Raw genomic sequence first — 113,013 nt, forward strand, 5'->3', positions numbered from 1 at the left:
CTAGGAGAACCCTAAGTGAAACCTTAAGAGAAACCATAAGTAAAACCCTAAGAGAACCCTAAGCGAAACCTTAAGAGAAACCATAAGTAAAACCCTAGGAGAACCCTAAGTGAAACCTTAAGAGAAACCATAAGTAAAACCCTAAGAGAACCCTAAGCGAAATCTCAAGAGAAACCATAAGTAAAACCCTAAGAGAACCCTAAGTGAAACCTCAAGAGAAACCATAAGTAAAACCCTAAGAGAACCCTAAGTGAAACCTTAAGAGAAACCATAAGTAAAACCCTAAGAGAACCCTAAGTGAAACCTTAAGAGAAACCATAAGTAAAACCCTAAGAGAACCCTAAGTAAAACCTCAAGAGAAACCATAAGTAAAACCCTAGGAGAACCCTAAGTGAAACCTCAAGAGAAACCATAAGTAAAACCCTAGGAGAACCCTAAGTGAAACCTTAAGAGAAACCATAAGTAAAACCCTAAGAGAACCCTAAGTAAAACCTCAAGAGAAACCATAAGTAAAACCCTAAGAGAACCCTAAGCGAAACCTCAAGAGAAACCATAAGTAAAACCCTAAGAGAACCCTAAGCGAAACCTCAAGAGAAACCATAAGTAAAACCCTAGGAGAACCCTAAGTGAAACCTTAAGAGAAACCATAAGTAAAACCCTAAGAGAACCCTAAGCGAAACCTCGAGAGAAACCATAAGTAAAACCCTAAGAGAACCCTAAGTGAAACCTCAAGAGAAACCATAAGTAAAACCCTAAGAGAACCCTAAGTGAAACCTTAAGAGAAACCATAAGTAAAACCCTAAGAGAACCCTAAGTGAAACCTCAAGAGAAACCATAAGTAAAACCCTAGGAGAACCCTAAGTGAAACCTTAAGAGAAACCATAAGTAAAAACCTAGGAGAACCCTAAGTGAAACCTCAAGAGAAACCATAAGTAAAACCCTAGGAGAACCCTAAGTGAAACCTCAAGAGAAACCATAAGTAAAACCCTAGGAGAACCCTAAGTGAAACCTTAAGAGAAACCATAAGTAAAACCCTAGGAGAACCCTAAGTGAAACCTCAAGAGAAACCATAAGTAAAACCCTAGGAGAACCCTAAGTGAAACCTTAAGAGAAACCCTAAGCAAAGCCTAAGAGAGTTTCATTTATTATACCATCCATTATACTGGGATACTTATTTAATCTATTGGCTAATTCTTCATCCTATCCAGGCAGGGAACCACATACTTTATCTGAGGTAGAAAGTAACTCCCTTTTTGTTTATTTACCCTGGAATGGATGCCTTGATTGTCTCTGTATGAGAGGTTCAGATATTGTCTATAGCAGGTACAACTCTCCCTATGGTACAATTTCCCCACTCTCCCATAGGGAGCCATGAGTAAGCTTGGTTTCCAAATATACAATATAGTCCTTGTCTGAGTACCCTAGGAACGATTGTACCCTGATACCCCAGCCAAGTCTCAAACCATCTCATATTATCTGTCACCTTAGACTCACAACTTCCATCTTCATCTTCTCCTCGGTCAGGGCAGAAACCCCTGGGGCACAAGGAGCATTCATTCCCCCACCCCAACAAAACCATTACAATTACTATGTATCTTATCACATTTCTTTCCCATATAATCCATGTAGAATTTCAGAATAGCATTTTTACAATCTGTGTTTTCTACATGAATCTTAGGTAAGTACTCTAAGTGACTGTATGATTAGCAAACATGGCTCCTACACATATGGTGGGTGTATCTAGTGACCCTGTTATCTCCAGGTACGTTCCCTGATCACTAATTGCATTTGGTGTCTATTGCGACTTCATAACTATAATCTGTAAGATTAAGCTCATTCATAGAGATAGGTATCAATACTATAGATATCCCCTTGTGGGTGAGTGGAACGTGTAGTCAGTAGTATAACTGCCCTGCAGCCGGCGGGTGTAAGAGCCAAATAGAATTTGTTTGCCAACCCCCCTGTACTGGGGTAAGTAACGTGTAACGAAGATAAGAACCTTTACCCAGAATAACAAACACAGAGTCATTATTTTATTAAAGTCCTTTTCGCCCAGAGCAGGCCCAACCCCTAGTGTCAAAGCCTCAAGCTGGGACCGTTGGGTAATAAACCAGTGGGATTAGTGTTACCCCTCTTGTCTGACTTACTTTAAAGAAGCCTTTTATCCTCTTGATTCCCGGAAGGACTGAATCTGTTTGGTCGCCACTTCTCCATGCGGGTTAGTGAGCTGCTTATGCAATAGCTGAACATAGTGAGTAAGGGAAGATGCTCTCCCTGCAATTCCTGTGGGAAGAACAACCCAGTATTTGCTGGTCGGCCAAGAAGCACCTCAAAGGGAGATTAGTGATGGGGCCCCCTAGGGGTGTCTCATAGATGACAGTGCAAGGGGCAAAGCTTGTACCCAAGTTGGCTTTACCTGTTAGGGTTAGCTTTACCTGTTAGGGTTAGCTTTACCTGTTAGGGTTAGGGTTAGCTTTACCTGTTAGGGTTAGCTTTACCTGTTAGGGTTAGGGTTAGCTTTACCTGTTAGGGTTAGCTTTACCTGTTAGGGTTAGGGTTAGCTTTACCTGTTAGGGTTAGCTTTACCTGTTAGGGTTAGGGTTAGCTTTACCTGTTAGGGTTAGGGTTAGCGTTACCTGTTAGGGTTAGGGTTAGCTTTACCTGTTAGGGTTAGGGTTAGCTTTACCTGTTAGGGTTAGCTTTACCTGTTAGGGTTAGGGTTAGCTTTACCTGTTAGGGTTAGGGTTAGCTTTACCTGCTAGGGTTAGGGTTAGCTTTACCTGTTAGGGTTAGGGTTAGCTTTACCTGTTAGGGTTAGGGTTAGCTTTACCTGTTATTAGTGGGGTGTAGGGATGGGGGAAAGGATTCAGCAGGGAAATGTCGCTGCTCGTCGCTACCTTTGACGCGGGAATCACTTTCTATGACACGTACGTCGGCTTTTAAGGCGCACCTCAACGGAATGATGTCAAAAGCCGACAAGCGTGTCATAGAAAGTGATTCCCGCGTCAAAGGAAGCGACGAGCAGCGACATTTCCCTGCTGAATCCTTTCCCCCATCCCTAGTGCTGGGGCTTTTGTTACTGACCCCGCTTTAACCCACCCTGGAACATGTCTGTACAAACCAATACATAGTCATATGTTACACATAAGTAGCTGAATACAATCTGTAACCTCTGAAACGGAGAGAGTGGTTTAACCAGATGTTATAAAGGAGTCTTTTTTGTCTTAATCCAAGAGCCAACTATAATCTGTTTGGCATAAATATCATTTCCCCCTTTGGGAACATGAAATGGGGGGTGCGTAGTATTTGCTAGTAAATAGATAAACGGGAGGAGCACACAAACCTCTATCTTATACCATTTACTGGTCCATGTAATATGGACTTGTGCCCCAGCCTTGTGCCCCAGCCTTGTGCCCCAGCCTTGCACCCCAGACTTGCGCCCCAGCCTTGCGCCCCAGCCTTGTGCCCCAGCCTTGTGCCCCAGCCTTGCACCCCAGACTTGCGCCCCAGCCTTGTGCCCCAGCCTTGCGCCTCAGCCTTGTACCCGAGCCTTGTGCCCCAGCCTTGTGCCCCAGCCTTGCGCCCCAGCCTTGCGCCCCAGCCTTGTGCCCCAGCCTTGTGCCCCAGCCTTGTGCCCCAGCCTTGCGCCCCAGCCTTTGGCACATCCCTACTTGTGCACTTATTGGTACCAGAGGTCGGGCCCTTGGCCCTTGGCACATCCCTACTTGTGCACTTATTTGTACCCGAGGTTGGGCCCTTGGCACATGACTACTTGTGCACTTATTGGCACCAGAGGTCGGGCCCTTGGCACATCCCTACTTGTGCACTTATTGGCACCAGAGGTCGGGCCCTTGGCACATCCCTACTTGTGCACTTATTGGTACCCGAGGTCGGGCCCTTGGCACATCCCTACTTGTGCACTTATTGGTACCAGAGGTCGGGCCCTTGGCCCTTGGCACATCCCTACTTGTGCACTTATTGGTACCCGAGGTCAGGCCCTTGGCACATTCCTACTTGTGCACTTATTGGTACCCGAGGTCGGGCCCTTGGCACATCCCTACTTGTGCACTTATTGGCACCAGAGGTTGGGCCCTTGGCACTTGGCACATCCCTACTTGTGCACTTATTGGTACCAGAGGTCGGGCCCTTGGCACATCCCTACTTGTGCACTTATTGGTACCCGAGGTCGGGCCCTTGGCACATCCCTACTTGTGCACTTATTGGCACCAGAGGTCGGGCCCTTGGCACATCCCTACTTGTGCACTCATTGGTACCCGAGGTCGGGCCCTTGGCACATCCCTACTTGGGCACTTATTGGCACCAGAGGTCTGGCCCTTGGCACATCCCTACTTGTGCACTTATTGGTACCCGAGGTCGGGCCCTTAGCATATCCCTACTTGTGCACTTATTGGCACCAGAGGTTGGGCCCTTGGCCCTTGGCACATCCCTACTTGTGCACTTATTGGTACCAGAGGTCGGGCCCTTGGCACATCCCTACTTGTGCACTTATTGGCACCAGAGGTTGGGCCCTTGGCCCTTGGCACATCCCTACTTGTGCACTTATTGGTACCAGAGGTCGGGCCCTTGGCCCTTGGCACATCCCTACTTGTGCACTTATTGGTACCCGAGGTCGGGCCCTTGGCACATCCCTACTTGTGCACTTATTGGCACCAGAGGTTGGGCCCTAGGCCCTTGGCACATCCCTACTTGTGCACTTATTGGTACCCGAGGTCGGGCCCTTGGCACATTCCTACTTGTGCACTTATTGGTACCCGAGGTCGGGCCCTTGGCCCTTGGCACATCCCTACTTGTGCACTTATTGGTACCAGAGGTCGGGCCCTTGGCCCTTGGCACATCCCTACTTGTGCACTTATTGGTACCCGAGGTCGGGCCCTTGGCACATCCCTACTTGTGCACTTATTGGCACCAGAGGTTGGGCCCTAGGCCCTTGGCACATCCCTACTTGTGCACTTATTGGTACCCGAGGTCGGGCCCTTGGCACATCCCTACTTGTGCACTTATTGGTACCAGAGGTTGGGCCCTTGGCCCTTGGCACATCTCTACTTGTGCACTTATTGGTACCCGAGGTCGGGCCCTTGGCCCTTGGCACATCCCTACTTGTGCACTTATTGGTACCCGAGGTCGGGCCCTTGGCACATCTCTACTTGTGCACTTATTGGTACCAGAGGTTGGGCCCTTGGCCCTTGGCACATCTCTACTTGTGCACTTATTGGTACCCGAGGTCGGGCCCTTGTCCCTTGGCACATCCCTACTTGTGCACTTATTGGTACCCGAGGTCGGGCCCTTGTCCCTTGGCACATCTCTACTTGTGCACTTATTGGTACCCGAGGTCGGGCCCTTGGCCCTTGGCACATCCCTACTTGTGCACTTATTGGTACCCGAGGTCGGGCCCTTGTCCCTTGGCACATCTCTACTTGTGCACTTATTGGTACCCGAGGTCGGGCCCTTGGCCCTTGGCACATCCCTACTTGTGCACTTATTGGTACCCGAGGTCGGGCCCTTGTCCCTTGGCACATCCCTACTTGTGCACTTATTGGTACCCGAGGTCGAGCCCTTGGCACATCCCTACTTGTGCACTTATTGGTACCCGAGGTTGGGCCCTTGGCACATCCCTACTTGTGCACTTATTGGCACCAGAGGTTGGGCCCTTGGTGTCTGTAGAGCCCATCTCACTTGCCTCTTACATCCAGAGATGCTGAGGAGTGTGACAGAGCACAATGGCTCCTCCCTGCTGTCACATGAACACCCACAAGCCCCTCCCCCTGTAAAGAGAAAGTAATACTTTATTTGGATTTTGTGGCTCTTATTAGCTGAGTGGGAAGGTTCCTGATTAGAGGAGGGGCTGGCAGAGCTGCAGTTGCCCCATTCTCATGGCTTTGCCCCTATATAAATGCCCCTGCATCTCTTCATTGTAATAATCCGTGTGGGTGTTACATACACATACAGTGTGGGGCCCCGCACCGGGCCTCTGAGGGCCAATCCCATATAATAGAAGGCCCTGACTCACTGAGAGCCAAACAACTGTACATTGTCACCAGCACCCTAAAAACCAACATTTAGGGACCCTGCGTGTTCCCTTTCCATTGGGCCCCTGTGGGTTTGTGGCAGGTTGTTACAGGGTGTGGCCCCAAGAGAGCAGGTGAATTATTAGCTGTTATCATTAGGGAAGGGCCCAATAAATCCTCCCAGAGCTGTCTCTGTCCCTCTTATCAGTGGAGTTTGTCTCTTCCTCCTCAGCAGGATCCAAAGAGCAGCAGCCGGGGAGTCACAGAAGGGAGAGGCCGAGGGACACAGAGAGACATCCGAGAGGGCCGAGGGACACAGAGAGACATCCGAGAGGGCCTGAGGGAATACACATAGAGATACAAGGGGCCCCGGGATTAAGCTCATTGGGAGTCTGTTGGGCCCGAGGTATCTGAGCCTCCTACTCACACACTGCTGGGACCCAGAGAAAGGACCAAGATGGATTCCTCCCAGGTTCTGCTGGTTGTTTTCCTCTCACTACTGAGTATGAGTGCGGCACAAGGTGAGTGGCACCTCCGTCTGTACTAGAAGAAGGGGAACCACCCTATAAGCTGCTCCCCGGTCCCATAGAGCTACAGTTACTGCTCTGTCTATCACTGCATAGAACTATATAGGACCCCTCAGGCACAAACACACTAAGTCCAGGGTAGGTTGGCCCTCAGATATCATAGGGGACTATGGCTTGACTACGGGTTGGCACCGTTAAAACAAAAAAAGTTCTAGTAAGGGGGGACAGTGCAAAGGGGGCAAGGAGAGGGCAAGTTGGAGAAGCAGGGGGTGGTCTTGGTTTGGACTGGGCTGATAACACAACTGGAGGGATCGCTGGGCTCTCACACAGGTGTCGGGCAAAGGGGGCTTCAAGTTAAACTCCTCATAAATAGAAACTCAGGTGGTTCTTAACCAGAGATGGATTCATTGGACAAGAGCAATAAACAAAGTAAGGCACTTCCCTGAGTGAGTGAGTGAGTGAGTGAATGAGTGAGGGAGTGAGGGAGTGAATGAATGAATGAGGGAGGGAATGAGTGAGGGAGGGAATGAGTAAGTGAGGGAGGGAGGGAGGGAATGAGTAAGTGAGTGTGGGAGTGAGTAGGGGAGGGAATGAGTGAGTGAGGGAGGGAATGAGTGAGTGAGGGAGGGAATGAGTGAGTGAGGGAGGGAATGAGTAAGTGAGTGTGGGAGTGAGTAGGGGAGGGAATGAGTGAGTGAGGGAGGGAATGAGTGAGTGAGTGAGTGTGGGAGTGAGTGAGGGAATGAGTCTTTAGTTGTATTTAAAGGTTAACCAGTTACAGAAGTTTATGCACCATTACCTGTAGGAAACAGACGATTGTGAACAAAACATTTACCCCCTCACTCACTCAAATGACCCCCATGTACTTCTGTACATCCCATAATTCCTAGGGGTGTGCTATACCGGAGCTTTCTTCTACTTCCTTCCCTCAGTTATGGGGTCCCTGCTCCCCCACTAAAGCCTTAAAGTAACTTTAATACTTGATACCTTTATGAATAATCTGCCAGTAATGGGCTCATATTAATGGAACCAATCAGCTCCTGAGTAGAGTGAGTAACTATTGGTCTCTCCATATTACATACAGCAGGTGAGGGCTACCCTATAGCAGACCCCGTGGCTCAGGACTGTGGCTTGAGCTGGTAAAATCAGGACAGTTGGGAGGTATGAGACAGTTGGGAGGTATGAGACAGTTGGGAGGTATGAGACAGTTGGGAGGTATGATACAGTTGGGAGGGATGAGACAGTTGGGAGGTATGAGACTGATGGGAGGTATGAGACAGTTGGGCGGTATGAGACAGTTGGGAGGTATGAGACTGTTGGGAGGTATGAGACAGTTGGGAGGTATGAGACAGTTGGGAAGTATGAGACAGTTGGGAGATATGAGACAGTTGGGAGGTTTGAGACAGTTGGGAGGGATGAGACAGTTGGGAGGTATGAGACCGTTGGGAGGTATGAGACAGTTGGGAGGTATGAGACTGTTGGGAGGTATGAGACAGTTGGGAGGTATGATACAGTTGGGAAGTATGAGACAGTTGGGAGATATGAGACAGTTGGGAGGTTTGAGACAGTTGGGAGGGATGAGACAGTTGGGAGGTATGAGACCGTTGGGAGGTATGAGACAGTTGGGAGGTATGAGACTGTTGGGAGGTATGAGACAGTTGGGAGGTATGATACAGTTGGGAAGTATGAGACAGTTGGGAGGTATGAGACAGTTGGGAGGTATGAGACTGTTGGGAGGTATGAGACAGTTGGGTGCGGTATGAGACTGTTGGGAGGTATGAGACTGTTGGGAGGTATGAGACAGTTGGGCGGTATGAGACAGTTGGGAGGTATGAGACAGTTGGGAGGTATGAGACAGTTGGGCGGTATGAAACAGTTGGGAGGTATGAGACAGTTGGGAGGTATGAGACAGTTGGGAGTTATGAGACTGTTGGGAGGTATGAGACAGTTGAGAGGTATGAGACAGCTGGGAGGTATGAGACAGTTGGGAGGTATGAGACAGTTGGGCGGTATGAAACAGTTGGGAGGTATGAGACAGTTGGGAGGTATGAGACAGTTGGGAGGTATGAGACTGTTGGGAGGTATGAGACTGTTGGGAGGTATGATACAGTTGGGAAGTATGAGACAGCTGGGAGGTATGAGACAGTTGGGAGGTAGGAGACAGTTGGGAGGGATGAGACAGCTGGGAGGGATGAGACAGTTGGGAGGTATGAGACAGTTGGGAGGGATGAGACAGTTGGGAGGAATGAGACAGTTGGGAGGTATGAGACAGTTGGGAGGTATGAGACAGTTGGGAGGTATGAGACAGTTGGGAGGTATGATACAGTTGGGAGGGATGAGACAGTTGGGAGGTATGAGACAGTTGGGAGGTATGAGACTGTTGGGAGGTATTAGACAGTTGGGAGGTATGAGACTGTTGGGAGGTATGAGACTGTTGGGAGGTATGAGACAGTTGGGAGGTATGATACAGTTGGGAAGTATGAGACAGTTGGGAGGTATGAGACTGATGGGAGGTATGAGACAGTTGGGCGGTATGAGACAGTTGGGAGGTATGATACAGTTGGGAGGTATGAGACAGTTGGGAGGTATGAGACAGTTGGGAGGTATGATACAGTTGGGAAGTATGAGACAGTTGGGAGGTATGATACAGTTGGGAAGTATGAGACAGTTGGGAGATATGAGACAGTTGGGAGGTTTGAGACAGTTGGGAGGGATGAGACAGTTGGGAGGTATGAGACCGTTGGGAGGTATGAGACAGTTGGGAGGTATGAGACTGTTGGGAGGTATGAGACAGTTGGGAGGTATGATACAGTTGGGAAGTATGAGACAGTTGGGAGGTATGAGACAGTTGGGAGGTATGAGACTGTTGGGAGGTATGAGACAGTTGGGTGCGGTATGAGACTGTTGGGAGGTATGAGACTGTTGGGAGGTATGAGACAGTTGGGCGGTATGAGACAGTTGGGAGGTATGAGACAGTTGGGAGGTATGAGACAGTTGGGCGGTATGAAACAGTTGGGAGGTATGAGACAGTTGGGAGGTATGAGACAGTTGGGAGTTATGAGACTGTTGGGAGGTATGAGACAGTTGAGAGGTATGAGACAGCTGGGAGGTATGAGACAGTTGGGAGGTATGAGACAGTTGGGCGGTATGAAACAGTTGGGAGGTATGAGACAGTTGGGAGGTATGAGACAGTTGGGAGGTATGAGACTGTTGGGAGGTATGAGACTGTTGGGAGGTATGATACAGTTGGGAAGTATGAGACAGCTGGGAGGTATGAGACAGTTGGGAGGTAGGAGACAGTTGGGAGGGATGAGACAGCTGGGAGGGATGAGACAGTTGGGAGGTATGAGACAGTTGGGAGGGATGAGACAGCTGGGAGGAATGAGACAGCTGGGAGGGATGAGACAGTTGGGAGGTATGAGACAGCTGGGAGGTATGAGACAGCTGGGAGGTATGAGACAGCTGGGAGGTATGTAGATGGAGGAAGTGTGCTCTCTGCTGGACTGAAAAGGGAACCAGTTGCAGGTTGCATTAACCCTAGCTGTTCCACACAGGGCTTTACTAACATGATAGAATGTGGGGGTTCCCTAATAAGGTTGTTTTCCATTGGCCAGACTGTTGCTCCTGAATTGCCCGGGGGCCATATTGGAAACCGTTGGTGTCCCATGGTGCTTCCACCAGGGTCAGTGCAAAGTCTACAGGTCTATGTGGGCATTATTATCATTATTATCATTATTATTATCATTATTAAGTCTTCCCATGGATATCGGTACATTAATTAAATCCAGTAGGAAAAGGGAAAGCAAATCCAGTGACGTTTCTATTTGCAAAAGTTCAATTTGAAATGATATGAGCAACGTGAGAGCGTCGCATTTAGTTACAGGAACAGTCAGTTTAGCGCTAGAAATACGGCGGGAATATTCCAGTAGAGACATTTACTATATATCTCCTTATTCATATTATAATTCTACCAAATAAAGCCCCTGTAAGCTGATAGGGTGCATAGAGGCCCCAATAGCCAATCACAGCCCTTATTTGGCTCCTCCATGAACTGTCATGGTGCTTGTGTTGCTCCCCAAGTCTTTTTACATTTAAAAGATTGGGGCCCCTGATATAGAGAGTAATATTCTGAGACAATTTGCAATTGGTCTTCATTTTTTATCATTTGCAGTTTTTTAATTATATCAGTTTTTATTTGGCAGCTCTCCAGCTTGGAGTTTCAGCAACTATTTGGTTGCTAGGATCCAAATTACCTTAGCGACCAGGGTGTGGTTTGAAATAAAGGGGGAAATAAATGTCTACAAAAAAGATTTTCAAAGCAGATTCATAATCCTAATTCATTCAGCAGTTGTAAAATAAACCCCATTGCAGTTATAAGGAAGAAAGATCTGGAAGCATTTAGTTTTCTACTGCAAAATGGGGCGATGCCAAAATAGGGAAAGGGCCCTTTTCACCTAAATCCTAGAGAACAATTTTGTTAATTAAATGCAATAATTTTAAATTCTGAAAATATTTTTAGCAAATCTCTAATATTAAATTGAAATTGTTGTCAGATGAACAAAATGGGTTTGTAAAAGGGAAAACGTTTAAGAAAACAATATTCCATGTCAAAAACAATAAAGTTTATCAGTAGATGCTGAAAATGTTTGTTGTTTCGATTCTCTGAGATCTTTGGGTTTCAGCGGAAATGTTTTGCTACAGTCTATTTATTCCTCCCCAAGGGCCCAAATCCCAGAATCAAGAGAAATTTTTCTCCCTTTTTCTTTCAAAGGAATTCCTCCTCCGAGGTTGTCCGCTATCCCCTCTACTATTCTTGTTTGAGAACCATTATTACAATATGTGAGAAATCCTACATTATTTTAAGGGCTAATGATTCATGGTTAGAAAATAACGTTTTCAGTCTGTTGATAAAGATCCAAAAGATTCTTTTTTTTTTTTAATTTTTAAATTTTTATTAGGTTTTATAACAATCCAACATTTGTGTCAGAGTGGTATCTGAGCCCGATTTACAGAAATGGAAAAGCATATCATGTGATGTTACAAATAGTAATCATAATGTTCCTTATACGACATAGCATTATACAATTCTAGCAAAGAAAAGGCAAAAAAGAGAGTCTGTCCATTGTCGGGGTGATTTGGCTGCTGGATTGAGTTTTGTTTTTTAACTAGGGAAGGGAAAAGAAGGGGGGGGGAGGGGGAGTCCAGGTGGAAAGTAGTCTGAAAATCAAGGGCAGTTGGTAATAACTGTCCCTAATTTAATGTTGATATTATGTAGTAAGGATTCAATTGTCTCAATATCAATTTTGTTTTCCTTTTTGGCTTATGGTAGGGACATGGCAGGGTCTTTACCCTCACATTTGTTAGTCAGTTTATACAGTATAGTCAGTTATCTTTTCCCAAGTACATTCTCCAAAGTCGCCAAGTGGCCCAGTGGTTTTGTTTGGCTTTATGAGAGTCGGTCAATGTTACGAATGTCCTCCATTTCCTGAATCCATTCAGTAATGGTGGGCAGTATAGGAGATTTCCATTTTCTAGGGATTAATATTTTAGCCGCGTTGAGTGCGTATTGAGTGAGTGATTTCTTATATAATGAAATCGGTTGGGTGTTGTGGTGCAGTAGGACTGTTGCTGGGTCATTACAAATTTCAAACTGTAGTTTGTCGTTGCAAATCTGTAATATTTCAGTCCAGTATTTTTTTTTATCTCCGGGCATTCCCATATTTATGAGGGTGCCTGGTGACTCGCCACACCGCCAACAGTTGGCCGAAGTTCCAGGGAAAATTTTGCTAAGTTTGGCGGGGGTGTGGTACCAACCGGTGAGAATTTTGTAGTTGTTTTCTAGTATTCTGCAGCTCCTTTGTCCCATAATGGATTTAAGTATTATTCCTTCCAGATCTTGTTCTGTAAGTTGCGTATTTAGCGCTTTTTCCCATTTTAGAAAATGTAGTGGTTTCGAGGAGGAGGCAGTTGTTTGTGATAGCAAATTTTGATACATAGTGGAAATGTTGCGTGACGGAGGTGATTTATGTCGGCACAAGTTTTCAAAAGTGGTGTAAAGTTGATCTCCAGTATTGCCTTTAAGAATGGGCGCAATGAAGCTTGTTAATTGGTGGTATTTGAAGCGTTCCGGATTCGATAGAGTAAAAAGTTTTTGCATTTGTTCCCAACGGGGTAGGGAGGCTTTAGGGCACAAGTGGAAAATTTGTGATACTGAGTCCTGTTGCCATGCCGCAAAATAGCCTTTTTGTAAACCGGGAGGGAAGGCGGGATTGTTTGTTAGAGGAGTCAGCAGTGAATGTTCTGATATTAGCTTCTATTTATGTCTGAGTCCCATGTATCTAATGCAATAGTCAAGCAGGGGGTGGATCCAAAACATTCTAAATGAGACTTTCTCAATATCTTTGAGTTGTTTGACTTCTCTTTAGGATTCACCATAAGTAGAGAAATCCCAGTTTACGACTTTATATTTAGTAACATGAGATTTCAGCCCAAACTGATTGTTTTATCCAGGAAATGTTCTCCCTTAGACTTAACTATATAAATGATCCTCGTTTAAATCAATTTGCCTGAAATGAATCAACTTTCCACAGAATTTAAAGGTACAGTCATTTTTCTAAAATTCATTTATCACCCGCTTTTGCTGGAACATGGAGATACCAAGGAGCTTGATTCTATATTTCTGTACAAAACCAAAAATCTCACCGGACAAATGATGTGTCTTGACTTTGCCTGGAACAACTCCCGTTGATTAGGAACGCGTGAGCTTTTAGATGGAGAATTTTTACATTTGAGTTTCTGGGTTTTCTTTGCGCTTAACAAATACCAGACATTCAAGTTTTTGAAACATAATTCAATTTGAGTTTTTTTTAGTGCAAAAGAGCTCGAATCGTGAAAAAAAATCAAACTCAAACGTTGGTAAATCTCCCCCTACTAACCCGGCAATCTCTTCCATGGGAATTCTCCTGATCCGAGGGAGGGAACTTCCTATCAGACATTATCACAGAACAAACAAATGGTTGTGCTTGGAGCAAATCCCTATTACAAAGAACAAATGATACTTTTGTTATGAACCCATTTCTTGTCGATATTAGGAACCAGGAAGTGAAGCCCAATGTCTGTGCCGCCTGTTGGATCAGTGATAAATCCACTACTTATGTTCATTCAATCATTTCTCCTGAATTATTTGTTCCCTGAAAGCTTTCACCAAGCAAATTTACATGGAAATATGGGGAGCAGAGCATTTTAGATCAGGGGTGGGCAAACTTTTGGCTCAGGGGCCACATTCACTTAGAGCCGGGCCAGGCCAGCGTTACGCCCAGGGCTGCCATCAGAAATCACGGGGCCTCTCAGCTCCCCCCCAGCATCCTCCAGCTCCACTCCCAAGCATCCTGCAGCTCCCCCCCAGCATCCTCACCAACACCCTCCAGCTCCACTCCCCAGCATCCTGCAGCTCCCCCCCAGCATCCTCCCCAACATCCTACAGCTCCACTCACCAGCATCCTGCAGCTCCCCCCCAGCATCCTCCCCAACATCCTACTGCTGCACTCCCCAGCATCCTGTAGCTCCCCCCCAGCATCCTCCCCAACATCCTTCAGTTCCACTCCCCAGCATCCTGCAGCTCCCCCCCCAGCATCCTCCAGCTCCACTCCTCAGCATCCTGCATCTCCCCCCCCCACAGCATCATCCCCAACATCCTCCAGCTCCACTCCCCAGCATCCTGCAGCTCCCCCCCCCAGCATCCTCCCCAACATCCTACAGCTCCACTCCCCAGTATCCTGCATCTCCCCCCCCAGCATCCTCCCCAACATCCTCCAGCTCCACTCCCCAGCATCCTGCAGCTCCCCCCAGCATCCTCCCCAACATCCTACAGCTCCACTCCCCAGTATCCTGCATCTCCCCCCCCAGCATCCTCCCCAACATCCTCCAGCTCCATTCCCCAGCATTCTGCAGCTCCCCCAAGCATCCTCCCCAACATCCTACAGCTCCACTCCCCACCATCCTACAGCTCCCCCCCCAGCATCCTCCAGCTCCACTCCCCAGCATCCTCCAGCTCCACTCCCCAGCATCCTGCAGCTTCCCACCCCAGCATCCTCCCCAACTTCCTTCAGCTCCCTCCCCAGCTCCACCCCACAGCATCCTCAAGCTCCATTCCCCAGCGTTCTTCCCAGCATCCTCCATCACCCCCCCAGGGACCTGCGGCTGCTTCGGCATCCTCTGACTTCTATCCCCACCCGGCATCCTTTTATATGGTTGCACGGGGCGCAACCAATCAGGGCCCATATTTCTTTTAAGGGGCCTGTGTCGGCGGGGCGGATTAAAAAGGCTAGTGGGCCAGATGTGGCCCGCGGGCCGTAGTTTGCCCACCCTGTTTTAGAAGAATACACTTAGAATTTGGGCCACTTACAAATGAGCAGATTTTTTTTTTCCCGGTTCAGATTTTTTAGAGCTAAAAGTTGCAGAAAAATTTATTGAGATTTACTACAAAACAGCAAAAAAGAATTCAGCGGCTAAAAGCTGCCGAGACCATGTAGGAGTCGGTGTCCCTTCCCGTTCCTGGGGGGCCCTCCTTCTGCTTCAAAACCTTAGAGGTTTTGGATTTTTGAGCAACAATTAGAAAAAGTTGAGTTTTTGGTGTGACAGTTCGAAATAAAATGACAGTTTTGCGGCTTTTCAGCAGCTTTTTACCGAGCAGATTTATTCAGTTCTGACTTTTAAGTTCATGTCAGTTCTTTGTGAAAATGAGTTTATTCAAAATTTTTAAAAATGAAAGAAATTAAGAAAGTGAAGAGTTTTAGGGGCAGATTTATCAGAATGGGAGTTTAGAGCTTAATACGTAGAACCCCCCCCCCCACGTTCTGTTCGTTCCTGTGGGATTTGTAGAAGTGTATTTACCAAATGGCCACTTCTAACTTTCACTCATTCATAAAATCCCATAGAATGAACAGAACGTGGGGGGGGGGGTTCTATGTATTAAGCTCTAGACTCCCATTGGGATAAATCTGCCCATTAGATATAACAAACTTACTTCCAAAGCTGAAGTTTTTTGCTCCAGATGTCGGCCCCCACATTCACACTTCCTTCATTGCCAGTAAGGGCCAATATAGATAATAAGGAATACTTTACTAGTTAATATACACTGTAAGTAAATCCATTAACCCACTTGGTTTTGTTTCATGTTTATTTGCTGCAGTGGGAGGATCTGTATCTGAGGGGCATAAGCTCCACAACATTCCCATTCAACTGGATCATTTTTACATTTAGAAGATGTCACGACAATGCCTGAATCGTTCCTACTAAATTTTTGAGCCAAAAGTATTGTTGAAACTCTGAAAATTCAAGTTTAAATGGACCTTCATTTCCATGAATCCTCTTTATTTTATCCAAACAGGAAGTGCTCCAGCAGCCATTTTAGGACCATCGGCGCTCATTCTTCCAAAACAATCATGTGTTTAAGTTTCACTTGAAACTGGGTAAAATAGAAAACAATGATGGGATTAACTTCCCCTTGAAAACATGTGAAATAGAAAATTACTTCCTCTTGAAACTGGGTAAAAAATAAAACAATGAGGGGGTTAACTTCCCCTTGAAACTGGGTGAAACAGAAAATAAGGGGATTAACTTTACCTTGTAATGTATCAAGGTCAGGCTGTCACTGAGTATTCTAAGCCTCCATAGGACTCAATGGTGCTCAACAGAGCAAACCTGCTCATTTTTAATTATTTTTTGACAAAAAAAAGTTAACAAAACATTAATAAATCACAAATTCTGGGAGTTATTTCCAAAAAATTTTTCAAGAAACAATATCAGAAAAATCGGTTCCTGTGAAAACCCCATGCGTAAATTTCAAAAACATCCAGAAGTAAAAAAAAAATTGACTTTTTCTCCCAATTCCCAAGTTCTGGATCAGCCCATTGGATCCCACAAAAATCATTGATTCACTAAAGTGCGATAAATTTTATCGCACTTTTTTTGCGTTAAAATAGCGATAATTAGCGCATGATTCACTATAGTATTATCGCGTGCGTTAAGTCGCCATATCGCATGCGTTAATTTTCGCGCTGAAAAGAATACGATCGCATGATTCACAAACAGTAAGGCGCGCTAAATATCGCATTAGGCTATGCGAAAATTAACCCCTACTTGGGGCAGGCGGTAATTATAGAAAAGTACAGTTACTGAGCTTTTAGCAATAAAAAAAGTGTTATTTATTCAGTATGTGTTTCCCCCAGAGTGACGCAGCCGCCAGTTTGCAGGGAAATGGGCATTTTTAATACAGTAATTTTCTGCAAGTATTGGCGTGTATGGCTAACATGGCGTGCATTTATTCGCATGACTATTTATATGCGGCTACAAGTGATGAAATGTTTCGCCAGGCATGGATTCGCAGCAAATTTTTGGATGTGCGGCAAATTCTTCCGTGGCGAATTTTTTCATGCTTTTCGCAAAACAATCCGCCAATGGCAAAATGCATGAAAAAATTTGCCACACAAAAATTCACCGCACATCCAAAAATTGACACAGGCGTCAAAGAATAATAGTCACGGGCAACAATTTTTTTGGCCGCACAACATTTTTGCCGTTTCGTGGATCTTTCGAAAGATTTGCGAATTTTTCACCAAAGATAACCAGAACAGATTCGCTCATCACTAGTGGCTACTATTTATAAGCATCTACTATTTATATGCTACTATTCATATGCTACCATTCATATGTGGCTACTATTTATTTATATGCTACTATTTATATGCTACTATTCATATGCTACTATTTATATGCTACTATTCATATGCTACTATTTATATGCTACTATTCATATGTGGCTACTATTTATATGCTACTATTCATATGCTACTATTCATATGCTACTATTTATATGCTACTATTCATATGTGGCTACTATTTATATGCTACTATTTATATGCTACTATTCATATGTGGCTACTATTTATATGCTACTATTTATATGCTACTATTTATATGCTACTATTCATATGCTACTATTTATATGCTACTATTCATATGTGGCTACTATTTATATGCTACTATTCATATGTGGCTACTATTTATATGCTACTATTTATATGCTACTATTTATATGCTACTATTTATATGCTACTATTCATATGCTACTATTTATATGCTACTATTTATATGTGGCTACCATTTATATGTGGCTACCATTTATATGCTACTATTTATATGCTACTATTTATATGCTACCATTTATATGCTACTATTTATATGCTACTATTTATATGTGGCTACCATTTATATGCTACCATTTATATGCTACCATTTATATGCTACCATTTATATGTGGCTACCATTTATATGCTACTATTTATATGCTACTATTCATATGCTACTATTTATATGCTACTATTTATATGTGGCTACCATTTATATGCTACCATTTATATGCTACCATTTATATGCTACCATTTATATGCTACTATTTATATGCTACTATTTATATGTGGCTACCATTTATATGCTACCATTTATATGCTACCATTTATATGCTACCATTTATATGTGGCTACCATTTATATGCTACTATTTATATGCTACTATTTATATGTGGCTACCATTTATATGCTACTATTTATATGCTACTATTTATATGTGGCTACCATTTATATGCTACCATTTATATGTGGCTACCATTTATATGCTACTATTTATATGCTACTATTTATATGCTACTATTTATATGCTACCATTTATATGCGGCGACAATTTATATGCACTATTTATTTAGCGCATGTACCGGCAAATACCGAACGAAAATAGTCTTCGCGAGTTAAATAACGCATGCAATATCGCGCATAAGCAAGTATGCTTATAGTGAATCGTGCGATAAGTCGCGAAAACATTTTTAACGCACCCTATAAATAGCGCACGTTATTTCGCACTTTAGTGAATCAGCCCTTTTGTTTCTAGATATTTCCATGATCTTTGCTCCTTTGAGAGAATCATCCCGGATTCAGTTTAGGATTCGGCTGAATCCCGGCTCTTTTTTAAGGATTCGATTTCGGTCAAATCTGCGGTCCCGGCCGAACCGAATCTGAATCATCATTAGCGTAAATTTGCATATGCTAATTAGAATTCGGAAAGGGTTAAATGGGCGGTGAGAAGATTTTTTTAGCCCCTTCTGATCCTAATCAGCATATTCTAATTAGGATTCGGATTCAGTTCGGGATTCGGCCGAATCCTTCTGGGCGGGTTCAGGGGTTCAGTGCACCCCTACGTTTTGTTACCGTGACAATGAATTTACACACAAACACACAAGAGAGCGCTCGCCCTATTTGCAGTTGGTCGATAGTAAAGAGAAAACATCTGGATACAAATTTCATTTCCATTTGGGGTTTCACTTGCAGGTACCAATATTCTGTGCTCAGACAGGAACCAATATGGCCGCCCAGGCGTACACGTGTCAGGGGGACATGTATGTAATACACGTGCCGCAAGCCTGAGAGCGCTATGTGCTGAGTGTGAGTGTGACAGCTGAGTGTGAGTGAGACACTGAGGGTGAGTGAGACAGCTGAGTGTGAGTAAGACACTGAGTGTGAGTGTGACAGCTGAGTGTGAGTGAGACACTGAGGGTGAGTGAGACAGCTGAGTGTGAGTAAGACACTGAGGGTGAGTGAGACAGCTGAGTGTGAGTGAGACACTGAGTGTGAGTGAGACACTGAGTGTGAGTGACACAGCTGAGTGTGAGTGAGACACTGAGTGTGAGTGAGACAGCTGAGTGTGAGTGAGACACTGAGTGTGAGCGAGACAGCTGAGTGTGAGTGAGACACAGAGTGCTGACTCCCCGGCACCTATCCCCCCCACCCTCACAGCACCCATGTTGGTTATGTTTCAGAGTACGACTGTAACGAGCCAATGGAAACTCTCGCTAGAGATGGGAAAGTGATCCGATGGTCGTACAATAAGGAGAATGGGAAATGCAGCCCCTCCCTGCAGAAGCAGCAACGCAGCAGTCGCAACAGTTTCATCACCGAGAAACAGTGTCTCATGACGTGTTCCAGTGACTACGAGAATATTTACCCACCTGGGGGTGAGTGTCTCCCCAAAATATACCCCTTGTGCACCCCTCCCTCCAGCTTATAACCATTTTATATCCCCCCAGTTACACACCTGCCTATAATATATATATATAATCTCCCTATAGTTATACCCACCCGCCCCCCCCCCATTACACACCTGCCTATAATATATATATATATATAATCTCCCTATAGTTATACCCACCCTGCCTCCCCCAGTTACACACCTGCCTATAATATATATATAATCTCCCTATAGTTATACCCACCCTGCCCCCCCCCAGTTACACACCTGCCTATAATATATATATAATCTCCCTATAGTTTAACCCACCCTGCCCCCCCAGTTACACACCTGCCTATAATATATATATATAATCTCCCTATAGTTATACCCACCCTGCCCCCCCCAGTTACACACCTGCCTATAATATAATATATATATAATCTCCCTATAGTTATACCCACCCTGCCCCCCCCAGTACACACCTGCCTATAATATATATATATAATCTCCCTATAGTTATACCCACCCTGCCCCCCCCAGTTACACACCTGCCTATAATATATATATATATAATCTCCCTATAGTTATACCCACCCTGCCCCCCCCAGTTACACACCTGCCTATAATATATATATATATATATATAATCTCCCTATAGTTATACCCACCCTGACCCCCCCAGTTACACACCTGCCTATAATATATATATATAATCTCCCTATAGTTATACCCACCCTGCCCCCCCAGTTTAACACCTGCCTATAATATATATATATATATAATCTCCCTATAGTTATACCCACCCTGCCCCCCCCAGTTACACACCTGCCTATAATATATATATATATATAATCTCCCTATAGTTATACCCACCCTGCCCCCCCCAGTTACACACCTCCTATAATATATATATATATATAATCTCCCTATAGTTATACCCACCCTGCCCCCCCCAGTTACACACCTGCCTATAATATATATATATAATCTCCCTATAGTTATACCCACCCTGCCCCCCCCAGTTACACACCTGCCTATAATATATATATATATATATAATCTCCCTATAGTTATACCCACCCTGCCCCCCCAGTTACACACCTGCCCCCCCAGTTACACACCTGCCTAAATATAATATATAATATAATCTCCCTATAGTTATACCCACCCTGCCCCCCCCCCAGTTACACACCTGCCTATAATATATATATATATAATCTCCCTATAGTTTATACCCACCCTGCCCCCCCCAGTTACACACCTGCCTATAATATATATATATATAATCTCCCATATAGTTATACCCACCCTGCCCCCCCAGTTACACACCTGCCTATAAATATATATATATAATCTCCCTATAGTTATACCCACCCTGCCCCCCCAGTTACACACCTGCCTATAATATATATATAATAATCTCCTATAGTTATACCCACCCTGCCCCCCCCCGTTACACACTGCCTATAATATATATATATAATCTCCCTATAGTTATAACCACCTGGCCCCCCCCAGTTACACACCTGCCTATAATATATATATATAATCTCCCTATAGTTATACCCACCCTGCCCCCCCAGTTACACACCTGCCTATAATATATATATATAATCCTCCCTATAGTTATAACCACCCTGCCCCCCCAGTTACAACACCTGCCCTATAATATATATATATATCTCCCTATTAGTTATACCACCCTGCCCCCCCAGTTACACACCTGCCTATAAAATATATATATATAATCTCCCTATAGTTATACCCACCCTGCCCCCCCCCGTTACACACCTGCCTATAATATATATATATAATCTCCCTATAGTTATAACCACCCTGCCCCCCCAGTTACACACCTGCCTAAATAATATATATATAATCTCCCTATAGTTATACCCACCCTGCCCTCCCCAGTTACACACCTGCCTATAATATATATATATATAATCTCCCTATAGTTATAGCCACCCTGCCCCCCCCAGTTACACACCTGCCTATAATATATATATATAATCTCCCTATAGTTATAAGCACCCTGCCCCCCCCCCGTTACACACCTGCCTATAATATATATATATAATCTCCCTATAGTTATAACCACCCTGCCCCCCCCAGTTACACACCTGCCTATAATATATATATATAATCTCCCTATAGTTATACCCACCCTGCCCCCCCAATAACAACCCGATTTATATAGAGCTAAAATCAGGGGTGTCTATGAAGATTCCCATTCACACAGTATCTAGTAGAATTAAGTCTAAAACAACTGGACTTTTCTGAGTTTTTTCCTTGAAAACGTTTCACCCTCATCCGAGCGGCTTCTTCAGTTCAAATGGCTGGTAGGAAAGTCCCCGGCGCCTAAACCCTTGGGGGTAGGACAGTCACAGACATCCAATCACAATGGTTCCATTGAACTTATTCAGTTAGGTGTTGGCTGAAACTGACAGGGGTAAGAAGGTAGGATCCAGTCACACTGGATCCGTGATTCTCAGTGAGGCAGGGGTTAATCCTTCAAAGTACATGAGTGGGAGTGGGAACTGTAGGGAAACCGCCGGGGTAAGGATGTCACAGCGGAACTGTATGTTACTGACAAGCAGTGTCGCAGGCCCCCCCTCTGTTCAGGGATGGTATATTCCAGGCTGGTATAAATGGCCTCTTTCCAACCCTCTGTCCTCTCTGCCCAAAATAAGCTCATTACTGTCCTCTATAGACTGTCCCTTTCCCTGAGGTGTAGAGAGACTGCTGAGTCTTGTCCTGGGGAGTTACAGGGAGTCAGGTCTGTCAGGCTGCTGCCTTGTGTTACAGTGTTTCAGGGGTCAGTCTCCCCCAGCGAGTCAGGTCTGTCAGGCTGCTGCCTTGTGTTACAGTGTTTCAGGGGTCGGTCTCCCCCAGCGAGTCAGGTCTGTCAGGCTGCTGCCTTGTGTTACAGAGTGTTTCAGGGGTCGGTCCTCCCCCAGCGAGTCAGGTCTGTCAGGCTGCTGCCCTGTGTTACAGTGTTTCAGGGGTCAGTCTCCCCCAGCGAGTACAGGTCTGTCAGGCTGCTGCCCTGTGTACAGTGTTTCAGGGGTCAGTCTCCCCCAGCGAGTCAGGTCTGTCAGGCTGCTGCCTGTGTTACAGTGTTTCAGGGGTCAGTCCCCCCAGCAGTCGGTCTGTCAGGCTGCTGCCCTGTGTTACAGTGTTTCAGGGGTCACGTCTCCCCCAGCGAGTCAGGTCTGTCAGGCTGCTGGCCCCGTGTTACAGTGTTTTCAGGGGGTCAGTCTCCCCAGCGAGTCAGGTCTGTCAGGCTGCTGCCCTGTGTTACAGGTTTCAGGGGTCAGTCTCCCCAGCGAGTCAGGTCTGTCAGGCTGCTGCCCTGTGTTACAGTGTTTCAGGGGTCAGTCTCCCCCAGCGAGTCAGGTCTGTCAGGCTGCTGCCCTGTGTTACAGTGTTTCAGGGGTCAGTCTCCCCCCAAAGCGAGTCAGGTCTGTCAGGCTGCTGCCCTGTGTTACAGTGTTTCAGGGGTCAGTCTCACCCAGCGAGTCAGGTCTGTCAGGCTGCTGCCCTGTGTTACAGTGTTTCAGGGGTCAGTCTCCCCCAGCGAGTCAGGTCTGTCAGGCTGCTGCCCTGTGTTACAGTGTTTCAGGGGTCAGTCTCCCCCAGCGAGTCAGGTCTGTCAGGCTGCTGCCCTGTGTTACAGTGTTTCAGGGTCAGTCTCCCCAGCGAGTCAGGTCTGTCAGGCTGCTGCCTTGTGTTACAGTCTCCCCAGCGAGTCCAGGATCTGTCGGCTGCTGCTTTAAGTACGTCATTGGTTTTCAGGGTGTCTCGGTCTCCCCAGCGCAGTCAGGATCTGTCAGGCTGCTGGCCTGTTGTTACAGTGCTTTCAGGGGTCAGGGCTCCCCCAGCGCAGTCAGTGGTCTGTCAGGGCTGCTGCCTTGTGTTACAGTGTTTCAGGGGTCAGTCTCCCCCAGCGAGTCAGGTCTGTCAGGCTGCTGCTTGTGTTACACTGTTTCAGGGGTCAGTCTCCCCCAGTGAGTCAGGTCTGTCAGGCTGCTGCCTTGTGTTACACTGTTTCAGGAGTCAGTCTCCCCCAGCGAGTCAGGTCTGTCAGGCTGCTGCCCTGTGTTACACTGTTTCAGTCAGAGCCCCCCAGGGAAGGGAATAGAAAGGGACAGACACTGCTTCTAATAGCAATTATTTATACAAATAAGTAAAAAACCATTGTAAATTTATAATAAATGTATATTATAAAGTTGCTCAGAATTATGTTTTCTTTTATAAGGTAAAAAATTATATTTTGGGTTGAATTGTCCTATAATTATAGGGTGGTAGGTGCAGGGTTTTTGCTCTTTTTGTTTTTTCTTTTATCATATTGCCCTTCCTATGATCACATGACTAACCCCGTTTCTCTGCCCCCACAGATGCCGTGTGTGACCTCCCCATGGAGTCGGGACCCTGCCTGGCCCTGATCCCCCAGTGGTACTACAATAAGGAGCGCGGGGCCTGTCACTCCTTCCTGTACAGCGGTTGTCAGGGAAACGGCAACCGGTTTGAGAATAAGGAGAACTGCACCACTCTGTGCTTGAACCCCAAGAAAGGTGGGAGCAGCCAATCAGTGCCCCCCAGTGTCTCTAAGGAAGAGGGCAAAGGGCAAACATTTTCAAAAGCAGAGGTGCCCTATCCCTCACCCTGACCCAATATAATGGGAATGGGCAGAGGCGCCCTATCCCTCACCCCGACCCCATATAATGGGAATGGGCAGAGGCGCCCTATCCCTCACCCTGACCCCATATAATGGGAATGGGCAGAGGCGCCCTATCCCTTACCCGACCCCATATAATGGGAAAGGGCAGAGGCGCCCTATCCTCACCCTGACCCATATAATGGGAATGGGCAGAGGCGCCCTATCCCTTACCCTGACCCCATATAATGGGAATGGGCAGAGGCGCCCTATCCCCACCCTGACCCCATATAATGGAAGGGCAGAGGCGCCCTATCCCACCCTGACCCCATATAATGGGAAATGGCAGAGGCGCCCTATCCCTTACCCTGACCCGATATAATGGGAATGGGCAAGAGCGCCCTATCTCTTACCCTGACCCAATATAATGGGAATGGGCAGAGGTGCCCTATCCCTCACCCTGACCCAATATAATGGGAATGGGCAGAGGCGCCCTATCCCTCACCCTGACCCCATATAATGGGAATGGGCAGAGGCGCCCTATCCCTTACCCTGACCCAATATAATGGGAATGGGCAGAGGCGCCCTATCCCTTACCCTGACCCCATATAATGGGAATGGGCAGAGGTGCCCTATCCCTTACCCTGACCCCATATAATGGGAATGGGCAGAGGCGCCCTATCTCTTACCCTGACCCAATATAATGGGAATGGGCAGAGGCGCCCTATCCCTTACCCTGACCCCATATAATGGGAATGGGCAGAGGCGCCCTATCTCTTACCCTGACCCAATATAATGGGAATGGGCAGAGGCGCCCTATCCCTCACCCTGACCCCATATAATGGGAATGGGCAGAGGCGCCCTATCTCTTACCCTGACCCGATATAATGGGAATGGGCAGAGGCGCCCTATCCCTACCACTGACCCCATATAATGGGAATGGGCAGAGGTGCCCTATCCCTTATGGGAATGGGCAGAGGTGCCCTATCCCTTACCCCATATAATGGAAATGGCAGAGGTGCCCTATCCCTTACCCTGACCCATATAATGGGAATGGGCAGAGGTGCCCTATCCTTACCCTGACCCCAATATAATGGGAATGGGCAGAGGTGCCCTATCCCTCACCCTGACCCCATATAATGGGAATGGGCAGAGGCGCCCTATCCCTCACCCTGACCCCATATAATGGGAATGGGCAGAGGCGCCCTATCCCTTACCCTGACCCAATATAATGGGAATGGGCAGAGGCGCCCTATCCCTTACCCTGACCCCATATAATGGGAATGGGCAGAGGTGCCCTATCCCTTACCCTGACCCCATATAATGGGAATGGGCAGAGGCGCCCTATCCCTTACCCTGACCCAATATAATGGGAATGGGCAGAGGCGCCCTATCCCTTACCCTGACCCCATATAATGGGAATGGGCAGAGGCGCCCTATCCTCTTACCCCTGACCCAATATAATGGGAAATGGGCAGAGGCGCCCTATCCCTCACCCTGACCCCATATTAATGGGAATGGGCAGAGGCGCCCTATCTCTTACCCTGACCCCGATATAATGGGAATGGGCAAGGCGCCCTATCTCACCTGACCCCATATAATGGATGCAGAGGTGCCTTCTACCTTCCTGACCCAATATAATGGAATGGGCAGAGGTGCCCTATCCCTTACCCCATATAATGGGAATGGGCAGAGGTGCCCTATCCCTTACCCTGACCCAATATAATGGGAATGGGCAGAGGTGCCCTATCCCTTACCCCAATATAATGGGAATGGGCAGAGGCGCCCTATCCCTCACCCTGACCCGATATAATGGGAATGGGCAGAGGCGCCCTATCCCTCACCCTGACCCCATATAATGGGAATGGGCAGAGGCGCCCTATCCCTCACCCTGACCCCATATAATGGGAATGGGCAGAGGCGCCCTATCCCTTACCCTGACCCCATATAATGGGAATGGGCAGAGGCGCCCTATCCCTCACCCTGACCCCATATAATGGGAATGGGCAGAGGCGCCCTATCCCTCACCCTGACCCAATATAATGGGAATGGGCAGAGGGCGCCTATCCCTCACCCTGACCCCATATAATGGGAATGGGCAGAGGTGCCCTATCTCTTACCCTGTCCCAATATAATGGGAATGGGCAGAGGCGCCCTATCTCTTACCCTGACCCGATATAATGGGAATGGGCAGAGGCGCCCTATCCCTCACCCTGACCCCATATAATGGGAATGGGCAGAGGTGCCCTATCTCTTACCCTGACCCAATATAATGGGAATGGGCAGAGGTGCCCTATCTCTTACCCTGACCCAATATAATGGGAATGGGCAGAGGCGCCCTATCCCTTACCCAATATAATGGAAATGGGCCTTTCTTTGGGTCCCCCAGGGACGCCCAGTGGAGTATAAAGGGTGCTGCTGTCCTGGAGACGAGAGACATGGGGATCATGGCTGGGACACCCCTCAGTTACCCCAGTGCTTAACACTAACCCATGTGGTTCTGTGGCCTTGGAGTCCAAATCTACGTCCAGCTTGGTTCCCATGTCTATCTGCTTGGAGAGTCTGGTCAGTAGGGGGTTAAAGCTTCCCATGACCAACACACGTACTTGTATGTGTCATATAAATACCCCCAGGGTATATGTGGGTACTTACGGACACGCACCATTGGTTGCCCTGATACAGCTGGCTAGCTGTCAGTTTGGTACAGACCCAGAACCTTGTCTATTCCAGGGGACCTACCCGCCTATGGTCTGACCCAAATAGAACCTTATACTGATTCTATATGTTCCCTTTCAGGAAGAACGGGGGGCGCAGATGTGAGTGGGGAGCAGCCGTCGGAGACAGACACAGGTGGGTGCCTTGCAGGGTTCCGGGCCCATAAATCCGCTCTGTCCCATTCGCTTCCATTCCCACAATACACTGGGGCGAGTAACACTCTATGCTGTGGGGTAAACCCGTAGATACCCCATGAAGGTGCAGTAACCCATAGCAACCTGGGCAGGTACATGTGGGAGAACAAGGCTGCAACCGGTTCTGCACTGGAGACAACTTGCCCTTTATTTCAGCAAAACCAGAAATGACTGCAGGACCCCCATAAAGAAATGGCCCCCCCAGGGGCGGATCCTGAGGGAATGTTTTGTAGTGTTGTCGTGAATGATTTGTGTAGCAAATGGAGTGTGGAGTGTATACTGTATGTTGGGGGGGTATATACACGAGTGAGTGTATATGTGGGGGGGGGGGGTGCCTATGTTCCTGACCTCTCTCCCATTCTGCCCCCCAGGGTTGGTGATTGGCATTGTGTGCGGCGTTGTGTTCGGAGCGGCGTTCCTGGCCACGCTGGCCCTGTACCTGGTACAGAGGTGAGTTATTGGCACAACTGCCCCTCCTGTATATTTCAGGGCTCATTCAATAAGACAAGTACAAGCTGCCTGCATACAAACCGCCATGTTAATTTACCCACAATGCAGCATTCTTTCCCAGAATCCCAGCACAATGGCCGAAGCCCACTTAGTGCATTCTGCCAATTGCACATGATTTACCATGCGGTGTTTAATGAGACGCCCTTCTCACCTCTGCCAGCTGTGCCCCCCACAGAATAAGCCCCAGTTCCAGAGTGGGCGCTCAGTGAATATCATAGAGAATAAGCCCCAGTTCCAGAGTGGGCGCTCAGTGAATATCATAGAGAATAAGCCCCAGTTCCAGAGCGGGCGCTCGGTGAATAACATAGAGAATAAGCCCCAGTTCCAGAGCGGGCGCTCGGTGAATAACATAGAGAATAAGCCCCAGTTCCAAAGCGGGCACGCAGTGAATAATGTAAAGAATAAGCCCCAGTTCCAGAGCGGGCGCGCAGTGAATAATGTAGAGAATAAGCCCCAGTTCCAGAGTGGCGTGCAGTGAATAATGTAAAGAATAAGCCCCAGTTTCAGAGCAGGCGCTCAGTGAATAACATAGAGAATAAGCCCCAGTTCCAGAGCGGGCATGCAGTGAATAATGTAAAGAATAAGCCCCAGTTCCAGAGTGGGTGTGCAGTGAATAATGTAAAGAATAAGCCCCAGTTCCAGAGTGGGCGTGCAGTGAATAATGTAAAAAGAATAAGCCCCAGTTCCAGAGTGGGCGTGCAGTGAATAATGTAAAGAATAAGCCCCAGTTCCAGAGCGGGCACTCAGTGAATAACATAGAGAATAAGCCCCAGTTCCAGAGCGGGCGCTCAGTAGAATAACAGAGAATAAGCCCAGTTCTAGAGCGGGAGCGCTCAGTGAATAACATAGAGAATAAGCCCCAGTTCAGAGCGGGGCACGCAGTGAATAATGTAAAGAATAAGCCCCAGTTCCATGAGCGGGGCGCTCAGTGATAACATAGAGAATAAGCCCCAGTTCCAGAGTGGGCGTGCAGTGAATAATGTAAAGAATAAGCCCCAGTTCCAGAGCGGGCGCTCAGTGAATAACATAGAGAATAAGCCCCAGTTCCAGAGCGGGCATGCAGTGAATAATGTAAAGAATAAGCCCCAGTTCCAGAGTGGGCGTGCAGTGAATAATGTAAAGAATAAGCCCCAGTTCCAGAGTGGGCGTGCAGTGAATAATGTAAAGAATAAGCCCCAGTTCCAGAGTGGGCGTGCAGTGAATAATGTAAAGAATAAGCCCCAGTTCCAGAGTGGGCGTGCAGTGAATAATGTAAAGAATAAGCCCCAGTTCCAGAGCGGGCACTCAGTGAATAACATAGAGAATAAGCCCCAGTTCCAGAGCGGGCGCTCAGTGAATAACAGAGAATAAGCCCCAGTTCTAGAGCGGGCGCTCAGTGAATAACATAGAGAATAAGCCCCAGTTCCAGAGCGGGCACGCAGTGAATAATGTAAAGAATAAGCCCCAGTTCCAGAGCGGGCGCTCAGTGAATAACATAGAGAATAAGCCCCAGTTCCAGAGTGGGCGTGCAGTGAATAATGTAAAGAATAAGCCCCAGTTCCAGAGTGGGCGTGCAGTGAATAATGTAAAGAATAAGCCCCAGTTCCAGAGCGGGCGCTCAGTGAATAACAGAGAATAAGCCCCAGTTCCAGAGCGGGCGCTCAGTGAATAACATAGAGAATAAGCCCCAGTTCCAGAGCGGGCACGCAGTGAATAATGTAAAGAATAAGCCCCAGTTCCAGAGTGGGCGTGCAGTGAATAATGTAAAGGATAAGCCCCAGTTCCAGAGCGGGCGCTCAGTGAATAACATAGAGAATAAGCCCCAGTTCCAGAGTGGGCGTGCAGTGAATAATGTAAAGAATAAGCCCCAGTTCCAGAGTGGGCGTGCAGTGAATAATGTAAAGAATAAGCCCCAGTTCCAGAGCGGGCGCTCAGTGAATAACAGAGAATAAGCCCCAGTTCCAGAGCGGGCGCTCAGTGAATAACATAGAGAATAAGCCCCAGTTCCAGAGCGGGCACGCAGTGAATAATGTAAAGAATAAGCCCCAGTTCCAGAGCGGGCACGCAGTGAATAATGTAAAGAATAAGCCCCAGTTCCAGAGTGGGCGTGCAGTGAATAATGTAAAGAATAAGCCCCAGTTCCAGAGCGGGCGCTCAGTGAATAACATAGAGAATAAGCCCCAGTTCCAGAGTGGGCGTGCAGTGAATAATGTAAAGAATAAGCCCCAGTTCCAGAGTGGGCGTGCAGTGAATAATGTAAAGAATAAGCCCCAGTTCCAGAGCGGGCGCTCAGTGAATAACAGAGAATAAGCCCCAGTTCCAGAGCGGGCGCTCAGTGAATAACATAGAGAATAAGCCCCAGTTCCAGAGCGGGCACGCAGTGAATAATGTAAAGAATAAGCCCCAGTTCCAGAGTGGGCGTGCAGTGAATAATGTAAAGAATAAGCCCCAGTTCCAGAGCGGGCGCTCAGTGAATAACATAGAGAATAAGCCCCAGTTCCAGAGCGGGCGCTCAGTGAATAACATAGAGAATAAGTCCCAGTTCAAGGGCGGGCATGCAGTGAATAATGTAAAGAATAAGCCCCAGTTCCAGAGTGGGCGTGCAGTGAATAATGTAAAGAATAAGCCCCAGTTCCAGAGTGGGCGTGCAGTGAATAACATAGAGAATAAGCCCCAGTTCCAGAGCGGGCGCTCAGTGAATAACATAGAGAATAAGCCCCAGTTCCAGAGTGGGCGCTCAGTGAATAACATAGAGAATAAGCCCCAGTTCCAGAGCGGGCGCTCAGTGAATAACATAGAGAATAAGCCCCAGTTCCAGAGCGGGCGCTCAGTGAATAACAGAGAATAAGCCCCAGTTCCAGAGCGGGCGCTCAGTGAATAACATAGAGAATAAGCCCCAGTTCCAGAGCGGGCGCTCAGTGAATAACATAGAGAATAAGCCCCAGTTCCAGAGCGGGCACTCAGTGAATAACATAGAGAATAAGCCCCAGTTCAAGAGCGGGCGCTCAGTGAATAACATAGAGAATAAGCCCCAGTTCCAGAGCGGGCGCTCAGTGAATAACAGAGAATAAGCCCCAGTTCCAGAGCGAGCGCTCAGTGAATAACATAGAGAATAAGCCCCAGTTCCAGAGCGGGCGCTCAGTGAATAACATAGAGAATAAGCCCCAGTTCCAGAGCGGGCGCTCAGTGAATAAGCCCCAGTAAACGCAATCACTTCTCATTCTCCGCTGTCCCCTCTCAGGAAGAAGCTGAAGAAGCAGCACAAAGCCGTCCCAACCGTGGAGATGAGATGATTCAGACGCGGCGTTTGGTTTTTATTTGTGAAACTGATTTTACTTTTATTTTTTAACTAAGAAAACAGTAAATTTGGTTCAGTGAACTGCAGGAAAATAAAAATGGATATAACTGTTCTACTGAGTTGCATTTTCTATTCCTCCCCTCCCCTTGGGATTAAACTCCGCCCCTTCCCAAAGTCACTGACACCGCTCATGCCCCCTGGTGTTGGGGGGGAATTACCCTGAATAAGTCACTTCTCTGTGTGTAAGAAAAACATCCTTATATTTATTTATTGCAACAAGTGGCACCAATAGACCCCAAGTTACTCTATATCGTATATATATTATATATGTATAGTCAATAAACGTATCACTTTTTTTTTAACCATAATCCCAGTCATGGGGTCTTCTCAAAAGTCCGGCAGTATCTGTACCAAGCACCTAGGGCAACTATTAAAGTGCCACCCGAGGGGCATATGTACATGTTGCCCCCATACAGGGGTTGGCTGAGGTAGAGATGGCTCATTTGGCAAGTGATCCCTTCTCATTAGCGCGGCCTCCGGGCTCAACTCTCACCCATGGGCTGGTCCTCAGGACTCCGACATTGGGGGATAGGGGGAGACCTGTGGGGGGAAATAACAACTGTCAGCTAGAATCTCAGCCATAAAGCAGGGCAGGACTGCTGCTTACAATGGGGGGATCAGATAGGATCTGTGCCACTGTGACAGAATGCTCTGTTATACAGATAGCTAGAATCTCAGCCATAAAGCAGGGCAGGACTGCTGCTTACAATGGGGGGATCAGATAGGATCTGTGCCACTGTGACAGAATGCTCTGTTATACAGATAGCTAGAATCTCAGCCATAAAGCAGGGCAGGACTGCTGCTTACAATGGGGGGATCAGATAGGATCTGTGCCACTGTGACAGAATGCTCTGTTATACAGATAGCTAGAATCTCAGCCATAAAGCAGGGCAGGACTGCTGCTTACAATGGGGGAGGGATCAGATAGGATCTCAGCCATAAAGCAAGGCAGTAGTGCTGTTTACAATGAGGGGGGATCAGATAGGATCTCAGCCATAAAGCAGGGCAGTAGTGCTGCTTACAATGGGGAGGGATCAGATAGGATCTCAGCCATAAAGCAAGGCAGCAGTGCTGCTTACAATGGGGGGGATCAGATAGGATCTCAGCCATAAAGCAGGGCAGTAGTGCTGCTTACAATGGGGGAGGGATCAGATAGAATCTCAGCCATAAAGCAGGGCAGCAGTGCTGCTTACAATGGGGGGGATCAGATAGGATCTCAGCCATAAAGCAGGGCAGCAGTGCTGCTTACAATGGGGGGGATCAGATAGGATCTCAGCCATAAAGCAGGGCAGCAGTGCTGCTTACAATGGGGGGGATCAGATAGGATCTCAGCCATAAAGCAGGGCAGCAGTGCTGCTAGGGCCGTACCTGTTGGATTTCCCGCATTGCCAGTCGAATGGATTGATGGAATCGGGGAAGGGAGCGAGTCGGTGCCTCAGTTTTGCAGTTTCGGTGCCGGTTGAGCTTGTCGGAATGTGGGGGTTCATGGACAGAATTGGGAGGGTTTATCTCCCCTTTGGAGGAGTCGTTCTCGTCCCCCAGTGACAGGGTCCTTGTCAAAAACTTTAACTCTTCACAGTCTGGAGTCCAGTTGCTTAACTGCAGGGAGGAGCCAGAGCTGCTGGTAAGTAAATATATCGGCGAATGGGGAGAAACTGCAGAAAAGCAAATTCTATCTGCCCCTTTGCACTTCCCCCTTAATGCTATCTGCCCCTTTGCACTTCCCCCTTAATGCTATCTGCCCCTTTGCACTTGCCCTTTAATGCTATCTGCCCCTTTGCACTTCCCCCTTAATGCTATCTGCCCCTTTGCACTTCCCCCTTAATGCTATCTGCCCCTTTGCACTTCCCCTTAATGCTATCTGCCCCTTTGCACTTGCCCTTTAATGCTATCTGCCCCTTTGCACTTCCCCCTTAATGCTATCTGCCCCTTTGCACTTCCCCCTTAATGCTATCTGCCCCTTTGCACTTCCCCCTTAATGCTATCTGCCCCTTTGCACTTGCCCTTTAATGCTATCTGCCCCTTTGCACTTCCCCCTTAATGCTATCTGCCCCTTTGCACTTGCCCCTTAATGCTATCTGCCCCTTCTGCCCCTTAATGCTATCTGCCCCTTTGCACTTGCCCCTTAATGCTATCTGCCTTTGCACTATCTGCCCCTTTGCACTTCCCCCTTAATGCTATCTGCCCCTTTGCACTTCCCCCTTAATGCTATCTGCCCCTTTGCACTTCCCCCTTAATGCTATCTGCCCCTTTGCACTTGCCCCTTAATGCTATCTGCCCCTTTGCACTTGCCCTTTAATGCTATCTGCCCCTTTGCACTTCCCCCTTAATGCTATCTGCCCCTTTGCACTTCCCCCTTAATGCTATCTGCCCCTTTGCACTTGCCCCTTAATGCTATCTGCCCCTTTGCACTTCCCCCTTAATGCTATCTGCCCCTTTGCACTTCCCCCTTAATGCTATCTGCCCCTTTGCACTTGCCCCTTAATGCTATCTGCCCCTTTGCACTTCCCCCTTAATGCTATCTGCCCCTTTGCACTTCCCCCTTAATGCTATCTGCCCCTTTGCACTTCCCCCTTAATGCTATCTGCCCCTTTGCACTTGCCCCTTAATGCTATCTGCCCCTTTGCACTTCCCCCTTAATGCTATCTGCCCCTTTGCACTTCCCCCTTAATGCTATCTGCCCCTTTGCACTTGCCCCTTAATGCTATCTGCCCCTTTGCACTTGCCCTTTAATGCTATCTGCCCCTTTGCACTTCCCCCTTAATGCTATCTGCCCCTTTGCACTTGCCCTTTAATGCTATCTGCCCCTTTGCACTTGCCCCTTAATGCTATCTGCCCCTTTAATATAAAGAGGTTCAGTCACGTATTTGTGCATCAAGTTCCACCTTCTGACCATGTAAATCCTCTCTATTATCTATTGGATTTATATATAGTGGCCCCTCCCCTGGCCCTGCCCCCCAGCTGTCACTCATCCTTTCATCCCACACATAACCCCTCCCCCCCAGGATCCAGCTGTCACTCATCCTTTCATCCCACACATAACCCCTCCCCCCCAGGATCCAGCTGTCACTCATCCTTCCATCCCACACATAGCCCCTCCCCCCCAGGCTCCAGCTGTCACTCACCCTTCCATCCCACACATAACCCCTCCCCCCAGGATCCAGCTGTCACTCCCCCTTCCATCCCACACATAACCCCTCCCCCCAGGATCCAGCTGTCCCTCCCCCTTCCATCCCACACACATAACCCCCAGGAGACCCTATAACCCCCAGTAACTGCCCCGCCCCCCAGTAGAACATATAAAAGCCTTGGGTGCCCAGTGCCCCTATAGCAGAACCCCACAGGGTGCTGGAACCTTTGGCTCATTGCCCCTCAGTCACTGTCCCTCTCCCAATGCCCCACACTCTCGGAGTGAGATTACCTGCGGGCAGGGATGTCTCAGGATCTCCCCATACGGCTGGATGCCAACCTGCTGGTGGAACTGGACGAGAGCGCTGAGGGACGAGTGGGCACGATCCTCCCCGACAATCACATAGCACTCGTTAGACTGCACGCATATCATGTAATGCCGGCAGCGAGACGCCCCCCTGTAAGAGAGCGCAGGTATGGAGACTGTGTAACAATCAGTACTGAGTCACCATAACGAGACTTACCTTCCTGTCAATTCCCTTCTATACACCTGGGCAGCATTTCCCCTCCCCCACAGGGGGTAGGGCCTATACCCAACCAATTATAATGAACTCTGCCTTATAAGCCCCCCCATGTCAGTACAGATGGGATCTACCAAGCCCCGCCCCAAACAGTAAGGGGTGGGAAAGCAAAGGTACAAGACCCAGCAGAAGGTGGAAAGGCCAAATAACTGGGCTGATAAAACTATAACCCCTAAACCAGGAGACAAAATGCAGGCCCAGTGTCAGTAAGTGGCTGTAAAGCAAAGCTGCAATGTCCCAACTACTGAATAAATCATCATGTGAGGCACAAGCAAAACTGCCCCTTCCCTGCAACAAGGGGTCCCTCACAGCCCAGGGGGCCACGACCCCGGCGCTCACTAGCAGCCACAACCCTGGCATTAGCCCAGCTAACTAGTATAACTAGTATCACTACCCCAGCACAGCCAGCAGGCCAGATATATAAAGCCCCTAGAGCTGTGTAACTGACCCCAAGCACCAACCTGGGGCACCTACAAGCCTCTACTCACAGCTCAATGGGGGCAGCTCAGAGTGGCCATCCGTCTGCACCTACCCCTAGGGGTAACCCAACCCCTGTAGCAACCAGGAGATGCCCCACAGCCCACTGAGCCCAACCAACTGGGGCACAACATAAAGCTAAGGAACCGGCCACACTAGTACTGTGCCAGCAGCCGCCGATACCAAACCAACATTCTGCCCACCATTGCACCCAAACAGTATAATGCCCGTAGCCACTGGCACAGAAACTGGGCAATACACACAGAAAAAAATGTTGCACAAAGTAGCCGCCCTGAATGCAATCAATGCAACCCCCACGCAGACACAGAGAGAACACCCCTGGCACACAAGCCCAAGCGCCAAATCAACCAATCGGTGCCGAATGTGAGTGCGCTTGAGCCTCCAACTGCCAGACAGCAACCCTGCAACGGGCACTGAAGCCCCAGAGGCAATGGCCCTAGCCTCCCAGGAACTGCCACAGGCCAGACCATCACACTTGCCCAAGGCAAAGCCTGGCATCCACAGGCACCAAGGGCCATGGAAAGACCATTAAGGCCACAACGGCAAGGACCCGCAGCCATATGAGCAAAGGGCCAATCCAAAGCCCACGGGCACACAAGCCAAAGGCCGTCACAAGGGCCAGTGGCCACGCAATCAGGGCAATAGCAAGGACCTGCAGCCATATGAGCAAAGGGCCAATCCAAAGCCCACGGGCACACAAGCCAAAGGCCGTCACAAGGGCCAGTGGCCACGCAATCAGGGCAATAGCAAGGACCTGCAGCCATACGAGCAAAGGGCCAAACCCAAGCCCATGGGCACACAAGCCAAAGGCCGTCACAAGGGCCATGGAAAGACCATTAAGGCCACAACGGCAAGGACCCGCAGCCATACGAGCAAAGGGCCAATCCAAAGCCCACGGGCACACAAGCCAAAGGCCGTCACAAGGGCCAGTGGCCACGCAATCAGGGCAATGGCAAGGACCCGCAGCCATACGAGCAAAGGGCCAATCCAAAACCCACGGGCACACAAGCCAAAGGCCGTCACAAGGGCCAGTGGCCACACAATCAGGGCAATAGCAAGGACCTGCAGCCATACGAGCAAAGGGCCAATCCAAAGCCCACGGCACACAAGCCAAAGGCCTTCACAAGGGCCAGTGGCCACGCAATCAGGGCAATGGCAAGGACCTGCAGCCATACGAGCAAAGGGCCAATCCAAAGCCCACGGCACACAAGCCAAAGGCCTTCACAAGGGCCAGTGGCCACGCAATCAGGGCAATAGCAAGGACCTGCAGCCATACGAGCAAAGGGCCAAACCCAAGCCCATGGGCACATGAGCCAAAGGCCGTCACAAGGGCCAGTGGCCACGCAATCAGGGCAATAGCAAGGACCTGCAGCCATACGAGCAAAGGGCCAATCCAAAGCCCACGGGCACACAAGCCAAAGGCTGTCACAAGGGCCAGTGGCCACGCAATCAGGGCAATAGCAAGGACCTGCAGCCATACGAGCAAAGGGCCAATCCAAAGCCCATGGGCACACAAGCCAAAGGCCGTCACAAGGGCCAGTGGCCACGCAATCAGGGCAATAGCAAGGACCCGCAGCCATACGAGCAAAGGGCCAATCCAAAGCCCATGGGCACACAAACCAAAGGCCGTCACAAGGGCCAGTGGCCACGCAATCAGGGCAATAGCAAGGACCTGCAGCCATACGAGCAAAGGGCCAAACCCAAGCCCATGGGCACACAAGCCAAAGGCCGTCACAAGGGCCAGTGGCCACGCAATCAGGGCAATGGCAAGGACCCCTGCCATCAGGGCAGGCAGCTGTCAATCAGAGTCAGGAGTCAAATCAGAAAGTGAGGAGCCAGAAACCAGCCAATCAGAACGCACCCAGGAACGTGCAGGACTTGCCCATATACTCGCCCACTGTACCCTGAACCTTTAGGCTGTTTCCGTTTGTCCAATGAGATTATTTTCTTCCAAAGAAAATTGTAGAAAATAGAATCTATTTGTTTAACTGAACGTTTAAGGGAAGATTTATCCATTGGGAACATAAGGATCTCCTTGGTACAAACAGCATGCAGCTGGGGCGGGGCTTACTGGGGGCAGGGCTTAGTGGGGGTGGGGCAGGCCTTACTGGGGGCGGGCTTAGTGGGCAGGGCTTAGTGGGGGCGGGCTTAGTGGGCAGGGCTTAGTGGGGGCAGGGCTTACCAGAGGTGGGGCTTAATGGGGGCAGATCTTACTGGGGGCGGGGCTTACTTTGCCTTATGTGCGATAATTCCAGCTATATTCCCAGCTTCTGATTTTCCCCAATATATAGGGAAATATTAAATATTTGCAGAACTGATTTTGGGGGTTCTAATAACTAAAAGCATTTCCTTAGCAAATACAGAACATTCTATTGGTTGTCGGATTTTATTGGATTGGTTATGCCTTAAAGCATGCAATTGGTCTTTTTTTATTATTTGTGTTCTATTAAATCATTTAGCTTCTTGTTCAGCAGCTCAGCAGCAGTTTGGAATTTCAGTATCTGGTTGCTAAGGTGCAGTGAACCCTAGTAACCAGGCAGAGGCTCACAGAGCAATAGGGTTTGGCTGCAGAGAGTCAGAAGAGAGAGGCAAATAATTCAAACACTAAAACATAAATAACAAAGAACCCATCCCAGCGGCACCGACCTGTAAGTGAGGATATAGCCGGCCCGGGTCTGGCTGATCCGAATCAGAAAGTCTCCCAGCTCTTTGTCCTGCAGCAAGTTCTCTGCATCTCTATAGAAATACAAACATGGCTGTAACCCCCAGTACCCTTCCCCCCGGCCCGACCCAAAGAACTGAGTCACAGTACCACCCTTACCCCATTGCTGTAACCCCCAGTACCCTTCCCTCCGGCCCGGCCCGACCCAAAGAACTGAGTCACAGTACCACCCCTTACCCCATCTCGGCCGGCCCGACCCAACTGGTCCAGTACCACCCTTACCCATTGTGTACCCCAGTACCCTCCCCGGCCCGACCCAAAGAACTGAGTCACAGTACCACCCTTACCCCATTGCTGTAACCCCCAGTACCCTTCCCTCCGGCCCGGCCCGACCCAAAGAACTGAGTCACAGTACCACCCTTACCCCATTGCTGTAACCCCCAGTACCCTTCCCTCCGGCCCGACCCAAAGAACCGAGTCACAGTACCACCCATACCCCATTGCTGTAACCCCCAGTACCCTTCCCTCCAGCCCGACCCGACCCAAAGAACTGAGTCACAGTACCACCCTTACCCCATTGCTGTAACCCCCAGTACCCTTCCCTCCGGCCCGGCAGGATCAGACCACACCCTGCGGCACAGAGACACCCCGCACCCTGCTGCACAGAGACTCCCCGCACCCTGCGGCACAGAGACTCCCCGCACCCTGCGGCACAGAGACATCCCGCACCCTGCGGCACAGAGACTCCCCGCTCCCTGCGGCACAGAGACTCCCCGCAGCACAGAGACTCCCCGCACATTGCAGTACATTAACCATTTCCCTACCTGCGGGAGATCATTCCGTGCAGCCACAGGGGGACGGTTCCGTCATCCAGAACTTTGCTGACTTGCGTCTCTTTAAACCACTGGAGGGTTTTGCGCCTTTGAAGCCTCAGTATCTCACGCTCCCCACCTTTTACTGCCGAAAGTGGGGTTCCCCCTGCAGGTGCTTTAGGGTTGTCGAATGGAGAGAGCTGCAGAATGGAAATGGATCGTTAGCACCGAAACGGGATCTGGGCCGAGCGGTCGGGGACAGAACTTTCTAATGGCCCAGTGGGGGGGTGACTGAGCCCTATGGATGGGTGTGGGGCAGGGGGGTTGGCTCCGGGAACTACAACTGGTCGTCCCATTCTTACATGTAAGGAACTTTGGGTCCCCATGTGATTGGTCCCCCATGTGATTGGGCCCCCATAGGCCACCAGAGGGAGGTCAGGAGGTTATTTAAGCCACTCCCCCTGTGCAAACTGCGCAGTCTGGTCGGCGCCATGTCAGGAACCTAAAAAAGAGCTCGACCTTGGGGGGATTCTCGGCCCATTCACCAAGTTCCCCTGAATGTTAAGGTTTCACCATTTGGGGTGATGACCAGGGGCAAAGATATTGGATATGTGCCCTTATCCTATCCCGCTTAGATTACTGCAATCTCCTACTAGCCGGCCTCCCAGACTCCCACCTCTCTCCCCTGCAATCAATTTTAAACTCTGCTGCCAGAATCCTCCTGCTCTCTCCTAAGAGGGAACCTGTAAAGCAAATGAGCTTCCAGAATCCTTCTAATAACATTCAAACCCCTTCACTCCTCTGCTCCTCACTACATTTCTTCACTGGTCTCCCTGCTCCGCACTACATTCCCTCACTGGTCTCTCTGCTCCTCACTACATTTCTTCACTGGTCTCCCTGCTCCGCACTACATTCCCTCACTGGTCTCTCTGCTCCTCACTACATTTCTTCACTGGTCTCCTTACTCCGCACTACATTCCCTCACTGGTCTCTCTGCTCCTCACTACATTTCCTCACTGGTCTCTCTGCTCCTCACTACATTCCCTCACTGGTCTCCCTGCTCCTCACTACATTTCTTCATTGGTCTCCCTGCTCCGCACTACATTCCCTCACTGGTCTCCCTGCTCCGCACTACATTTCTTCACTGGTCTCCCTGCTCCGCACTACATTCCCTCACTGGTCTCCCTGCTCCTCACTACATTTCTTCACTGGTCTCCCTGCTCCGCACTACATTTCTTCACTGGTCTCCCTGCTCCGCACTACATTTCTTCACTGGTCTCCCTGCTCCGCACTACATTCCCTCACTGGTCTCCCTGCTCCTCACTACATTTCTTCACTGGTCTCCCTGCTCCTCACTACATTCCCTCACTGGTCTCCCTGCTCCTCACTACATTTCTTCATTGGTCTCCCTGCTCCGCACTACATTCCCTCACTGGTCTCTCTGCTCCTCACTACATTCTTCACTTGGTCTCCCTGCTCCTCACTACATTCCCTCACTGGTCTCCCTGCTCCTCACTACATTTCTTCACTGGTCTCCCTGCTCCTCACTACATTTCTTCACTGGTCTCCCTGCTCCGCACTACATTCCCTCACTGGTCTCCCTGCTCCTCACTACATTTCTTCACTGGTCTCCCTGCTCCGCACTACATTCCCTCACTGGTCTCTCTGCTCCTCACTACATTCCCTCACTGGTCTCCCCCTGCTCCTCACTACATTCCCTCACTGGTCTCCCTGCTCCTCACTACATTCCCTCACTGGTCTCCCTGCCTCTCACTACATTCCCTCACTGGTCTCCCTGCTCCTCACTACATTCCCTCACTGGTCTCCCTGCTCCTCACTACATTTCTTCACTGGTCTCCCTGCTCCGCACTACATTCCCTCACTGTTCTCTCTGCTCCTCACTACATTCCCTCACTGGTCTCCCCCTGCTCCTCACTACATTCCCTCACTGCTGTTTCATCCCCCTGCCTCCTCACTACATTCCCTCACTGGTCTCCCTGCCTCCTCACTACATTCCCTCACTGGTCTCCCTGCTCCTCACTACATCTTCTTCCACTGGTCTCCCTGCTCCTCACTACATTCCCTCACCGGTCTCCCTGCTCCTCACTACATTCCCTCACCGGTCTCCCTGCTCCTCACTACATTCCCTCACCGGTCTCCCTGCTCCTCACTACATTTCTTCACTGGTCTCTCTGCTCCTCACTACATTCCTTCACTGGTCTCCCCTCTCCTCACTACATTTCTTCACCGGTCTCCCTGCTCCTCACTACATTCCCTCACCGGTCTCCCTGCTCCTCACTACATTTCTTCACTGGTCTCTCTGCTCCTCCCTACATTCCCTCACCGGTCTCCCTGCTCCTCACTACATGTCTTCACTGGTCTCTCTGCTCCTCACTACATTTCTTCACTGGTCTCTCTGCTCCTCACTCCATTTCTTCACTGGTCTCTCTGCTCCTCACTCCATTCCCTCACTGGTCTCCCTGCTCCTCACTCCATTCCCTCACAGGTCTCCCTGCTCCTCACTACTTTTCCTCACCGGTCTCCCTGCCACTCACTACATTGCCTCACTGGTCTCCCTGCTCCTCACTACATTTCTTCACTGGTCTCCCTGCTCCGCACTACATACTACATTCCCTCACTGGTCTCTCTGCTCCTCACTACATTCCCTCACTGGTCTCCCCCTGCTCCTCACTACATTCCCTCACTGGTCTCCCTGCTCCTCACTACATTCCCTCACTGGTCTCCCTGCCTCTCACTACATTCCCTCACTGGTCTCCCTGCTCCTCACTACATTCCCTCACTGGTCTCCCTGCTCCTCACTACATTTCTTCACTGGTCTCCCTGCTCCTCACTACATTTCTTCACCGGTCTCCCCCTGCTCCTCACTACATTCCCTCACTGGTCTCCCTGCTCCTCACTACATTCCCTCACTGGTCTCCCCCTGCTCCTCACTACATTCCCTCACTGGTCTCCCTGCTCCTCACTACATTCCCTCACTGGTATCCCTGCCTCTCACTACATTCTCACTGGTCTCCCTGCTCTTACTACATTCCCTCACTGGTCTCCCTGCTCCTCACTACATTTCTTCACTTGTCTCCCTGCTCCGCACTACATACTACATTCCCTCACTGGTCTCTCTGCTCCTCACTACATTCCCTCACTGGTCTCCCCCTGCTCCTCACTACATTCCCTCACTGGTCTCCCTGCTCCTCACTACATTCCCTCACTGGTCTCCCTGCTTCTCACTACATTCCCTCACTGGTCTCCCTGCTCCTCACTACATTCCCTCACTGGTCTCCCTGCTCCTCACTACATTTCTTCACCGGTCTCCCTGCTCCTCACTACATTTCTTCACCGGTCTCCCTGCTCCTCACTACATTTCTTCACCGGTCTCCCTGCTCCTCACTACATTCCCTCACCGGTCTCCCTGCTCCTCACTACATTCCCTCACCGGTCTCTCTGCTCCTCACTACATTCCCTCACCGGTCTCTCTGCTCCTCACTACATTCCCTCACCCGGTCTCTCTGCTCCTCACTACATTCCCTCACCGGTCTCCCCTGCTCCTCACTACATTCTTCCACTGGTCTCCCTGCTCCTCACTACATTCCCTCACTGGTCTCCCTGCTCCGCACTTACATTCCCTCACTGGTCTTTCTTGCTCCTCACTACATTCCCTCACTGGTCTCCCCTGCTCCTCACTACATTTCCCTCACTGGTCTCCCTGCTCCTCACTACATTCCCTCACTGGTCTCCCTGCCTCTCACTACATTCCCTCACTGGTCTCCCTGCTCCTCACTACATTTCTTCACTGGTTACCCTGCTCCTCACTACATTCCTTCACTGGTCTCCCTGCTCCTCACTACACGTCTTCACTGGTCTCCCTGCTCCGCACTACATTCCCTCACTGGTCTCCCTGCTCCTCACTACATTTCTTCACTGGTCTCCTCTGCTCCTCACTACATTCCTTCACTGGTCTCCCTGCTCCTCACTACATTTCTTCACCGGTCTCCCTGCTCCTCACTACATTCCCTCACCGGTCTCCCTGCTCCTCACTACATTTCTTCACTGGTCTCTCTGCTCCTCCCTACATTCCCTCACCGGTCTCCCAGCTCCTCACTACATTTCTTCACTGGTCTCTCTGCTCCTCACTACATTTCTTCACTGGTCTCTCTGCTCCTCACTACATTTCTTCACTGGTCTCTCTGCTCCTCACTCCATTCCCTCACTGGTCTCCCTGCTCCTCACTCCATTCCCTCACAGGTCTCCCTGCTCCTCACTACTTTCCCTCACCGGTCTCCCTGCCACTCACTACATTCCCTCACTGGTCTCCCTGCTCTTCACTACATTTCTTAACTGGTCTCTCTGTTCCTCACTACATTCCCTCACTGGTCTCCCTGCTCCTCACTACATTTCTTCACTGGTCTCCCTGTTCCTCACTACATTCCCTCACTGGTCTCCCTGCTCCTCACTACATTCCCTCACTGGTCTCCCTGCTCCTCACTACATTCCCTCACTGGTCTCCCTGCTCCTCACTCCATTCCCTCACTGGTCTCCCTGCACGTTCCTGGTCGTCTCCTCCACTCCTCTCAGAGCCTCCGTCTTTTTACACAACCCACATCCACTGCGCTCTCTCGGCTTAACCCTTTCTATCTCGCTGCCCCTTCCCTCTGGAACTCTATCCCTGAATCTCTCCGTAGGGAACACTCACCCACTCTCTTTAAGATAAAACTCAGACTGTACCTACTGGGGCACTAAAACATTATTTTGCCCAGTCCTGCGCTTAAGGGCAAATGCCCATACCTGGTGCCTCTTACCTTCCAATTTGTGCCTGTATGTTACCCAACCACTTAGATTGTAAGCTCTATGGGGCAGGGACCTCCTTCCTACTGTGTCTCATACCAAATGGCACTTATATATATATATATATATATATATATATTGTACAAACCGGATTCCAAAAAAGTTGGGACACTAAACAAATTGTGAATAAAAACTGAACGCAATGATGTGGAGGTGCCAACTTGTAATATTGTATTCAGAATAGAACATAAATCACGGAACAAAAGTTTAAACTGAGAAAATGTTCCATTTTATGGGAAAAATATGTTGATTCAGAATTTCATGGTGTCAACAAATCCCAAAAAAGTTGGGACAAGTAGCAATAAGGGGCTGGAAACAGTAAATTTGAGCATAACGAAGAGCTGAAAGACCAAATAACACTAATTAGGTCAATTGGCAACATGATTGGGTATAAAAAGATCTTCTCAGAGTGGCAGTGTCTCTCAGCAGCCAAGATGGGGGGGGGGATCCCCAATTCCCACAATGTTGCGCAGAAAGATAGGGGAGCAATATCAGAAAGGTGTTACCCAGCGAAAAATTGCAAAGATTTTGCATCTATCATCATCAACTGTGCATAACATCATCCGAAGATTCAGAGAATCTGGAACAATCTCTGTGCGTAAGGGTCAAGGCCGTAAAACCATACTGGATGCCCGGGATCTCCAGGCCCCGACACTGCACCACAAACAGGAATGCTACTGTAACGGGAATCCCAGAATGGGCTCAGGAATACTTCCAGAAACCATTGTCAGTGAATCCACCGTGCCATCCGCCGCTGCCAGCTGAAACTCTACAGTGCAAAGAAGAAGCCATTTCTAAGCAAGATCCACAAGCTCAGGCGGTTTCACTGGGCCAGGGATCATTTAAAATGGAGTGTGGCAAAATGGAAGACTGTTCTGTGGTCAGACGAGTCACGATTCGAAGTTCTTTTTGGAAATCTGGGACGCCATGTCATCCGGACCAAAGAGGACAAGGACAACCCAAGTTGTTATCAACGCTCAGTTCAGAAGTCTGCATCTCTGATGGTATGGAGTTGCATGAGTGCGTGTGGCATGGGCAGCTTGCATGTCTGGAAAGGCAGCATCAATGCAGAAACATATATTCAGGTTCTAGAACAACATATGCTCCCATCCAGACGTCATCTCTTTCAGGGAAGAGCCTGCATTTTTCAACAAAATAATGCCAGACCCCATTCTGCATCAATCCCAACATCATAGCTGCGTAGGAGAAGGATCCGGGTACTGAAATGGCCAGTCTGCAGCCCAGATCTTTCCCCTATAGAGAACATTTGGCGCATCATAAAGAGGAAGGTGCCGACAAGAAGGGCCCCAAGACGATGGAACAGTTACGAGGCCTGTATTAGACTATGAAGGGAGAGCATTCCATATTCCTAAACTTGACAAACTGCTCTCCTCGGTCCCCAGACGTCTGACGTGTGTAAGAAGAAGGGGGAATGCCACACAGTGAGAGTTGTAAGAAGAAGGGGAGATGCCCACACAGTGAGAGTTGGAAGAAGAAGGGGAGGTGCCACACAGTGAGAGTAGTAAGAAGAAGGGGAGGATGCCACACAGTGAGAGTTGTAAGAGAATGGGGAGATGCCACACAGTGAGCCTAGTTGGAAGAAGAAGGGGAGATGCCACACAGTGAGAGTTGTAAGAAGAAGGGGAGATGCCACACAGTGAGAGTTGTAGAAGAAGGGGAGGATGCCACACAGCTGAGAGTTGTAAGAAGAAGGGGAGATGCCACACAGTGAGAGTTGTAAGAGAAGGGGAGGATTGCCACACAGTAGAGTTGTAAGAAAGGGGGTGCCACACAGTGAGAGTTGTAAGAAGAAGGGGAGGTGCCACACAGTGAGAGTTGAAGAAGAAGGGAGTGCCACCACAGTGAGTTGAAGAAGAAGGGAGGTGCCACACAGTGAGAGTTGTAAGAAGAAGGGGAGATGCCACACAGTTGAGAGTTGTAAGAAGAAGGGGAGATGCCACACAGTGAGAGTTGGAAGAAGAAGGGGAGGTGCCACACAGTGAGAGTTGTAAGAAGAAGGGGAGATGCCACACAGTGAGAGTTGAAGAAGAAGGGAGATGCCACACAGTGAGAGTTGGTAAGAAGAAGGGGAGTGCCACACAGTGAGAGTTGTAAGAAGAAGGGGAGGTGCCACACAGTGAGAGTTGGAAGAAGAAGGGGAGGTGCCACACAGTGAGAGTTGTAAGAAGAAGGGGAGATGCCACACAGTGAGAGTTGGAAGAAGAAGGGGAGGTGCCACACAGTGAGAGTTGGAAGAAGAAGGGGAGGTGCCACACAGTGAGAGTTGGAAGAAGAAGGGGAGATGCCACACAGTGAGAGTTGGAAGAAGAAGGGAGGTGCCACACAGGAGAGTTGGAAAGGAACGAAGGGGAGGGTGCCACACAGTGAGAGTTGGAAGAGAAGGGGAGTGCCACACAGTGAGAGTTGTAAGAAGAAGGGGAGGTGCCACACAGTGAGAGTGTAAGAAGAAGGGGAGGTGCCACACAGTGAGAGTTGTAAGAAGAAGGGGAGGTGCCACCACAGTGGAGTGTTGTAAGAAGAAGGGGAGATGCCACACAGTGCAGAGTTGCAAGAAGAAGGGGAGATGCCACACAGTGAGAGTTGGAAGAAGAAGGGGAGATGCCACACAGTGAGAGTTGGAAGAAGAAGGGGAATGCCACACAGTGAGAGTTGGAAGAAGAAGGGGAGGTGCCACACAGTGAGAGTTGGAAGAAGAAGGGGAGGTGCCACACAGTGAGAGTTGGAAGAAGAAGGGGAGGTGCCACACAGTGAGAGTTGTAAGAAGAAGGGGAGGTGCCACACAGTGAGAGTTGTAAGAAGAAGGGGAGGTGCCACACAGTGAGAGTTGGAAGAAGAAGGGGAGATGCCACACAGTGAGAGTTGTAAGAAGAAGGGGAGGTGCCACACAGTGGGGGGGAAAATGGCCTTGTCCCAACTTTTTTGGGATTTGTTGACACCATGAAATTCTGAATCAACATATTTTTCCCATAAAATGGAACATTTTCTCAGTTTAAACTTTTGTTCGGAGATTTATGTTCTATTCTGAATACAATATTACAAGTTGGCGCCTCCACATCATTGTGTTCAGTTTTTATTCACAATTTGTTTAGTGTCCCAACTTTTTTGGAATCCGGTTTGTATTTATTTATTATATCACTTGTCCTCCCTGTGTGTAATTGTGTATTCTGTAAGACTGTACAGCACTGCGTACCCTTGTGGCGCTTTATAAATAAAGTTATACATACATACATACATATGTGCCTACTGCTCCCATGATCCTCTCAGTGGGACACCCCAGGGTGCCACCTTCATTCCCTTCATCCCTCCTACTTTTATCTTCCTATTAACAACATTGGTATCAAGTCTCATTATTAATAGAGCGGCCGAGTGGCACCCCAATGGCGCCCCCTGCAGGCTCTCACCTCAATCAGCTGACTCCTTGGGCGAGGGACGGGGAGCTGGGGGGCTCGGCAAGGTCTTGGCAGCAGCGGTCTCTTCCGAGGGGCAGGAACTGGGGCAGCGAGAGACCCTGGGAAGAGAGTAACCGGTAAGAGAGGTCTCAGCCCAGTCAGGGAAGGCTACAGGGTAGGGAAGGGTAAGGAAAGAAGGGGTATAAAAAGGAAGGAAGTGGGAGGAAGAAGAGGAAAGGGTAGGAAGAGGAAGGAAGAGGCAGGAAGTGGCGGAAGGGGTAGGAAGACGAAGGAAGGGGCAGGAAGAGGAAGGAAGGGTAGGAAAGGGTAGGAAGGGGCAGAAAGGGGAAGGAAGGGGCAGGAAGAGGAAGGAAGGGGCAGGAAGAAGAGGAAAGGGTAGGAAGGGGAAGGAAGGGGCAGAAAGGGGAAGGAAGGGGAAGGAAGAGGAAGGAAGGGGAAGGAAGAATAGGAAAGCGTAGGAAGGGGCAGGAAGAGGAAGGAAGGGGAAGGAAGAAGAGGAAAGGGTAGGAAGGGGAAGGAAGGGGCAGGAAGAGGAAGGAAGGGGAAGGAAGAAGAGGAAAGGGTAGGAAGGGGAAGGAAGGGGCAGGAAGAGGAAGGAAGGGGAAGGAAGAAGAGGAAAGGGTAGGAAGGGGAAGGAAGGGGCAGGAAGAGGAAGGAAGGGTAGGAAGAAGAGGAAAGGGTAGGAAGGGGCAGGAAAGGGAACCATCACCACATCAGACTGTCACATACTGAGCTTCTCCTCTTCCTGCAGTCTCAGGCGCTCTCTCTCAGCTGCCTCCTCTCGCTCTCGTTGCTCCTGGAGGAGTCTCAGCTGCTGCTCCTTCATCTCCTTCAGCATCACCCGATACCTCCTGTGGCACAACATGCCCTTGTACCCTGGGGCAGTTACAGGGAGGAGTCAGAGGGCAAGTTTTACCCGTACATCTGGCACATTATATATTTCTTGGGTATTTAAATCTTGTAGAAACTACAATGTTCCCAAAGAGACTGCAAGTGAGGGGGTGAGAATACACTAAGGGCCCCTTTACCCTCCAATCCACTAACAGAACCAATAACGTGAGTGGCATTTACACCCCGCCCCCCATGCCCAGCTCCTGCGCAACTCCTGCAATTTCCCACGTGCCAAGCTTACCGGTCTGTAATCGCCAGGCAGAGAGCAGAATCTCCAGAAACAACATCAGCTCTTGGATGTACCACTGGGTCCCAGTGACCACCATTTAGGGATGCCAAAGAGACCCTAAGCATTGCCTGCTGCCCCTGCCAGTATTTACCACAGTGGGCAATTAAAGGACAAGGAAAGTGTAACAAACTGTAGTGGGCTCTGCAGAGCTAACAATTCAATCTATATCTATAACTGCTTAGCTGCTTAAATGCCAAAGTTTTACACAAATGGTTATTATAAACCCCCATAATGCACTGCTCCTGAGCTGAGACCAAGCCTAACAGTGTGAGCAATGGCTACTATACATTAGGGGCTTGGGAGTGAGGAACAGGGGTGCGGCACATAGTGACCCTAAGAATGCCCACCCTCCTATTGGCTGGCATCAATGTGACATGGTTACTATAGAGACACGAGTCAAATGCACGGAGATAGTGCTGATCTGTGCCACTGGGCACGGCTAATACCCCTGGCACCTACATTGGCATGCCTATAAGTGCCCATTAGAACTCACGCTTTTGGATCACAATGGCCGCATCCCGGAGCTCTACAAGGCGCCGCTGCAGTTGGTCCTGGTGCCAATATTTAAAGAACAGACGGGATTTCCTGGAAGAACAGAAAGAGAATTAGCAAAGAGAAATTCTCCCCAAATGCCCCCGAATATAAGTAAATGTGCACCTACCCACAGTGCCAGCCAATCAACTGCGCCGTCTCTGCGATCCGCTTACAGCTACAGAGGGACAGCCAATCAGTCAGCACCGAAGAACAAAACGGCCAATCAAATGAATCAACAGTAAATTAGCCTGAATAATGTAACAGTTACACAGACACACAGACAGGGGGGCGCTCCCATTAATGCCATTATACAGACACACAGACAGGGGGCGCTCCCATTAATGCCATTATACAGACACACAGGCAGGGGGCGCTCACATTAATGCCATTATACAGACACACAGACAGGGGGGCTGCCATTAATGCCATTATACAGACACACAGACAGGGGGGCGCTCACATTAATGCCATTATACAGACACACAGGCAGGGGGCACTCCCATTAATGCCATTATACAGACACACAGACAGGGGGCCTCCCATTAATGCCATTATAATGCCATTATACAGACACACAGACAGGGCGCTCCCATTAATGCCATTATACAGACACACAGACAGGGGCGCTCCCATTAATGCCATTATACAGACACACGGACAGGGGCGCTGCCATTAATGCCATTATACAGACACACAGACAGGGGGCGCTCACATTAATGCCATTATACAGACACACAGACAGGGGGCGCTCCCATTAATGCCATTATACAGACACACGGACAGGGGCGCTGCCATTAATGCCATTATACAGACACACAGACAGGGGGGCGCTCCCATTAATGCCATTATACAGACACACAGGCAGGGGGCACTCCCATTAATGCCATTATACAGACACACAGGCAGGGGGCGCTCCCATTAATGCCATTATACAGACACACAGACAGGGGGCGCTCCCATTAATGCCATTATACAGACACACAGGCAGGGGGCACTCCCATTAATGCCATTATACAGACACACAGGCAGGGGGGCTCCCATTAATGCCATTATACAGACACACAGGCAGGGGGCGCTCACATTAATGCCATTATACAGACACACAGGCAGGGGGCGCTCCCATTAATGCCATTATACAGACACACAGGCAGGGGGCGCTCCCATTAATGCCATTATACAGACACACAGGCAGGGGGCGCTCCCATTAATGCCATTATACAGACACACAGACAGGGGGCGCTGCCATTAATGCCATTATACAGACACACAGGCAGGGGGGCTGCCATTAATGCCATTATACAGACACACAGACAGGGGGCGCTGCCATTAATGCCATTATACAGACACACAGACAGGGGGCGCTCCCATTAATGCCATTATACAGACACACAGACAGGGGGCACTGCCATTAATACCATTATACAGACACACAGACAGGGGGCGCTGCCATTAATGCCATTATACAGACACACAGACAGGGGGCGCTCACATTAATGCCATTATACAGACACACAGGCAGGGGGCGCTCCCATTAATGCAATTATACAGACACACAGACAGGGGGCACTCCCATTAATGCCATTATACAGACACACAGACAGGGGGCACTCCCATTAATGCCATTATACAGACACACAGACAGGGGGCGCTCCCATTAATGCCATTATACAGACACACAGACAGGGGGCGCTCCCATTAATGCCATTATACAGACACACAGACAGGGGGCGCTGCCATTAATACCATTATACAGACACACAGACAGGGGGCGCTCCCATTAATGCCATTATACAGACACACAGACAGGGGGCGCTCCCATTAATGCCATTATACAGACACACAGGCAGGGGGCGCTGCCATTAATACCATTATACAGACACACAGACAGGGGGCGCTGCCATTAATGCCATTATACAGACACACAGGCAGGGGGCGCTCCCATTAATGCCATTATACAGACACACAGACAGGGGGCGCTCACATTAATGCCATTATACAGACACACAGACAGGGGGCGCTCACAATAAACAATAATTTGAACTCACCTTTCTCTGCTCACTTCTGCCCCAGGTGTGAGGAGGAGGATCCCAAACCTATAATCAAAATTTTACACAAAGATTTACCCTTATTTTGGGCATCTATGGTACCTAATGGCCTGTATATACTCACTGATATTGCCACGTGCCATTCCTGCTGCCAGTCCCACCTACCGACAGTCTCTATTGCCCCAGGGCCCCTCCTGTCTCTACCCCTGCCCCATACTCAGTACCGACAGCCTCCCTATTGCCCCAGGGGCCCCTCCTGTCTCTACCCCTGCCCCATACTCAGTACCGAGAGTCTCCCTATTGCCCCAGGGCAGCTCCTGTCTCTACCCCTGCCCCATACTCAGTACCGACAGTCTCCCTATTGCCCAGGGGCCCCTCCTGTCTCTACGCCTGCCCCATACTCAGTACCGACAGTCTCCCTATTGCCCCAGGGCTCCTCCTGTCTCTACCCCTGCCCCATACTCAGTACCGACAGTCTCCCTATTGCCCTGGGCCCCTCCTGTCTCTACCCCTGCCCCATACTCAGTACCGACAGTCTCCCTATTGCCCCAGGGGCTCCTCCTGTCTCTACCCCTGCCCCATACTCAGTACCGACAGTCTCCCTATTGCCCCAGGGCTCCTCCTGTCTCTACCCCTGCCCCATACTCAGTACCGACAGTCTCCCTATTGCCCTGGGCCCCTCCTGTCTCTACCCCTGCCCCATACTCAGTACCGACAGTCTCCCTATTGCCCAGGGCTCCTCCTGTCTCTACCCTGCCCCATACTCAGTACCGACAGTCTCCCTATTGCCCTGGGCCCCTCCTGTTTCTACCCCTGCCCCATACTCAGTACGACAGTCTCCCTATTGCCCTGGGCCCCTCCTGTCTCTACCCCTGCCCCATACTCAGTACCGACAGTCTCCCTATTGCCCAGGGGCCCCTCCGGTCTCTACCCCTGCCCCATACTCAGTACCGACAGTCTCCCTATTGCCCAGGGGCCCTCCGGTCTCTACCCCTGCCCCATACTCAGTACCGACAGTCTCCCTATTGCCCCAGGGCCCCTCCTGTCTCTACGCCTGCCCCATACTCAGTACCGACAGTCTCCCTATTGCCCCAGGGCAGCTCCTGTCTCTACCCCTGCCCCATACTCAGTGTCGACAATCACCCTATTGCCCCAGGGGCCCCTCCTGTCTCTACCCCTGCCCCATACTCAGTACGACAATCACCCTATTGCCCAGGGCAGCTCCTGTCTCTACCCCTGCCCCATACTCAGTGTCGACAATCACCCTATTGCCCAGGGGTCCCTCCTGTCTCTACCCCTGCCCCATACTCAGTGTCGACAATCACCCTATTGCCCAGGGGTTCCTCCTGTGTCTGACCCTGCCCCATACCCAGTGCCAGTTGCCCTATGGCTGTACAAATGCCCCAGTTAGGGGGCCAATAAGGGGGGAACTGACCGTGCCACAAACTCTTGGACAGAAGGTCTCCAGGAGAAGCCATCCCTGCGGATCCGCAGAGTCTCCATCAGGCCATTGTAGCGAAGCTGTGGGACAAGGAATTGGCACATTAGGGGGGGTTCTCCAACTTTGCCAATAAACAGGCCCCCCAGCTATCTGGCTGATTTGGGGCCCAGGATAGGAAAGACGGGTGCAGGAGTTTGTATTTGTAGCTACACCCCCCCCCCCCCCCCCCATTCCCTAGGAACAGAAATCATTCAGAGAGTCCAAAAGAAAATGTTTCCTTCTTTGTGTATCTGATCCAGCGGCCCCGACCCATTGAGTCCAAGCTCAAAATATGGCACAGGGTATAGAGCAGACTCTGCGGAATACAATGGGTTAAGGTTCCTGTGTAAGAACTAAAGCCATTGTACAACCCCTTCCCAAAAATATTGGGACACTGAGTAAAATGTGAACAAGAAGTGACTGGGGGGGGGGGGGGCAAATCTCCGCTCATTTGCAATTTGGTGGCAGCAACGTGTTCCCAAAAAGCTGGGGGTGAGGGGCACGTTCCCCACTGGGTTGCACCCCCTCTTCTTTCCCCAACTCTTTTAATTGTTTGGGAAGGGAGGAGTCTAGTGATGAGCAGTAAGTTCAGTATATAAAACATGGCATTTCTATCCAAATTGATTAGTAAGGTTTAGTTCTCCTTTAAGGTAAAGTTCCCTCTAATTCCCCCTCGGGTACGTGCAACAAATAACAACCAATCATTTTGTGTCTTACACTTACAGCCCAGTTCTAAATCCAGTCTGCTTGGGCCGCAGTATATAGATTATATAGCGTATGCAGAGTATATAGAGTAGTATATAGAGTATACAGAGTAGTATATAGAGTAGTATATAGAGTAGTATATAGAGTAGTATATAGAGTAGTATATAGAGTAGTATATAGAGTATACAGAGTAGTATATAGAGTAGTATATAGAGTATAGATTAGTAGATAGAGTATACAGAGTAGTATATAGAGTATATAGAGTATAGATTAGTATATAGAGTATACATTAGTATATAGAGTAGTATATAGAGTATAGATTAGTATACAGAGTAGTATATAGAGTATAGATTAGTATACAGAGTATAAGGAGTATACAAAGTATACAGAGCATAAAGAGTATAACGAGTATAAGTAGTATACAGAGTATATACAGTATAAAGAGTATAAAGAGTATATAGAGTGTACAGAGTGTACAGAGTATATAGAGTTTACAGAGTAGTATATACAGTATAAAGAGTATACAGAGTAGTATATAGAGTATACAGAGTATATATAGTATACAGAGTGTACAGAGTATATAGAGTATACTGAGTAGTATATAGAGTATACAGAGTATATAGAGTATACAGAGTGTACAGAGTATATAGAGTATACAGGGTATATAGAGTATACAGAGTATATAGAGTATACAGAGTATATAGAGTATACAGAGTGTACAGAGTATATAGAGTATACAGAGTGTACAGAGTATATAGAGTATACAGAGTAGTATATAGAGTATACAGAGTGTACAGAGTAGTATATAGAGTATACAGAGTATATAGAGTATAGATTAGTATACAGAGTAGTATATAGAATATAGATTAGTATACAGAGTAGTATATAGAGTATAGATTAGTATACAGAGTATATAGAGTATAGATTAGTATATAGAGAAAAACACCAGTATATAGAATATACAGAGTATATAGAGTATATAGAGTATACAGCGTGTACAGAGTAGTACATAGAGTATACAAAGTGTACAGAGTATATAGAGTATACAGAGTGCACAGAGTATATAGAGTATACAGAGTGCACAGAGTAGTATATAGAGTATACAGAGTGTACAGAGTAGTACATAGAGTATACAGAGTGTACAGAGTAGTATATAGAGTATACAGAGTGTACAGAGTAGTATATAGAGTATACAGAGTGTACAGAGTAGTATATAGAGTATATAGAGTATACAGAGTGTACAGAGTAGTATATAGAGTATATAGAGTATACAGAGTGTACAGAGTAGTATATAGAGTATACAGAGTGTACAGAGTAGTATATAGAGTATATAGAGTATACAGAGTGTACAGAGTAGTACACAGAGTATACAGAGTAGTATATAGAGTATACAGAGTGTACAGAGTAGTATATAGAGTATACAGAGTGTACAGAGTAGTATATAGAGTATATAGAGTATACAGAGTGTACAGAGTAGTATATAGAGTATACAGAGTGTACAGAGTAGTATATAGAGTATACAGAGTGTACAGAGTAGTATATAGAGTATATAGAGTATACAGAGTGTACAGAGTAGTATATAGAGTATACAGAGTGTACAGAGTAGTATATAGAGTATATAGAGTATACAGAGTGTACAGAGTAGTATATAGAGTATACAGAGTGTACAGAGTAGTATATAGAATATATAGAGTATACAGAGTGTACAGAGTAGTATATAGAGTATACAGAGTGTACAGAGTAGTATATAGAGTATACAGAGTGTACAGAGTAGTATATAGAGTATATAGAGTATACAGAGTGTACAGAGTAGTATATAGAGTATACAGAGTGTACAGAGTAGTATATAGAGTATATAGAGTATACAGAGTGTACAGAGTAGTATATAGAGTATACAGAGTGTACAGAGTAGTATATAGAATATATAGAGTATACAGAGTGTACAGAGTAGTATATAGAGTATACAGAGTGTACAGAGTAGTATATAGAATATATAGAGTATACAGAGTGTACAGAGTAGTATACAGAGTGTACAGAGTAGTATATAGAGTATACAGAGTAGTACATAGAGTATACAGAGTATATAGTATACAGTAGAGTATATACATATAGAAAACTGTTTGTTGGCACCACAAGTGCTCGTCTCTCACCTGGTTCAGGACCGTTTGGGTCTCCAGGAGACCGGGCTCATTTTGGCTGTTGGGTTTAATACAGCGGATAAAGTGGGGCTCAGCGAGGTACATCTTCTCCATAAGGACGGCCAGAGAGTGCTGAGGGGAGGCGAGAGACAGTGGGAATGATATGAGCAAACCCTGCCAGAGACCTACAGCTCCGGGAGACTTGGGGGGCTGCTGTTTGGATGCGAGATGCAAGGCACCCCCCATGTTGGGATGGGCTGAAATGACAGCAATTATTAGACGGAAGCTGTGTCGGGGCACCGGCTGGGGTAGGTTCCATGCAGGGCACCGAGGGGCAGTCACACAGGGCTGGAGGGCAGTTGGGTAGATACAGCCAGGAGCTGTAGATAAAAATAAACTTACCCGAAACTGAGCCCCCACAGATATCTTGCGTGAAGAACCCTTCTCTTGGGAAACCTTCACCTACGGTACAATGGAAGAAGGTTCCGGTAAGGTTCTGTTAGGCCTCAGAGTGCGATCCAATATGGACACCGGTAGGACCGGCTCAGCAATACTGTAGTATTAGTGAACTGAATAACAGAGTAGATTAAGGCTGAGATTAGCTGCCCGTGATTGGTCGCTGCTACAGCAGCAGCTCAACTCTCCCAAATGCCTTTCCCCAGAACAGTAGGAGTCGGCGGCAGAAAGGCCTACACAGCGCTTCGGTTTCCTGAAGTTGCACAAAGTTGCAGGAGAACTAAAGCGATGCCTTGGCCTTTCCGTGGCCAACTCCTATTGTTCTTGTGGAAAGGCATCTGGGAGAGTTTAGTCGTCCGCGGTAGCAGAGCTCTATCATGGGCAACTAACTGGCTCTGTGGGCCACTAGCCTTAGGTGGATTGGAGAGACTAGAATGGACATATCACAGTGTTACAGTAGGTCTCTCCTATGTGATTCTAAAGACTTTTATAGTCGTTTACTAAGAAAAAAAAAACACAGAAGAAATGCCCTTTACTTTGTTAAAGAAAAACCTACAAAAGCAATAAATGATGAAAGAAAGTGGAGATACAGAATATAAGTGGGTGTAACGCAGACTGGGGGTACAGGCTCGGGTACTGGGGTTTCTTGGGAAGGAATAGAGGACAGCGGGGGGCACTAGAGACATGAGGGTCAGACTGGAAGACAACTTGATGAAGACAGGTTGGACACACAGAGGAAGGGCGGGTAGAACCGATATTGCCCGGGGCAATTTGTATTGAGCTACTCATGTAAATGGGGCAACTGAGAATGGGGCAAAAGAACTGGGCTGTTGGGCTCAAAACTGGGAATGTGACAGAAGCAGTAACAGGAGGCAAAGGAAACGGAACGTTAGGAAGGTGGGTTCCACCAATGGCACTGACCTTAGCCCTCTGCTGCGGTGTTAGAGTTCCTGTCCTGGAAATGCTGGCTGCAAAACAATATACTATTATGGATAACATCAATGCCAAAAGATGATTCGCTTTCCAAGGCAGAATAGTCTGTAATGGGCGGGATCTCAGGAGAGGAAAGCCAATAGCAGAAAGGTTCCCACGATGGGAATAATGCTCCAAAAGGCATGATATTCTGCAGTTTTCCGAGACTACAGGTCAATAATGACCAGTTTTCCAAAGGAAGGGTAGTCAATAATGGCAAGGTTCCAAAGGCAGGACAGGGTCCCAGATATATCAGCCAGTCATAGAACGCAAAATAACAGTGACAAGATAGAACAGATACTGGAAACATTCTCAGGTACAGCCAATAGCAGAAAGATTCCATAGAGAAGATATAACAATGGAAAGGTTTCCATATAGGACACACAATGATGGTCGGGTTCCCAAGACAGCTTACCCTTTACAGAAGAGCTTTCCATGGTAGACTAGACCTAACTGGTGGCTGCAGGCCGGATGTAGCCCCCCAAGAGATTTTTATGGCCCCATGCATGCCTGAGTTTTCCACTCGGACACTCCACTATGACTTTCTTTTTATTTAGAATGGAAATAGTGTATAACTAGCCCAATGCATGGGAAAGCTTGGACAGTGCTTGCCTATAAAATAAACCAGAGGATTCCACCAACTGTAGGGCAGCAGCCAATGGGACAGCTCATAAAGAAAAGTCTCCTAGGATAGCCAATATGGAACAGGACAGTCAATAAAGGACAAGCCAATAACAAACAAATCCCAAGAAAGCACAGCCAATTATAGAAAGGTTCCCAGATAGGCTAGCCAATAAAGGACGGGATTGCATGACAGGACTCTGTGATGAAAAAGTTTCAAAATATGATGACGTAAATCATGAAAAATTCCTGTTCTGAGGAAAATGTTGGCATTACAATAACAGAACATATTCAGGGTCTGATAATATCATAACCCAGAATGGAAAGGCCAGAGTATTGGGGTTAGAAATGACGCCCAACAATGGTTCTAGGATGGAACAGCAAGGAATGGTCAGATTCTAGAGGCAGCGCATGGAATGGACCAACTAATGCTCATTGTGGGGGGGGGGGGGCTACATGGTTCTGCCAGCCATCAACTCCTGCACCGGGGATGGAAGACCCTTGCACTCATAAAGGTAATTACATACCCCCCGCTATTTATTTATCTTGTATGTCATCATGGCACTCAGTCTCCCCCACACACAATATTCCTTGTACCCAGGGGTCCCAACGCCACCCCGTTATTCAAGCATTTGCTTTGTGCAGTTCCCTCCCCGTGCCACACAGAGACACCACTGAAGGCTTTACTTGTGCCGCGCACCCTCCGGGGGCCTTTCCACCATGCCTGCCAGGTTACCTGTAAACAAGATGCTTATTAGGGAGGTCTCGCTGCTTATAAAGAGGCGGTTGATGTTGGTCGGGAGAGCGTCACGATTCTTCTCTAGAAACCCAGCAGCCGAGTACTTGATCTGAACGTCGCAAGAGTGAGATAGAGAAGAATCAGGGTAAGTGGAGGAGGCAGAAAGCAACAGATATAAAGGGCAGGAAGAAGGAGGAGGTAATTTAAAGCCTTAGATTTCATAATAAGGGGGTTCAATTGGAATGGGGAGAAGCTCAGACCAGCAGTTACCAGCCTGCAGGCTCCACTCACTAAGGGAGGGAACACTTGCTCTCCCCAACCTCACAACTTACTTCTCACCGCTCACTAGGTTTTGCCCCCGGGGGGGGGGAATGCCACCCAAGATGGAGATTCGGACGCTGGTGCTTGAGGCAGATGTAACTACTTGACTGCTGTTGCAAGGCTACCACCCCGGGGTATAACTTTAACTATAAGACTACCCATGAGAACATTGGTGGAGTCACTAAATCAAGCAATCTCTATGGTCAAACGGACACCTCATGTGGGAATAAATATGCCCCACACAAATCCCAAAGGTTCAACTGCCATTGTGCATGGACTGCCCTCCAGGTTCAACTCAACCTTGTCTTTTTATGGCTTTTACTTATAATACTTATTTAAAAACTTATTAAAAAAAAAGATGAAGGACAATTATGGGGGAGAAAAGAAAGATAAATATTCCCTTGAAAAGAAGAGCAATTTAAGACAAGTGCAGTAAGAAGTAGGACAGTAGGTGAGGAGGCCAAATAACCAGGAGAACTTAGTGGAGAATACCGGTAACTGGGAGATTACGGCAAGAAGGGGCAGCAGATCCAATACCTTCCCAGCATAATGGTGGATGGCGAATCCTGGCTCAAAGCCCCTGCCGCGCTCGTACAGAGGACTCTCACGGTACGTACTGTTCAGCTTCTCCACAAAGGAAACATCTGTGGCCTGAAATGTCAGAAGAAAACTCAGAGGCTTAAAGCAGGGTAGGTAGAACCCCATCATGTCCTGGTCCCTCACAGAAACCTCAATATACCCTTCCTGGTGGATCCCACCAGACCCAACAGTGCACAGGTAAGTAGAAACTTCTCACATCCTGACGGAACAATTGAGATACTAAAGGGGAATATTACACTTAGGGTATTGGGGTTAGAGATTAAAGAATGCTTTTACATGCCCTTTATGCTGCCCTTTATGCTGGAGGACCCATCATACATGCGATTGCTACAAACAAATAATAAAAAGAACATTACCTGTGGGAAAGAGCTTTGTTCATCCAGAAGGGAAAGAATTCCCCACGGCCGGGCCAGGAACAGCTCCTTAAATCAACCAAAGCAGACAAGAACGTGTGGTTAACCCAGTGGGGGCAGTATTTCATTATCATGGCAGATACAGGGGAGGAACATAGTTATGGGGCAGAAATAAGTTCCAGCTAATCGGAAGGTAGGAGCCCAATTGTGGAGCAGGGGCAGTTTCAGGAGATACAGGGGTAACAATAGAGCAGGGCTGTTAATAAGGAGCAGCAATTAGTACAAGGTAAATAGAGAGGAGGGGCTCTGTCAGTAAACAGGAAAACGTTAGGATTGGTGGGAGAAGACTTGGACTTGAGAAGGACAGGTTGAGGGTACTTATGGGGGGGGGGGGGGGTTATGGGGTAAGAAAAGACTGAGAGTAGATTTGGTGAGAGCCCGGTTAGAGGCCAGGAATGAGTTCAGGGGTATATGGAACGGTTGAACCTTTTACGGTTATAGGCCAGTGAAAGGTTCCGTTTAGGGAAAGGTGGGAATCCTATTACAGATTCAGGGCAGACAGGGGAGAGTTTTACAGAATAAGGATGTGTTCTAAGTAGATATAAGGCAAAGAGTACTGGTTATAGAGCAGAGGCTGCATTAGCGGAGGTTCAGGGGGTTCCATTGTTCTAGGGCAGGGATTGGATTAAGGGTGGTTCAGGGGGACCCTTGTTATATAGAAGAGGCTGGATTAGCGGAGGTTGAGGGGGTTCCATTGTTATAGAGTAGGGACTGGATTAGGGGAGGTTCATGGGGGACCCTTGTTATATAGAAGGGGCTGGATTAGCTGAGGTTGAGGGGGTTCCATTGTCATAGAGTAGGGGCTGGATTAGGGGAGGTTCAGGGGGTTCCCTTGTTCTAGAGCAGGGACTGGATTAAGGGAGGTTCAGGGAGTTCCCTTGTTCTAGAGCAGAGGCTGCATTAGCGGAGGTTCAGGGGGTTCCATTGTTCTTGAGCAGGGATTGGATAAAGGGAGGTTCAGGGGTTCCCTTGTTCTAGAGCAGGGACTGGATTAAGGGATTTTCAGGGGGTTCCCTTGTTCTAGAGCAGGGACTGGATTAAGGGAGGTTCAGGGAGTTCCCTTGTTCTAGAGCAGAGGCTGCATTAGCGGAGGTTCAGGGATTCCATTGTTCTTGAGCAGGGATTGGATTAACAGAGGTTCAGGGGTTCCCTTGTTCTAGAGCAGGGACTGGATTAAGAGAGTTTCAGGGGGTTCCCTTGTTCTAGAGCAGGGACTGGATTAAGGGAGGTTCAGGGGGTTCCCTTGTTCTAGAGTAGAGGCTGGATTAAGGGAGGTTCAGGGGGGACCCTTGCTATAGAGTAGGGATAGGCAAACAGGGAATAAAGAAGGGAAAGCCGGGGTCGGTACCAGGGTGGCTTGGTTGTTACTGAAGGGCACAGCTTCCCGTTCCATTCCTTCTTCCTTGTAATGCTGCTCCTCCATTAGGAAGATGTGCTGGGGAGACAACGTGAGGGTAAGAGACCTGTATGTACATTTACTGCCACATAAAGTTACTCAGCATTGGAAGCTGGTAGGGGCCACAGAGTAGCAGAAATGCCCCAAGAGCTCATGTTCTTGGCCAGCCCTTGGGCTACTTATATTCCTGTTGCGTGTTATATGAAGTTCCACTCTCTGGGCTCCAAGTGCTTCTCCCAGCTCCTCAACGAGTGGCCCCAGTTATCAGACGCGAGGGACCCACACATTGGGTTAATGCTGGTTTAACCCAATAAACTTCATGGGCGACCCTAACAGGGGGGGGCCCTAACAAACATGGGGCGACCGTCTCTCCTCTAGGACCTGTCCTTATAGTAAGGTTTGTGGGTCAAAAGCATGCACGCTAATGGGGGACAGTTTTGTCGCGGTACCCTGCTTGTCGGGAGGTCCCAGTACAGGGGTACAGTCATATGCAAAGGGACAAAGGGGGTGCGGTGGGGTGGCGACTCCGGCACAAGTACTTGCTATTCAGCCCATGGATAATGATTTCCATTCCTGCCCATAACAATCTTTATGAACCTTTCATTCCCTCCTTATGGAACTTTGAGCCCCAATCTGTGTTGCCATTGGCAGGACCCGCAGCACTGGGGTACCCAGTTAATAGCGTGGCCCTTTCCAGGGATGTCCCTCCCCCCTCCTGTAACTGTCTCTAAAATGAATTGGGGGTGCTGGGTGCAATTATTGGCTCTTCTCAGAGGTCCAACTGTTCATACTCAGTGCCAACAACCTCAGAGAAGTGGCACCAGATGGCACCCACCAACCAGGTAAGAAACGAGGCAGGTTTGAGGGGGGGTCCCCAGTAATGCGCCTTGGCAGGGGAACCCGCTATAATGAAGAGATCCAATTTAATAGGTTAATAGGCCTCATATGCAGGAACAGGACCGGTACCGGCATGACTGGCACAGTGCCAACCAACCTTGCTTTAGACCAGCTTCAACGGCAAGAACTATTCCTGCAGTCAATCTTATGGCCAACCTGTGGCCCTCTCACAGCGCCCTGCTGTTGTGCCCACTAAGCACTATACTATGTGCCAACCAATAACCATCCTTTGGCAGAGCATCTGATTGGTGCAGCCGAGAGGGAGAAGGGCGTAAAAGGTTCCAGTTTACCTATGACCACACCCCCTTTTGATCAGGCACCAAACTGGGCCAGGTTACACCTAAAATTGACTTTGGGCTGAATTTCTTCCATTCTTGGTCCCTCCCACAAACTGCCCAGGGGGCTCCGCTTGGTACAAATACTCACGTGATTGAAGAAGTTCTGCAGCTGCTCATTGGCCAGATTAATGCAAAGCTGCTCAAAGCGATTTACGGAGAAATTCTCAAAACCAAAAATATCCAGAATTCCTGAAAGAAACAGAACAGGGAAGTCCGGAGACCGCACCTACCGAGGCTCCGCCCATGGGTGACACGGGGGTCCCGAGTAGGGAGATTTAGGCAAAAACAATACGAATTGTGGGAAAGACATCACATGATGCTCTACTAATCCATTGTAAGGATTCCTATAGGTTTGATTACAAATGTGGGGGGGTCACTAGGGCTCCCCTATTAGCCAACCTGCCTGTAAGGGGGGGGACCCATACAGACATAGATAGTGCCCAGGTTGGAGTTAAATGAGGAGCCCAGTACCCCATATCTGTACAATCTGTATTGGGACGTATGGGGGGGCCCATGTATAAAGTCTAACCCCCCCACTCACCGATCTCCTGCAGCTCCTTCCCCATGTCCATGTCCCCCGCTAACAGCTCGTTGATTTTACACACGATCCATCCAAACAGGCGGGAATAGACTCCCCGGGCAATGGAGTCTCTGGAATCTAACAGTGAGGGAGGGCAGAAAGTTACACCCATAACTGCCCCACCCACAGGAAGTGACCTGCAGCAATAGTGCCCACCTGTCAGCTCCTGAGCAGCGGGAACGAATGGGGGCAGTTTGCACTTTGTATCTGGCAGAACCGCACGGGCCTCTGCGCTCTGTTTGGAACCCAAAAACTCGTGACTGCACTCGGCACCACTCTATCCAGCGGCGGGGGGGGGTTGGCTGCACTAGGAACCCCCTACCCAACATCCCCCGGCAGGGCATTCCCCAACCCCCTCACTGCCCTCACCGTGAGGAACCCCCTACCCAACATCCCCCGGCAGGGCATTCCCCAACCCCCTCACTGCCCTCACCGTGAGGAACCCCCTACCCAACATCCCCCGGCAGGGCATTCCCCAACCCCCTCACTGCCCTCACCGTGAGGAACCCCCTACCCAACACCCCCCGGCAGGGCATTCCCCAACCCCCTCACTGCCCTCACCGTGAGGAACCCCCTACCCAACATCCCCCGGCAGGGCATTCCCCAACCCCCTCACTGCCCTCACCGTGAGGAACCCCCTACCCAACATCCCCCGGCAGGGCATTCCCCAACCCCCTCACTGCCCTCACCGTGAGGAACCCCCTACCCAACACCCCCCGGCAGGGTATTCCCCAACCCCCTCACTGCCCTCACCGTGAGGAACCCCCTACCCAACATCCCCCGGCAGGGCATTCCCCAACCCCCTCACTGCCCTCACCGTGAGGAACCCCCTACCCAACACCCCCCGGCAGGGTATTCCCCAACCCCCTACCCAACACCCCCCGGCAGGGTATTCCCCAACCCCCTCACTGCCCTCACCGTGAGGAACCCCCTACCCAACACCCCCCGGCAGGGTATTCCCCAACCCCCTACCCAACAACCCCCGGCAGGGCATTCCCCAACCCCCTCACTGCCCTCACCGTGAGGAACCCCCTACCCAACATCCCCCGGCAGGGCATTCCCCAACCCCCTCACTGCCCTCACCGTGAGGAACCCCCTACCCAACACCCCCCGGCAGGGCATTCCCCAACCCCCTCACTATGAGGAACCCCCCCTACCCGTGCAGCCTGTTTGGGTGCTTTGCCTGGCACTGCCATCCCTTTATTTGCGTAAAGCTGTCCCTACGCCCCCCAAATCCGCTGGCCCTAATTACTGGGGGCCTCACCTTCGGCCTGCTGTTGGCTGTGCAGTCTGCGGATGGATTCCCCTCTGGTCAGTGATAGGGTGCAAGTCAGACAGCTCAGTAGCTCCTCCTCCTGAACCCCAAACTGGCCCTGGGGAAGAGAGAGGAATTATGGGAAATGATATGACCAGCTGCTGCCCCACATACCCACTGGGAAGGGCACCAATAATATATATTCATGAGCAGGGATGGCAGGGGGGCCCTGTGAATACCCCATTATATGTGTCGGGGAGACTTACCGCAGCAGCTTTCAGCCAGCCCATAGCTGTAGGGCACACCCCGACACCCCCACTTTCCTGAGGCTCAAACACCACGTTGCCCAGCGACAGGACCCCAGAAAGGATCACTTTTAGATCGAGTTCCTCCTGGTAAAACAGAGGCAGAACATGGATGAGAGAGTCCCTTCCCTGCGAGACCCTGTGGGGAACACAGTCCCTTCCCTGCGAGACCCCGTGGGGGAGACAGTCCCTTCCCTGCAAGACCCCGTGGGGGAGACAGTCCCTTCCCTGCAAGACCCCGTGGGGGAGACAGTCCCTTCCCTGTGAGACCCCGTGGGGGAGACAGTCCCTTCCCTGTGAGACTCCGTGGGGGAGACAGTCCCTTCCCTGTGAGACCCTGTGGGGGAGACAGTCCCTTCCCTGTGAGACCCTGTGGGGGAGACAGTCCCTTCCCTGTGAGACCCTGTGGGGGAGACAGTCCCTTCCCTGTGAGACCCTGTGGGGGAGACAGTCCCATCCCTGTGAGACCCTGTGGGGGAAGACAGTCCTTTCCCTGCGAGACCCTGTGGGGGAGACAGTCCCTTCCCTGTGAGACCCCGTGGGGGAAGACAGTCCCTTCCCTGTGAGACTCTGTGAGGAGACAGTCCTTTCCCTGTGAGACTCTGTGGGGAGACAGGTACAGTCTCTCAGGGCACAAATGGTGTAAATAACATGGAACTGTCCGACCTGCCTCCCAACCTCAATATGGACACTCTCTGCCAAGGGAACTCCATATGTCTGACAGGTAAATGTCTATAAGGGAAAGACCCTGGGGGGTCAGCAGTAGCCCTGAACCCTGAGAGGTAACACTGTACCCCAGCAGTAGCCCTGAACCCCCAGAGGTAACACTATACCCCAGCAGTAGCCCTGAACCCCCAGAGGTAACACTATACCCCAGCAGTAGCCCTGAACCCCCAGAGGTAACAGATGTAGTAGGGTAGCAGGCTGGTAGGCTATTGGGTAGCAGGCTGGTAGGCTATTGGGTAGCAGGCTGGTAGGCTATTGGGTAGCAGGCTGGTAGGCTATTGGGTAGCAGGCTGGTAGGCTATTGGGTAGCAGGCTGGTAGGCTATTGGGTAGCAGGCTGGTAGGCTATTGGGTAGCAGGCTGGTAGGCTATTGGGTAGCAGGCTGGTAGGCTATTGGGTAGCAGGCTGGTAGGCTATTGGGTAGCAGGCTGGTAGGCTATTGGGTAGCAGGCTGGTAGGCTATTGGGTAGCAGGCTAGTAGGCTATTGGGTAGCAGGCTGGTAGGCTATTGGGTAGCAGGCTGGTAGGCTATTGGGTAGCAGGCTGGTAGGCTATTGGATAGCAGGCTGGTAGGCTATTGGGTAGCAGGCTGGTAGGCTATTGGGTAGCAGGCTAGTAGGCTATTGGGTAGCAGGCAGTTCCAATAAGAATAAATGGCACTGACCTGTTCCTGGAAACCGACCATCCTCATGGCGTTGCACACCCGCTGGTACGACTCCACCCAATGACTGGGCGTTGCCTCTTCCCATTTGCTGCCAATGTACCTACAGACCAATCAGAATACAGCATGGGTTATGCAGTCCCACCACATACCCTCTGAGTAAGACAACAACTCTATTCACACAGAGGGGTATCTGTACCGACACCGTACCCACTGACACCCCACAGGGTCCCCTAGCACCCATAAGAGGTGACTTGACACCCACTGACACCCCACAGGGCCCCCTGGCACCCATGAGAGGCGTGACTGACACCCACTGACAGCACACAGGGCCCCCTGGCACCCATGAGAGGCGTGACTAGAGGTGACTGACACCCCACTGGGCCCCCTGGCACCTATGAGAGGTGACTGACACCCACTGACAGCCCCACAGGGCCCCCTGGCACCCATAAGAGGTGACTGACAGCCCCACAGGGCCCCCTGGCACCCATAAGAGGAGTGACTAGAGGTGACCGACACCACACTGGGCCCCCTGGCACCTATGAGAGGTGACTGACACCCACTGACAGCCCCACAGGGCCCCCTGGCACCCATAAGAGGAGTGACTAGAGGTGACTGACACCCCACAGGGCCCCCTGGCACCCATAAGAGGTGACTGACACCCACTGACAGCCCCACAGGGCCCCCTGGCACCCATAAGAGGAGTGACTAGAGGTGACTGACACCCCACAGGGCCCCCTGGCACCCATAAGAGGTGACTGACACCCACTGACAGCCCCACAGGGCCCCCTGGCACCCATAAGAGGAGTGACTAGAGGTGACTGACACCCCACAGGGCCCCCTGGCACCCATAAGAGGTGACTGACACCCACTGACAGCCCCACAGGGCCCCCTGGCACCCATGAGAGGTGACTGACACCCACTGACAGCACACAGGGCCCCCTGGCACCCATAAGAGGAGTGACTAGAGGTGACTGACACCCCACAGGGCCCCCTGGCACCCATAAGAGGTGACTGACACCCACTGACAACCCCACAGGGCCCCCTGGCACCCATGAGAGGTGACTGACACCCACTGACAGCCCCACCCAGAGATAAAAGCAATAATGTCGTTATTTCACAACCCTCGGAGATAAACATCGTCCCTACAATACTCTGAGTCACAATTTGCTTTTCTCTGGACTTTGCTTGAGGGAGCGTCTCCCTTACACGGGCGCAATTAACCCCTTCTTAGCCACAAGAGTGTAATAGGGTCCTAAGCAGGAGGGCCAGCGGCTCTCATTCATTTGCACTGCATGGATGCCAGCCAATCAGCAGGACAGGAAGTGATTGCAGAATGTGTTCCGGGCAGTTGGGCAGTTTAGGGTCTGTACTGGGGCTCATTGCCCCCCCCCATAAAGCTGCAACTAGTCAGGAACCCTCATATTAGTTGTATGGACTCTCCACTCTTAGCCAATGAGGCTCCTTCACCCCTACAGTCATAGGGTTCTTGGTGGCCTCCCCCAAGTCTCCTCCAGGCACACTCACTCACTTTTGGAGGGCTCCCCCAAGTCTCCTCCAGGCCCACTCGCTCACTTTTGGAGGGCTCCCTCAAGTCTCCTCCAGGCACACTCACTCACTTTTGGAGGGCTCCCCCAAGTCTCCTCCAGGCCCACTCGCTCACTTTTGGAGGGCTCCCTCAAGTCTCCTCCAGGCCCACTCGCTCACTTTTGGAGGGCTCCCCCAAGTCTCCTCCAGGCCCACTCGCTCACTTTTGGAGGGCTCCCCCAAGTCTCCTCCAGGCACACACACTCTATGGGTCAGTACCATAACCATTGGGAATTTCAGCACTAATTGCTCTTTGGTTTGGGCATGTAACTACCCTCTTAGATTATAACCACTGTGGGCGTGGATTACTAATTTTATTTTTGTACTTTTTGCAATATTGATGGTTACTGAGACAGCATCACCTAGTAAATCCAAGATGGGCAAGGGATTATCTGACCCCATTCTGAGGGCAACATCAAGAACATTGGGCAAGGGATTATCTGACCCCACTCTGAGGGCAACATCAAGAACATTGGGCAAGGGATTATCTGACCCCACTCTGAGGGCAACATCAAGAACATTGGGCAAGGGATTATCTGACCCCATTCTGAGGGCAACATCAAGAACATTGGGCAAGGGATTATCTGACCCCACTCTGAGGGCAACATCAAGAACATTGGGCAAGGGATTATCTGACCCCACTCTGAGGGCAACATCAAGAACATTGGGCAAGGGATTATCTGACCCCACTCTGAGGGCAACATCAAGAACATTGGGCAAGGGATTATCTGACCCCACTCTGAGGGCAACATCAAGAACATTGGGCAAGGGATTATCTGACCCCATTCTGAGGGCAACATCAAGAACATTGGGCAAGGGATTATCTGACCCCACTCTGAGGGCAACATCAAGAACATTGAGAGTTGGGACCTGAGAGCATTAGACCAGAGTGAGGAACACAAGACTCGGTGCTTGTTACATGAGGCTAAGTTAATGCTCACATCTTATTTAGGGACCGGATGTGGACAGAGAGATATTTATTCATACTTTGGGCCCACAGAACCGCCAAGACACATAATTATGTCCTTAAAAGAGAAGGAAAGGCTAGTAAAGAGTTAATCTCAAAATGCAGGATTACCTTCAGTTGTCTCAATAGTGCCCTTAAGTCTCCCCATATTTCACCCATTCAGAGGATCAGAAGCCAAACAGTAAGGAAAAACCCTGAGCTGGGTAGAGAAGATTCCCATAATGCATCGCTCCTGCACTGACTCGGCGACTTGGGACTGTAGGCGGCGCATGCGCACAAACAGGAGGCTCCCCCTAGCGCCCTTACAAACAGTGTAGGCAGCGGCAGCAGGAGACACAGGTGCTGGTAGGGGGAGAGGCAAGCGGGGACGGGAGCGGAGCGGGTGGTGGGGGACGCAGCCGCCAGGCAGGTGCTGGGGAGAGAGAGGCACCTTTCACTGAAACGAAGCGATGGTGGCGCTGTTCACTGAAAGTGAAGCTAGAAGCCGGCAAGAGGATGCGAGTGGGGGGGGGCGCTGACAAGAGGCAAGTGGATACACATAAGGACGCAGCTGCTGTGGGGGAGACACAGAAGGACGCAGGGGGGGGCATTATAGTATGGGGCCACTATAGGGCCAGTATGGGACTAGTATGGGGCCACTATAGGGCCAGTATGGGGCTAGTATGGGGCCACTATAGGGCCAGTATGGGGCTAGTATGGGCCACTATAGGGCCAGTATGGGACTAGTATGGGGCCACTATAGGGCCAGTATGGGACTAGTATGGGGCCACTATAGGGCCAGTATGGGGCCACTATAGGGCCAGCATGGGACTAGTATGGGGCCACTATAGGGCCAGTATGGGGCTAGTATGGGGCCCACTATAGGGCCAGCATGGGACTAGTATGGGGCCCACTATAGGGCCAGTATGGGGCCACTATAGGGCCAGTATGGGTGGGTCATCACAGACAGATCTATTATAGGGCTACAAACACTATTAAAGGGGTGAGGCTGAGCCCAGGTCAGAGGATTAGTTGGCGGATAGGGGTAAATTGTTGCTGCTTTGGCAGGTTTTTAAGGCAAAGTTCAATATTTAAACAGAGCAGGAAGTCCACTTAAATGGCTCAAACATTTCCCCAAGAAATGTTCTACAGATAAGGAGTTTATTATTATTATAATTATTATTACAGCTTGCAATAAACAGCCATCCTCCCCCGTGTCTGCACTCTGGTTACTTCCAGATACTCTACTTGTTTTCTAACCAGGACACCCTCATGTACTTGGCCAACTGCCCTTGTCTGGGCATAAAGCCCTTGTCTGAGCCCTATGAGAGCTTAGGGGACACAATGCAGAGATATATGGATTCAATAGAGGAAATATATTGCCCCTCAGCTGGCCGGTTACTTTGGGCTGAGGAGCAGCAGAAAGAGGGAATGGGTTGGACCTACAGCTTCCTGTACCAATATGGTTGCCGCCTGGCTTCGCTCGTGATGTCTGCAAATGGGTCAATGGTGCAACTAGACACAGGTAGTGCAGGGGGTGCTGGGAAAGACCATGCGTTCCTGCCAGGGGGTGAGTCTGCCAGTCTCAGGGGGCAGCCCAGTTTAGAAAAGACATCAGACAGCTAATTTTGTTAGTGCACATCTGCTCTGTTTAACGGACAACTACACACTGATAAACACAAGGTCTCAACATGGGCACAATCATGTTGCACAAGGGGGGTTATTGCCCCTTTATATTACTTTATATGAGTTATAGCAGTAGGTACTTACCTGTACAGTGAGGGCTGCAGGAGCCCATAGACCTGTTTCTCCTCGTCTGGAATCCCACCCAGCATGTAATAGAAGATGTGGAAGTTCTTCTCTCCGGGATCCTGGTGAGACACACGGGACTTCTCCAGAAGATACTCATTGATCTTTGCTCCTCTCACTGCATCACAAAAAGAAAGAATTTCCCAGGATTGGATCCTAGCGAGAACATTCATGTTCCACAGAGCTAGGGTCACATGGGCACCAATGGCCTCCAATGAAAACTGGGGAAAGGCCATGTACAATCTACAGTCAGGGAACCTGGTGGCACAGCTCAGACCAGGTAGAGACAGGGCCCTATATCAGTTAGACTAAGGGAGTAAGTCCATATGGGCAGTACCAACATGGCGGCACAGCTCAGACCAGGTAGAGACAGGGCCCTGTATCAGTTAGACTAAGGGAGTAAGTCCATATGGGCAGTACCAACATGGCAGCACAGCTCAGACCAGGGAGAGACAGGGCCCTGTATCAGTTAGACTAAGGGAGTAAGTCCATATGGGCAGTACCAACATGGCAGCACAGCTCAGACCAGGTAGAGACAGGGCCCTGTATCAGTTAGACTAAGGGAGTAAGTCCATATGGGCAGTACCAACATGGCGGCACAGCTCAGACCAGGTAGAGACAGGGCCCTATATCAGTTACACTAAGGGAGTAAGTCCATATGGGCAGTACCAATATGGCAGCACAGCTCAGACCAGGGAGAGACAGGGCCCTGTATCAGTTAGACTAAGGGAGTAAGTCCATATGGGCAGTAGCAACATGGCAGCACAGCTCAGACCAGGTAGAGACAGGGCCCTGTATCAGTTACACTAAGGGAGTAAGTCCATATGGGCAGAAGCAACATGGCAGCACAGCTCAGACCAGGTAGAGACAGGGCCCTGTATCAGTTACACTAAGGGAGTAAGTCCATATGGGCAGAAGCAACATGGCAGCACAGCTCAGACCAGGTAGAGACAGGGCCCTGTATCAGTTACACTAAGGGAGTAAGTCCATATGGGCAGAAGCAACATGGCAGCACAGCTCAGACCAGGTAGAGACAGGGCCCTGTATCAGTTACACTAAGGGAGTAAGTCCATATGGGCAGTACCAATATGGCAGCACAGCTCAGACCAGGTAGAGACAGGGCCCTGTATCAGTTACACTAAGGGAGTAAGTCCATATGGGCAGTACCAACATGGCGGCACAGCTCAGACCAGGGAGAGACAGGGCCCTGTATCAGTTAGACTAAGGGAGTAAGTCCATATGGGCAGAAGCAACATGGCAGCACAGCTCAGACCAGGTAGAGACAGGGCCCTGTATCAGTTACACTAAGGGAGTAAGTCCATATGGGCAGTACCAACATGGCGGCACAGCTCAGACCAGGTAGAGACAGGGCCCTGTATCAGTTAGACTAAGGGAGTAAGTCCATATGGGCAGTACCAACATGGCGGCACAGCTCAGACCAGGTAGAGACAGGGCCCTGTATCAGTTACACTAAGGGAGTAAGTCCATATGGGCAGTACCAACATGGCAGCACAGCTCAGACCAGGTAGAGACAGGGCCCTGTATCAGTTAGACTAAGGGAGTAAGTCCATATGGGCAGTACCAACATGGCGGCACAGCTCAGACCAGGTAGAGACAGGGCCCTGTATCAGTTACACTAAGGGAGTAAGTCCATATGGGCAGAAGCAACATGGCAGCACAGCTCAGACCAGGGAGAGACAGGGCCCTGTATCAGTTAGACTAAGGGAGTAAGTCCATATGGGCAGTACCAACATGGCAGCACAGCTCAGACCAGGTAGAGACAGGGCCCTGTATCAGTTAGACTAAGGGAGTAAGTCCATATGGGCAGTACCAACATGGCAGCACAGCTCAGACCAGGTAGAGACAGGGCCCTGTATCAGTTACACTAAGGGAGTAAGTCCATATGGGCAGTAGCAACATGGCGGCACAGCTCAGACCAGGTAGAGACAGGGCCCTGTATCAGTTAGACTAAGGGAGTAAGTCCATATGGGCAGTACCAACATGGCAGCACAGCTCAGACCAGGTAGAGACAGGGCCCTGTATCAGTTACACTAAGGGAGTAAGTCCATATGGGCAGTACCAACATGGCAGCACAGCTCAGACCAGGTAGAGACAGGGCCCTGTATCAGTTAGACTAAGGGAGTAAGTCCATATGGGCAGAAGCAACATGGCAGCACAGCTCAGACCAGGGAGAGACAGGGCCCTGTATCAGTTAGACTAAGGGAGTAAGTCCATATGGGCAGTACCAACATGGCGGCACAGCTCAGACCAGGGAGAGACAGGGCCCTGTATCAGTTACACTAAGGGAGTAAGTCCATATGGGCAGTACCAATATGGCAGCACAGCTCAGACCAGGTAGAGACAGGGCCCTGTATCAGTTACACTAAGGGAGTAAGTCCATATGGGCAGTAGCAACATGGCGGCACAGCTCAGACCAGGTAGAGACAGGGCCCTGTATCAGTTACACTAAGGGAGTAAGTCCATATGGGCAGTAGCAACATGGCGGCACAGCTCAGACCAGGTAGAGACAGGGCCCTGTATCAGTTACACTAAGGGAGTAAGTCCATATGGGCAGTAGCAACATGGCGGCACAGCTCAGACCAGGTAGAGACAGGGCCCTGTATCAGTTACACTAAGGGAGTAAGTCCATATGGGCAGTAGCAACATGGCGGCACAGCTCAGACCAGGTAGAGACAGGGCCCTGTATCAGTTACACTAAGGGAGTAAGTCCATATGGGCAGTAGCAACATGGCGGCACAGCTCAGACCAGGTAGAGACAGGGCCCTGTATCAGTTACACTAAGGGAGTAAGTCCATATGGGCAAGAAAGAATATCACAGCCAAACAAATACTGCTTTCAATATCAGATTTACTATTAGTAATTTCAGTGAAATTGTTTAATTAAAGAAGAAGGAAAGTCATTTTTCCATTTTATTGGCAACTGATTATTGCAAGATAGAACCCTATATTTATTCTGCAGAAAGCTTTACCTGCCTGAGTAACAGCCCTAGAAGCTCCCTCTGTTTGTTTAAGGTAGCAGCTGCCATTTTAGCTCAGTCTCAGTAGCTTTGGCTGCTGGTAGCTCAGATTACAGCACAGTTGGGAGGGGGAGAGAGCAGAGAAGGAGAAGGGAGAGAGGGGAGTAGGAGTAGGAGGAGAAAGGAGGGGGAGAGAGCAGAGAAGGAGAAGGGAGAGAGGGGAGTAGGAGTAGGAGGAGAAAGGAGGGGGAGAGAGCAGAGAAGGAGAAGGGAGAGAGGGGAGTAGGAGTAGGAGGAGAAAGGAGGGGGAGAGAGCAGAGAAGGAGAAGGGAGAGGGAGAGAGGGGAAGGGGATGAGGAGTAGGAGGAGAAGGGAGAGGGAGAGGGGAAGGGGATGAGGAGTAGGAGGAGAAGGGAGAGGGAGAGAGGGGAAGGGGAGGAGGAGTAGGAGGAGAAGGGAGTTACTGAGCTTTTGGCAACACAATATGGACTTTGCAGTGGGATTTCCCAAGTCAGTGTTGGCCCCAGAGTGATGCAGCCGCCAGTTTGCAGGGAAATGGGCATTTTCAGAACAGTAGTTTTCAGAAAGTAATGGTTACATGCGTAATAGCGAGCGGCGAAATATATTGCGCGCAGCGGGAAATATCACAAGAAAAACGCTCATCGTCAGATAAATAACGCAAAGAACATTGCATCGTAATTGTGACGCCTGTCCTTTTAGTGAATCGAGCGTTAAGTCGCAAATAATAAGAAGCGATAACATTTTTAACGCATGCTATAAATAGCACTTGTTTTATAGCCCTTTAGTGAATCAGCCCCCCGTGTTTCTGTTGATAGAGGACTCAGTGCAGCTGTGAGTGCTTATGGCTTTACCTTTCTGATACTGAGTTTGTACCTTTCCTTCTCCTTTATTAATTACTGGAAAGTTACTCAATTTTCTCTCATTACGAAACACAGAAGGAAATCTCAGGCCACAGCACATATTGCCACATATTGCACTTCCACAAGAAATATAAAATAGCGGCACAAACTACAGGGCTCGTGGTAGGACTGGCAACACTCAGTGGCACCACAAGACTTCTACTATAGAGCCACTTCCAACAGAGTACTCTATACTGGGCCACTCTAAGGAGCTAATTCCTCCAATACAATACCATACCATAGAGCTCATTCTTACAGAGAGGATAGTACTGGGCCAAACCATAGAGCTCATTCTTACAGAGAGGATAGTACTGGGCCAAACCATAGAGCTCATTCTTACAGAGAGGGTAGTACTGGGCCAAACCATAGAGCTCATTCTTACAGAGAGGACAGTACTGGGCCAAACCTTAGAGCTCATTCTTACAGAGAGGACAGGACTGGGCCAAACCATAGAGCTCATTCTTACAGAGAGGACAGTACTGGGCCAAACCATAGAGCTCATTCTTACAGAGAGGATAGTACTGGGCCAAACCATAGAGCTCATTCTTACAGAGAGGACTGTACTGGGCCAAACCATAGAGCTCATTCTTACAGAGAGGACAGTACTGGGCCAAACCTTAGAGCTCATTCTTACAGAGAGGACAGGACTGGGCCAAACCATAGAGCTCATTCTTACAGAGAGGACAGTACTGGGCCAAACCATAGAGCTCATTCTTACAGAGAGGATAGTACTGGGCCAAACCTTAGAGCTCATTCTTACAGAGAGGACTGTACTGGGCCAAACCATAGAGCTCATTCTTACAGAGAGGACAGTACTGGGCCAAACCTTAGAGCTCATTCTTACAGAGAGGACAGGACTGGGCCAAACCATAGAGCTCATTCTTACAGAGAGGACAGTACTGGGCCAAACCATAGAGCTCATTCTTACAGAGAGGATAGTACTGGGCCAAACCTTAGAGCTCATTCTTACAGAGAGGACTGTACTGGGCCAAACCATAGAGCTCATTCTTACAGAGAGGACAGTACTGGGCCAAACCTTAGAGCTCATTCTTACAGAGAGGACTGTACTGGGCCAAACCATAGAGCTCATTCTTACAGAGAGGATAGTACTGGGCCAAACCATAGAGCTCATTCTTACAGAGAGGATAGTACTGGGCCAAACCATAGAGCTCATTCTTACAGAGAGGATTGTACTGGGCCAAACCATAGAGCTCATTCTTACAGAGAGGACAGTACTGGGCCAAACCAAAGAGCTCATTCTTACAGAGAGGATTGTACTGGGCCAAACCATAGAGCTCATTCTTACAGAGAGGATAGTACTGGGCCAAACCTTAGAGCTCATTCTTACAGAGAGGACAGTACTGGGCCAAACCATAGAGCTCATTCTTACAGAGAGGGTAGTACTGGGCCAAACCATAGAGCTCATTCTTACAGAGAGGACAGTACTGGGCCAAACCATAGAGCTCATTCTTACAGAGAGGATTGTACTGAGCAAAACCATAGAGCTCATTCTTACAGAGAGGACTGTACTGGGCCAAACCATAGAGCTCATTCTTACAGAGAGGATTGTACTGAGCAAAACCATAGAGCTCATTCTTACAGAGAGGGTAGTACTGGGCCAAACCATAGAGCTCATTCTTACAGAGAGGATTGTACTGAGCAAAACCATAGAGCTCATTCTTACAGAGAGGACTGTACTGGGCCAAACCATAGAGCTCATTCTTACAGAGAGGATTGTACTGGGCCAAACCATAGAGCTCATTCTTACACAGAGGGTAGTACTGGGCCAAACCATAGAGCTCATTCTTACAGAGAGGGTAGTACTGGGCCAAACCATAGAGCTCATTCTTACAGAGAGGACAGTACTGGGCCAAACCATAGAGCTCATTCTTACAGAGAGGATAGTACTGAGCAAAACCATAGAGCTCATTCTTACAGAGAGGACTGTACTGGGCCAAACCATAGAGCTCATTCTTACAGAGAGGACAGGACTGAGCCAAACCATAGAGCTCATTCTTACACAGAGGGTAGTACTGGGCCAAACCATAGAGCTCATTCTTACAGAGAGGATAGTACTGAGCAAAACCATAGAGCTCATTCTTACAGAGAGGACTGTACTGGGCCAAACCATAGAGCTCATTCTTACAGAGAGGACAGGACTGAGCCAAACCATAGAGCTCATTCTTACACAGAGGGTAGTACTGGGCCAAACCATAGAGCTCATTATTACAGAGAGGACTGTACTGGGCCAAACCATAGAGCTCATTCTTACAGAGAGGACAGGACTGAGCCAAACCATAGAGCTCATTCTTACAGAGAGGACAGGACTGAGCCAAACCATAGAGCTCATTCTTACAGAGAGGATAGTACTGGGCCAAACCATAGAGCTCATTCTTACAGAGAGGATAGTACTGGGCCAAACCATAGAGCTCATTCTTACAGAGAGGACAGGACTGAGCCAAACCATAGAGCTCATTCTTACACAGAGGGTAGTACTGGGCCAAACCATAGAGCTCATTATTACAGAGAGGATAGTACTGGGCCAAACCATAGAGCTCATTCTTACAGAGAGGACAGGACTGGGCCAAACCATAGAGCTCATTCTTACAGAGAGGACAGGACTGAGCCAAACCATAGAGCTCATTCTTACACAGAGGGTAGTACTGGGCCAAACCATAGAGCTCATTATTACAGAGAGGGTAGTACTGGGCCAAACCATAGAGCTCATTCTTACAGAGAGGACTGTACTGGGCCAAACCATAGAGCTCATTCTTACAGAGAGGACAGGACTGAGCCAAACCATAGAGCTCATTCTTACACAGAGGGTAGTACTGGGCCAAACCATAGAGCTCATACTTACAGAGAGGATTGTACTGAGCAAAACCATAGAGCTCATTCTTACAGAGAGGACAGGACTGAGCCAAACCATAGAGCTCATTCTTACAGAGAGGACTGTACTGGGCCAAACCATAGAGCTCATTCTTACAGAGAGGATAGTACTGGGCCAAACCATAGAGCTCATTCTTACAGAGAGGACAGGACTGAGCCAAACCATAGAGCTCATTCTTACAGAGAGGATAGTACTGGGCCAAACCATAGAGCTCATTCTTACAGAGAGGACAGGACTGAGCCAAACCATAGAGCTCATTCTTACACAGAGGGTAGTACTGGGCCAAACCATAGAGCTCATTATTACAGAGAGGACTGTACTGGGCCAAACCATAGAGCTCATTCTTACAGAGAGGACAGGACTGAGCCAAACCATAGAGCTCATTCTTACACAGAGGGTAGTACTGGGCCAAACCATAGAGCTCATTATTACAGAGAGGATAGTACTGGGCCAAACCATAGAGCTCATTCTTACAGAGAGGACAGGACTGGGCCAAACCATAGAGCTCATTCTTACAGAGAGGACAGGACTGGGCCAAACCTTAGAGCTCATTCTTACAGAGAGGACAGGACTGGGCCAAACCATAGAGCTCATTATTACAGAGAGGATAGTACTGGGCCAAACCATAGAGCTCATTCTTACAGAGAGGACAGTACTGGGCCAAACCATAGAGCTCATTCTTACAGAGAGGACAGGACTGAGCCAAACCATAGAGCTCATTCTTACACAGAGGGTAGTACTGGGCCAAACCATAGAGCTCATTATTACAGAGAGGGTAGTACTGGGCCAAACCATAGAGCTCATTCTTACAGAGAGGACTGTACTGGGCCAAACCATAGAGCTCATTCTTACAGAGAGGACAGGACTGAGCCAAACCATAGAGCTCATTCTTACACAGAGGGTAGTACTGGGCCAAACCATAGAGCTCATTCTTACAGAGAGGACAGGACTGGGCCAAACCATAAGATCAATCTTACAGAGAGGGTAGTACTGGGCCAAACCATAGAGCTCATTCTTACAGAGAGGGTAGTACTGGGCCAAACCATAGAGCTCATTCTTACAGAGAGGATTGTACTGGGCCAAACCATAGAGCTCATTCTTACAGAGAGGGTAGTACTGGGCCAAACCATAGAGCTCATTCTTACAGAGAGGGTAGTACTGGGCCAAACCATAGAGCTCATTCTTACAGAGAGGATAGTACTGGGCCAAACCATAGAGCTCATTCTTACAGAGAGGATTGTACTGGGCCAAACCATAGAGCTCATTCTTACAGAGAGGGTAGTACTGGGCCAAACCATAGAGCTCATTCTTACAGAGAGGATTGTACTGGGCCAAACCATAGAGCTCATTCTTACAGAGAGGGTAGTACTGGGCCAAACCATAGAGCTCATTCTTACAGAGAGGATTGTACTGGGCCAAACCATAGAGCTCATTCTTACAGAGAGGACAGTACTGGGCCAAACCATAGAGCTCATTCTTACAGAGAGGGTAGTACTGGGCCAAACCATAGAGCTCATTCTTACAGAGAGGACAGTACTGGGCCAAACCATAGAGCTCATTCTTACAGAGAGGATTGTACTGGGCCAAACCATAGAGCTCATTCTTACAGAGAGGATTGTACTGGGCCAAACCATAGAGCTCATTCTTACAGAGAGGATTGTACTGGGCCAAACCATAGAGCTCATTCTTACAGAGAGGATTGTACTGGGCCAAACCATAGAGCTCATTCTTACAGAGAGGATAGTACTGGGCCAAACCATAAGATCAATCTTATAGAGAAGACTAAACTGGGCCAAATCACAGGGAGACTTCTGCAATGTGAAGATTGTGCGTTTGTGGGTGAGGGCAGAGTATGCGTATCAGGTAATCTGTATTCAGGAGCACAGTCCAATCAGACAAGCTGTGCGACACTTACCATTAACAGGGCTCTTGGTGTAAATATGGGGTCTCCCTGTATTAATCTCCCCGCACACTAAGGTAACAGAGCTTTCTGAGTAACTACACAGACACAGGAACAACATTCTCTACTGAGAAAGCACAGAGGTAAGTACTTACCTGCCCCGTCCCGGAAGCGCAGTTGGATGTACTTTCCAAATCGGCTGCTATTGGGGTTCATCACAGTCTGAGCATTCCCAAAAGCCTCCAATAGGGGATTTACCTATAGGTCACAAATTGGCCAAATGGTTCATCCACCGGTGGGAAAGGCACATGATTAGGAACTGAGACAGGGATTGGGGAAGGTTGAAACGAGTGTAACTGCCCCCCCAATAGGGGTTGGTAGCACTAGATAGGTACCTAATATATAGGGGCAGAGACAGGGGAAAGTGTTGGAAGGGTTACTGCCTGCCCTGCTCTCATTTCCCTACAGAAATAGGGGTTGGTAGCACTAGGTAGGTACCTAATATATAGGGGCAGAGACAGGGGAAAGTGTTGGAAGGGTTACTGCCTGCCCTGCTCTCATTTCCCTACAGAAATAGGGGTTGGTAGCACTAGGTAGGTACCTAATATATAGGGGCAGAGACAGGGGAAAGTGTTGGAAGGGTTACTGCCTACCCTGCTCTCATTTCCCTACAGAAATAGGGGTTGGTAGCACTAGGTAGGTACCTAATATATAGGAGCAGAGACAGGGGAAAGTGTTGGAGGGGTTACTGCCTGCCCTGCTCTCATTTCCCTACAGAAATAGGGGTTGGTAGCACTAGGTAGGTACCTAATATATAGGAGCAGAGACAGGGGAAAGTGTTGGAGGGGTTACTGCCTGCCCTGCTCTCATTTCCCTACAGAAATAGGGGTTGGTAGCACTAGGTAGGTACCTAATATATAGGAGCAGAGACAGGGGAAAGTGTTGGAAGGGTTACTGCCTGCCCTGCTCTCATTTCCCTACAGAAATAGGGGTTGGTAGCACTAGGTAGGTACCTAATATATAGGGGCAGAGACAGGGGAAAGTGTTGGAAGGGTTACTGCCTGCCCTGCTCTCATTTCCCTACAGAAATAGGGGTTGGTAGCACTAGATAGGTACCTAATATATAGGAGCAGAGACAGGGGAAAGTGTTGGAAGGGTTACTGCCTGCCCTGCTCTCATTTCCCTACAGAAATAGGGGTTGGTAGCACTAGGTAGGTACCTAATATATAGGGGCAGAGACAGGGGAAGTGTTGGAAGGGTTACTGCCTGCCCTGCTCTCATTCCCTACAGAAATAGGGGTTGGTAGCACTAGGTAGGTACCTAATATATAGGGGCAGAGACAGGGGAAAGTGTTGGAAGGGTTACTGCCTGCCCTGCTCTCATTTCCCTACAGAAATAGGGGTTGGTAGCACTAGGTAGGTACCTAATATATAGGGGCAGAGACAGGGGAAAGTGTTGGAAGGGTTACTGCCTGCCCTGCTCTCATTTCCCTACAGAAATAGGGGTTGGTAGCACTAGATAGGTACCTAATATATAGGAGCAGAGACAGGGGAAAGTGTTGGAAGGGTTACTGCCTGCTCTGCTCTCATTTCCCTACAGAAATAGGGGTTGGTAGCACTAGATAGGTACCTAATATATAGGGTTTTTATGTGGTTTTATTAAAAACTTCACAAAAGAGAATTAACAGAACTCAGACCGACATGCCGGCCAATAATTTCAAGTTACAACTAAAAATTCACCCCCCCCCCCAGTCCACTGGCCAAATGTCCTGATGAAGATCCTGACATATGGACAAAAGCAGTCTCAGTCCTGGGAAGAGTCTATGATTTTGCCGTGGATAGGGGCAGAGACAGGGGAAAGTGTTGGAAGGGTTACTGCCTGCCCTGCTCTCATTTCCCTACAGAAATAGGGGTTGGTAGCACTAGGTAGGTACCTAATATATAGGGGCAGAGACAGGGGAAAGTGTTGGAAGGGTTACTGCCTGCCCTGCTCTCATTTCCCTACAGAAATAGGGGTTGGTAGCACTAGGTAGGTACCTAATATATAGGGGCAGAGACAGGGGAAAGTGTTGGAAGGGTTACTGCCTGCCCTGCTCTCATTTCCCTACAGAAATAGGGGTTGGTAGCACTAGGTAGGTACCTAATATATAGGAGCAGAGACAGGGGAAAGTGTTGGAAGGGTTACTGCCTGCCCTGCTCTCATTTCCCTACAGAAATAGGGGTTGGTAGCACTAGGTAGGTACCTAATATATAGGGGCAGAGACAGGGGAAAGTGTTGGAAGGGTTACTGCCTGCCCTGCTCTCATTTCCCTACAGAAATAGGGGTTGGTAGCACTAGGTAGGTACCTAATATATAGGGGCAGAGACAGGGGAAAGAGTTGGAAGGGTTACTGCCTGCCCTGCTCTCATTTCCCTACAGAAATAGGGGTTGGTAGCACTAGGTAGGTACCTAATATATAGGGGCAGAGACAGGGGAAAGTGTTGGAAGGGTTACTGCCTGCCCTGCTCTCATTTCCCTACAGAAATAGGGGTTGGTAGCACTAGGTAGGTACCTAATACATAGGTGGACATGCCCTCACCTGTAGGATCTGCTGGCCCAGTTGCAGGTTCCCCCGGCTCCGCCGCACAAGGTGCTTCAGCAGAAGTTTGGTGCTTTCGGTTTTCCCCGCACCGCTGTCGCCGCTAGAATGAAACGAGGCCAAGTTACACGGGGGGCCCCACAGGGAGATGTGGGAATTGATCTGTTAGAGATCTGTTGGGCGGCACTGATTTATTGGGGGACAATCTGCTGACCCAATACAGGGGCATGGTAAGGTCCATTACTGGGGCTGCGGGGGGGGGGAAGGGGATCAGCACATCTCGCCTGGGGATTTACTTGTTTATTAGAACCCAATCCCTCATTTTACACAAATATTTGGGGTCTCCATGATATATTAATGTATTTCCCGCATTACTGACAAACACACAGTGGGGGTTCTACTCTATTAGGCCTCCTTCCATAGTGTGTAACTGTTCTGCCCACACAGACTTTATTCTGGTACCAACTAACTGGCACTTGGCCTCGCCCTGGCACTCGGCCCCGCCTCGGAAACAGCTGGCACTCGGCCTCGCCCCGGCAACAGCTGGCACTCGGCCTCGCCCCGGCACTCTTTCCTCCCAACGGAACCTCTGCCCAGTAGAATGATTGGGTCTCACCTGATGACCACACACTGGTTCCGAGAGAGCTTTCCCGGGTTTCCCTGCAGGGAGTTGTACGCACGGTCGGCGACCGCAAATATGTGGGGGGGCAAAGAGCTCAGGGGCCGAGAGCTGAATATATCGGAGATCTGTAGGGGAGAAAAGAGACAGCTGTCTGTATGCGAGACATGCAGGGAGAGAGTAAGAGGGAGGGGAACAAGGGGAGCAGATTTAATTTAACCAGCAGCCAAATGTGAAAAACACCCCACAAAGGGAATGTGGGTAAAGGGTAAGTTACCTCTGGGCTGTATAATGGGAGGTCTCGGAAAGGGTTAACAGCAATCAGAATATCTCCGACGTACGTCTGAAAGATAAAACATAGATGAACCCCAATATGTGAATTTCCCTCATTAACTTTCTGCACACATTTGTGGGGTTCAGTTAACGATCACTCATTCTTAAGCCTTAATTTATTTATGTGAGATCATATCCCCCCATTTATTTATATATAGTGATCCTACCCCCCTTATATATTTATACATAGTGATCCTACCCCCCTTATATATTTATACATAGTGATCCCCCCCTTATATATTAATATATAGTGATCCTACCCCCCTTATATATTTATATATAGTGATCCCACCTCCTTATATATTTATATATAGTGATCCTACCCCCCTTATATATTTATACATAGTGATCCCCCCCTTATATATTAATATATAGTGATCCTACCCCCCTTATATATTAATATATAGTGATCCTACCCCCTTATATATTTATATATAGTGATCCTACCCCCCCTTATATATTTATATATAGTGATCCCACCTCCTTATATATTTATATATAGTGATCCTACCCCCCTTATATATTTATACATAGTGATCCCCCCCTTATATATTTATATATAGTGATCCTACCCCCCCTTATATATAGTGATCCTACCCCCCTTATATATATATATATATAGTGATCCTACCCCCCTTATATATTTATATATAGTGATCCTACCCCCCTTATATATTTATATATAGTGATCCTACCCCCCTTATATATTTATATATAGTGACCCCCCCCCTTATATATTTATATATAGTGATCCTACCCCCCCTTATATATTTATATATAGTGATCCTACCCCCCTTATTTATACATAGTGATCCCCCCTTATATATTTATATATAGTGATCCTACCCCCCTTATATATTTATATATAGTGATCCTACCCCCCTTATTTATACATAGTGATCCCCCCCTTATATATTTATATATAGTGATCCTACCCCCCTTATATATTTATATATAGTGACCCCCCCTTATATATTTATATATAGTGATCCTATCCCCCTTATATATAGTGATCCTACCCCCCTTATATATAGTGATCCTACCCCCCTTATATATTTATATATAGTGATCCTACCCCCCCTTATAGATTTATATATAGTGATCCTAACCCCCCTTATATATTTATATATAGTGATCCTACCCCCCTTATATATTTATATATAGTGATCCTACCCCCCTTATATATAGTGATCCTACCCCCCTTATATATTTATATATAGTGATCCTACCCCCTTATATATTTATATATAGTGATCCTACCCCCATTATATATTTATATATGGTGATCCTACCCCCCCCTTATATATAGTGATCCTACCCCCCTTATATATTTATATATAGTGATCCTATCCCCCTTATATATAGTGATCCTACCCCCCTTATATATTTATATATAGTGATCCTATCCCCCCTTATATATTTATATATAGTGATCCTACCCCCCTTATAGATTTATATATAGTGATCCTACCCCCCCCCCCTTATATATTTATATATAGTGATCCTACCCCTTATATATTTATATATAGTGATCCTACCCCCTTATATATTTATACATAGTGATCCCCCCCCTTATATATAGTGATCCTACCCCCCCTTATATATAGTGATCCTACCCCCCTTATATATATATATATATAGTGATCCTACCCCCCTTATATATTTATATATAGTGATCCTACCCCCCTTATATATTTATATATAGTGACCCCCCCCCTTATATATTTATATATAGTGACCCCCCCCCTTATATATTTATATATAGTGATCCTACCCCCTTATATATTTATACATAGTGATCCCCCCCTTATATATTTATATATAGTGATCCTACCCCCCCTTATATATAGTGATCCTACCCCCCTTATATATATATATATATAGTGATCCTACCCCCCTTATATATTTATATATAGTGATCCTACCCCCCTTATATATTTATATATAGTGATCCTACCCCCCTTATTTATACATAGTGATCCCCCCTTATATATTTATATATAGTGATCCTACCCCCCCTTATATATTTATGTATAGTGACCCCCCTTATATATTTATATATAGTGATCCTATCCCCCTTATATATAGTGATCCTACCCCCCTTATATATAGTGATCCTACCCCCCTTATATATTTATATATAGTGATCCTACCCCCCCTTATAGATTTATATATAGTGATCCTAACCCCCCTTATATATTTATATATAGTGATCCTACCCCCCTTATATATTTATATATAGTGATCCTACCCCCCTTATATATAGTGATCCTACCCCCCTTATATATTTATATATAGTGATCCTACCCCCTTATATATTTATATATAGTGATCCTACCCCCATTATATATTTATATATGGTGATCCTACCCCCCCCCCTTATATATAGTGATCCTACCCCCCTTATATATTTATATATAGTGATCCTATCCCCCTTATATATAGTGATCCTACCCCCCTTATATATTTATATATAGTGATCCTATCCCCCTTATATATTTATATATAGTGATCCTACCCCCCTTATAGATTTATATATAGTGATCCTACCCCCCCCCCTTATATATTTATATATAGTGATCCTACCCCTTATATATTTATATATAGTGATCCTACCCCCTTATATATTTATACATAGTGATCCCCCCCCTTATATATAGTGATCCTACCCCCCCCTTATATATAGTGATCCTACCCCCCTTATATATATATATATAGTGATCCTACCCCCCTTATATATTTATATATAGTGATCCTACCCCCCTTATATATTTATATATAGTGACCCCCCCCTTATATATTTATATATAGTGACCCCCCCCCTTATATATTTATATATAGTGATCCTACCCCCTTATATATTTATACATAGTGATCCCCCCCTTATATATTTATATATAGTGATCCTACCCCCCCCTTATATATAGTGATCCTACCCCCCTTATATATATATATATATAGTGATCCTACCCCCCTTATATATTTATATATAGTGATCCTACCCCCCTTATATATTTATATACAGTGGTGTGAAAAACTATTTGCCCCCTTCCTGATTTCTTATTCTTTTGCATGTTTGTCACACTTAAATGTTTCTGCTCATCAAAAACCGTTAACTATTAGTCAAAGATAACATAATTGAACACAAAATGCAGTTTTTAAATGAAGGTTTACGTTATTAATGGAGAAAAAAAACTCCAAATCTACATGGCCCTGTGTGAAAAAGTGATTGCCCCCCTTGTTAAAAAATAACTTAACTGTGGTTTATCAATTTCAATTTCAATATCAATTTGTGTAGTCACCCCCAGGCCTGATTACTGCCACATCTGTTTCAATCAAGAAATCACTTAAATAGGAGCTACCTGACACAGAGAAGTAGCCCAAAAGCACCTCAAAAGCTACACATCATGCCAAGATCCAAAGAAATTCAGGAACAAATGAGAACAAAAGTAATTGAGATCTATCAGTCTGGTAAAGGTTATAAAGCCATTTCTAAAGCTTTGGGACTCCAGCGAACCACAGTGAGAGCCATTATCCACAAATGGCAAAAACATGGAACAGTGGTGAACCTTCCCAGGAGTGGCCGGCCGACCAAAATTACCCCAAGAGCGCAGAGACAACTCATCCGAGAGGCCACAAAAGACCCCAGGACAACATCTAAAGAACTGCAGGCCTCACTTGCCTCAATTAAGGTCAGTGTTCACGACTCCACCATAAGAAAGAGACTGGGCAAAAACGGCCTGCATGGCAGATTTCCAAGGCGCAAACCACTTTTAAGCATAAAACATTATGGCTCGTCTCAATTTTGCTAAAAAACATCTCAATGATTGCCAAGACTTTTGGGAAAATATCTTGTGGACCGACGAGACAAAAGTTGAACTTTTTGGAAGGTGCGTGTCCCGTTACATCTGGCGTAAAAGTAACACAGCATTTCAGAAAAAGAACATCATACCAACAGTAAAATATGGTGGCGGTAGTGTGATGGTCTGGGGTTGTTTTGCTGCTTCAGGACCTGGAAGGCTTGCTGTGATAGATGGAACCATGAATTCTACTGTCTACCAAAAAATCCTGAATCCTGTTCGTCAACTCAAGCTGAAGCGATCTTGGGTGCTGCAGCAGGACAATGACCCAAAACACACCAGCAAATCCACCTCTGAATGGCTGAAGAAAAACAAAATGAAGACTTTGGAGTGGCCTAGTCAAAGTCCTGACCTGAATCCTATTGAGATGTTGTGGCATGACCTTAAAAAGGCGGTTCATGCTAGAAAACCCTCAAATAAAGCTGAATTACAACAATTCTGCAAAGATGAGTGGGCCAAAATTCCTCCAGAGCGCTGTAAAAGACTCGTTGCAAGTTATCGCAAACGCTTGATTGCAGTTATTGCTGCTAAGGGTGGCCCAACCAGTTATTAGGTTCAGGGGGCAATTACTTTTTCACACAGGGCCATGTAGGTTTGGATTTTTTTTCTCCCTAAATAATAAAAACCCTCATTTAAAAACTGCATTTTGTGTTTACTTGTGTTATCTTTGACTAATAGTTAAATGTGTTTGATGATCAGAAACATTTTGTGTGACAAACATGCAAAAGAATAAGAAATCAGGAAGGGGGCAAATAGTTTTTCACACCACTGTATAGTGACCCCCCCCTTATATATTTATATATAGTGATCCTACCCCCCCTTATATATTTATATATAGTGATCCTACCCCCCTTATTTATATATAGTGATCCTACCCCCCTTATTTATACATAGTGATCCCCCCCTTATATATTTATATATAGTGATCCTACCCCCCTTATATATTTATATATAGTGATCCTACCCCCCTTATATATTTATATATAGTGATCCTACCCCCCTTATATATTTATATATAGTGATCCTACCCCCCTTATATATTTATATATAGTGATCCTACCCCCCTTATTTATACATAGTGATCCCCCCCTTATATATTTATATATAGTGATCCTACCCCCCCTTATATATTTATATATAGTGACCCCCCCTTATATATTTATATATAGTGATCCTACCCCCCTTATATATAGTGATCCTACCCCCCTTATATATTTATATATAGTGATCCTACCCCCCTTATATATTTATATATAGTGATCCTACCCCCCTTATATATTTATATATAGTGATCCTACCCCCCTTATATATTTATATATAGTGATCCTACCCCCTTATATATTTATATATAGTGATCCTACCCCCCTTATATATTTATATATAGTGATCCTACCCCCTTATATATTTATATATAGTGATCCTACCCCCCTTATATATTTATATATAGTGATCCTACCCCCCCTTATATATAGTGATCCTACCCCCCTTATATATTTATATATAGTGATCCTACCCCCATTATATATTTATATATGGTGATCCTACCCCCCCTTATATATAGTGATCCTACCCCCCTTATATATTTATATATAGTGATCCTATCCCCCTTATATATAGTGATCCTACCCCCTTATATATTTATATATAGTGATCCTACCCCCCCTTATATATTTATATATAGTGATCCTACCCCCCCCTTATATATTTATATATAGTGATCCTACCCCCCTTATATATTTATATATAGTGATCCTACCCCCCTCTTTATGTGTAATATATATATATATATATATATATAAATATAGAAGTCCAAGCAACAGGCACTCACGTCTGATGGAGTCACAGATCGCCTGGGTGCAGTATTAGAGCTGTAGTATAGAGAGCAAAAATGGAAGAATGCCGCACTCACAGGACTTAGTGTAGAAAAATAGAGTAGTTTATTTAAACAAAAAACCTGACATACATATCACCAGGTAAGTACCCAGATCCGGGGTAAAAGAATAGGGAGCCCAACATAGAAAGAGGTAAGTGCAGGAAAGAGATACAGACGTGAGACAAGGGTTAAACCATGATATAGAATTAAGTACAGGTATAGGACCCATTATCCAGAATGCTCGGGACCAAGGGTATTCCGGATAAGGGGTCTTTCTGTAATTTGGATCTCCATACCTTAAGTCTACTAAAAAATCAATAAAACATTAATTAAACCCAATAGGATTGTTTTGCATCCAATAAGGATTAATTATATCTTAGTTGGAATCAATTACACAGTACTGTTTTATTTCAGTTTTAAAATTCTGAATTATTTGATTAAAATGGAGTCTATGGGAGACGGGCATTCCGTAATTCGGAGCTTTCTGGATAACGGGTTTCCGGATAAGGTGTCCGATACCTGTATTGGAAAGGAAAATAAGGCTAGGCACATAATCCAAACACTCACAACGGGGGAAAATAACCCAAATATTGGGCGTCTCCATATTTGTTTTATATATATATATATGTATGTTTGTCCCTGAGGAAGAGCACAGTTGGTGCTCGAAACGTTGGATCTTTTTCATTAAAAATTTTTTTGTTTTCTAACTAAGTCCCTGTGTGTGCAGCTCATTGTCTTGCTATATACATGGTTTTTGCAAGCACCCGGGGCATTTGATTATTATTAGGGTGTGCTCTGTTCTTTTCTGTATATATGTATGTATATAGTGATCCTACCCCCCCTTATATATTTATATATAGTGATCCTACCCCCTTATATATTTATATATAGTGATTCTACCCCTCCCTTATATATATATATAGTGATCCTACCCCCCTTATATATTTATATATAGTGATCCTACCCCCCTTATATATTTATATATAGTGATCCTACCCCTCTTATATATCCTTATATATTTATATATAGTGATCCTACCCCTCTTATATATCCTTATATATTTATATATAGTGATCCTACCCCCCCCTTATATATTTATATATAGTGATCCTACCCCCCCTTATATATATATATATAGTGATCCTACCCCCTGAGGGTCTCATTCAGGGCGCAGTTATTATTGAGGCACAGACCCCCCACCCCCTGGACAACAGGTGCCCAAACAATCAAACTGGGCAGCAGGTTCTGGAACCCTCCCATGAAGCCAAGTTTCTGAAACTAAAGAACAGCCCCACCCCCAGCTGGCATTGTGGGCACCGGCACATGGGGCGCATTGGCACCAATAGTATTGCGGGTCCTGTACGACCACATGGATGGAGTCCAAGGGTCCATAAGTGGTGCCAACACCTTCTTTTGTTCCAGTCGGTCAGACAGATGGTCCAAATGCTGGGAACCATAGAAGGCGAAGGGGGGCTGTAGCGCTATACCCTGGCGCCAATACACTGGCACTATACCCTGGCACCATACCTTGGTTGATACGGAACATCCACATATTATCCAGGCCCAGCCCCCAAACCAACTGGTGCCCATGGGACATGCCTATTGGTCGGTACTGTAGGCCATCAGTAGTGCTTGTTCCATATAGGCACCCATAGAGCTGCCACCCTAGGCACGGGCCCTTAGATGCCCATGTGGTCAGTATGGCCCTGTGTGTATGGGCGGCTTTAGTGGGAAAATCAAGCAAAGGGGAAATAACCCTACACTTTGTTTATTAATGCGTTAGACAAATAGTAACAAGAAAGTAGCCGATATTACACAGAAGGTCTGGGAGAAACCAATGGCCTGATGGGGGGGTATCTATAGGGAGGTGGGAACCTATGGGGGGGTGTATCTATTCAGGCCTCCCCGCTCCCACACTATTCATTATACTGGTTACTCTCCTGTAAATGTCACAGCGTGAAACTGTCGCTTGTGTTTCCTACCTGCACCCTTCGCTCTTTACAAATGAAAGGTTACAATAGCAGAGAAAGGAAGGTATAAGTTGCCCTTTACACAGGCCTCTGGTTCTGGTTAAGCTGGTTCCAGTAGAGCTGACACTATAAACAAGGAAGCAGATGCAGCTATTGGACTAGAGGGGGGGCGGGGCTACATTCAGGGCACAAATAACCCAACATAATCCAATTAGTCAGAAACAGGAAAATAAACGTAACGGACGGGACCGTAAGGATTTAATTTCACAGATATGGCAGTTAGTACTGAGCCAAGCTGGGCCGGTACCACTGGTACCAACCCAGGGAGCCCACACTCTGCTTGGCACAGAAGCAATGAGGGGGTTGTTCTTATCAGAGATCCATAATAGCCCCCCCCAGGTGAGAGAGACTGCACAGCCAATCAGAACACCTGCCCACCTAAACTTACACAGATTAGAGATGTGATTGGCTGGACCCACAACAGCCCCCCCACTTACTTCTCTATATGCGTGTGCCATCATTGTCATGTGTGCCCCCCGAGTTACAGCGAACACTGAGCAACACTCACCTGCTGCCCCACACCCCCCTCGCCTGCTGCCCCACGGAGCAGTAAGTGGTATATAGAGGGGTAGGGGGGCAGGAAAGGAGCAGTAAGTGGCACATAGAGGGGTAGGGGGGCTGGAAAGGAGCAGTGAGTGGCACATAGAGGGGTAGGGGGGGCAGGAAAGGAGCAGTAAGTGGCACATAGAGGGGTAGGGGGGCTGGAAAGGAGCAGTGAGTGGCACATAGAGGGGTAGGGGGGGCAGGAAAGGAGCAGTAAGTGGTACATAGAGGGGTAGGTGGGAAGGAAAGGAGCAGTAAGTGGTACATAGAGGGGTAGGGGGGCTGGAAAGGAGCAGTAAGTGGCACATAGAGGGGTAGGGGGGGCAGGAAAGGAGCAGTAAGTGGTACATAGAGGGGTAGGGGGGCTGGAAAGGAGCAGTAAGTGGCACATAGAGGGGTAGGGGGGGCAGGAAAGGAGCAGTAAGTGGTACATAGAGGGGTAGGGGAGCAGGAAAGGAGCAGTAAGTGGTACATAGAGGGGTAGGGGAGCAGGAAAGGAGCAGTGAGTGGCACATAGAGGGGTAGGGGGGCAGGAAAGGAGCAGTAAGTGGCACATAGAGGGGTAGGGGAGCAGGAAAGGAGCAGTAAGTGGCACATAGAGGGGTAGGTGGGAAGGAAAGGAGCAGTAAGTGGCACATAGAGGGGTAGGTGGGAAGGAAAGGAGCAGTGAGTGGCACATAGAGGGGTAGGTGGGAAGGAAAGGAGCAGTAAGTGGTACGTAGAGGGGTAGGGGAGCAGGAAAGGAGCAGTAAGTGGCACATAGAGGGGTAGGGGAGCAGGAAAGGAGCAGTGAGTGGCACATAGAGGGGTAGGGGAGCAGGAAAGGAGCAGTGAGTGGCACATAGAGGGGTAGGGGGGCAGGAAAGGAGCAGTGAGTGGCACATAGAGGGGTAGGGGAGCAGGAAAGGAGCAGTAAGTGGTACGTAGAGGGGTAGGGGGGCAGGAAAGGAGCAGTAAGTGGTACATAGAGGGGTAGGGGAGCAGGAAAGGAGCAGTGAGTGCCACATAGAGGGGTAGGGGAGCAGGAAAGGAGCAGTAAGTGGCACATAGAGGGGTAGGGGGGCAGGAAAGGAGCAGTGAGTGCCACATAGAGGGGTAGGGGGGCAGGAAAGGAGCAGTAAGTGGCACATAGAGGGGTAGGGGAGCAGGAAAGGAGCAGTGAGTGGCACATAGAGGGGTAGGGGGGCAGGAAAGGAGCAGTGAGTGGCACATAGAGGGGTAGGGGGGCAGGAAAGGAGCAGTGAGTGGCACATAGAGGGGTAGGGGAGCAGGAAAGGAGCAGTAAGTGGCACATAGAGGGGTAGGGGAGCAGGAAAGGAGCAGTGAGTGGCACATAGAGGGGTAGGGGGGCAGGAAAGGAGCAGTGAGTGGCACATAGAGGGGTAGGTGGGCAGGAAAGGAGCAGTGAGTGGTACATAGAGGGGTAGGTGGGCAGGAAAGGAGCAGTAAGTGGCACATAGAGGGGTAGGGGAGCAGGAAAGGAGCAGTGAGTGGCACATAGAGGGGTAGGGGGGCAGGAAAGGAGCAGTAAGTGGTACATAGAGGGGTAGGGCGGGGCAGGAAAGGAGCAGTGAGTGGCACATAGAGGGGTAGGGGGGGGCAGGAAAGGAGCAGTGAGTGGCACATAGAGGGGTAGGTGGGCAGGAAAGGAGCAGTGAGTGGCACATAGAGGGGTAGGTGGGCAGGAAAGATGGGGTAGGGGGGCAGGTAGGTGACACACAGAGGGGCAGGTAGGTGACACAGAGGGGCAGGTAGGTGACACAGAGGGGCAGGTAGGTGACACACAGAGGGGCAGGTAGGTGACACACAGAGGGGCAGGTAGGTGACACACAGAGGGGCAGGTAGGTGACACACATGTTGTGTATAGTGTAGATGTAGTATATTACAAATATACTGGATATTCCAAGATTTACCACAACCAGGTAAAGGAAACAACCACGGTTCTTTTCCAGAGATGAAGCTAATTTATTTCGATTATCCAGCCCAGAGACAGGGAATGATACAGAGATCCTTTAAATATGCCCACAGGATCTGTTCTATAGGGATCCGCCTTCAGGACTTCTCCCTAACCTAACTTCTATATCTTTATGTGTGTTTCTACGTTACTGTCCAACTATGTGACTATCAGAGTTTCCTTAGTTATACTCTTAGAATCTCACTGACCAAAGTAGGGATGTGTTCTGATTGGCTGACAAGATAATCAGGTATCAGAATCTTATTGTGTTAGTTAGTCGGGTAGTTCCCATAAGGAGCCGTCTCACCACATAAACAACTGTACACACAATTCAACTTTGAAATACAAAAGACCCTCCAGTTGGCTTCCTGTGATATCTTGGTGTTGATCCCCCCCTATAATAAATCCCAAGGGAACCAACACAAAGGCACTTCAAAGCTTCCCAACTTATCAACTGAATTAACATCTGACTGACTCATTGTTTAAATCTATACAGATATCTTGTGCACTATGTACATTCATATAATTAAATAATACTAATTTCATACACTTGCAGGTATGTACTGTATGCACAGTCCCCAAACATATTACTACAACACAGAGGGGCAGGTAGGTGACACATAGAGGGGCAGGTAGGTGACACATAGAGGGGCAGGTAGGTGACACATAGAGGGTTAGGGGGGCAGGTAGGTGACACACAGAGGCGTAGGGGGGCAGGTAGGTGACACACAGAGGAGTAGGGGGGCAGGTAGGTGACACACAGAGGCGTAGGGGGGCAGGTAGGTGACACACAGAGGAGTAGGGGGGCAGTAAGTGACACATAGAAGGGCCGGTAGGTGACACACAGAGGCGTAGGGGGGCAGGTAGGTGACACATAGAGGGGTAGGGGGGCAGGTAGGTGACACACAGAGGAGTAGGGGGGCAGTAAGTGACACATAGAAGGGCCGGTAGGTGACACACAGAGGGGCAGGTAGGTGACACACAGAGGGGCAGGTAGGTGACACATAGAGGGGCAGGTAGGTGACACACAGAGGCGTAGGGGGGCAGGTAGGTGACACACAGAGGAGTAGGGGGGCAGTAAGTGACACATAGAAGGGCCGGTAGGTGACACACAGAGGCGTAGGGGGGCAGGTAGGTGACACATAGAGGGGTAGGGGGGCAGGTAGGTGACACACAGAGGAGTAGGGGGGCAGTAAGTGACACATAGAAGGGCCGGTAGGTGACACACAGAGGGGCAGGTAGGTGACACACAGAGGGGCAGGTAGGTGACACATAGAGGGGCAGGTAGGTGACACACAGAGGCGTAGGGGGGCAGGTAGGTGACACATAGAGGGGTAGGGGGGCAGGTAGGTGACACACAGAGGAGTAGGGGGGCAGTAAGTGACACATAGAAGGGCCGGTAGGTGACACACAGAGGGGCAGGTAGGTGACACACAGAGGGGCAGGTAGGTGACACATAGAGGGGCAGGTAGGTGACACATAGAGGGGCAGGTAGGTGACACATAGAGGGTTAGGGGGGCAGGTAGGTGACACACAGAGGCGTAGGGGGGCAGGTAGGTGACACACAGAGGAGTAGGGGGGCAGGTAGGTGACACACAGAGGGGCAGGTAGGTGACACACAGAGGGGCAGGTAGGTGACACACAGAGGGGCAGGTAGGTGACACACAGAGGGGCAGGTAGGTGACACACAGAGGGGCAGGTAGGTGACACATAGAGGGTTAGGGGGGCAGGTAGGTGACACACAGAGGGGTAGGGGGGCAGGTAGGTGACACATAGAGGGGTAGGGGGGCAGGTAGGTGACACACAGAGGGGTAGGGGGGCAGGTAGGTGACACATAGAGGGTTAGGGGGGCAGGTAGGTGACACACAGAGGGGTAGGGGGGCAGGTAGGTGACACACAGAGGGGTAGGGGGGCAGGTAGGTGACACACAGAGGGGTAGGGGGGCAGGTAGGTGACACACAGAGGGGTAGGGGGGCAGGTAGGTGACACATAGAGGGTTAGGGGGGCAGGTAGGTGACACACAGAGGGGTAGGGGGGCAGGTAGGTGACACACAGAGGGGTAGGGGGGCAGGTAGGTGACACATAGAGGGTTAGGGGGGCAGGTAGGTGACACACAGAGGGGTAGGGGGGCAGGTAGGTGACACACAGAGGGGTAGGGGGGCAGGTAGGTGACACACAGAGGGGTAGGGGGGCAGGTAGGTGACACACAGAGGAGTAGGGGGGCAGGTAGGTGACACATAGAGGGGTAGGGGGGCAGGTAGGTGACACACAGAGGGGTAGGGGGGCAGGTAGGTGACACACAGAGGGGCAGGTAGGTGACACACAGAGGGGTAGGGGGGCAGGTAGGTGACACACAGAGGGGTAGGGGGGCAGGTAGGTGACACACAGAGGCGTAGGGGGGCAGGTAGGTGACACATAGAGGGGTAGGGGGGCAGGTAGGTGACACATATAGGGGCAGGTAGGTGACACATAGAGGGGCAGGTAGGTGACACATAGAGGGGCAGGTAGGTGACACACAGAGGCGTAGGGGGGCAGGTAGGTGACACATAGAGGGGTAGGTAGGTGACACATAGAGGGGCAGGTAGGTGACACACAGAGGCGTAGGGGGGCAGGTAGGTGACACATAGAGGGGCAGGTAGGTGACACATAGAGGGGCAGGTAGGTGACACATAGAGGGGCAGGTAGGTGACACACAGAGGCGTAGGGGGGCAGGTAGGTGACACATAGAGGGGCAGGTAGGTGACACACAGAGGAGTAGGGGGGCAGTAAGTGACACATAGAGGGGCAGGTAGGTGACACATAGAGGGGCAGGGGGGCAGGTAGGTGACACATAGAAGGGCCGGTAGGTGACACTCACATAGATCCGATGATCCCGGTACCGGTCCCGCAGAGTTGCCAGCAGTTTATTCTCAGTAAGTTCCGCCAGCAGCGCCGCATCCTCCCCGGGGATCCGATCCCACAGCGCCGCCCAATCCAAACCCCCCGCCGGAGTCTCCCCCATGGCTCTGCCCCTCAGTGCCCCCCCAGTAAGCTTGGGCTGTTCCACGCTGTCCGACTGAGCCCCGGCATCCAGCCCTGCCCAGGCACGCACAGCCACGCCCACACCGCCCGTCATCTAGCATTCAGCCCCGCCCCTGACACGCCCACACCGCCCGTCTCTCACTCTCCTTAGCACGAAACGTCCCCGCCCATTTCAGTTGTGGCAGAGCCCGGAGGCGGAACCGGAGAATTAGCGGGAAGCCCCGCCCATGTCCCTTACTCTTCCCTCCGGGCAGAGAGTTCCTTACTATACATGGGTGGGGGTCATACCCTGATGTTTCCTTTCTCTCCCCCCCCCCGTCTCTTACTGCTGTCCCTCTGTGGGGCAATATGTATGGGGGGGGTTCCAACTGGACTCTACCTTTACCCATCTACTTGCCCCAAAGTATCTCTGAGTTTATTATTATTACTAGTCTAGGGGTGGCATCGGCCAACATCAACTGTGCCCTGTGGCTTGTACTTACAGAGAGACCCTAATATTCTCCCAGCATAGGGATTCCCCTGTACTAAGCACAATTCAGCAGGAACAGCCCCCTAAGTTTGCCCATAGCCTGTACAGAGAGATACCATAAAACTATGGCACATAGGGATTGCCCTGTACTAAGCACAATTCAGCAGGAACAGCCCCCTAAGTTTGCCCATAGCCTGTACAGAGAGATACCATAAAACTATGGCACATAGGGGTTCCCCTGTACTAAGCACAATTCAGCAGGAACAGCCCCCTAAGTTTGCCCATAGCCTGTACAGAGAGATACCATAAAACTATGGCACATAGGGATTCCCCTGTACTAAGCACAATTCAGCAGGAACAGCCCCCTAAGTTTGCTCATAGCCTGTACAGAGAGATACCATAAAACTATGGCACATAGGGATTCCCCTGTACTAAGCACAATTCAGCAGGAACAGCCCCCTAAGTTTGCCCATAGCCTGTACAGAGAGATACCATAAAACTATGGCACATAGGGGTTCCCCTGTACTAAGCACAATTCAGCAGGAACAGCCCCCAGGTTTGCTCATAGCCTGTACAGAGAGATACCATAAAACTATGGCACATAGGGATTCCCCTATACTAAGCACAATTCAGCAGGAACAGCCCCCTAAGTTTGCCCATAGCCTGTACAGAGAGATACCATAAAACTATGGCACATAGGGATTCCCCTGTACTAAGCACAATTCAGCAGGAACAGCCCCAGGTTTGCCCATAGCCTGTACAGAGAGATACCATAAAACTATGACACATAGGGATTCCCCTGTACTAAGCACAATTCAGCAGGAACAGCCCCCTAAGTTTGCCCATAGCCTGTACAGAGAGATCCCGTAAAACTATGGCACATAGGGATTCCCCTGTACTAAGCACAATTCAGCAGGAACAGCCCCCAGGTTTGCCCATAGCCTGTACAGAGAGATACCATAAAACTATGGCACATAGGGATTCCCCTGTACTAAGCACAATTCAGCAGGAACAGCCCCCTAAGTTTGCCCATAGCCTGTACAGAGAGATACCATAAAACTATGGCACATAGGGATTCCCCTGTACTAAGCACAATTCAGCAGAAACAGCCCCCAGGTTTGCCCATAGCCTGTACAGAGAGATACCATAAAACTATGACACATAGGGATTCCCCTGTACTAAGCACAATTCAGCAGGAACAGCCCCCTAAGTTTGCCCATAGCCTGTACAGAGAGATCCCGTAAAACTATGGCACATAGGGATTCCCCTGTACTAAGCACAATTCAGCAGGAACAGCCCCCAGGTTTGCCCATAGCCTGTACAGAGAGATACCATAAAACTATGGCACATAGGGATTCCCCTGTACTAAGCACAATTCAGCAGGAACAGCCCCCAGGTTTGCCCATAGCCTGTACAGAGAGATACCATAAAACTATGACACATAGGGATTCCCCTGTACTAAGCACAATTCAGCAGGAACAGCCCCCTATGTTTGCCCATAGCCTGTACAGAGAGATCCCGTAAAACTATGGCACATAGGGATTCCCCTGTACTAAGCACAATTCAGCAGGAACAGCCCCCTAAGTCTGCCCATAGCCTGTACAGAGAGATACCATAAAACTATGGCACATAGGGATTCCCCTGTACTAAGCACAATTCAGCAGGAACAGCCCCCAGGTTTGCCCATAGCCTGTACAGAGAGATACCATAAAACTATGGCACATAGGGATTCCCCTGTACTAAGCACAATTCAGCAGGAACCGCCCACTAGTGCTCACCTGACCGTGTGTGCTGCTGGGTGCTGATCGCAGGTTGTGTGGTGCTCGTTGAGCTCAATCATGAGCAATTGTAGCCCTGGAGGGTGTGGTGCGCCCAAGGATGCTGATCCAGGAAAGCCCCAGGCCTCATCTGAGTCACCTAGGCCTCGGGGTGCTTCTGCAGAAGGAGGAGTTTCTGAGGGGCCCCAAGCGGAGTCCCCAGTGCAAGTTGCGGGGTTTAACCCTGATATGCTGCCGCATGAACCGGGATTCCAGGAAAATCTGGCCAAGGGAATTCAGAAGTTTAAGGAGAAAAGGGCTGAGCTTGCGGCTCTGAAATCTCTAATAAAGACCAAGAGGTATGAGTGCGCTATGGCCTACAGCCTGGCCCGGCCCCGCAAGAAGGTAGAGATTGCTGCCCTGTGCGACAAGCAGCGCACTCTGGAGCGGGAGCTGGACTTCCTTGGCAAGGGAATCGGTGCGGTAAAGGAATCGTTTGATAATGCCGAGCGGTTCCGGGAGATGGAGCAGAGGCGCCAGGAGGAAAAATACAGGGCATCGCTGAGAAGCAGAGCCATTACTGAGGTGTCCAGCGATGAGGAGCCTGAAAGCTCTGGGGCCCTCCAGCCAAACCGGCCGGCTCCAAAGTGCCAAGGAACACCCACTGGCACTCCTACTGGTACCCCCACTGGTACCCCCTCAGGTACACCGGGCCTCCTAAGGGAGATCAGGCAGGCGGAGTCTCCTTGCTCCCTGAGGCCGCAAAAAATGGTCTTTTCTTTGGAAGAAATTGATGATATTGACCCCAAGGAAAAGGTGAAAGCAAAGGAAAAGAAACAGCAGCTGGAAGTAAGTAGCTTTGTCTACACAGAATCTGATTTCCCTGTCCTGCCCTCACCCCAAAATCAGCCTATGTCTATGGGTGTCTCCCAGGCTGCCCCTCAGTCAGCTGAGGATGTTGGGGTGCAGTCAGCCCCTGCTGCGTTGGCCAGTTGGGCACAAAAAGCAAATGCCAATGTGGCTGCAGCAGGGAAAAGTGAGAATCTGCCATCTGGGAGGAATGCAGGGCAGCCGGCGCAGAAAATGGCTGAAAGGGAGTCAGTTTGCCACACTGCTGCAAACATCGGTGCAGAACAACAAGCGGGCCCTGAGGGTGACATCTCACAGCAGCCAGAGGCCACTACATCCACTACTGTGTCTCTCCCAGAGCAGGAAAAAGCCAGTTGTGATGGGAACAACTCGGAGCGGAACCATAAAGGCAAAGCTGCAGTCGCTGAGCAGCAGGAGGAACAGCGAAAGGGAAAGAAGAAGAAGAAGACCAAGCCTGCTCCTAAATCTGGCAGGAAGAAGGCGGCTGCAAAAGACTCTGCAGCGGACTCTTGTAGTTCAGCAATTCCAACTGCTGCCATTTCCAATGGTGCAAGTGTGCGTGGGCGTGACTGCAGTGAGGGGATCGGTGAGCGACTGCCTGAGGCTGGTGAGTGCACTGGGAATGTGAATTCTGTGGGTGTAAATGTGTCTGGGGGGAAAGTGTTGGGGGGCTCGGGTCCAACTGTGCAAGGGTCAAATGCTGTTGTGCAAGAGGTGAATGTGGGTGCAGATACAAGTGTTGTGGGTGCAGGTATGAGTGCTGTGGGTACAAGTGCTGTGGGTGCAGGTACGAGTGCTGTGGGTGCAGGTATGAGTGCTGTGGGTACAAGTGCTGTGGGTGCAGGTACGAGTGCTGTGGGTGCAGGTATGAGTGCTGTGGGTGTGGGTACAAGTGCTGTGGGTGCAGGGGTGAATGACCCAACTGGTGCAGTTAATGCCACAGCGGCGGGTGTGAGTGCAGCGAATGAGGTGGCGGGAGTGAGTGGCCAAAGCTTTGCTAATATTGTCCGTGGCAAGGCTAAAGTGCCTGGCAGTGTGAATGTGGCGAAGGTGGCAGTGAGTGGGGCGCGTGTGGGTGACAAACCTGCAGTGGGGAATTACCCCCGACGTGGGAGGATCTACCCCGCAGACTCGGGGAGGCGCAGGAATGTGGTGCGGTTGCAGTGGGAGGGGGAGGGTCCCTTGCCTGAGGGAAATAATGTTATTGATAAGATCTGTGATATGGGCTTCACTGCAAATGATATTTATTGTTTTGTGCATAACAAAGTTTTCAAAGATTATACCATCAGCTTCATGAGGCCCCAGGAGTTAGATGAATTCTGGGAAAAGTTTAGGGATGCCACAGGGATGTGGGAGGGGTTTCGGGCAGTGCCCGTGTCTAGGCCTGGGGTCTGCAAGGTCACCATTCTAATAGAGAATGAGTCCATCCCCCCCGCAGACCTTAAGATCTGGCTCAGAAGGTATGGGGATGTGATAGGGGAGCTGGAGAGGGACTTTGGGTACAGGGGGATATGGACGGGGGGCTGGCAGGCTAAGGTGCGCCTACGCACAGTAGGCAATGTCACCCAGCACATCCCCAGCTCCGCATACATTGGCCGGGATTTAGTCTGCTGCTTTTATCCCGGGCAGCCCAGGGAATGTTGGAAGTGCGGCTCCACCAGGCATTTCAGTATTAGTTGCGATGTACTGAAATGCGCCATGTGCCTTGGCGTAGGTCATGTGGCAAAGCACTGTCCCAAAAGCATCCGGTGCAACTTGTGCGGAGAGCTCGGCCATGCGTATGGTTCCTGTCCTATGTCGTGGCAAAGCATTGAGGAGGAATACCACAAGGAAATGGGGGTGCTGGAGTCCGAGGCCACACAGGGTCAGGTGGTTGGGGAAACTCAGCCTGTGCCTGATCCTGACCCCCCGTTCATCCCCCATAATTCATCTCAGCCTTCCCATGGCCCCCAGCCTCCCCAGGGCCCCCAGCCTTCCCGGGCCCCGCAGTCTTCCCAGGCCCCGCAGTCTTCCCGGGCCCCGCAGTCTTCCCGGGCCCCGCAGTCTTCCCAAGCCCCGCAGTCCTCCACATCCGTTAGGGCAACACGGGGAAGGGGGAGAGGACAACCTAGTGGACGGTCACTAATGTCCCAAAGGGTAGTTCAGGAGACCCCCCCTTCTGAGCGGCCTAGTGCGGCTAACAACACATTGGGGGATTGGGTCAAAGTAGGCGAACCCCAGAAAGCCACCTTGGCCAAGCAAAAGGCTACCAACTCGAGTGGGGGGAATCACAGAAAGAAAGAGGAGAGGGCAGAGGGTGCCCATACAAAGGAGGGGGCTGATCCCTTTCCTTTATCCGTAAACAGATTTGCTCCTTTATCTTGGGGGGAGAGGGCAGAGTTGGAGGAGGAGGAGGAGCTAAACAGGGAGCTTGGCCAGTCTGATAACGCCAACTCTTCCTCTTCGGAATTTGAGGACATAAGTCCTGCTGAAGCTGAAAAGCTTCCATCTGGTCTCTCTGCAAAGAGGGAATGCTCTGACGATGATAGGAAGGTAAAAAGGAGGGTGGAAACCTCCTCATCTTAATCACCCTGTAAATGGCTGTTCCCCCTCCGATACGCGTCGTGACCATTAATGTCGCGAGCGTTAAGTCTGTAGGCGCAAGAGACACGGCCTTCTTTTTTCTCTCCCGAGTTGAGGCAGACATTTTATTTTTGCAAGAGACCAGATTATGCAATCTTCAGGTGCTCCATAGGGCCAAGAAGGAATGGGTGCACGGTCCTTCTTACTGGTCTCTTGCGGCCGAGATGTACAGCGGAGTGGCGGTCCTTTTTAAGACCAGTAAGGTAACAGTCAAACGGGTGATTGAGGTAGAGATGGGCAGATGTATGGTCTTAGACGTCCTGCTGAATGGGCAGAATCTTCGCCTTATTAATGTGTACGGTCCTCAGACCCTAAAGGCGAGGAGGGACCTGTTTAGCAGGATTAAGCCCTTTCTTTTTACAGCCCGGCCGATAATTTTTGGCGGTGACTTTAACACCGTGACTAGGCCTATGGATAGGGGAGGTGCCGCAGGTCGGCTGGGCTACGATAGCATTTACCTGAATAGCATAGTTAGTCAGGCCGGCCTAGAGGATGTGCACATTCGCCACTTCCCTGACCGCACGGGTTTCACTTTTTATAGAGGAACATGTAGAAGTAGGATAGACAGGTTTTTTGTTAAACAGGACTTCATAGTGTCTCCTCCTGAGGTGACAGCCGTGGAGTTCTCCGATCACTGTATGGTGAGTGTGTCCTTGAATGTTTCAGAGTCCCCTCAGAGGGGAAGGGGTCTTTGGCGCCTGAATTCGGCCCTCCTGGGGGAGGAGTGTGTAAATCAGTCCTTCAGGGAGTTCTTTCAGGCTCAGGAATCCTTATTAGATCTGTGCAACACTAAGGCGGAGTGGTGGGAGATGGTCAAAAAGAGGGCAGCAGGACTCTTTCGAGGCCTAGCAAACAAGATACAAATTGATAAAGATCGTGCCTACCAATCTCTCAGGAGAAAGTTAGACAGACTGGTGTCTGATGGGGCCCAAGGTGGGGAAGTTGCCAGGGTCCGTGCCCTCATGAAGGAGTATCAGTATGACAGGTACTCTTCCCTGGTTTTGGAGAGGGACTACGGGAAGCACCACTCGCCCGACCCTTACCAAAACTGCCGGGAAGTGTTTTCCCGCAAGTCCATACACGGCTTGCAAAATGAGGCTGGGGTGCTAGAGACTTCGGTCCCTGGTATTCTCAGAGTTGTTAAGAACTACTATGCTGAACTCCTGAAGGGGCAGGGGCTCTCCCGGGCCAGTATGTCTTCCTTTCTGGAAGAGACCCCTATTCTGCAAGATGAGAATATTTCTTTTGACGAATTGGAGTGTGAGATTGGAGTTGAGGAGGTCAGGAAGGCAATTGAAGGCTTAGGCCTCAAAAAGTCTCCAGGGCCTGACGGTTTAACAGCCGAATTTTATAAACAGTTTGTTGATGTCCTGGCCCCTCGTCTCACAGAGGTATTCAATAGCACCCTGGAAGAAGGCCTACTCCCTCCCTCTATGAGACACTCAGCTCTTATTCTCCTCTCCAAGGGTTTGGACCAGTCTAAGGTTGAGAACTGGCGCCCCATCGCTCTTCTCAATACAGACCGAAAGATTCTGGCAAAGGTCATGTTCAACCGCCTTTTTCCTTTTGCAGAAAGGCTTCTTTCCCCCTCTCAGCACTGCACAGTGAAGGGCCGCAGCACCTTTTCCGCTGTCCTTGGCATCCGGGAGGTCCTAGAGCGGTGCAGTATCTGCGAGTGGGGTAAGTATCTGCTGACTTTGGATCAGTCAAAGGCTTTCGATAGGGTAAACCACGAGTATCTCTGGTTGCTCCTTGACAGGTACGGTCTTCCGGGTAAATTTGTTAATTGGCTAAAGATTTTGTATAAAGGGGCCGAGAGTTTCCCACTTGTGAATGGTTGGTCCGGGGAGAGCTTTGGGGTTTCTTCTGGGGTCCGACAGGGCTGTCCTTTGAGCCCTTTGCTTTATGTATTTGCCATTGATCCCCTCATAAGGCGGATAGAGTGCGATGCATTAGCAGGGGTTCCTCTGTCTCCCGGGAGGGCCCTGAAGGTCTCCGCTTATGCAGACGATGTCACAGTAGTCGTGTCTAGTGGGGAGGAGGCAGAGACTGTGGCACGGGTGCTAAGGGACTACTCAAGGGCCTCTGGGTCCTTGATTAATCAGAATAAGTGCAAAACTTTCTGGATGGGGAAGGGAGATCCTGCCTTCGATCTTCCGGATGTCTTCCCAGTGGCCCAGCCCAAAATTAAAATTCTTGGTATCGAATTTGGCCATGGCGATTATGCCAAGCAAATTTGGGAGGGCAAGTTGGAAACCGCATCTGTTCTGGTGAACCGGTGGAAAGGGTTGAAATTTACCCTCAGAGAAAGGGTGGATCTTATCAAAACCTACCTGATTCCAATCTTTTTGTATCTCAGCCATGTGTGCCTTTTGCCAGAAGCTTTCTACGTTAAGATCAAAGGTCTCTTCTTCCAACTGTTATGGGGGAATAAGACAAACCTCATCAAAAGAAATATTACCTACCTACAAAGGAAGGAGGGGGGTCTCGGTATGGTGAACCCCGTTGTGTTCTTCGTGAACACCTTTATTAAGTACAACTATAACAACCTCCTGTTGGAGAAGCCTCCTTTGTGGGTGGAGATCTTCAGAGTTTGGGCCCTTCCTTTTCTTGAGTGTTGGAAGAGAGGCGGCTTGGTAAAGAGCGTGCGTGCTCCTCATGCCCCTCTCCCGCCTTATGTTGCCGTGAGTCTGAAGGTGATGAGGCGGTGGTGTGTGTCTGTTGGGGAGATCAGGGCTTCTCCAAGAAGGGACATCGATAGGAGAGTCTTGGGTTCCTACTTTCATGCATCACTGGCCCTGAAAGACTGTCCAGACGAGGTGTTGAGATCAGGGCTCTCTTTAGTCAATTCCCCAAGGGTTCCCCCGAAGCTCAGGGATGTCGTCTGGCGCTCCTTCCACAGGGAAGCTCTATGTTAATGGGAATCTGAAGTACAGACGCACTGATGACCGTGACTGCCCACGAGAGGAATGCTCTGGGGAAGTGGAAACGATGGACCACTTCTTGCTTCAGTGCCCCTTTAACATAGATGTTTACAAACAAGTCTCTGCTGCCTTGGGCATTCCTTGCCTCTCTGGTTGTAATTACCAGGAGTGGGCCTATGGGGCATTCAAGCGACACAGGGGGTATGATTTGGGCACTCTTTTCTTAGTCAGCTCTGTTGTCCGCTTTTACACCTGGAACACACGGTGCAAGGTTTCTCTCAGGCGTGAAGTCCTCCCCTGTCCAGTGGTGGTGGATATGGTACTGGGTGAGCTCGGGAAGATACGCTCTTTGGAGAGACAAAGGATGGATGAAGCAAGGTGGAAGGGTCTGTGGAGGGGCATTCAGTTTGACCCACCGTGAGTCTCTTGCTAATTCTGATGTCTCTTTGGTGTTGGGCTAATACTTTTCACCCCCCTTAGATTTTTGCCTTCGTCGTATTTTTCTGATGGGGCTTCATACAGTTTTAGGTGAGTAGCCCAATCTTTTGCCTTCCTGGAGTCAGAGCCATGTTTTGTGTATATAGTTGTTTATAGTAGAGTGGCCCCCAGCCAGGCTGAGCCGCTCATTGAAGTTGAGTTAAAGTTGGAAATTGAGCAGCGTTGTATAGCTCAGGTGCGACTATACATCAGCTTTGTATCATTTGTACAGTTGCCCACAGAGCAAGCGGATACGTTTATAGGATAAGCTAATTATGTTTACTGCATGTAAATCTATTTAATGCTTTTGCTTATTTGTTATGTTATTTTAAGCTTTATTGTATTAGGATGCAAGAACTCAATAAACAAAAATTTCCCCTGTACTAAGCACAATTCAGCAGGAACAGCCCCCTAAGTCTGCCCATAGCCTGTACAGAGAGATACCATAAAACTATGGCACATAGGGATTCCCCTGTACTAAGCACAATTCAGCAGGAACAGCCCCCAGGTTTGCCCATAGCCTGTACAGAGAGATACCATAAAACTATGGCACATAGGGATTCCCCTGTACTAAGCACAATTCAGCAGGAACAGCCCCCTAAGTTTGCCCATAGCCTGTACAGAGAGATACCATAAAACTATGGCACATAGGGATTCCCCTGTACTAAGCACAATTCAGCAGGAACAGCCCCCCAAGTTTGCCCATAGCCTGTACAGAGAGATACCATAAAACTATGGCACATAGGGATTCCCCTGTACTAAGCACAATTCAGCAGGAACAGCCCCCTAAGTTTGCTCATAGCCTGTACAGAGAGATACCATAAAACTATGGCACATAGGGATTCCCCTGTACTAAGCACAATTCAGCAGGAACAGCCCCCTAAGTTTGCTCATAGCTTGTACAGAGAGATACCATAAAACTATGGCACATAGGGATTCCCCCGTACTAAGCACAATTCAGCAGGAACAGCCCCCTAAGTTTGCTCATAGCCTGTACAGAGAGATACCATAAAACTATGGCACATAGGGATTCCCCTGTACTAAGCACAATTCAGCAGGAACAGCCCCAGGTTTGCCCATAGCCTGTACAGAGAGATACCATAAAACTATGACACATAGGGATTCCCCTGTACTAAGCACAATTCAGCAGGAACAGCCCCTAAGTTTGCCCATAGCCTGTACAGAGAGATCCCGTAAAACTATGGCACATAGGGATTCCCCTGTACTAAGCACAATTCAGCAGGAACAGCCCCCAGGTTTGCCCATAGCCTGTACAGAGAGATACCATAAAACTATGGCACATAGGGATTCCCCCTGTACTAAGCACAATTCAGCAGGAACAGCCCCCTAAGTTTGCCCATAGCCTGTACAGAGAGATACCATAAAACTATGGCACATAGGGATTCCCCTGTACTAAGCACAATTCAGCAGAAACAGCCCCCAGGTTTGCCCATAGCCTGTACAGAGAGATACCATAAAACTATGGCACATAGGGATTCCCCTGTACTAAGCACAATTCAGCAGGAACAGCCCCCTAAGTTTGCTCATAGCTTGTACAGAGAGATCCATAAAACTATGGCACATAGGGATTCCCCCGTACTAAGCACAATTCAGCAGGAACAGCCCCCTAAGTTTGCTCATAGCCTGTACAGAGAGATACCATAAAACTATGGCACATAGGGATTCCCCTGTACTAAGCACAATTCAGCAGGAACAGCCCCCTAAGTTTGCTCATAGCCTGTACAGAGAGATACTATAAAACTATGGCACATAGGGATTCCCCTGTACTAAGCACAATTCAGCAGGAACAGCCCCCTAAGTTTGCTCATAGCCTGTACAGAGAGATACTATAAAACTATGGCACATAGGGATTCCCCCGTACTAAGCACAATTCAGCAGGAACAGCCCCCTAAGTTTGCTCATAGCCTGTACAGAGAGATACCATAAAACTATGGCACATAGGGATTCCCCCGTACTAAGCACAATTCAGCAGAAACAGCCCCCTAAGTTTGCTCATAGCCTGTACAGAGAGATACCATAAAACTATGGCACATAGGGATTCCCCTGTACTAAGCACAATTCAGCAGGAACAGCCCCCTAAGTTTGCTCATAGCCTGTACAGAGAGATACTATAAAACTATGGCACATAGGGATTCCCCTGTACTAAGCACAATTCAGCAGGAACAGCCCCCTAAGTTTGCTCATAGCCTGTACAGAGAGATACTATAAAACTATGGCACATAGGGATTCCCCTGTACTAAGCACAATTCAGCAGGAACAGGGGGCCGGTGGGGATGGGGGAGTCAGTGAGGCAGCAGAATAGGGAGAGATAAACAGACTCATAGGGATTATGGAATTAGTATATTTTCTGTCCCCGTGGGGAACACTATGTGGGTCGGACAGAATTCAAAGTTACGACTGAAGAACATATTAAGAATATTAAAGGGAGTAAAACCCCTGAGGGGCAGATTAATGAGAGGTTAGAGCTCCGCCCAGAAACCTTCAGCCATTTTCCATCGCAGGATAAGTTCCCCTTTAGCCTCCCACGTGCCCACAGCGCGACTATAGAAATGCCAAGGGGCTGCGAGTAATTCGTTCATTTATGGCTTTAGTCGTTTCATACGTAAATGAACTATCATTGGTCCAGTCAAACTGACCAATGAAATCAGAGTAGAGCTCAAATTGTAACAAAAGCTTCTGATAAATAGCGATGAGCAAATCTGTCCCGTTTTGGTTCGGCGAAAAATGTGCGAAACTCGCGAAAAACTTGCAAAATGCGATGTGACCGCGCCTATGTCGATGTGACCGCGCCTATGTCGATGTGACCGCGCCTATGTCGATGCGACCGCGCCTATGTCGATGCGACCGCGCCTATGTCGATGCGACCGCGCCTATGTCGATGCGACCGCGCCTATGTCGATGCGACCGCGCCTATGTCGATGCGACCGCGCCTATGTCGATGCGACCGCGCCTATGTCGATGCGACCGCGCCTATGTCGATGCGACCGCGCCTATGTCGAGGCGACCGCGCCTTATGTCGAGGCGACCGCGCCGTATGTCGAGGCGACCGCCCTATGTATGTCGAGGCGAGCCTATGCGAGGACCGCCGCCTATGTCGAGGCGACCGCGCCTATGTCGAGGCGACCGCGCCTATGTCGATGCGACCGCGCCTATGTCGATGCGACCGCGCCTATGTCGATCTGACCGCGCCTATGTCGATGTGACCGCGCCTATGTTGGCGTGACCGCGCCTATTTTGATGCGACCTACCCTAGTACCCTCCACCCTAATAACCCTAATACCCCTTACCCTAATACCCCTTACCCTAATAAGCCTCACCCTAATACCCTTACCCTAATACCCCTTACCCTAATAAGCCTAACCCTAATACCCTTACCCTAATACCCCTTACCCTAATAAGCCTCACCCTAATACCCTTACCCTAATACCCCTTACCCTAATAAGCCTAATACCCTTACCCTAATAAGCCTTACCCTAATAAGCCCTACCCAATTACCCTATACCCTAATAGCCTAACCCTAATACCCTTACCCTAATAAGCCTAATAACCCTAATACCCTTACCCTAATACCTTACCCTAATAAGCCATACCCTAATACCACCCTTACCCTAATAAGCCTTACCCTAATACCCTTACCCTAATAAGCTTACCCTTAACCCTAATACCCCTTACCCTAATAAGCCTCACCCTAATACCCTTACCCTAATACCCTTACCCTAATAAGCCTAACCCTAATACACTTACCCTAATAAGCCTAACCCTAATACACTTACCCTAATAAGCCTAACCCTAATACCCCTTACCCTAATAAGCCTAACCCTAATACACTTACCCTAATAAGCCTAACCCTTAAGCCTAACCCTTACCCTAATAAGCCTAACCCTAATACCCCTTACCCTAATAAGCCTAACCCTAATACCCTTACCCTAATACCCCTTACCCTAATAAGCCTCACCCTAATACCCTTACCCTAATAAGCCTAACCCTAATACACTTACCCTAATAAGCCTAACCCTAATACCCCTTACCCTAATAAGCCTAACCCTAATACCCTTACCCTAATACCCCTTACCCTAATAAGCCTAACCCTAATACACTTACCCTAATAAGCCTCACCCTAATACCCTTACCCTAATACCCCTTACCCTAATAAGCCTCACCCTAATACCCTTACCCTAATACACGTTACCCTAATAAGCCTCACCCTACATACCCTTACCCTTAATACCCTTACCCTAATACCCTTACCCTAATAAGCCTACCCTTATATACCCCTTACCCTAATAAGCCTCACCCTAATACCCTTACCCTAATACCCTTACCCTAATAAGCCTCACCCTAATACCCTTACCCTAATAAGCCTTACCCTAATACCCTTCACCCTAATAAGCCTAACCCTAATACCCTTACCCTAATACCCCTTACCCTAATAAGCCTACCCTAATACACTTACCCTAATAACCTAACCCTAATACCCTTACCTAATAAGCCTCACCCTAATAAGCTAACCCTAATACCCCTTACCCTAATAAGCCTAACCTAATACCTACCCTAATACACTTACCCTAATAAGCCTAACCCTAATACCCTTACCCTAATACCCCTTTACCCTAATAAGCCTCACCCTAATACCCTTACCCTAATACGCCTTACCCTAATAAGCTCAACCCTAATACACTTACCCTAATAAGCCTAACCCTAATACCCTTACCCTAATAAGCCTAACCCTATACCCTTACCCTAATAAGCCTACCCTAATACCCTTACCCTAATAAGCCTAAACCCTAATACCCCTTACCCTAATAAGCCTCACCCTAATACCCTTACCCTAATACCCTTACCCTAATAAGCTAATAAGCCTAACCCTAATACACTTACCCCTAATAAGACCTAACCATAATACCCCTTACCCTAATAAGCCTAACCCTAATACCCTTACCCTAATAAGCCTACCATTACCCTAATAAGCCTCACCCTAATACCCTTACCCTAATACCCTTACCCTAATAAGCCTAACCCTAATACCCTTACCCTAATAACCCTAATACCCCTACCCTAATAAGCCTAAAACCCTAATACCTTACCCTAATAAGCCTAACCCTAATTACTTACCCTAATAAGCCTAACCCTAATACCCCTTACCCTAATAAGCCTAACCCTAATACCTACCCTTAATACCCTTACCCTAATAAGCCTCACCCTAATACCCTTACCCTAATAAGCCTAACCCTAATACCCTTACCCTAATAAGCCTAACCATAATACCCCTTACCCTAATAAGCCTAACCCTAATACCCTTACCCTAATAAGCCTCACCCTAATACCTTACCCTAATAAGCCTCACCCTAATACCCTTACCCTAATACCCCTTACCCTAATAAGCCTCACCCTAATACCCTTACCCTAATACCCTTACCCTAATAAGCCTAACCCTAATACCCTTACCCTAATACCCTACCCTAATAAGCCTCACCCTAATACCCCTTACCCTAATAAGCCTCACCCTAATACCCTTACCCTAATACCCCTTACCCTAATAAGCCTCACCCTAATACCCTTACCCTAATACCCTTACCCTAATAAGCCTCACCCTAATACCCTTACCCTAATAAGCCTCACCTAATTACCCTTAACCCTAATACCCCTTACCCTAATAAGCCTAACCCTAATACCCTTACCCTAATACCCTTACCCTAATAAGCCTCACCCTAATACCCTTACCCTAATAAGCCTTAACCCTTAAATACACTTACCCTAATAAGCCTAACCCTAATACCCTTACCCTAATACCCCTTACCCTAATAAGCCTCACCCTAATACCCTTACCCTAATAGCCTAACCCTAATACTATACCCTATAAGCCTAAACCCTAATACCCTTACCCTAATAAGCCTAACCCTAATACCCTAATTACCCTTACCCTAATAAGCCTCACCCTAATACCCTTACCCTAATAAGCCTAAACCCTAATACACTTACCCTAATAAGCCTCACCCTAATACCCTTACCCTAATACCCCTTACCCTAATAAGCCTAACCCTAATACACTTACCCTAATACACTTACCCTAATAAGCCTAACCCTAATTACCCTTACCCTAATAAGCTTACCCTAATACCCTTACCCTAATAAGCCTAACCCTAATACCCTTACCCTAATACCCTTACCCTAATAAGCCTCACCCTAATACCCTTACCCTAATAAGCCTCACCCTAATACCCTTACCCTAATACCCCTTACCCTAATAAGCCTCACCCTAATACCCTTACCCTAATACACTTACCCTAATAAGCCTCACCCTAATACCCCTTACCCTAATACACTTACCCTAATAAGCCTCACCCTAATACCCTTACCCTAATACACTTACCCTAATAAGCCTCACCCTAATACCCTTACCCTAATACACTTACCCTAATAAGCCTCACCCTAATACCCTTACCCTAATACCCCTTACCCTAATAAGCCTCACCCTAATACCCTTACCCTAATACCCTTACCCTAATAAGCCTAACCCTAATACACTTACCCTAATAAGCCTAACCCTAATACCCTTACCCTTACCCTTACCCTAATAAGCCTCACCCTAATACCCTTACCCTAATACACTTACCCTAATAAGCCTCACCCTAATACCCTTACCCTAATACACTTACCCTATAAGCCTAACCCTAATACCCTTACCCTAATAAGCCTCACCCTAATACCCTTACCCTAATACCCCTTACCCTAAGCCTAACCCTCATACCCTTACCCTAATAAGCCTAACCCTAATACCCTTACACCTAATACACTTAACCCTAATAAGCCTCACCCTTACCCTACCCTAATTACCCTTACCCTAATAAGCCTCACCCTAATACCCTTACCCTAATACCCCTTACCCTAATAAGCCTAACCTTCATACCCTTACCCTAATAAGCCTCACCCTAATACCCTTACCCTAATACCCCTTACCCTAATAAGCCTCACCCTAATACCCTTACCCTAATAAGCCTCACCCTAATACCCTTACCCTAATACCCCTTACCCTAATAAGCCTCACCCTTATACCCTTACCCTAATACCCCTTACCCTAATAAGCCTAACTTTAATACCCTTACCCTAATAAGCCTCACCCTAATACCCTTACCCTAATAAGCCTAACCCTAATACACTTACCCTAATAAGCCTCACCCTAATACCCTTACCCTAATACCCTTACCCTAATAAGCCTCACCCTAATACCCTTACCCTAATAAGCCTTACCCTAATACCCTTACCCTAATACCCTTTACCCTAATAAGCCTAACCCTAATACACTTACCCTAATACCCCTTACCCTAATAAGCCTCACCCTAATACCCTTACCCTAATACCCCTTACCCTAATAAGCCTAACTTTAATACCCTTTACCCTAATAAGCCTCACCCTAATACCCTTACCCTAATAAGCCTAACCCTAATACACTTACCCTAATAAGCCTCACCCTAATACCCTTACCCTAATACCCCTTACCCTAATAAGCCTCACCCTAATACCCTTACCCTAATACACTTACCCTAATAAGCCTCACCCTAATACCCTTACCCTAATACCCTTACCCTAATAAGCCTCACCCTAATACCCTTACCCTAATAAGCCTCACCCTAATACCCTTACCCTAATACCCTTACCCTAATAAGCCTCACCCTAATACCCTTACCCTAATAAGCCTCACCCTAATACCCTTACCCTAATACCCCTTACCCTAATAAGCCTCACCCTGAATACCCTTACCCTAATACACTTACCCTAATAAGCCTCACCCTAATACCCCTTACCCTAATACACTACCCTAATTAAGCCTCACCCTAATACCCTTACCCATACACTTACCCTAAAGCCTCACCCTAATACCCTTACCCTAATACACTTACCCTAATAAGCCTCACCCTAATACCCTTACCCTAATACCCCTTACCCTAATAAGCCTCACCCTAATACCCTTACCCTAATACACTTACCCTAATAAGCCTAACCCTAATACACTTACCCTAATAAGCCTAACCCTAATACCCTTACCCTAATACCCCTTACCCTAATAAGCCTCACCCTAATACCCTTACCCTAATACACTTACCCTAATAAGCCTCACCCTAATACCCTTACCCTAATACACTTACCCTAATAAGCCTAACCCTAATACCCTTACCCTAATACACTTACCCTAATAAGCCTCACCCTAATACCCTTACCCTAATACCCCTTACCCTAATAAGCCTAACCCTCATACCCTTACCCTAATACACTTACCCTAATAAGCCTAACCCTAATACCCTTACCCTAATACACTTACCCTAATAAGCCTAACCCTAATACCCTTACCCTAATACACTTACCCTAATAAGCCTAACCCTAATACCCTTACCCTAATACACTTACCCTAATAAGCCTAACCCTAATACCCTTACCCTAATACACTTACCCTAATAAGCCTAACCCTAATACCCTTACCCTAATAAGCCTAACCCTAATACCCTTACCCTAATACACTTACCCTAATAAGCCTCACCCTAATACCCTTACCCTAATAACCCTAACCCTAATACCCTTACCCTAATACACTTACCCTAATAAGCCTAACCCTAATACCCTTACCCTAATACCCCTTACCCTAATACCCTTACCCTAATAAGCCTAACCCTCATA

At 48.7% G+C, this 113,013-nt stretch overlaps 2 protein-coding genes across 4 annotated transcripts; one reads left to right on the forward strand and one right to left on the reverse strand.

Moving 5' to 3' along the window:
* The first annotated feature begins 6,235 nt into the window (after positions 1-6,235).
* Positions 6,236-31,080, forward strand: LOC100485348 (boophilin-G2). The gene is made up of 6 exons (XM_031895063.1): positions 6,236-6,547; positions 19,422-19,616; positions 24,013-24,189; positions 27,069-27,122; positions 27,553-27,631; positions 30,912-31,080. Exons 1-6 carry the CDS (start codon positions 6,484-6,486, stop codon positions 30,961-30,963), a joined length of 621 nt encoding a protein of 206 aa, XP_031750923.1. The 5' UTR covers positions 6,236-6,483; the 3' UTR covers positions 30,964-31,080.
* Positions 31,081-31,209: 129 nt separating this feature from the next.
* LOC100485792 (myosin-3) lies at positions 31,210-95,305 on the reverse strand. 3 transcript variants are annotated; one of them, XM_031895061.1, is made up of 29 exons: positions 95,040-95,305; positions 81,867-81,932; positions 81,587-81,717; positions 80,971-81,073; positions 78,548-78,650; positions 69,667-69,823; positions 65,367-65,466; positions 63,938-64,063; positions 63,681-63,789; positions 62,378-62,494; positions 61,925-62,025; positions 60,554-60,640; positions 59,149-59,214; positions 58,730-58,843; positions 57,869-57,980; positions 56,461-56,507; positions 55,486-55,545; positions 55,096-55,215; positions 52,196-52,281; positions 50,761-50,808; positions 48,843-48,890; positions 48,675-48,766; positions 47,731-47,877; positions 46,993-47,099; positions 38,723-38,910; positions 37,883-37,972; positions 34,450-34,615; positions 32,397-32,627; positions 31,210-31,568 (listed from the first exon to the last, which is right to left on the reverse strand). In XM_031895061.1, exons 1-29 carry the CDS (start codon positions 95,295-95,297, stop codon positions 31,536-31,538), a joined length of 3,213 nt encoding a protein of 1,070 aa, XP_031750921.1. In that variant the 5' UTR covers positions 95,298-95,305; the 3' UTR covers positions 31,210-31,535. The 3 variants fall into 3 exon arrangements, with proteins under 3 accessions (XP_031750921.1, XP_031750920.1, XP_031750922.1); XM_031895060.1 differs by having other exon boundaries at positions 56,461-56,522; XM_031895062.1 differs by lacking the exons at positions 56,461-56,507; positions 57,869-57,980.
* Positions 95,306-113,013: the final 17,708 nt, after the last annotated feature.

Source organism: Xenopus tropicalis, chromosome 1 (assembly GCF_000004195.4).
Source record: "Xenopus tropicalis strain Nigerian chromosome 1, UCB_Xtro_10.0, whole genome shotgun sequence".
Lineage (NCBI taxonomy): Eukaryota > Metazoa > Chordata > Amphibia > Anura > Pipidae > Xenopus > Xenopus tropicalis.

Coding starts and splice junctions, on each gene's coding strand:
- LOC100485348 (XM_031895063.1), top strand. CDS start 6,484: ATGGATTCCTCCCAGGTTCTGCTGGTTGTTTTCCTCTCACTACTGAGT. Junction 19,617..24,012: donor GAATATTTACCCACCTGGGG/GTGAGTGTCTCC, acceptor CTGCCCCCACAG/ATGCCGTGTGTGACCTCCCC. Junction 27,123..27,552: donor GCCGTCGGAGACAGACACAG/GTGGGTGCCTTG, acceptor TCTGCCCCCCAG/GGTTGGTGATTGGCATTGTG.
- LOC100485792 (XM_031895060.1), bottom strand. CDS start 95,297: ATGACGGGCGGTGTGGGCGTGGCTGTGCGTGCCTGGGCAGGGCTGGAT. Junction 52,282..55,095: donor CCCAAACGGTCCTGAACCAG/GTGAGAGACGAG, acceptor CTTGTCCCACAG/CTTCGCTACAATGGCCTGAT. Junction 47,100..47,730: donor GCAGGAAGAGGAGAAGCTCA/GTATGTGACAGT, acceptor CTCTCTTCCCAG/GGTCTCTCGCTGCCCCAGTT.